The sequence below is a fragment of the Triticum aestivum genome, chromosome 4D (assembly GCF_018294505.1).
Source record: "Triticum aestivum cultivar Chinese Spring chromosome 4D, IWGSC CS RefSeq v2.1, whole genome shotgun sequence".
NCBI lineage: Eukaryota > Viridiplantae > Streptophyta > Magnoliopsida > Poales > Poaceae > Triticum > Triticum aestivum.
Genome location: NC_057805.1, coordinates 382,423,661 through 382,567,839, shown reverse-complemented (window position 1 = coordinate 382,567,839; position 144,179 = coordinate 382,423,661).

Genomic DNA, 144,179 nt, shown 5'->3' with positions numbered 1-144,179 from the left:
TGGTTTTAAAATCTCAACATGGCAAGAAAAATATACTACTAGTAATACTCGCGCATCTTGTGGGCAACATTAAAGCACTCGTCTGCCATGTTAGAGCATCTCCAATAGAGTCGCAACGAGCGGAGCTTTAAAAAAGCGTTTACAGTGCTGAGATCGAGAAGTAGATACTAGAGAGTAGAGGATAGTTCTCAGCATAGATAGATAAAAAAAAGATAATTCAACTACTCCTCATCGTCCGACTCCTCCTCGGTGATGTCCTCCTCCGACGTCTGACTGTAGGCGTGAAGATACCGATCATCGTCGGATTCCCAGGGTGACGCCGCTCCTAGCCTCATGTTGAATTGAGCGTCCGCTTTTCGCCTACGCTTGTCCTCGCAATAGGCGGCTCGCTCCGACTCCTCTTATCCCTCTCCGCCCTCCTTTGCGCGTAGAACTCGCGCTCTTTGATGATGTCTTGCGGGAAGTGTTGGCGCCACAGTGCCATGGCTTCCTCGTCCATCTCGGCGATGCCGAGACGGTGCTCCCACCTCTGGTTGTCGCGACGATCCTCGTCGGTGCTAAGTTGCGGCAGAGGCGCGAGCTCCTGCGCCCGCTCCCACGTCGGCACGTTGGGGAAGTTCAATGTTCTATGAGGCCACCGGAGGCGCCACACTGCCGCGTCGTACGCGCGGGCGGAGTCGTTGGCGGTGTCAAAATTGCCGAGGCCGAGGCGCATCCCGCGGAACCGAATCTCGGCAGAGAAGCCGCCGGAGGGGCGCGCGCGGACGCCGCGGTATCCCCAAGTTTCCCGGCGACGCGGCGGCATGGGGGCGCGGCGGCGGCGAGGCGAAAAAGAGCGGGGAGAGAGCGGTGGCAAGGCACAGAGCGGGGAGAGAGCGGTGGCAAGGCACAGAGCGGGGAGAGAGCGGTGGCAAGGCACAGAGCGGTGGGAGGGCGTTGGATTTTATAAAGCGCGCCGGACGCCGCGCGGCAAAACTAGCGCACGCCCGGCCGCTTTTTCCCGCGCGCGCGCGATCCTTTCCCGACGTCTCTACTATCTCTACTCTCTTCTCTACTGTTATATTTATTTTATATTTTATATTTAATATTTATCTCTACTTCCTTTACTATCTCTACTCTCTTCTCTACTATCTCTACTCTCTTCTCTACTGTTGAGTGATTCGGCTAAGCAACTAGCGAGTAGTAGTAGTAAACTCTGCATATTAGGTTTGACCGAAGTCAAACTTCCTAAAGTTTACCAAGTTTATAGAAAAATATAAACATTTACCATAACAAATATGTATGATGTGAAAGTACATTCAATAATGAATCTAATGGTATTTATTTGTTATTGTATATGTTAATATTTTTTGTTATAAGCTTTCTGAGAGTTTACAAAACTTGACTTTGACCAATGCTAATACGCGGACTTAAATAAAAACGGAGGGAGTACACATTTGTTTTCTTAGTTTGTAGTGAACTAATAATTTGTTGAAATTGTGAAATAAATATATTAGGCTATTGACTTCGAATGTAATGGTCTATACAATTCAATAGTTACAATCATTGTCGAATCCCAAGATGTATACAAGGTCTATAGTACTTCACAACATGCTCAAACTCACATAATCCCAGCCAAATGAGAATCTAAATGCATTTCATAGTTATTACTTTGTAGGATGCAACAAAAATAACCATAACTCTACATCAGCCATTATAGAAGCAACATTTTGACATATCCCAATGTGTGAATGAAACGTGCAGAGAGAGCTTTTGAAGATGGAGCAGATAGGGCAGGAAAGATTGTATGTATGTGGACGAGAGAGTAGGAGACAAACCTAACAAGACAGAGAGAGAGATAGAGAGAGAAAGAGAGAGGAAGAAGTTAGGTCTGTGAGAAAGATGGATACATGTAATATACATGAGATGTGTGTGCATCTGGATTCTGTATACGTGGAAGGAGAAGAGACAACATGTTTGATGAGAGAGCTGGAAAAACATGGACGAGAGGGGGATGATCTCGTGGGTTGAGGGATTGACAATTTTGTGCGGGGGAGAGAGGGATTGGTAATTTTGTGCAAGAGAGAGAGAGAGAGGGTGGGGGGAGGAGTCAGTCAGCCGTCGTCACATCACCCTGCTTCCAAATGACCCCGCATTCTCCAGCATGGTGTGGTCGCCGTCTTCGATCTGCTTGATCCCCTCTTTGAAGATTGAGGTGTTGTGCATGTTGGGGTGCAAAGAAGCACAAGCGAGAGTGGTCGCTGTATAACCTTGGATGGGGATGAATTGTGTGCTCGGGGGAGTGTGTGTGTGTGTGTGTTGTGCTGCGTGTGTCTCTGTGTGTGTATGTGTGTGTGTTAGATATTGAGAGAAAACAAACCTAAGGAGAGAAATGGGTATTCACGAAGAGATTGTGCGGGCCTTGAGGTGGGCAGGGGCCGGGTAAGGGTGTCAAAATGTGCGCGTTGATGCATGTGTTGCATGCGACTATGCGAGGCACGGACGAATCGAGAGAGATTGTTGTTGTGTTACGGATGCTCCTCTCTCTGTCTCTCTCTCCCTCTATCTCTCTCTCTCACACACACACACAAGTAAACTAGAAGACCGTTCTCTCATGTATACACAACGTATCGGCATCTGTCTATGTCTCACTCATGCATGATCATTTGCACATTCACACCTCTCTATGTCTGTATCACACGCACACCGTCTCCACATTGCCCTTCCGCCACAACACACATATGGACACATACACACGTTCTCTCTTAGTCACACACACAAAATCAGTATTAAAAAAACTAGGGCGCACCTAAAACGTCCAAATCCAAATAAACACGAACTGGAGCTAAATTCAAATATATGGAAATAATGCAGCGTCAAGAACTTTCACAGGAAAAAAAAGTTGAGTAATATTCGAGGATTGTTTTCACACACACAAAAAGGTTTGGTGGATGTCCTTCGAGCGCGACACGGTGACGCACCGTTCGATCGACCGCGCGGCCGCGGTTCACGCGCTTGGACAGGATTCCGTATCGTGGCTGTGGTACTAACTAATAAAAGCGCTGCCTAAGTCTAATGTTTACGTGTACTAGTACGATTTTCTTTTAAGTTTGACCAACCTTATATATAAAACTAAAGTAATCTCCCACATGCGCACTCATCAATATGCCGCCGCCCGCCTGCTCCGGCCAACAATTTCTCGCCCATCACCGCCGTGTCGCCGCCATCCCTGTGCCATGAAGCCGAAGGCTCGCCCGCTCACGTCATCTGCGGTCCCTCCTCGCGATGCCACCACGCTGCCAAGCATGCGAGCAGCTGGTGGAGCCGCGTCTATGCACGCAGCGTACGAAGAGGAGGACGAGCGCGTGCTCCAGCACGCCGACGAGGAGGAACTAGCGTGTCATTGTCGTCTCCGCCCGCGCGGAGGAGGCGCGCATGGTGGCTGTCGCGGCGGAAGCCGGTCGCGCGCGCGTCGAGCCTGCAAACCGGGTGCGGACGCGGAATCTACCTTCGAGACCTTGAATGCCACGTGGATCCTGCAATCTGAAGGAGCAATTTGGGTCAGTCGACTCATGTGAGCCGTTTGATGCAACATGGATGGCTAGAAGGGTTTCTTCCACCTCTTCTGCCGTCTTCTTCCTTCGCTCCGTCGAACTTCTTTCACAAATCGACTGACCCAAATTATACTACTAGTACAAACGTATTAAGTACAGTAGGAACACGAAGATACGAGCAGTAGTACCAACTGCAAGAAGAACAGTAGTAAGACATAGTACTAGTACTACTGTACGTACTAAAGAGTTCAAATAACGAGAAAGAACATAAACATAGTTCTGCTGGGGCCTCAGCACAACACACCCTTGAAAATAAACTAAGCAACTAGTCCGCTTGACACTGCAGTAGAACCAGCATGAGCGACGGCACTGCCACCTACTCGGAGTCCGAGTCCACGTCCTCGACTTCGTCCTCGTCCCTCTTCCTCTTCCTCTTCGCCGACGCTTCTTTGCTTGAACCGGACACTGGGCTCTGCTTCTTCATCCAACCCTTGTAGATATTTAAACAAAGGTAGGCATCCATTGCTGCGTACAGGATGTGATCTTCATCTAATGTCTTCGACTCCCATGCATGATGAAACTCGTGATGAGGTTTCTTCAGTTTAGCGTACGAAGGATCAATCATGGCTGCTGCCAGGGTCAGCATTGAAGGTTGAGAGGAGGACACCAGGCTTGCCTTCTGGAGATCGAAGGGCTGGCCTACAACGAGACCTATCCGACGCAGGACATCCCTGTCGTTCTTAAAGCCTACAGTAACGAATTTCACTCTTTTGTCCTTGAGGAAGTTCTTAAAATCCTGGCACTCAACGTCGGCATGGCATATGTGGTAGACCAAGCAAACGTTATGTACGCAAACCTGGATCACGGCGGGCTTCTTCCTCTCTTCGTCCTTTAGATCCTTCTCTCGTCCCAGGACTGTGGTGTACTCAACATCTAGCCCAGCGACCCACTCATCCGTTGAACTGTTGAACATGCGTAGGAAGCGAGCAAGCCATGCTTTCACCGTCTCGGATCCACGTGTGTAGATGACGATGAACTGATCGCCGGTGATGGCTCTAACCTGGTACTCAGCGGCGACCATGGAGATTTGGGAGGCCATGGATTTTGGAGGAGGGTTAGGAGAAGTTGAACTGTTGTACCCCGCAAAAAAAACTGGGAGCGAACTAATGTGAAAGGACGGGACGACTGGGAGCGAACTGTTGTAAGGTAGAAGACGGGGACGAGTAGGGCGTGCGAACGGCGTGGGGTTGCTGGCTTGCCCGGTGGATAAACGGCTGCAAGCCCCCAAAGAGTTCTCGAGAACTATGCGGGACCCACTAGATGTCATGTCTACTAGACCCATATCGTAGGCCTGACGGTATAGCTTCTGCCTGTTCGCACGCCATGCCGGCGCGTGGATGTAACTTCACTTAATTCCGTCAAACGTCGCGCCTCCCACGACCTTCGCCTCCCTCGCGCGGTCGCGCCCTTTGAGACTTCGACCGGCTATAAATGAGCAATTTTTTTGCCTTTTTTTAGACAAGCAATTTTTTTGCCTACTCCGCATGCATGATACTCCCTCTGGTCCTTTTTACTCCCGTCAACCGTTTGCAAAGTGTTTGACCAAATTTATACTTTTTTTGAACACCACCTTATATTAATTAACCAGCCACACCAGTACACTCATTCGATACAATATTCACCACACAGGGCGGTACGTTATTTACAAGAATACCATCTAATCTATTGTCAAAGCTATACTTAGCGATTAAGTGTGCCACCTTATTGGCTGAACGGCTAATCTTTGACAATTGAAGATTGTTGATCAACTTCGAGATGCTCAACGCTTTCATCTTCATGTCATGCATAGCAGACCTGTCATAGTCCCCCGATGCAAGAGACGCTACCACAAAAGCGCAATCAGTCTCTAAAATTACAGGATTATGAAGAGAAATACCTATGTAGAGACTGGCAATGCAAGCCCTAAGCTCCGCTTCTTCCACGCTTTGACAGGCATCAATGAAATCCCATGACCAAATTTATACTAAAAATATCAATATCTACAATACTGATTATAATGAGTATAAGAACTATGTTTTATAATGAGTGTAAAAATACTGATTTGACATTGTGAATGTTGACACATTTTTCTATAAGTCTGTGAAAGCAGGGTACATTGACTTCAGACAAAACTTAAATGCACAATGCAGACTAGTTCCTCCGTCCAGGTGCGTGCCATGTCCTATCTTGTCATCACAACAAGGTTAGTTATTAGGCTGGCCATAGTGGGGGTAACATAAGTAGTATCATGCACTTGGGACTCGCAAACATGCTAATGTGGTAGGCAATTAAAGAATAGAGAGATGGTTATAGTAACATAGGTAGATACCGTAACATAATAAATGTGATGCTACTATGGGTCATGCATGGCAATAAATGAGACCACCTATGATACTAATCTATGATACTATGCACTATAGAGGTAGTAACATAGACTAGTAACATATGCATGTTACTAGTCTAAGTTACTCCCCACTATGACCAGCCTTAGAGTACCACTACCTCCCTTCTAGTTTAAAGGGCTCGATTCAAAAATTTCACCTACTCTTAGCAAGATAGTAGAGGCGGTGGAATAGTTTTTGAAGTCTGCAAAAGTACTCAACTAGTGCTGTCGTTCTTCACAAAAAAATGTGTTTACCAATGCATGCATGAACACTAGTTACTCTAACCCCCCTCTCTTCTTTAATTCTTTGCCACATCAGCATGTTTGCTATTCCCGTGTGCATGATACCAGCTAAGATACCACCATTATGGCCAGCCTTAATCATCGCATGCAATAATTTAGTGCACCTTGAAATATGAACATGTGTGGGGCGTGTATGTTTTTAATGACTTGAGACTATACCTAGCCCGGCATGCAAGATGACTTATTATGCACCGTTCCCCATACCTGCAGGAAGCCCGTTCGTCTCCAAATCTTTTCCTCTCCATGTGTGGAAACAATATGCCTGCCAAACTCTCCTTCTCCCTCCGGCGGTCCCACCACTCCACCCCGTGTGAAAAAATCTGCATGCATGACTCTCCTCCCCCCACGCTCGTCCAATCCGTTGTGACCAGCAATATTTCCACCCCTTCGCTCCCCCGTAATTTACTCCAACAAATATGCCCACGTAGCTGTTACTTAACTGCAGGTGCATTGGGTCACTGACATATGGGCCCAACAGGGGTCTGGCCCACATGTCAGTGACGCAACTGGACCTGCAGTTAAGTCAGTGCAGCTCAGTCCATATCTTACGTAGGTGTGCCATTGCTCGCTATAAATACTGCGCCTCCCACGACATCGCTATCTCCTCCCCCTCACGTTCACGTTCATCGCTATCTCCTCCCCCTCCCTCTCACGTCGACCACCATGGCATCGCCCCTCCCAAGCCCTAGGAGCCCCTCGCTGCACCGCGCGGACGGTCACGCGTCGCCGTTCCGTTCCTCGCCGCCACTAGTCGAGGAGGACGCGTCGGTGTTCCGCTCCTCGCCGCTACGCGACGCGTCGCCGTTCCGTTCCTCGCCGCCACTAGTCGAGGAGGACGCGTCGGCGTTCCGCTCCTCGCCGCGACGCGACGCGTCGCCGTTCCGTTCCTCGCCGCCACTAGTCGAGGAGGACGCGTCGGCGTTCCGCTCCTCGCCGCGACGCGTCGAGGTGGACGCGTCGGCGTTCCCAATCTCGCCAGCACGCGCGCCGGAGGACGCGTCGGCTCCCCGCTACGAGGAGAACGCCGCGCCGCCCGCCGAGCCCCCCAGCCTTGAGGAGCTTTGGAAAGAAATGGATGTCGCCTTGTGGGAGGCTTTGCCTCCAGCAGAGCGCGCCAAAATAGAGGCGGAGAAGAAGGCCGAGGAAGAGAAGCGCACCGCGGAACAAGCTGCCTGGGAGGCCTATGTCGCGTCCGAGAGAGTCAGGCAATTGGCTCTTTGGCAGAAGGCTCGTGCGAGGGCCGTGAGGGTGGCGGAGGACGCCCGTGCCGACGCCCTGAGTGCAGTCGGGCCCAAGCGCCTCATCTACGCTTGGCGGTACGTGGACCGGGTGCACGCTTCCAGCGAGGAGGAGTACCTGTTGGCGCCGGATCACCACACCGGTGAGATCGCGCTCGCCCGCCGGCAAGCCGCCAATCAGCACCTCGCGAGTTGCGAGGCTGAGGAAGAGGCGTTGTGTCGGCGCGCTGGGAAACGGCCGCGCACCAGGGCACTCGTGGCGCGCCGCAAGCGCTCCTGCGAGCGCCGTGGCTTTTAGGAGGAGTATAATTTTTGTTTCGTAAGGCGATCTCATTAGTTTTGGGACGCAAATGATAAATCCCGAACGTTCAGGAATTTTTAGCGTCCTTAATTAAGTATGTAAAAGGGAAAGTTTGGAAACCTTGTGTATTCGTACGCATTTTGCAAGTACGTGCATATAGCACAAACTTTACTATATACTATCGCACTACACGTCTCTCTCGATATATGCTTGCAGACTGTGCTACTCCCTCCGTCCAGGTCAATAAGTCATCTTTGGTTGTGCACCGTGACCAAGAAGGAGGGAAGACTTATACACCTAGACGGAGGGAGTACTACTATTACTTATGTACGTGCAAATGCACGTTTTAACATTACGATGCGGTTTTTGTAAAAGTAGAAAAACAGCACTAGTCAAGCTTGTGAAACGATTCAATGCAAAACAAATGCAAAAATGCTCGTTTGATTGTTTACTTTTAGCTTCCTTCTCTGTGGTTATTTCTCTGTCGTACTTTGTACGGAGTATCTCACTGGTTGGAAAGGCATGCAAATTCCCAAACCGCTTCCTACACCCTGTATCGAATTTTTTGCCTAACAAGTTGTGCCGTGCAATTGGAATTCCAACTTGAGTACTACTACTAGTAGGAGTACCAGGGGCCAGTTCTTTTAGGCTTCTAGATTAGTAATCCCATAAGAGCAAGTACAATAGAGCTGAGTCAGCGGGCTATAAGAAATAAACTAGTATATTTCTGCTTAGTTGGAGGAAAGAGAAGAGGAGAGAGAAGGTAAGCGGGCTCTTCGTGAAGAGCCAGCTCTAGCACGTGCTCCTAGGCACTTTGTGAGAATGAGAAGTGGGCCACATAATAAAAAAGTAGTACACTCTTTTGATCTATTATTGTACATGTTGGCTATAAGATGGGCTGTAGATGACATGGCACTGGCTTATAGCCAGCAGCTGGCTATACTATTAACCATGCTCTAACTACTACCTCCGTCCTGGTTTATTGGTCCCCATTGTAATCTGTGTCAAATTTTGATCATAAATTTAACTAATGAAATGTTAGTGCATGTCACATGCACTACTCCATCCGTCTAGGTGAGTAAGTCATCTTAGGCTGTGCACCGTGACCAAGGAGGAGGAGAAAACGAGAAACGTTAATGTTTATTTGCTAATTAATAGTATTGCATGCAATGAACTAACCACTGCATGTCGTGTTTGATATCTCAAGTCATTAAAAGCATGCACACTCTTTATCTCTTATTGGTTGATATGTCAAGAAACAAGAAACGAGGTAGAAGTTAATGCACCGCGCCTAAGTGTTTTGGGATTATTTGGTTTTCGTAAGATGACTTACACACCTAGACGGAGGGATTACAATGGTGAGGAATAAACCAGTTAAATCTTTGGTCAAAATTTAGCACAAATTACAATGGTGAGGAATAAACCAGGACGGAGTAGTAGTTTAGAAGCCCAAATAAATGAGTGAGGCGCCTTATTGTTACTCTCCACTGTGACTAGTCTTGTGGGAAAAGCTGGGGAAGCCGCCAAAAGAACTGGCCCTAGGAGTAGTAGCTAGGGATCGAGTGTGCGAGATGAACCGGAGAAAGTAAATGCAGAGAGATGAAATGCAAAAAAGACGGAGGGATGTGATGGTTGCTTGTCCGTTTATTTTACCAGGCCACTTATTACTGGGAGTGGTTGGGTTTTGTGATATGACGGCTTTACTGCCGCGCCACGAGCGGGGTGAGAGGTGAGACTCCCGTGCAGCGCCGCCCTCTACACTTGTACTACATCGGTCGTGGTTTATTAGTCCCCCATTGAATTTGACTGAAGATTTAACTGACAAAATGTTAGTGCATGTCAACAAAAACTATATCGTTGGATTCGTATTTGAACATAGTTTTGAATGATATAATTTTAGGTGACATGCATCAGCATTTATCGTACTATATATAATGTTAGTTCAATTTTTGGTCGTACTAATCTATAGTAGTAAGGTGCCCGTGCGTTGCACCGAAGAGTGAAATGCATTGATCGGGGAGTTGTTTATTTTGACAAAGGATGTGGGGGTCATCTCATGTGTAACGGGTATCGATAGGTTTCTTCGGATATTATTTCATCTCTAGAGCTCACAAACATCCGGGTGAAATAGATAAAAAGGTATCTTTTGCAAACAAAAGCGTTCAACTGTTCAACCTGCATCCAAAACTTGTGAAGAAATAACACTTATTGTGCTTTGCAAGAAATGATCTTTAAGAATTAGTTTTTGAGTATCGATTGTTATACATGTTGGCTACAGATGACATGGCACTTTCTTATAGTCAACAGTTGGCTATACTATTAAGTAATATTAACCATGCCCTTATACACCTAGACGGAGGGATTAAATCAGGATGACTTGCAAGCGGGCAGAGGAGATGTAAGAAATGGTTCATCGTAAGTCTTTCACCAGTACTGTAGTAAAAATTCATACATGGAAGATTCTAGACTAAACCATAAACGGATACACTTTTATTCATGCGCGATACTCCAATAGAGCAAGATCCTGCATGGAAGTCTCCACATGCTTAGACAGCGGATTACATTGAGCGAAGACTAATGATCAACATTTAACTTGATAATGCGTATGTCCAGGTGAACCTCCTTGGAGTCCCCGTGCACCGCGTCGGCGGGTAAAGGAGGCCATGGGTTTTCCAAGTCCACATTGGCGGGATAGTCCCAGCTCCCCAGAGTCCAAGTCCGTTCGATGAGGCCGGTGTCGCCGCCCACGCGACCCGGAGGGGTAGTAACACTGACCACGCACCCGTACATCGGCCTCGTGTCAGTGTCAGCGTCAGCGGCGTCGCCCCTGACGCACATTACAGAGATGGGGCGGCGGCCTGCGCGGGCCTCGCCGGTGCCCACGATCAAGAGGAAGACGCTGCCGTCCTCCTCCGAGACTAGCAGGCGGCGGTGATCCTCCAGCGACTCCGGCATGGTGAACGGGTAGCACGTCTCGTACTTGATGTTCTCCGCCAAGGGCCAGCAGTGACCGCTGCACGCATCCGTGAGGTGATGCACCATGTCCGCCGGCGAGCCACAAAACGGCATCGGGCACTCATAGCAGTGGACGAAGGGCTCCTTGGAGGCATCGACCAGGCCGTCCATGAAACGGGAGTGGCTGTAGGGGACGTTGCGCCAGTTGAATATATGAGCAAGTTACTACGAGATTTAATCCGAATAAGCACAAAATAAATCATGACGGCTATAACAGAGATGAAACTAATCATGTGGACTAGCATAGTAGTAGGATACAGAGTAGAAACATGAATTCTACCACGATTTCGAACAGGAAGGACAGAAACACATACGGTGCAACGGGAGCAGCACCGTTGGCGTTGAGGTTGTCGCCCATGTCCAAACACCACGTAGACACGGTCTTTGAGCACGGTTCGTAGTCGTTCCACGCTCGGGCATTGAAGTTTGTAACTATTTTAGATTAGAATATACTACTCCTCCGGTGCTAGTAGTAGAGCAGAGTCCTACTCTACTACTCTACTCAAGCAAGTTAGGGCATAGCACTGTAGGGAGTACCAGTACTGTGATCACTCAAGCAAGTTGTCTGGCATCGACATGACCCTACGCTGCTGGTATGTGTCTCGTAAGTCAAGCGGCGTGCTGTAGTCATCATCACCTGTCCACTTCCCGCAGCACATATTCGCTTCTCCATCTTTGTCCGCACATAATCTCGTCCAATCTTCCATCCCCGCTAAGGCGCCTCCCCCCTCGTCCGAAACCCAAGCACTAACAATGGCAGAACCGAGCAGCGTCCGCCGAAAGAGTGGCTGGAATTCGCTCCCCACAGAGGTAATCAAGCTCATTGTTTCGCGTGTGGACAATCTCAGTACCATGCCGCTCGCCGCGTGCTCGTCGGGGCTGTACCGTTTACTCAAAGCCCTCAGGCCGGAGCTTTTTAAGCCAGCTCCTTGCTTGCTGATGCCGCCTGATCTTCAGAAACGGCGTGTCACGCAGCATAACGATCGTAGGGTGGCGAGCATCAACCCCCTTGACTGCGATCCGATCCCCGTCAGCCTCAACTACATTAACGGTATGTACTGGGTCGGCATGAACACGTCTTGGATGGTGCTCGCCGATGGTCGCGGCAGCTGGATGCTCGTGGAGGTCTACACCCGGCGATTGATCCCCTTCCTTCGATTAACACTGCACTGCTTTGGCACCGCGGCCCAGAATACTCGGAATCTTACAGTAGCCAACATGATACCAAGTTTGATTTGCTCAAGGTTGTAATCTGCCAAGTGCCCACAAGATCTGCGAATTATAAAGACTTCAGGCTAATTGCGTTCTTCAACCGCGGTCTCGCCTATCTGACAGGTCACTGCGGTAAGTGGATAAATCTGCACGTCCATCGCAGAATCATACATCCTCCATGGTTCTCTAATGCCATTGAACACAAGGGCTTCATTTACGCTGTCGACTCCTTCTATGGCTGGACGTATTGCTGGCCTACTCCAGTCATCACTACAAACGGCTGTTACAGCAGTATGTTACTTTCCTATGATATCATGATGGCTTGCTTATATTACTGTCAACATTTGCTGAAAAAATATTCATGCTCATAACATGTTGTTCTTAAGATTGACTAAATCAAGAGCCCTTTTTTATTTGACTCCAACTTGATATGATGTTGTAGGCCGCCTGGTGTCCCTACCCTTCCTAATCCCAGAACCTTTCAAAGAAAAGCGGCATGGCAGTTGCAGGTGGTTCCTGGCTCGATCAGACGACGGCGAAAGATTGATGATCGTTCGCACGTACCGGACGTGTTGTTTCGCGGAATACAATCACAGTCACTGCAAGGTCTTTGAGCAGGATCCCAGCTTCTCTGGGCCTTCAGGAATTTTTGACTGGAGGCTGGTAAGTAGCCTTGGTACACGCTCTCTGTTTGTCGGACTGAATTATCCGATTAACCAGGAGATAACCGACGGCAAGGATCATGATGGCAGCGCGGTTTCGTTCATCAGGCAAAACTGTGTGTACACAGCGTACCATGCGTCTCTGCATGCACCATACCCTGATATGTGCCGCCACGCTCTGCAGCCCAAAGTAGGAGAGAGGGTCGCAAGTATCAGACTTCGACCTGCTGGCTGGAGTTTCCCCCGTCAGGCACCCATCTGGTTCAAGCCGTCAGCCAATCTCCACAGCTTAATAAATAGTAACGTCTAACTGAGCCAGTTAGTTAGATGCGTACACTTGGTGTAGTAGGATCTTTATTTAGTTTGATGCATACACTTGTTCTTTTTTGGTAGCCCTTTTGTAATGATGGCTGATGTTTGGTTTGGAAGAGAGAGCTGCGTCTTCACTCTTCTGGCCTGCTTACTGCTTCTGTTGCACCCCCAGCCCTGGTTGCTGCTGCTGCTGTTTTCAATGTACAATCAGTAGTATATTTCGTCTGTTGGTTGAATAAATGTGTTGTTAGAACGACAAACACAATGTTTTGGAAGTCGTTGCACGGTTCGATCCTTTAGTGCCCCGTACCGTACGTAGCGCATACTATTTTTCGTACGGAACACATTTTCCACTTGTTGATAACATGCAGCCCACTGATGAAGGCCCAATAGAGAAGCCCATAATTAACTGGAAGGGAGGCTCTCACATGAATCCGGCCCAGGTACATGCTCATGGTCCCCTAAACATAAATAAGTAAATAAATAAAAAGCTAAATGCTCATGCACCAGTTCTTTGGGAAAATAGGTAGCCCAGTATTTCTTTTTGAAGAATACCCAAGCTAGGCCTATTTGTTTTCTCCGAATTACTGGGCTGCAAATCTTTCAAGACGAGGAGGGATGCATTCCGGCCTGGCTTAAGAGTATGGTCAATGTCTGTTAAAAGTAATATCAAAAGGGGTTGAAAATTCCAAAAAATTATAGCAAATGGGATATAAGTTTCTTTTTTTGTTTTTGTTCTTCACTGATATCTTATACGTATTTCATTGGATTTAACATGACATAGTACTAATTTATTTTTAAATTTGTTTTAGTATGGCTATTAATTTTTGGATTAAGAATATTTCGTTCCCCAGCAAAAATTTGCGAATTTTCAAAATTTCCCACATATTTAGTTAATTTTTTGACCCTGGTACTGACCAGAAAATGGCCAGCAATTCTAAAAATGGAAAACGGGCTGCAATAAATTCCATATGAATTAGAAAATGAGTAAAAATTATAAAAATAATAGCAAATGGGCTGTACACGCCACAGATTTCGAGGCTGACTTGTTTACGCAAGGCTTTGTCAGTGAACACACGATTCTAGCAGCAGTGACTGTTGGATGTCCATCCAACGGCCGACGTGCTTCTTCAATCTCTGATCTTCCTGCTCCAGCCGCCTAAACTAGCGCCGGCGGGACTGCCTGCTCCCTCCTCTTGTGGCCCGCTGTGATGCCGCGCAGGCTTCCCCGGCCCACCCTACTCCCTCCGCTGGCCTGGCCGCACGCAATCAACTGCCTCCTTATTACGCGAAAAAAATGATTCCTCCCACTGACATCTGGGGCGCACCGGTTGGGAGGCTGACCTGTGGGCCTACTAAGTTGACGCGTACGCAGGGCTTGTCAACTTAGTCAACAAACGATTCTAGCAGCAGTAACCGTTGGATTTGAATCGAACGGTCCTGCTGCTTCTTCAATCGCTGCTCTTCTTGCACCAGCCGCCCAAACCAGCGCCGGGGAGACCGCCTGCTCCTGCCTCCAGTGGCCGGCTGTGCTGCCGTTGAGGCCTCATCGCCCCCTACTACTCCCACCGCTAGCCAGGCCCTGCGGCGACGGCAGCCTCACACCGCAGCCGAACCAGTGAACCCTCGTACTCCTCTCCGCGTGGGCATCCACTGCCGCGTCTTCCCCGGCTCCGCGTCGTCCCCTTCCTAGGCCTCGCCGTCGTCCACCGCCTTGGTGCTCTCGGCGCGGCGTGGTCAACGTGGTCAACGACATTCCATCGGAAGAGTACTGTACGTGGAGAGGCTGACAGCTGGGTCCACGGCCACAGCCCAGTTTTTTTGTGATTTGCCAAGTAAGTCGCTTTGTCAGGCCTGTTGGGCTGCAAATCTTTCAAGACGAGGAGAGCTTTCATTCGGCTGGCCGAGAAAATGGCCCATCAGTAATGAGAAATGGGTTGTACATTTTTAAAACACATCAAACCGGCAATTAGTTTCAAATATCTTTTTTTTCATTTCGAGATTTTAAATTACATTAATTTTTATGCGTGGAGAATTTGTTGGATTTTATATTGATATACATTTATTTTTAAAATCAGTTTGAATGTGAGTCGAAATTTCGGGATTAAAAACAGTTCGGACCGCACCGAAATATGCAAAATTTCGTATAATTTTTTAACCGTGGCCACAATATGGGCTGTAATGCTAACAAAAAGAATATGGGCTCCAAAAAAACCTTAATAATTAGCAAATGGGCTGTAAATTATTAGAAATAATGGCAGATGGGCTGTATGCTGTTTTCCACAGATTTGAGGCTTTCCTAAAAAAAGGTTGACGCACAAGCAGTGACTGTTGGATGGCCATCCAACGGCCGTCGTGCTTCTTCAATCTCTGCTCTTCCTGCTCCAGCCGCTCAAACAAGCGCCGGCGGGACTGCCTGCTCCCTCCTCCCCGCGGCCGGCTCTGCTGCCGCGCAGGCCTCACCGCCCCACCGTACTCCCATCGCTGGCCTAGCCATCCCTCTACTCACCCACACCTGCTGTTATTCTCCGGCGACGGCAGACGAACCAGTAAACCCTCGTACAGTCGTACTCCCCTCCGCGTGGGAAACAACTGCCGAGTCTTCCCTGCCTCCGTGTCGTTCCCTTCCTAGGCCTCGCCGTCGTCCACCGCCCTGGTGCTCTCGGCGCGGCCTGGTCAACGTGGTCAACGACCGACATGCATCTGAAGTGGACTGTACGTGGAGAGGCCGACAGCTGGGTCCACGGCCCCACGCATGGAATTGTCTCCTTATTATGCGTAAAATAATGATTCCTCCACCTGACATCAGGGACCCACCGAAAGGGCCTCTGTATTTCGTGAAAAAAATGTTACCGCCGCTGACAGCTCGGACCCACCAGCTATATCTTCGCACGCAAGGAAGTGCCTCCTTATTACGCACAAAAAAATGAATACCCCCCTGTTAGCTGGGACCCAGTATAGTGGCAGGCTGACTTGTGGGCCTACTAAGTTGACGGGGACGGAGGGCTTTGTCAACTTAGTCAATATGCACGATCTAGCTCCAGTGACCGTACGATGTCCATCCAACGGTCGTAGTGCTTCTTCAACCTCTGGTCTTCTTGCTCCAGTCGCCCAAACCAGCGCTGGTCGTGCCTCGTGCTCCTGCCTCCCGTGGCCGGCTGCGATGCGGCGGAGGCCTCACCGCCCCCTACTACTCCCACCGCTGGCCAGGCCATCCCTCTACTCACCCACACCCCTTCTTATTCTGCGGTGACGGCAGCCTCACACCGCAGTGAACCAGTGAACCCTCGTACTCCTCTACGCGTGGGCATCCACTGCCGCGTCTTCCCCGGCTCGGCGTCGTCCCCTTCCTAGGCCTCGCCGTCGTCCACCGCCCTGGTGCTCTCGGCGCGGCGTGGTCAACGTGGTCAAGGAACGGCTTCCATCGGACGTGGACTGTACGTGGAGAGGCTGACATCTGGGTCCACGGCCGCAGCAAGGAAGTGCCTCCTTATTACGTGCAAAATAATTATTCCTCCACCTGACGGCGGGGACCCACCAGACGGGCCACCGTATTTCATGAAAAAAACCTTTGCCCCTGACTGCTGGGACCCACCAGCTACATCTTCGCACGCAAGGAAGTGCGTTCGGGCAAAAAAAACTATTCGCCCCCTGACTGCTGGGACCCACCAGCTACATCTTCGCAGGCAAGGAAGTGCCTGACAGTCGGGACCCACCTGGTCGAAGCATACGTAGCGTTGTCATTCTGGTCGCGAACGTGTACGTACATATATACTGGTGGATTTAGAGGCGCGCACGTGTCGTAGTAGAGGCGCGTACATGTCGTAGTAGAGGCGCGCACGTAGCATGTACACGTACGTACAATGGCCAGGGTGCAAGAAAGAAAATACGGCCACGTATGTGTACATACGGGCGGGGTCTCGAACGCCTACTCGCGCATATGTACGGCTAGGGCTCGTGTACATGGCTTGGTCGGAACGGAGAAACAGCGTCGTCGTCGTGTTCATGGGGACGCAACGGATTGCGTCGTGTTCATCGGGAGGCAACGGAACGCGTGGGAGCCAACCGGCTGGGTCGGAACGGAATGCGTGGTCGTGTCCATCAGGAGGGCTTGGACGGAACATGCGATGGAAATGAGGCCTAGTGTACCGCACAACGAAGGAAACGGACCTCCTTCGTTCGTAACGGGGTCCTGTTGATCGGGAGGGGTCTGGCGTACCGCAGAGGAAACGGACCTCCTACGGTCGAAACGGGGGTCTTGTTGATCGGGAGGGGTGTGGCGTACCGCAAAACGGACGAAACGGACCTCCTACGGTCGAAACGGGGTCCTGTTCATCGGGAGGGGTGTGGCGTACCGCAAAACGGGACTCCACAGGATACTGTTCATCTCCATCGTCGACCTCCTCCAGCCTCCACGGGCTACCGTCGACCTCCTCCAGCCTCCACGGGCTCTTGTTCATCCAGCCTCCACCGCGCGCTACTCCACCGGCTACTGTTCAACCACCCCTCCACGGGCACCCCTCCACTGTCTACTGTTCATCCAGCCCTCCACACCACGGGGTCCTGTTCAACCACCCCTCCACGGGCACCCCTCCACCGTCTACTGTTCATCCAGCCATCCACCACACCACGAGATCCTGTTCATCCAGAGGCAACGCCACCGCTCACTGTTCATCCAAACCCCCCCGCAACGCTCACTGTTCATCCTAGAGGCAGCATCGACCGGCTTCAGTTAGCAGTAGTAGCGAAGGAATCGCTCGATCGGGTTTAGTTAACAGCCATCGATCGATCGCTCGGGTTCAGTAACGCGTAGCCTGCAGTGCAATCGCTTGGGTTCAGTTAGAGCCCAATGCCTCGCTCGGGTTCAGTTAGAGCCAATGCCTCGCACACACACGCGTACGTGTACGAGAGAAATGCGCATCGCTCGGCCCCCGACCTCCCACCGTAACGGGGAACTCCCCGAAATTTTCCTCGCCCTCGCTTCTACCGTCATGGACGGCCCAAAGAATGTCATGCAGCTGCGTCTCTGGCCCGCCCAGGACGAAAAGCCCATTTTCTGTCATGATTTTTTGTCATAGAAGTAGGAGCCCACCACATCTATGATGATACCGGGTTTTGTCACAATTATCGTCATAGAAGTGTCATATGTATGACAGAATTTTTTTTCGTTCGGCCCAAAATGTCACGGATGTGTCTTTTTTTGTAGTGTCTTGTGACCAAAACATGCGAGAGGTTGACACTGATTTCTTATAGATTACTTTCAACTACTTTATGAACATCAATACTACCTTTGAAGAGGGTATATTTGCCTGAGTAACTTGTGTTATGGATATTGCAAGTAATCCCTCTACTCTCATGCCTTTGAAGACATGTTCTAGTGTCTTTGTTCACTCATTTCTGTGCGTATATGTAGTCATATATGGAGTAAAATATCAAAAATCATCTTATATTTCTAAATGGAGGTAGTAATAAAATATTTGGTTTCTGTTTGAATTAGAACCCGGTCCGCGGTGGAGATGAAGTTCTCAAAGTCATGCCATGTGAACTGGAAGACCTGAGGATGAGTTCTACTGCTAAACTATCCAGCTGATGTGTCCTTGTCGTTATGTGTCCTGAACTAGTGTTTTCTTGTAGCATTGTTGTCATGCGTGTTATCGAGGATGTACTTGACCACAACAATTTCTGGCTGTGCCTTCGATTACGAAGGGTGTGGTTCTTGTAAAGCTTCCCGACAAATCTGATGCAGCATGTCTTCATCATCATGTTTATGAGTGGAAAGACCACTCTGTTAGGTTCTCCAAGGTTGACGAGATGGTGATGGTGCCGGTAGACATATCTCACGAAGTCCATGGCCTAGTCAGTTATGCGGGGTTCATCCCGTAGGTCGGTGGCAACAAATAGTTTGCAGAGTTTAATTAGTGCAACTTTGCTTGTCTGTAGTAAGTACTATTGTTCAGTACTTGATTTGTGTTTGTGAACCCTGTATTGTTTAGTACTACCGTTTTTGGTGTGTGGTGAGTCCTGAGAAAAGTCTATGTTAATGTCTGTCCACTCAATTTAGTCTATATATTTTGAAGTATCCAGATCATCTTTTTTGTGAGGACGGTTTATCAATTATGGTTACACTCCAACATCTGTATGCATTGCAGGGTTTATCGCACCCACTAGAATTTCCAGTCCCATGGATGTTCGGTCCATATGATTTGTCACGACCTTTGGACTGTCCTGCTTGTGGGAGTATGCGGGGGCCCTGCATGCCACGCATAGTTCAACGATCAATCTTCTGTTTAGTACTTCAACATAGTGATTTCCTGGTAAGGATTCACTCGTGTCACATCAAGTAAATCTTATTGATTTACTGTCTAAATCTTATTGATTTAATGTCATATTTTCTTTCTTTTGCTGCAATTTTACGATGCAGGTTTTGCCATCTGACATTCATCACAGAATAAACCGTTTGGTTTGCTCTACGATGGCTATTTTTGCAGGTTTCACTTCTTATGTCGTGTCAGTAACGAAGCCATTGTCCATCACTTATATTACTAGAAAAAATTGGATCAGTCTGTTGTCTGAGTACAAGCTGAATCCCTATGATGAACTGCAGTTTGGTTTAACAAACACACCAAAATTAGTCCTTCTCGCGTTTAAAAGACTGGATCACGGTCACGGAGCCTAGTCAAGTTAGAGAGCTGATCATAGCAGACCAGACACGATCGCCGCTGTCTCGAACATCGGTACCACCTTCAGCAACGGATCGAGAACCGGCAATTGCTCTAGCACTGACAGCGGCAGCAGCTCAGTCTGATCCAGCTGAGGATTTGGCACCGACCGCGTCAGCGGATCATGCTGATCTACCGGAGGATCGGGCATCGACACCGGCACCTGCTCCGACACCAGCACCAGCTCTACAAGGAGCACTATCTCCGGCAGCAGCAGCGGCACTACCAGTCGCACGGGCACGGGCACCAGCAACGGCTTCGGCACCTGCACCAACACTTGCACTTGCATCTGCTCCGGCCTGTGCAGTGGCAACACAACCAGCAGTTGCACCGGCAACAGACTGGGCTGCAGTTCGCACTTCATATACCAAAGTCCTTACAAAAACCGACATGTCCACCTTCTTGGTAAGCATTTTCTGCCCAAGTGCTTCCTTCTTTTTTCTTTCCATGTTGTTTCACATAATTCACCATGTTGATCTAACTGTTTGTGCATGTCTTCTTGTTTGCAAACAGAGAATTCCTAGAGCAACGAGGGAGTTGTTCCACAATCCGGGCGACCGTGGCCAAGTTTCTCTTACCATGCGCAGCCTTTGTATGAATGAACCTGCTCAATATACCATAAGTACAAAGGATGGTCGCATGATGATTGATGCTAAAGGATGGTCACGGTTCAAATCTAAACCATATCTTGCGGTAGGGGATGGTGTCAAAATGGAACTTTCTCGACAAGGAGAGCTGGTCCAAATCAACTTTGAAATTCTTCAGTAGAAGCACGCAACTGCCGAACTGATCTACCCTCTGAGAGATTTTGATGTAATCATCTAGCATGGTGAAACAAGTAGTACGATAGTATCGTTGATAGAATTGCAATTCTGATTGCTGGTTAGGAACTGTCGTTCGATTTCATTCCAACAACTCCCGTGCTTTATTCAATTTTGTGTATTCGCCTTGCGATAGCATCTAAAACCAGCGCCGTACCGATCGCTTGGAATATGAAAAGCGCTGAGGTAGAACACATGGGCCCCCAAACAGGCAGGCCCACTGGCCTGTGGCCCAAAGTCCAGAACCGTGAGCCTGTCTGAGTATTATATTCTCAGCTGAACCCCCATAATGCCCGTGCGTTGCATGTAACATCAAGATGCATTTGTATGAGTATTTTATCTTGTGAGAGAAAAGGATGAATGAGGGAAGGCGTTATTTGCAAATGTGGAGAGGTGTGTGGGTACGTTTTTGCAAAATTGCCATAGTTTCCTTCCTATCCGTCAGATATAAATCGGACGGCCTATATTGCAGGATGGCAGGCACACCATCATCACCAACTCATCTATACTGTGTTAAAAAAACTTTGTTTTTTATAATTATATATGTTATACATATTCCCCTTGATTTTTCTTATGTATAAAGTTGTGATATAAAAGATTTTTATATTTGTTTGCAGAGGGAGTATCTCTCTGTCAAAAATATATTTATGTGTAACTAGTTACTCCTATCTTTCTACTTCCTTTCGTTGATATGTGGGACATCCGGCAACGGGGTCCACATGCCATATGCACCAAATTAGAGTGCACAACTGCACGATAGACACACACCGGTCGTAGCGCCGCAGTAATGCCCAATGAGCCATCAAATCACAAAAAACCCCACCTTTTCAGCTTTAGTAGTAAGCTAGACGGACGAAGCAGCAATATTTCACTGGGCCTGAATCCCTTTCTCCCTCGTCTACTTGTTCAGAGAAAACCCCCTCTCGGCGATTGCATAGGGTTTTCTCATGGAGAACTAGGTACGAATTCTTCATCCATCCCCGATAAATACAAGTCCCATGGTCGCGGGTAATCCTAGGATGGCAGCCGCCGCCGTTGATGCATTTTCCTTCCTACTGAATCTAGTGTGTTTCATTTGGAGTGCCCAAAGTGCGAGGACCCTACAGTTTTCTGCGCCCTCGGCGAGACGCCCACTTGTTCCTTCTCATCCTAACACAGGATTTTACAGTACGCACATTATGTTCCTAGAATCCTCTTTTCTATCCAGGAGGGTGGGGTTTTTTGAACATGCGGTCGACTAATTTGGAATTTGGATTGCTATATTCGGATAAGAGGTACTAGTGCCATGGTCAACACTGACGTGAAGGAGGAATTTTTTTCTAGATTTGGATAGGGAATACATTGTGTTCTCATACTATTTTTCCTGCAGTGCATTCCTTGCTCTGCCAGAACACATGTACTCAAGATTCTCGGCCTTGCCATAACTGACTACACCAGTTTAATGGTCACAGTGAAGACAAGCCATGGATATAAGTTCTGAGTTGGGTTCAGGAACCAAGAAGATTGCTGCTTTATTATGGCCGAACTTGGATAAACTTTCTCACGTGTTACAGACTGAAAGTTGGCGCACGAATGTTGATGGAAATAGCAGAACTTGGTCTCATCTTCACTGCGATCTTCCACCCTGACGTCGTTCCAATTGTTCATCCATGTTAGTTTTGTATTTGGTTCTTGCTTGTTGCCTCGATTACTTCTTAATCCACCTATTCTGTCTAACTAATCACAATTTAACTTTAGAAGTAGCAATGAATCTCTCACGGAGATGTTACTTCTAACTAATATTTTCTTATAATTGGTGGCACGTGTAGGTTTTTTCAGAGTTAAGCAGGCTACTCGTTTGTTATTCTATAAGAACTCGGCTGTTACTGATGGCACTGAAGTTGACTTGGACGACATCCACAAGTTCCTACACTTTATTGATTGTCTTGAGGTCCTTGTGGGGCATTTTAATGGTGGAAGGCCACGTGGGATATGTGTTCCACTGCTGCACTCGTTGAACAGGTCCAACTGTGTTGAGAAACTTATGATACGAGTTGTTTTCTATTATATATGTTGTTCATAAACTCTTGCTTATGCACAGTTTTACAACTGTGATCTTCTTGAAATAGGAACAACCCAGTTCTATTGTTCCTATAGAGATGCCTGGCCATGGTTGGGTAAACTTGCGCTTGGTCACAACATGATGTTTATGTCGACCTACCCCATTCCCGTTGGAGGTGAAAAGATACTTATTCATGGGCGGTCTCATATAATGAAGGCCCGTCCATCTTGGAGAAAAGGACAGAAGATTATGTTCCTGCTTTTCCATGGCTCTAAAGCGAATATCCTGTTTATTGACCACATTGCAAGATGAAGCCGCTTACAGAAGGTTGTGGATGCGTGGGGTGGCGCCTGGGCCTTGTCCTGGGGCTTGGCGGCCTCACCCTTGGTTAACTGTAGGCAAAGTAGCACTGTTTGAGGCTTGCTTTGTATAGTTGAACCTGTATAAGTACTCATACTGCTTTCAGCTATGGTTGTTAAGTGCCCCTGCTGGTTTCAGTTAAGGTTGTTAAGTACTCGTGCTGCTTTTACATTCTGTCATGTTTCTTCAGTCCTGTCTTCCTCCAGCCGCCAAAACAAAACCAGCGCCGGTCGGGCCGCCTGCTTCCGCCTCCCACGGCTGGCTGCGCCTCAGCGCATGCATCGCCACCCCACTGTCTCCTAAATCGTTAACGCTGACGTCCGAGGCCTCGCTGTCGTCCTCCGCGCGCTTTGGTGCGCTCGCCGCGGCGCCGCCCTCTCGCGTTGTCAACATGGTCAACAAACAAGAGGAATCAGCAGAGGACTGTACGTGGAGAGGATGACAGTAGGGGCTCACCATGTCCATGGCCGGACGCAAGGAAGTTCCTAATTTTTTGTTATATATATTCCATTGTTAGCGTATGGAAAAATAAAATGCTTCCTGCTAGTGGTTTCCTCACATCTGGGACCCACGACATTGTCAGCGTATATAGTCAATATACAAGAGAACAGCACAAGATCGGCTGACACCTGCGACGTAGCTGCTCGAGAAGTATTTTTTTTGTTATTGTTGAGACAGAGCAGGGTTTCAACTGGGCTGTGGCCCGTCTAGCCCAGGCTTATATTTTATGTTCACCACATGACCAGCCCAGCTATTTTTTCTTTGTGAAAATGAGCCCAGTTTATTTATTTTTTGAAGAATACCCAATCCAGGCCTACTAATTTTTCTACGCCCTGATGGGCTGCAACTCTTTCAAGACGCCTGCAAATCTTGAAAGTAATATTAAATGGGCTGTAAATATAAAAACATATGACAAATTGGCAATTACTTTATAATTTCTGATTTTTTTTCACATTTCTAGATTCCAATTTCACCGGGCTTTAACCTAATTTAAATATATCTTCAAAGTACTTTAAATCTGGCTTGACATTTCGGTATTAAAAATAGTTTGGTACCCCCAGAAATATGTGAAATTTCGTTTAAATTTTTAACCCTGGCCCTGGCCAACAAAAAAAAGGACTGCAATAAATTGCATAAGAAGTTGCAATGAGCTATATATAAGTTATTAAAAAAAATAGGGAATGGTCTGACTTGTGGGCCTATTAAGTTGACGCGTATGCAAGATTTGTTTACTTATTAAATACGACAAGAAATGATTCTAGCAGACGTAACCATTGGATGTCAATCCAACGACTGTTGTGTTTCTTAAATCTCTGATCTTCTTGCTCTAGCCGCCAAATCCAGCGCCGGCGGGACCGCCTGCTCCCACCTCCCGTGGCCGGCTGTGCTGCCACGTAGGCCTCACCGCTCCCTACTACTCCCACCGCAGGACAGGCCATCCCTCTACTCACCCACATCCCTCCACTGCTGTGGCTTCGCCGCCTAAGGGTCATTCCCTTCCTGGGTCTCGCCGTCGTCCATCGCGCTGGTGTTCTTGGCACGGCGTGGTCAACGTTGTCAACAAACGACAACATCGGAAGAGGGATGTGCATGGAGAAGCTGACAGTTGGGACCCACATGGTCCATGGCCGCACGCAAGCAAGTACCTCCTTATTACGCCAAAAAGAATGAATACTCCCACTGACAGCTTGGACCCACCAGCTATATCTTCGCAGGCAAGAAAGTGCCTCCTTATTACGCACAAAAAAATGAATACTCCCCCTGCTAGCTGGGACCCACCATAGTGGGAAGCTGACTTGTGATCCTACTAAGTTGACATGGACGGAGGGCTTTGTCAACTTAGTCAAAAAATGATTCTATCATCGGTGACCGTTGGATTGTTAACATCCAACGGTCGTCCTGCTTCTTCAACCTCTGATTTTCTTGCTCGAGCCGTCCAAACCACCGCGTGCTCTTGCCTCCCGTGGTCGGATGTGCTGCCGCGGAGGCCTCACCGCACCCTACTACTCCCACCGCTGGCCAGGCCCTGCGGCGACGGCAGCCTCACACCGCAGCCGAACCAGTAAACACTCGTACTACTCTCCACGTGGGCATCCACTACCGCGTTTTCCCCGGCTCCACGTCGTCCCCTTCCTAGGCCTCGCCGTCATCCACCGCCTTGGTGCTATCGGCGTGCGTGGTCAATGTGGTCAACGAACGACTTCCATCAGAAGAATGATGTACGTGGAGAGGCTGACAGCTGGGTCCACGGCCGCAGCAAGGAAGTGCCTCCTTATTACGCGCAAAATAATGATTCCTCCACCTGACACCAGGGACCCACCGGACGGGCCACCGTATTTTGTGAAAAAAATGTTTCCCCCGTGATTGCTGGGACCCACCAGCTACATCTTCGCACGCAAAGAAGTGCGTCCATATTATGGGCAAGAAATGATTCGCCCCCCTGACTGCTGGGACCCACCAGCTACATCTTCGCACGCAAGGAAGTGCCAGACAGTCGGGACCCACCTGGTCGAAGCGTACATAGTGTTGTCATTCTGGTCGCGAACGTGTACGTTCATACTGGTCGATCGGTCTGTCTGCAGGCTGCAGCGATGAATCGCGGCCGTGTAAGGAAGGGCACATGTCGTAGTAGCGGCGCGCGCGTAGCATGTCACGCAGTCCCGTTAATATTGAGTACACGTACGTACAGCGGCCAGGGTGCTAGAAAGTAAATATGGCCACGTACGTACATACGGGCGGGGTCTCGAACGCCTACTCACGCATACGTACGGCCATGACTCGTGAACATGGCTGGGTCGGAACGGAGAAACTGCATCGTCGTCGTGTTCATGGGGAGGCAACGAAATGCGTCGTGTTCATCGGTAGGCAACGGAATACGTCGTGTTCATCGGGAGCCAACCGGCTTGGACGAAATAGCTGATCGAAACGAGGCCTGGCATACTGCAGAACGGAGGAAACGGCCTTGTGTTCGACCGGCCATGGTCGGAACGAGATCCCGTTCATCGGGAGGAGTCTAGCGTACCGCAAAACGGAGGAAACGGACTTCTCTTGGACCTCCTATGGTCGAAACAGGGTCCTGTTGATTGGGAGGTGTGTGGCGTACCGCAACACGGAGGAAACAGACTTGTGTTGGAGCGCTACGGTCGAAACGGGGTTCCTGTTCATCGGGAGGGGTGTGGCGTACCGCAAAACGGGACTCCACGTGATATTGTTCATCTCCACCGTCGACTGCCTCCACGGGCTACTATTCATCCATGGTCGACCTCCTCCAGCCTCCACCTGCGACTGTTCATCCACGGGCTCCTGTTCATGCAGCCTCCACCACTCCTCCACCGGCAACTATTCAACCAGCCCTCTCCACGGGGTCTTGCTCAACCACCCCTCCACGGGCTACCGTTCATCCAGCCCTCCACCGACTACTGTTCAACCAGCCCTTCATGGGGTCCTGTTCATCCACCCCTCCACGGGGTCCTGTTCATCCACAGGCTCGATCGATCGGGGTCTTGTTCATCCTGCGGCAACGGCCTCTACTACCACGGGGTCCTGTTCATCCAACCCCCCATCAGGAACTGTTCATCCAAACCCCCCAACAACGCTCACTGTTCATCAAGAGGCAGCATCGATCGGCTTCAGTTAGCAGCATTAGCGAAGAAATCGCTCGATCGGGTTCGGTTAACAGTCATCGATCGATCGCTCAGGTTCAGTAACGCGTAGCCTGCAGTGCAATCGCTCAGGTTCAGTAGTCGAACACCTCGCTCGGGTACAGTTAGAGCCCAACACCTCGCACCCACGCGCGTACGTGTACAAGAGAAACGCGCATCACTCGGCCCTTGTCAGCGTCTTGGGAACGGGGGTCCCTAGACTTGCCTGCCTGCGGCCCATGGCGTGGCTGCACCAGCGGCCCTGTATGGCCCATCTTCGTCAGTGAACACTCAAGACCCTCGCGAGGGGCCACGCCTCGCGAGGCGGACGACACAAGACCTCCTCGGGGGCGGCCTCACCAGGCTGGCTCGCGAGGGGCAGAGAGATCAAGGCGAGGGGCACCTCGCGAGGTCCCTGTGACGCAAGCCATGAACACCAAGGCCAGGCGAGCGCCAGCGTGCAGTGTACTCGTTTCCTCTTTGGTGCTAAAGAGGAAAGCGCAGGCGAGGAGTCCCGAGGCATCACGCAAAGGTTTCCATATCGGTGCAACAAGACCAAGACCAGCAGGATGGCAGGACAGAGGTCACCATGGAGCCCAGGACGGCGTCATCACCAGAGCCTTTGGTAGGCGAAGACCACCTTTAGTCAAGATAACTTGTACTAGTTGTCTCCCTTCAAAATTGGCCGTTGTTGGATCCCTTCCCGCTCAATATTTGGGAAGAGGACGAGGGCCTCTATAAATAGGACTAGCCACCACAGTAGGAGGCAACTGGTGTAGACTCAGATCATCCTCATCCACCCAAGCTCACCGAGCTCAAGAACACCTCTCCTCAGGAGACTGTTCTTCCTTTGTACTTGTTCATCCTCAGCCCAAGAGGCAATCCACCACACCATACTAGAGTAGGGTATTGCACCACATCGGTGGCCCGAACCAGTATAAATCTCGTGTCCTTTGTTCTGTGAGTTCGATGCGTTGAGCCTTGAGATCGTGGAGAGTGTGTGAGCTAGAGGGAGGAGAGATCTTCGTGCGCACCCCAGAGTTCGAACCTCAAGAGTTTTGTCGGAACCAGAAATCCGAGATTTGGCGCGCCGGGTAGGGGTGCGCTGAAGCTTTCCTTCCGTCGATCCACGTTTCACCGTTCCACCACATCCATGGCAGACACGCGCCGAGCCCGCGCCGAGCGCCGGGCCACCCTCGCCAATCATGTCGCTCAGACAGCTCCTGTTGGCGGGCCTCCCCGTCGTTCTCCATCACCTGCTGCCAACACCGCCACCGGCCCGACGGGAAACGAGCAGCAAGCATCTTCGTTGCACCCCTCGGTGCAACGAGACGGCCGCACCGCCACCCCGTCACTGACTCCGGCCGGCTCGTCGTCCCACGCTCGTCGCGCACGGCGCAGGCCGCGCTGCTCATGGCATGCGAGCTCCTGCGCTACCGCCCAGTCGACGACCTCTACGAGGACTGGCTGGACCGCATCGCCGAGCTCGTTAGCGCCGCTGGGTCCTCGCCTGTTCCGTCCCTCTCGCTGCCTTGCCCTCCTCCAGCCGCGGGTGACGTAGCCCATGGGGCGCCTCCGCCACCTCCGCACAAAGACGGCGCCCAGGCACCAAGGCGCAGGGCTCCCGACGCTACCACGACAAGACCGTGTGCCGCCTGCGATGGCGGTGTGCGGACATCAAGGGCAGGCTCCGCCTCTGCAAAAGGCCCCGGTGGCCACAGCAGGCTGCCGTGCCTTCACTCCAGAGCTGCGTAGCGTCGTCTGGTTGGGCAAGTTCAAGCCAGACCTACCTCCTCGCTACGAGGGCACCCCCGACCCCGCGGAGTTCTTGCAGCTGTACGAGCTGAGCATCGAGGCGGCCAACGGTGACGAGAAAGTCATGGCGAATTGGTTCCCCATGGCTCTCAGGGACGGTGCTCGCTCGTGGCTCTTGAACCTGCCCCCAGGGTCGATCTCCTTCCGGGGTGAGATGCGCGACCGCTTCATCGCCAACTTCCAGGGCACTCGCGACCACCCGCCGGCCGCGGGAGATCTACGCCGTATCAAGCAGCAGCCAGGGGAGACTCTACAGAAGTACATCCAGCGCTTCAACAGCGTTCGCCTCAAGATCCCCAAGGTAACGGACGAGGCCATCTTCTTGGCGTTCGCTGATGGCGTCTGCGACGTCAAGATGAAGGAGGAGCTCGCCATCCACGAGGAGCTATGCACGGCTCTGGAGCTGTTCAACATGGCGACCAGGTGCGCAAGAGCTGAGGAGGGGCGCCTTTTCCTCCTCGAGCTCCCAGCTACCAACCCAGAGGAGAAGAAAGCCAAGGCCAAGGACATGAAGCGCAAGGGGGTGGCCGTGCTCACGGCGGAGCCAGACATGAAGCGTGGCTGGGACCATCCCGAGTCGTCCAAGAGCAGCCGACCGTTCTGCGGCTTCCACAACGTGCACAGCCACAACACCAATGACTGTCAAGAGCTCAGGGCCATTCGAGATGGACACTTCGGTCGACGCCCCGAGCGCAACGACCGGGGCTACGGCCGGGGAGGAGGACGAGGCGAAGGACGATGGGACGACCACGGCCCCCGCCAGGAGTGGCGCGACCAGCCTCGTGAGGACCACTGGCAGGACCAGCCTCGCGAGGACCGCCCTCAGGGAAATGCTGGCCTCCCTCCATTGCCGCCACCGCCAAGAAGGAACGATGACCACCATCAAGACGAGGGGGCTGGGGGCTTCCAGGAGCGACGCGCTATTGCCTGCATCTTGGGCGGAGCTCAGGCCCCAGCATCCCAGCGCATCTTCAAGCAGTTTGCTCGCGAGGTGAATGCAGCCCTTCCCAGGCTCGAGGCCACGCGCCCGCTCAGGTGGTCCAAGTACGCCATCACCTTCATCTCGGCGGATCAGCTCAAATGCGCGGCGACCGCTGGCGCCCTCCCAATGTCGTGCTCGCCCGTCATCAACAACATCCAAGTCACCAAGACCCTCATCAATGGCAGCGCAGGGCTTAACGTCCTGTCCGTCGAGACATTTGACAACCTCCAAATGCCATACGATCAGCTACATCCTACCAAGCTGCAACACCCCGTGTCGGGGATATACCCCGCGGTATGACCCGGCCGGACTTGGCATTTCACCGATGACCCGGCCGATCTCATGGGTCTGGCGGCTCATTGGTCAAACAGCTCATGGACCAGACGACTCACCGGAGACCCGGCGGGCGGATCAGACGGACGCCACGGTCCAACGCCCAGCAGGCTGGCTTATACTCCGGTGGGCCGGCTTAAGATGAAAGGTGTGAGGATTATTTCTTTTACAAGGAAGCAAGACCCGGACTTGTATTCAACTTATAAAGAAAGATAGACTAGTCCTAATCCTACTAGGACTCCGCATGTAACCCGCCCCTCTAACTTATATAAGGAGGGGCAGGGCCCCCAAAGAGGGACAAGGAACAAGAAACAATCTCTAGGGCTAGACACCGAGAGCCGGTTCCCGGCGACTCTCCCGTGATCATAATGAGACCTAGCCTCAAACAGCATGTAGGGTTGTTACCGGATGATGTTTCCCGGGCCCGAAGCTGTCTAAATCCTTGTCTTGTGTTGCGTCTCTCGATACCGCCCAACCCCTCTCAAGCTACCGCATAAATGCGTTGGCCTCACGACTAAGTCCTTACAATAGGACATCTGCCGTGACAATTCCATGACAGTTGGGGCCCACCGTGGGGCCCGCGCACGGTGGTGTGAGTTCTTGGAGGGATCCTTCTTAGGGATCGAGAAGTTCGCAATTTTTTCGGATAACAAGAACCATTTTTTAAGGATATACATCATCGAGAAGTGGTCACAGCAATGGCAGACACGAGATCTTCGATTAAGAGAAGTCAGAAGTTGCATCTTGGGCACCACCGCAAGCCGCCATATCAATTTCGTGTGCCGCCGCAGGTTGCCAGCTCGAGGCCTGAAATGTCTGCTATAGTTTCGATGTGTACTGTTGCCGTGTCCGATTACTATCGTATCTGAGGCTTACTAGATGAAGTTTCGAGCCAGCCGGCCGGGGTACGCTGAGCCTGATCTCAAGCTGTGTTCGGGTCAATCACGTGGTGTGCTAATACTAGAGCACGGACTTGCTATGAAAGAAAGATCTGATTAAAAAAAGGGGAGCAGCCGCCGCATGATCTTCCACGCCCACATCAGCAGATAAGGACGATCCGTCAAATCAACGTGGGACTAAGTATTGCTAATATGTAAGTGGTCAAAGGTCAAAATACCAGGAATTACAGAAAAAAAGGGGAGGCCACGATCTGGAAGGCACGAGGTGCAAATCCAACAATGACTCGGACGAGGACCTCGCATCAAGCCACTGCCTCGCGCCATCCGTTCCTGTGCCAAGTGGTCGCTGGACTGCGTCCGTGCCTGCGCTGTCCTGAGACGGCCCGGCGCCCCGCCTCGCCTCACGGGTTCCCCAGTCGACTGCCGCGCCGCTCTGTCCGCATAGGCTGTGGCCCGCGCCGATGCACCTTGGATTCCCTCTGTCGCTGTAAGTCGCCGCGGCCGAGAGGCTCCGCCTCGTTGCTACCTCGCGCTGCTGCGGCCGACTCCTGCTCCTGAGCCACCTTCGCCAGGGGCCTCCTCGGCAGCGTCCGCGCCGAGTTACCGGCTTTCCTGCCATCTCCGCCGTCGTAGACCGCGCAGAGGGGGGGCACTGTAAACCGCCAGCTAAAGATCATCTGTCGTCTGGACGAATCAGGTGCTATTTATTTTATTTATTTTTAAGCACATATTATTTTATCCGAACAAAATTAGTTTGCCCTGCTGTATTTTATATGCAGGAGAATTATCCATTACAAAGTGGTATTACGCCACGCAGATGGAGGCGTGCCAACATCATTTGGCACTGGTGGTCGTCCTTATTCAACGGATTGCCGCACCAGCTTACAGAGTCGTGGCCGGTTCACCTGTCCGTGCCGCCTTACAAGGAGGACAACTTGCCTGTCCACGCTGGCTTACAATTGCGCGGCGGGCTCATCGGTCTGCTCCCGCGGCCGACTCACCCGTGAATGATTTTAGTTTCACCTAGTGATCATCAACTTCATGGCGGGTTATGTTCGGCCTTTTAAACGAATCGGGTGCTATCCATCTAAACCTATTTTTTAGCATATATTGTTTTTGTCAAAAAACAATTACTTGGTATGTGATATTGTTTATACAGGACAATTGCCGCACCTTGGGCTACCACTTGCCATCTCCACGATCGCGCATGGAGCCGCCGACGCCTTTACAGGTGGCGCAAGCCGCCGCCCCTGCGGTCCGGTCTACATCAACGCGCCAGCCGACTCGCCCATCCGCGCCGCCTTACAATGCCATGGACGACCTGCCCGTCCACCCTCGCGGCCGGCTCACATGTCTGCGACCAGCTTACAATGTGACGGACAACTTACCCGTCCGCCCTCGCGGCTGACTCGGCGTCCGCGTCGCTTGCCGCTCCTGCAATTGACTCGCCCGACCACACCGGCTTACAACGCCGCGGCCGGCTCATCTGTCTGCTCGCGCGGCCGAATCGGCCGTGGTTGGTTTCAGCTTCACGTGATGATCATCAACTCCACGGTGGATAATTTCTGGCCTGACATATCAGGTGAAATCAATCAAGTAAATTTTTATATATTATATATTGTTTTCTTTAAAAAGAGCAGTTACTCTGGCTTGCGAGGTTTTTGATACAGGACAATTGTTCACTACATCAACATAACGTGGTTGACTCGCCCATCCGCGCGGCTTACCGCGCCGGCGATCGATTCGCCCGTCCGGGCCGGCTTACAACACCATGGCCGGATCATCTGTCTGTGCCGCCTCTGATGCAACGGTCGTCTTTACCATCCGTTTCTCGCGGGTTGGTCTATATAAACACACTGGGCCACACCTGTATGCATGAGCTGTTTATTGAATATGAGCGAGTCACTGCTTGGGAAGCCCGGGTTTCTTTCAACAAATTGGAGGCGAATTATCATGTATTATCAGCCGCCGTCTGCACTGGATGTTTCAATGGGCAGGCGCACAAGTCGCCGCCACTACAGTTTGGTTAACTTCAAAACACCTAGTTGGAAGGAACCATTGGCCGAGTTGCTGACACGGCTCATACGGGATCATTTATAACCCGCCGCAGTCACTTCAACCTTCTGTGGATTCACATCGCGCTATCAATACCAATGATATACACCTTATGCTATGATCAATATGGAGAATCTCAAAGCCAACTCCTCGAGTCGTCTTGAGACTCGGGGGCTACAATGATATGACTCGGCAGCATTGGTTGGTTTCAATGCATTCAAGAACTCCGGGACATTGGAGGGGAAAATAACCCGGTCCCGGAGGCTACCGCCATGTTGGTAAAAAGTTTAAAGGCCGCCAGAAAATTTCCGGCTTAAAAAGAAGGATTCCGGTTTAGATCCGGCTCAAGAGACTTGACATCTCCCACAAAGCACTGAAGCTCTTAAATATCCGGTTTAAAATCCGGTTCAAGGGAAATTTATCTGCCGCAAAGTTTTGAAGCTCTCAAATCTGGTTCAAAATCCGGTTCAAGGTAAATTTGTTTATCACAAAACTTTGAAACTCTCAATATCCGGTTTAAGAATTTCCGGTTCAAAAAGAATTTATCTCTCGCAAAGTTCGAATTCGCTGGAAAAATTAAAGGGACCAAAGAGAGTCGGTTACAAAGCACAACTCAAACATAGGTACCCTGCTTAAATGGCCATTGGGAGCTGATCGTATTCGAATTTAGTTTAACACTTTTGGTGTGACCCTGATCGTATTCGAATCACAGTCGTTAAATATTCTCATGATCACTAGGGGGCTTCCTGTTCAAACATAGGTCATATTCGAACCAAAGAGAACATAGCTGTCGGTACCCTTTTGATTGGCACACTGCCGAGCTCACTAGGGGGCTTCTTGATCGTATTCGAATCATAGCTCAACCCCTTTTGGGAACCGACGTGGATCGTATTCGAATCAGCGTCGTTAAGCAACTCTCAAGGTCATTTGGGGGCTTCCTGTTCAAACATAGGTCATATTCGAATCAAAGAGAACATAGCTGTCGGTACCCTCTTGATCGGCAACGCCAAAGCCACTGGGGGCTATATGATCGTATTCGAATCTTAGCTTAACCCCTTTGGCGGTTTTCTGATCGTATTCGAATCAGAAGCCTCAAAATTTTTGAAGTCTCTTTTTGCAAACAATTTTTGGATTTTATTTGAAGCTCTTTTTCATATCCAAAGTGTATATGAGTGGTTGCTATTTAACCCGGCTTGATTTTCGATGATAAATCGCCAGCTTATGACAATCATCATCTATGTGGAAGCATTGGCTTCTAAGGATTGGGTTATCACCCTTACTGCACAGGTCACATAAACCGACAGTGAAAATTCAATATCACAGGTATAATATTATTATTATAGTTATGATTCATAACAGGCTTATCTGTAACTCCTTGTTACACATCAATGGTTATATGTGAGATATTATGACCCGCCCTGCGGTAAACCGCCAAGGGATCTTGTGATCTACTTGTGTGCAGGATAAGACTACATTTGGGTGGTTACCCACCCTGGCTTTTTGACGTTAAGTCGCCAGGGCATATGTTGTTTAAATTCTGTGCAGGATTTACAGAGCTATGACTTACATAAATGATTAAATTCAAGCCCATCATCAAAGATTGAAATTGGTGTCTCAAAAGGGTTATCGATTCTTGATTTTCTCAAAGGCTATAAGCCGCCGGGTTGTACAAATTCCGGCTTACAATGGAGGCGTATTAAATCGCCATCGGCCAAGAGCCGCCGGGTATTTAAACTCCGGATTGACTTATCAAGAGATGAGGTATTCAAAGTCGCTTTGGCACAATGGCTATTATTTTATCAATGGATATGATTTATTCTACAATGGAAAGAATAGTCCCGAGTCGCTGCAGGCTTACGACCCGGCACTTGGGGGCTACATTATTTAAATTGAGATCACATCAAATATGCAAGTCCCATGTCACTGCCAGCAGGCACCATGGCACTTGGGGGCTAATGCAAAGTCATTTTTTGCTCATCTTATTCAAGACCCGACTCATCACATTATAATGAGCCGGCCCTTGGGGGCTACCAATTGCTCCTGTCAACAATTCAAGGTACACAAGCATTAATCCATTATATTGAACGATCCACTATTCAGTTGGTAGAGTACAAAGCTCTTAACCTTGTGGACGTGGGTTCAAGCCCCATGGTGGAGATTATATTATATGATGTTATTATCAAAGTCCCAGCTCAGTATTATCTTACTAAGCCGGCCCTTGGGGGCTACACGTTGCTGTTCAAGTTTACATGGTTATATCTACAAAGTCCCTACTCATTATTGCATAATGACCCGGCCCTTGGGGGCTACACTAGTTGAAGTTTTCATGAGCATAAGGCAATTACAAGTCCTAGGTTGCTGCAAGCATGACAACCCGACACTTGGGGGCTACAGGTGATATGCATATAAAGGAGAAAAAATCTTCAAATTCTCAGTTTGGAGTAGACCAGATTAACCCGGTGTCTGCAACAGTCATGACCCGGCATCATTTATTTATAACCCGGCAATTTTAGCAGTCATAAATCAGCAAGATCTACATCTTTAAGCCGGCTGAATATCAGTTCAATATTTCAAGACTAATATTTTGTCAAATCAGAGCATTGAAGGCCGACTCAAATGGACTATTTCTTATAATATTTCTTTACAAGAACCAATGTTAGCAAATGGATTATGAAGCTGGACTATTGACCCGGATATTCCAAGAGAAAATGTCAAGGACTTAAGAATGATCAGGTGCCGGCTTACAAGAATATTTAACCCGGAGCACAACCTGTCAAATTTGTTCTTGTTTTTATATTGCAGGGTCAGTTTAACATGGATAAATCCAAATTAAACTGGGGGCTAATGTCGGGGATATACCCCGCGGTATGACCCGGCCGGAAGTATGACCCGACCGGACTTGGCATTTCACCGATGACCCGGCCGGACTCATGGGTCTGGCGGCTCATTGGTCAAACAGCTCATGGACCAGACGACTCACTGGAGACCCGGCGGGCGGATCAGACGGACGCCACGGCCCAAGGCCCAGCAGGCTGGCTTATACTCCGGTGGGCCGGCTTAAGATGAAAGGTGTGAGGATTATTTCTTTTACAAGGAAGCAAGACCCGGACTTGTATTCAACTTATAAAGAAAGATAGACTAGTCCTAATCCTACTAGGACTCCGCATGTAACCCGCCCCTCTAACTTATATAAGGAGAGGCAGGGCACCCCAAAGAGGGACAAGGAACAAGAAACAATCTCTAGGGCTAGACACCGAGAGCCGGTTCCCGGCGACTCTCCCGTGATCATAATGAGACCTAGCCTCAGACAGCATGTAGGGTTGTTACCGGATGATGTTTCCCGGGGCCCGAAGCTGTCTAAATCCTTGTCTTGTGTTGCGTCTCTCGATTCCGCCCAACCCCTCTCAAGCTACCGCATAAATGCGTTGGCCTCACGACTAAGTCCTTACACTAGGACATCTGCCGTGACAATTCCACGACACCCCGGATGTAACTTTCCATATTTGTAACTCCAACTCTTGCCATTTTCGGCTATGTGTTATGATATTCCCTTGGTGGTCGGGTTTTGTCTTTCATTTTGCATTTTGTTCATGTCATGCATCTCATATCATGTCATCATGCGCATCTCATTTGCATACGGGTTCGTCTCATGCATCCGAGCATTTTCCCCGTTGTCCGTTTTGCAATCCGGCACTCCCACGTGCACTGGCCCACCCCTCTTGTTTCTTTGCGTGAGCGGGTGTTAAACATTCTCGGAATGGACCGAGGTTTGTCAGGTGGCCTTGGTACACCACCGGTAGACCACCTGTCAAGTTTCGTTCCATTTGGAGGTCGTTTGATGCTCCAACGGTTAACCGAGTAACCGCAAAGGTCTTTTGTGTGTTGCAGCAAAACCCCCCTCCAAACAGCCCAATAACCCATCTAAGTCCCCTCTATTCTCTCGGTCGTTCGATCACGATCGTGTGGGCAAAAACCGTGCCTCATTTGGACTCTCCTAGCTCCCTATGCCTATATAAACACCTCCCCCTCCGAAATTTGCGTCCAAAACCCTAGCCTCTTCCTCCTCCGCGCGCCGGACAAAACCTCCCCCGCCACCGGACACGTCCGCCGCCGCCCTCGCCCAACCCACTGCCGCCATCCACCGCTCGCGGCCCGGAGAGCCCGAGTCGGGTCCTCCCAGCCCGTCCGCCGCCCGCCGCCTGCACCGCTCGTCCCCGCCCGCGCCCGTGCCAGCCGCCGCCGCCTCCTTCCGCGCCTCCCGCCGGCCGCCGTCGCCGCCTTCGCCGGTGCCTCGCCAGGCACGAGCCCGCACCGACCACCGCCGCCGCCCGCGTCCGCGACGCCGCGCCGCCCGCGACCGCCGTGCTCCCCCCGCCGTATCCGGTCCCCTCCAACCCCGGCGGCCTTCCCCCAAGCTCTCTCCGTCCGTCTCCGTCCGATCTCCGGCGAGCTCAAGCCGCCCGCCTCGGTTCGCGTGCCGACGAGATCTGGACCGAAGGTTGACTTTTCCCCCCGTGTTTTTCTGCCAGTCTCGAAATTATTGCATAATGTGCTCATGTTCATGGCATCATATCTCATTGCATACTGCTCCGTTTTGCGTGCATGATATATCGAAATGTTCGTAACGAGATGCTCTTCATTTTGTTCCATTGTTCCATGCTCGTTCTATTTCATATCGATGCCCAAATCTCTGGTGCAAGAGTGCTATATGACGTTTACTGCTGTTACTTATCATAAGTTGGTGTTTTGTTATTTTTGTTGCATTTGATGTGTTCATCTTATGGGCATGAGACCTACAGGTGTTTTGATCTATGCCATGCCATCTTTACAGAGGTGTATGCCATGTATTTTTGTGATCTATGTGGTGACTAGCACAAGCATGCAAACTAGGCTTCGTGATGTTTCTGTTTTCAGGGACTTAGGATTTTGCTAAGTCCGTGACTGCTGTTATTTTGTTGCCATGTATCCATGTGTTTACAGTGAGATACATGCTTCTTTTGAGTATGTTCAGTAAGTATGTTTTGTAGATATAGTTATGCTCTATCCATTCATGCCCCTGTTTGCAATTCTGAAGTGCCATAGCATGTATCAATCTTGCTCTACTTTTGCTATAAAATATTCCTGGCAGAATGTTAACATGATATTCAATATTGCCAAGGTTGTTGTAGTTGATCCATACATGCTATAAACTTTCTCTTGCCATGGTTAGCTTCATAGACATGTATTCTTGCTGTAGGTAAGCTTTTTTTGTCATGAATTGCTTTGTGATGAGTGAATTGAGCTCACAAAGATGCCCTCATAATTTCTGTTAATGCCATGCTCTGTTTTCTGCCAAGTCTGAAACCTGTTAACGAAACTTGCTATGTTTACATGGGTGCCATCATATCTTCTGATCATTTTTGGCTCATGGTAAGTAAGGGACTTTTGTTCTATGCATTTAGTAGATTCATTCCATGCCTTGTGTTTCTATGATAAGTTCCTGCAGCATGTTGATTGCCTGCTCTGAACATTACTACCTGATGCTGTTTCAGCCATGTCCAGTATTTTTTCCAAGTCTGTTAACCTCATATCTTTTGCACTTTTGCCATGCTTGTTTGAACCTGTTATGTTGTGATCTAGCCGTAGCTCAGTGTTCATCTTTTGTCAAGCATCTCCTGTAGATTACTGCCATATGGTTTGTTGCTATGTTGGAGTGCTGTAGCATAGTTGCTTGTTGTATTCTAAGTGCTATCATGCTGTTAATCGCAGATTTATGTCATTCTTGTTTTGCTTGCCATTTGCAAACCGTGCATCCGTTTCCGGTGATCTTTATATCGATTTCGACCGAAATCATCTCATCTTTCCAGTGGAATACTTGGTTTGCCCAGTTACTGCCTTGTTCATTCTTTTTCTTCCGGAGCACGCATGCGCATCGCATATCATATCTCGCATATCATGCATGTATTGCATCATATTGTTTGTGCATTTCCCGTGATTGATTGTGGTTCCATTGCTTGTGTTCTTGCTGTGGGTAAATCCGGAAGACGAGTTCGTGAACGAGGAACCTATTGAGTACGCTTACGAGGATCAAGCTTTCGACAACTATGTGAACCTTGCAGGCAAGATGACCATACCCTCGAAATCACTTCTATCTTTGCTTTGCTAGTTGTTCGTTCTATTGCCATGCTGCGCTACCTACCACTTGCTATATCATGCCTCCCATATTGCCATGTCCAACCTCTAACCCTCCTTTCCTAGCAAACCGTTGTTTGGCTAAGTTACCGCTTTTGCTCAGCCCTTCTTATAGCGTTGCTAGTTGCAGGTGAAGTTGAAGTTGGTTCCATGTTGGAACATGGATATTTTGGGAATATCACAATATCTCTTATTTAATTAATGCATCTATATATTTGGTAAAGGGTGGAAGGCTCGGCCTTATGCCTGGTGTTTTGTTCCACTCTTGCCGCCCTAGTTTCCGTCATACCGGGATTATGTTCCTTGAGTTTGCGTTCCTTACGCGGTTGGGTGATTTATGGGACCCCCTTGACAGTTCGCCTTGAATAAAACTCCTCCAGCAAGGCCCAACCTTGGTTTTACCATTTGCCACCTAAGCCTTTTTCCCTCGGGTTTTCGCGAGCCCGAGGGTCATCTTTATTTTAAACCCCGGGCCAGTGCTCCTCTGAGTATTGGTCCAACCTGTAAGTCGCCGGTGGCCACCAGGGGCAACTCTGGGCTCGCCTATCGGAAGCTTGGACAATCCGGTGTGCCCTGAGAATGAGATATGTGCAGCTCCTATCGGGATTTGTCGGCACATTCGGGCGGCTTTGCTGGTCTTGTTTTACCATTGTCAAAATGTCTTGTAAACCGGGATTCCGAGACTGATCGGGTCTTCCCGGGAGAAGGTTTATCCTTCGTTGACCGTGAGAGCTTATAATGGGCTAAGTTGGGACACCCCTGCAGGGTATTATCTTTCGAAAGCCGTGCCCGCGGTTATGAGGTAGATGGGAATATGTTAATGTCCGGTTGTAGAGAACTTGGCACTTGACTTAATGAAAATACATCAACCATGTGTGTAACCGTGATGGTCTCTTTTCGGCGGAGTCTGGGAAGTGAACACGGTTTGAGTTATGCATGAACGTAAGTAGTTTCAGGATCACTTCTTGATCATTTCTAGCTCGCGACCGTTGCGTTGCTTCTCTTCTCGCTCTCTTTTGCGTATGTTAGCCACCATATATGCTTAGTGCCTGCTGCAGCTCCACCTCATTACACCATCCTTTCCTATAAGCTTAAATAGTCTTGATCTCGCGGGTGTGAGATTGCTGAGTCCTCGTGACTCACAGATTCTACCAAAACAGTTGCAGGTGCCGACGATACCAGTGCAGATGACGCAACCGAGCTCAAGTGGGAGTTCGACGAGTAACGTGGCCGTTACTATGTTTCGTTTCGTGATGATCAGTAGTGGAGCCCAGTTGGGACGATCGGGGATCTAGCATTTGGGGTTATCTTATGATTTGACTGTAGTCGGTCTATGTGTGGATTTTGGATGATGTATGAATTAATTTATATATTGTGTGAAGTGGCGATTGTAAGCCAACTCTCGTTATCCCATTCTTGTTCATTACATGGGATTGTGTGAAGATAACCCTTCTTGCGACAATACCACAATGCGGTTATGCCTCTAAGTCGTGCCTCGACACGTGGGAGATATAGCCGCATCGTGGGCATTACACAAGCCCTTCTCAGGAGTGACCGACGGCTCCACCACCCCGATAGGGCAGGTCCGCCTCCCTGTCACCTTCGGTCAGCGCGACAACTACCGCACCGAGCTCATCCACTTCGACGTCGCCCACATTCGTCTGCCGTACAATGCCATCCTCGGGTATCTAGCATTAGCCAAGTTCATGGCAGTGACCCACCACGGCTATGTCGTCCTCAAGATGCGAGGAAGCGGCGGAATCATCACAGTCCCCTGCGAAGAAAGAGATGCAGAGTGGTCCCTCGAGCGCGCCTTCCGAGCTGCGGCAATCGAAGACCCTTACAGCGAGGGCACGCAGTATCCTCCTGAGGCCATCCCCAAGAAGAACAAGCAGCTACTCCGCGCAGGGCCTCAGGGGGGCGGTGTCTCCAGCGGCGCCGCCTCAGGATAAGCGCCCGCACCGGGGGCGCCTCCCTCCCTCACATAGGAAGGCGCACCCAGCGCCCTCCTTGGGCTGGGCTCGGGGGCTCTCTTCTGGAAGGCCTTAGACCTAGCCAATGTCACGAGGGAGGTGCTCGGGCACCGTATGGAGGCGTGCTTTGCTGCATGTTTTCCTCAGGAAGGCCCCAGGCAAGGAGCGCCTGGTGCTCAGGAGTTCATCATCAAGACCACTCAGGAGCTACAGGATGCGAGAGCCATGCGTGGTGACCGCCGCCCACCACCGGGCGCAGCTCCCCATCCCGGCAAGGATGGCGGGCTGTGCGTCTGCGTCGACATCCCAGGGCTCAACCGGGCCACGTCTCAGGAGCGCTTTTGGCCGTCGCGCGTTGGGCGTTGCAAGGGCCCACCTCACAGCTATGTTTGCATGCCATTTGGCCTGCCGACCGTGGCAGCCACCTTCCAACGCAACCTACGAAGCATTCTGGCAGCTCAGGAGGCCAAGCATCACGCAGTTCTAGCGGAGATGGAGACAGTCCTCAAGGAACCACCCGAGCCCCAGAGCCTCCTGAGGCTCGGGGCCCTGATGGCTCATGAGGAGCGACTCCTTCATCACGTGTCTTCGGCTACTTCAACACTCCTTCGACAACGGAACCAGGTGACATTTTCCAAGTTTATTTACCTGGGAGCGCCCCTCGGGCTGCATTATTCCCAAGTCGCACGGCCCTGCCCCTGCGGTGTGTATCCTTTTGCATCTTTAGCTTACTCTACTGGGGGCGCCCCTCGGGCTGCATCATCCCCAAGCCGCTCGGTTCCGACCCATTAGCATGTATCGTTCTCGCATCTATCTAAGCTAGTTCGCTTCCTTTCATGAGTTATCCATGGTTATCACCTGCTTGATTGTCACCCGCCACGGGAGCCGCACGCCGATCATATTTCTTCAGGATCCTTCGCATGAAAAAACTAGGCACAATGCTTGTGCTCGGGTCCGTCCCTACAGCATCGACAAACCCAACGGCTGAGCTCTGTCTGACGGGCCGCTCCCGTTCACGTCACCTCCTGGGGTCGTTGGTGCTTGGCCCTCTCATGCGATAGCCTCAGGAAATTCGCTCGGCGCAGGTTGCCTAACCATCTCACAGGACCACCACAGTTATCAAGAACTAAGACCAGGCGCAACCCGCCTTGAGGTAGGGCCTCGTGAGTCCCGCTGGCTCACGAGGTGCCCAGACACACCTCGTCTAGCCTTGTCGTGCAAGCCACGTGTCAGGGAGGGGCTGTACACGCCCCGGGGGCTCCACTCAGAGGGAGCCCTCACCCACGCACCAGTGGAAGCACCATGCTTTGTGCTGGCAGTCGACACGGCCGAGGAGCGGCTATGCCCCTGCAAGTGCGGAAGCGCTATGCTCCGCGCTGGTGATAAACAGTATAGGGCGGCCCCGTGGCCGTATCAACCTCAGGGAGCCTCCGAGCTCAGTGTCTGGCCTCATCACAACACCTCCCCTCAGGAGAGTCGCGCGAGGGGGCTGGGCACGGGGGCTGCGCTTGGGTCACGCCCAAGTGTATGCCACCCTGCCAGGTCCCTCGGACCTGGTCGTCGCACGCCCCTCCCAAGTGGAGCTTCGGTGAGGGAAAATGTATGAAGGTCATTTGAGCGTCAAGGGGGACTCCTGAGCATCGCGACTCATGAGCCTAACTGGCCACGTAGCCCCTCACCCCTTGGTCTCGTCCTGGTGATCCGGACGACCCAACGGTGGCTGAGGTATGCACGCGGTCGGGATCTGCCGACGTAGAACATGAAGCCAACAGGAAGGAAATCACGGAATTCAAATAAATATTACAAGACATATTGTTCTCCAAATACCAAACTTAAGTTTAATGCCTCCACCAGGCATGGTACGTGTTGCAGAAGCAAAGCAGGAAAAGGAGTCGCCAGGAAGTCATCTCCTCACCCCTGGACGCCGTCGTCGCATGCAAGAGGTGCCCCTTCGACGGCAATGTTGCCCTCACCTGTGTCACCCACCGGAGTTGCAGGCTCAGCAGCACCACCAGTTGAGGACGCAGGTTCGAAGGCGTAGAACTTCTACAGCAAAACTTCCACCTGGCCCTTCACGGCTTCGGCAGCAGCTGCACAACGCTCGTCGTCCACAGGCTCCAGCAGCTCATCGAGGTTGGCGTCAGGATCACAAAGATGGAGGTGGCTGAAGACATGCGTCAGCACGGCCGAAGAAAGCGTGCGGGCTTCTCCTTCCACGAAGGGGCCGATCCCGCCCACGACTTCCTCAAGCGCCACGACCAGATGAGGAAGCAGCTGGGTGGGGCCCCCGTCGTCTGTAGCCAGCGGCTCCTCCAAGCCGTTCTCTAGAGTGCCCATAGCGCCACGCGGGACCTCTCCTCGAGGGACTTGAAGGCCACGAGGTCCTCAGCCAGGACCTTCGCCTTGGCTTCAAGCTCGGCCTTCTCTGCCTCCATCTTCTGCTCCAGCTTCTCCAGCCGGCTGTGCTCCATAGCCTGCGCCTTCGCCAGCTGCTCCAGCTCGGCGTCGCGACCCCTGACGGCGTCCTCTTGGCCTTCATCTTCTCCTCCTCTGCCTTGCGGCCTCGAGCTTCGTCCATATGCTCCCTACACGTGGTCTCCAGCTCGGCCTCCAGCGACCGACAGCGATCCTGGGCGGCCTCGACATCCTTCAGCGCCACCTCGCGAGCAGCCGTGGCTTGGGCGGCAGCCTGCTCGTCCTTCTCGATGGTCGCCGCGGCCTGGCTCAGCGCCGCCCGAACGGACACATCGGAATGCAGCTAGCCAGAGACCAGCTCCAGGTGCTCGGCTACCAGGCGACGATCGGCGCCTTGAAGATAATCTCGTAGCTGGGCCATCGCAGAAAGAGCACGCTCCAGGACGTCAGGGGAGGTGGAAGGACCCAGGGTCAGTAGTGCAGCGGGAGGAGGAGGAGGCAGCGTTGTCACCATGGCCTGGGAGGCTGAGAGCTCCTGAGCATTGGGGACCCCAACAACCGAGCTGGACATTGGCACCTCCGGAGCCAGCGGGGCTACGGGGGCCGCCTCCTCCTGAGGACGCTTCCCCAAGCCTCGCGAGGACGATCGGGCCGGAGAAGTGCGAGCACTGTGTCGGGTGGTAGGTGCGACATATGCCAACGGGTGGCTTATCATTGTGGGAGCCAGTAAGACGTCGCCGGTGCCTGGAAACGGGATGAGGCGAAGACATGCACGTCGGCGAATCTTACCCAGGTTCGGGGCTCTCCGTGGAGATAACACCCCTAGTCCTGCTCTGCGGGGTCTCCGCATGATCACTAGATCAAAACGAGTAGCTACAAGTGCTCCTTGAGCTGTCGGATTCGAGGGAGAAGAAGAGCAAGGCTAGCTCTCCCTTTCTCTCTATATGGTGTGTGTAACTCTATGAGACCAACCCTTTGCATGGGTGCCCCGGGGGGTTTATATAGGCCTACCCCCCAGGGGTACAATAGTAATCCGGCTGGGCGCGGGTCCCAGCCGTCAGTGTCTGTGTTCGCCGGCTTCTCCGCCGGCCATTGGGGCCCGCCGACTGGTGGGTCCCGCCGGCTGCCGGCCTCTTGGTCGACAGGCCGGCCCCACCGCTTGGGGGTCTTGTCGGCGGCTGGTTACTGTTGCCTCGCCCCTGATGACGAGGGCTTTGTCGAGGTAAGCATGGCTACAGCGTAGCCGCCTTGCGGGCTCTCACTGTAGCCTTACCTCGTCTTGTCTCCTTAATGTGGCACATGTTTCGAGGGAGGGAGGTAGCCGGCTCCTGGGGGCCGGCTACGCCCCTGGCCGACTAGGGGAGGCCGGGCCGCCTTCGAGCGTCTCTCTGGCTAAAGGGGCCCGCCGCCCGCGGGCCGTACTGGCGTCTGTCGTGGATGACGTTGAGGCCAACATGGCTACAGTGCCGCGCCGGACGGGAGATGGCTGACCCGTACGGCGTCCTGTGGCCATGCCTGCTTCGGGATTCGGGGTAGTGGGCTGTACTGTGGCCACGCCCCGTCTTATCACCGTTATGTGGACACAGTCTTGGTGGGTGCGGTCTTGGCCGGCTTCTGGGAGTCGGCGTTCTTCATGGCCGGCTTCTGGGAGTCGGTCCTTTTGGAGCCGGCTTCCTGGAGTCGGCCATCTCGTAGCTTTCTTGGGGAAGGTTTCTGGGGCTGGGTCGCCTTCTGGGAGTCGGCCCAGGGGATAGCCGGCCGGGGGAAGGTGGCCCTATGCTTCGTATGCTTGAAGGCTTAAATGACCTGATAATTTTTTGAGGAGCCAGGGGGAGTCGGTTAGGCTACCCGTGGCCATTTACTCCGACAGTAGTCCCCGAAGCTGATTGGGCTTCGAGGTTGGGTGGAAGTCGAGAAGCTCGATCAGCTTCCTATCTTGAGAAGCCGGCAGCTGGGAGCCAGCTTCGGTTGGGCGCGCCGTCTTGGCAAAAAAATTGAAGTCGGAGGGCGGGAGTCTGCTGGCTCGCGCGCTGGGCTGCGGGCCGGCCACTCGCCGCCGGCGAACCATGTGGCATCCTTTGGCTAAAAAGCCTGCCAGCCCACGCGCGCGACAAGACGTCGCCGCAGGTCGGGGGCCCACCACTCCTACGCTCGGGCCCAGGCGCGGATTCTCTATGGCCCAAAGCCGCCCGCTCGTCTTCCTGCGGCGGTTTCGGCACGTCTTTAGGGCGCAGTAACCGCGGTGCGTGGGGGGAGTGGGCGCAGTTAATCCCACGTCCCACCCCACGCCTCGCCTCCTCGGCTCCGCCGCGCGAAGCTATAAGTAGGGGGAGGGGGGAAGCGGCAGGCGCTCGCATGGCCCTCTTCTCTCCGCCATCTTCTTCCTTCTACTCTCCCTCACAGCAGCGTCTCACCGCCGTACCGTTCCACCACTCCTTTCTCTGCCACCGCGCTCATTCTCGCCGGTCTCACACCGCGATGCAGTACGGCGGGGATTGGGACGGCTCCAACGTCCATGAGGACCACGTCGAGTTCCTCCGCAAGACGCGGCGGCTGCCCGGCGCGGACAAGGTGCGGGTCCGTCTCGCGCCGCGAAGGAGATCACGCCGGAGCCGGAGGAGGGCGAGCGGGTGGTCTTCCGCTCGCATTTCTTGCGCGGCATCGGCTTGCCCGGCGAGCGCCTTCTTCCGCTCCTTTCTTGAATTCTACCAACTCCAGCCGCACCACCTCACCCCGAACACGGTGGTGCTGCTGTCCGCCTTCGTCACCTTGTGCGAAGGCTACCTCGGCGTCCTCCCCACCCTCGAGCTCTGGGGGGAGTTCTTCCAGTCCAAGCTGGGCACGCGTATGCAGGGCGTGCCGGCTCAGAGTGGCGCCTTCATCGCGATGCGGAGGGTGACAGCCGACAACCCCTTCCCCGTCATCACGCTGATCCAGTCGGTGAAGCTCTGGCAGAAGTCATACTTCTATGTGAAGAACGTCGCCCCGCAAGGCGACTACGTCAATTTGCCGGCTTACGAAGCCGGCCCGCCGGCGGGTAGGCGGCCCCAGTGGTCCTATCGGGCCGTGACGCTGACGCCGGCTGGAGCCGCGGCTGTCGCCCGACTGCGGGTGATGATCCAGTCGGAGGGCCTATCTGGGCCCGACCTGCTGGCCGCCTTCGTCACGCGCCGGGTGCTTCCGCTCCAGAGCCGCCCTCATCTGATCTGTCAGATGAGCGGCCAGCTCGATCCGAGTCGGATGTGCACCAAAGACATGCCGCACGACGAAGTGGCCCACATGGTGAACTACCTTGCGAACTGCAAGCTCTCCGCAGAGTGGCAGTTTGGCAAGGAGCCATATTGCCGAGCTCACCCGCCACCCACGGTATGTTCTCTTTTTCCCTTTCTACTCTCAGTTTTGTCGCCGAGTTCCTTTTGGCCGACTCTGACTAGTCGGCTTGTCTCGACAGAGCCCTCTTCTTCGGCCTGCAGGCGGGTCGGACGCGGAGCGCCGATTCGTCCCCGACCGGACGAAGCACGATCTGGAGGACCCCGACTTGGGGGCGGCCGCCACGGATGACAACAACGAGGCGGGCGGTGGCCAAGCTGGCGGTGAGGCAGGCGGCTCCAGGCTTGGAGTCAGCTTCGACGACTGGCCGGACGACGACGAGGCGGAAGTCGTCCCACGCCGCCAGCCGGCGTCTGGCCACGGCGCTGGTTCCTCCGCCGTGCCGCCTGCTCGGGGCGGCGGGTAAAAGCGTCGTGCCACGCCGGACTTGTTCGGCAGTCGGCCGAAGAAGCCCAGAGGTGGGGCAGCGGCGACCAGGCGGGAAGAGGCGGCCGCGAAGGCGGCCCGCTTCCGCAAGGCGGTGAAGCAGCCGCAGACGGTGGCGGCGTAATTATATACTCCTTCATGTATTCTTTCTTCATTTCTCTGGTAGCTCCTGAATCCTCGTCCTTTCTCAAAAAATCAGGGCTCCATTGTCGCTCGAGCGGGTTGCTGCCGCCTCCGTCGTTGGGTCGCCGGGAGGATCCGGGAGCACCACTCGCCGCGTGGACCCCCGTGCCGATCTTCAGGCGGCGACGGAGCGGAACGCGCGGGAGGCGCGGGAGGCGGAGGCATTGAGGGCGGCCGCCGCCAAGGCGGCGCAGGAGGAGGAGGCGGCGAAGGCGCGCGCCGACGCCGCGGCCAAGGCCCAAGCGGAGGCTGCGGCTGCGGCGATGGCGGAGGGGGCCTTGCTGGTCACCCCACTGCGCGTCGCGGCGCCTGGGGCCCCAGAGCCCTCGCCAGAAGAAGCCGGCGGTGACCAGCCGGGGCTGGAGAGGGAGGACGACGTCGTCGTCCTGGAGAGGGAGGCGGCACCGGCCCCGCCGACTGGGGCGACTCAAGGCGGCCGGCCTAACCTGCCGCCTGTGCAATCGGCCGGGGGCGAGCCGGCCGCGAGGACTGATCTGGTGGTCCGGACGCCGTCGCGCCAGCGCGCGGGGAAGGCCGCATCAGAGCCGCAGAAGGCTGCATCGGAGCCGCAGCCGGCCGCGGGCTCCAGCTCGTCGGCCCAGGATATGGAGGCGGCCAGCGCCAGCTCGGGGTGGACGCCGGGCGGAGGGACGGCCGTGATGAACGTGGCCGCGCAGGACGTCCGGACCCGGCTCCAAGCCCAGGCTACGGCGCTGAGGAAGTACAACGACGAGTTCCTTGCGACGCGGGCGGCCATCCGGGTTAGTCTTCTTGTCTTTGCTTTTTTGATCTTGGTTTCTTCCGTGGGGGCGCGTCAGCGCACCCACTGGGTGTAGTCCCCGAGTTCCGAGTCGGCTGCTGAGCAGGCGGCTTGGAACTTCCTAGCGGACCTTGTTTTGCTATTCTTGTTCTCATTCGCTCTTCTGCCTGACTTGCAGGACTACCACAACCTCCGCGCGGCTGCCTTCAACTCCCAGGCTCGGGAGCTGACCCAGAAGACTGCTGACCTATCTGAGAGCCGGGGTAAGTGCTTCGTCTTTTATCTCACGTGGGGGCGCGTCAGCGCACCCACTGGGTGTAGTCCCCGAGATTCGGGCCGACTGCTGAGCAGTCGGGTCGGATCTTCCTTGACGACTTCTTCTTATTGCTTCTTTTTCTCTGCCATCCCTGCAGCGGCCAACGCCAGTCTAAGGGAGCAGCTGGGAGGGTCTCAGGCCGCCCTCCGTGCTAAGGAGGCCGAGTTTGCCGCCTTGGCGCAGGAGCGTGACCGCCTGGCCAAGAGGTTGGCCGACCAGGAGGAGAGCCACAAGGCGGCCCTGAAGGCGGTGCAGGACAGCGAGGCCGCCCTCCAGGCCGAGTATGAGACAGAGGCGGCTAGCTGGGCCGAAGCGAAGCAGACGCTGATCAACGGCTATGGCCAGATCGAAGATTTGGTTGACGGTAAGCCGCCTTCTTCTTCGTCCTTGCTTGCCGCTTGCCGTTTTGGCTCGTTTTCTGACTTGGTGTTTTTCTCTTCTTTCTCTTTCTTTCTTGCGCAGAGTACTTCCCTGGCTACTCTACCGCCGCCAACCAGATCATCGAGGCCCGCCGCGAGGCACAGAGGCAGGCTGGCGCCGAGATCGCGCCAAACGCTCGCCGGTCGCTGGAGGAGCAGCTCTTGGCGAACCAGGCCCGCCTTCAGCCGGCTCATCGGCTGCTCCGCCGGCTTCAACATGTCGGGGCGCAGGTGTTGGCCGCTCTCTGGCCTAGTGAAGTGATTCCCCGCACCCCCAGTCGGACTGCCGACTGGCTGGAGGTGGCGGTCGGCCGCTTCGAGGCCTGGAAGGCTTCGGCGGCTCGGTCCGGCGCCAGGCGGGCGCTGGAGTTCGTCAAGGCCTGGTATCCCGGGCTGAGTCTGGACCAGCTGGCCACCTGGCGGCAGCAGGCCGACACGGAGCTGGAGCCGGCGCGGCCGGCTATCATCCGGCGGGCTTCAGCGATCGCCGACTACACCGACACCAGCGCCTTCGCTCCTGAGGTGGACGACAACGGTGTTGCCCAGCCGGAGGAGTGGTTCGGGCTGAACCCGGCAGACGGTGAAGACTCGGCGGAGGAGATCGACTCCCGTGACGAGGGCGAAGAGGAGGAGGAGGAGGGTGAAGACGCCGGGCCAGATGGTGGAGCGGCCGGTTAGCCTCAGCTTGACCGTGCCTCCAGCAACAAGGCACGCGCGGGTGCACTGCCTGCAGCCGGCGATGATCAAGCCGAGACCCGCCAGCCGGCCACTCCTCCAGCCGGTGGCGCCGTTTCCGCCGACCAACCCGGCTCCCACACCGCACCCTTAGTCTAGTCTGCTGTCTTTATTTTCCTGTCTTGTCACTTTTGGAACAATATTTTGTTAAGTTTGTACAATTCCACCCACTGGAGGTGTATTCGAACTATGTTGATTGCCGGCCTGTTGGGGGCCTTATATGTAAATATGATTATGCATGCGTTTGGCTTTCCCTTGTTCTTTGCTTTTCATCCTTCTGCTGTTTCCTTTGCCGCCCTCCCTTGGTTGCCGCCTCCCCAGTCGGACAGTTGCTCTGCAATCTGTGGCTGGAGAAGTGCTTGGCCAGTTGGGAGGGCAAGTACTCTAGCTTTGTTGGATTATAGCGAAGTGTTTGGGAGGCCGGCCAGCCGGCTGTTCTGACAGCCGGCAAGCGTGGTTGGAGGCCGTCTTTTCGTTATACAAGTTCGTTAGTCCTTAGCCGTTTTTCGTGTGGGCATCCTTTCTGCCTTGGCTCTTGCTAGTCGGACAGTCGGTTCTTCGAGCTGCGACTTTCAACAAGAGAGGACTCGGGAGCCGGCACACTACTTGTCTGACTTCAGGTAGAACTTTAATATAACTTAAGGCGGCCAGTCCCCGGGCCGACTAGTCGAACCCGGTGCCAGACAGAAAATCAAATGTAATAATACATTCATGAATATGACACTCGTCATTCATAGATAAAGGAAGGCAGTCCCCGAGTGCTCCTCGGGGGGCCTGTTGTTTCGTACTTAATACAAAAGGGTAGCATGATACATACTGCTTTTAACTGTAAAATCTTCTCAGGAGGTTCGCGTTCCATGGTCGCTCCGACTCCTTGCCAGAATCATCCCTCTTGCGTGCTCTTGGCTTTTGCGCGTCGATCAGGTAGTAGGAGTCGTTGCCTAGTGCCTTGCTGATGACGAAAGGGCCTTCCCAAGGGGCCGAGAGCTTGTGCTGGCCGGCTGTTCGCTGGATCAGCCGAAGCACAAGGTCGCCCTCCTGGAAAGATCTTGGCTTGACCTTGCGGTTGTGGTAACGGCGCAACCCCTGCTGGTAGATGGCGGACCGGCTGAGTGCTAACAGCCGGCCTTCTTCCAGCAGGTCGACGCCGTCTTCTCGCGCTTCCTTGGCCTCCGCCTCCGTGTACATGGTGACCCGAGGCGAGTCGAACTCGATGTCGGTTGGGATGACAGCCTCGGCACCATATACAAGGAAGAACGGAGTGAAGCCGGTTGACTTGTTAGGGGTAGTACGCAGACTCCAGAGGACAGCCGGCAGCTCATCGAGCCAGCAGCCGGCCGATCGCTCCAGTGGTACGACCAGTCGGGGCTTGATGCCGGAGAGGATGAGTCCATTTGCTCGCTCGACCTGGCCGTTTGACTGCGGGTGGGCAACGGACGCTAAGTCCAGTCGGATACCCTGCGTCGCGCAGAAACGTGCCAGTGCTCCTTTGGCAAAGTTTGTGCCGTTGTCGGTGATGATGCTGTGCGGCACGCCGTACCGAGTAGTGATGTCGGTGATGAATGTCACGGCAGTCGGCCCGTTCAGCTTCTTGATTGGCTTTGCTTCGATCCACTTGGTAAATTTGTCCACGGCGACAAGCAGATGTGTCAAGCCGCCGCGGGCTGTCTTGAATGGGCCCACCATGTCCAGCCCCCAGACGGCAAAGGGCCAGGTGAGGGGGATGGTCTTGAGTGCAGAAGCCGGCAGGTGTTGCTTGGAACTGAAGACTTGGCATCCTTTGCAGCTCTTGACTATCTCTTTGGCATCTTCCAAAGCAGTCGGCCAAAAGAAACCGTGGCGGAAAGCTTTGGCCACAAGTGATCTTGAGGCTGCGTGGTGGCCGCATTCGCCTTGATGGATATCCTTGAGGATTGCCACTCCTTTCTCTGGCTCGACGCAGCGCTGGAAGACTCCAGTGACGCTGCGCTTGACAAGCTCTCTGTTTATTATTGCATATGCTCCGGCTCGACGTTGCACTAGTCTTGCCGAGATCTCATCAGCCGGCAGCTCTCTGTTGACTAGAAAGTTGAGGATGGGCTGGGCCCATGATGGAGCTGTGACTTCTTCTACTGTCAGTACGGCCACCATGCCTCGGGTGGGTGGGTTGGGTGGCGTGGAATTGGAGTCGGCCACCGCTTCTTGTGTTGCTGCAGTCCCCGGGCCGACTGCTGCAGTCCCCGGGCCGGGTTCTGAAGTCCCCGAGCCGGGTGTGACTACGGCAGTCCCCGGGCCGGTTGTCGAAGTCCCCGTGCCGCCTGCTGGGTTCCTCCAGTCGGATCCGGCTGCATCGGGGGCAGGCGGTACGAAGATAGAGTCCGACTCTGGAGACGGCTTGATGGACGGCTTGAGGAGGCGCTGAAGAGAGACACCGGTCGGTATAGCCTGTCGGGTGGAGCCGATCCGCGCCAGGGCATCTGCTTGGTCGTTGTCGGCCCGTGGTACGTGAAGGAACTCGCACCCTTCGAAGTACCCACTGATCTGCTGGACGAGGAATCGATAGCTCGCCATGTTTGCATCCTTGGCGTCCCAGTCGCCAGATGACTGCTGGACCACCAAGTCTGAGTCGCCATAACACAGGATCCGGCGTATGCCGAGTTCTTTGGCTAGCCGGAGCCCGTGTATGAGCGCCTCGTACTCGGCCACGTTGTTGGAGGCGGCGAAGTGGATTTGCAGCGTGTATCTGAGTTTGTCGCCTTTGGGAGAGGTGAGGACGATGCCGGCTCCCAAGCCGGTGCGCATCTTGGACCCGTCGAAGTGCATCCGCCAATGGGTAGAGTCGGGAGCCGGCGGTAGGTACTGGGTCTCGGCCCAGTCGACGAGGAAGTCGGCCAATGCTTGGGACTTGATGGCGGTGCGGGGTTGGTAGAAGATTGTGTAGGGTGCCAGCGCAATGGCCCATTTAGCCACCCGGCCGGATGCATCCCGGCTGCCTATGATCTCGGCAAGCGGGGCGGTGCACACGACCGTGATGGGATGCTCTTGGAAGTAGGGCTTCAGCTTCTTGGCGGCGAAGTACACCCCATAGCACATCTTCTGGTAGTGCGGGTAGTTTTGCTTTGAGCTGGATAGTACTTCGCTTAGATAATACACCGGCCTCTGGACTAGCTGGGCTCGGCCTTCTTCCGGGCGCTGGACCACGACAACTGTACTGACCACTCGGCTAGTCGCGGCAATGTAGAGGAGCATGGGCTCCTTCTCAGTCGGCGCCGCCAGGACAGGTGGAGTAGTCAGCATCTTCTTCAACTCATGGAAGGCTTGGTCGGCTTGGTCATTCCACTCGAAATGAGTGGATTTCTTCATGAGTCGGTACAGGGGGAGAGCCTTCTCTCCTAGCCGGCTGATAAAGCGGTTTAAGGAGGCCAGGCACCCAGTGAACTTCTGCACATCTCGCAACTTGGTGGGAATCTCCATCCTCTCAATGGCCTTGATCTTCACAGGGTTGCACTCAATGCCGCGTTCGGAGACCAGAAAGCCTAGCAGCTGGCCGGCTGGTACTCCGAACACGCATTTCTCGGGGTTGAGCTTGATCTGGAATCGGCGCAAGTTGGCAAATGTTTCTTTGAGGTCCTCCAGCAGGGTGCCGCGCTTCTCTGTCTTCACCACAATATCGTCTACGTAGACGTGGGCATTTCTGCCGAGTTGCTTGAGGAGGCATTTCTGCATGCAACGCTGAAAAGTGGCACCGGCATTCCTTAAGCCGAATGTCATAGTCAGGTAACAGAAAGCTCCGAATGGTGTGATGAAGGCAGTCTTCAGGCGGTCTGCTGGGTCCAACTTGATCTGATGGTACCCTGAGTAGGCATCCAAAAAACTCAACAGCTCGCATCCGGCCGTGGAGTCTATCACTTGGTCAATCCGTGGCAAAGCAAACGGATCTTTGGGGCAGGCCTTGTTGAGGCTGGTGTAGTCTATACACATACGCCACTTGTTGTTCTTCTTCAACACCAAGACTGGGTTGGCAAGCCACTCTGGGAAAAATACTTCCATAATAAAGCCGGCGGCGAGGAGCCGGGCTATCTCTTCTCCTACGATTCTTCGCTTCTCTTCTGACAGTCGGCGGAGGGGCTGCTTGACCGGCTTCGCGTCGGTTCGGACGTGCAATTTGTGCTCGGCGAAATCCTTCGGAACACCCGGTGTGTCCTTTGGGGACCATGCAAAGATGTCTCGATTCTCACGGAGGAAGTCGACGAGCTCGCCTTCCTATTTACTGTCCAGGTTTGCCCCAATGACAGCAAACCTTTCCGGGTTCTCCGGGTCCAGAGGTATCTTCTTCGTCTCCTTGGCCGGCTGGAAGGAGCCCTGCGCATCATAATCCTTGGGGTTGAGGGACAAGGCCGGCTGCTTTCCGGCCATGGCCACAACCCGTTCCAGTATCTTCTTCTCTTCTGCCACTACGAGGGACTCGGCCAGCCGACTGCTGGCTGTAGCGCACTCGATGGACTTCTTGTAGTCGCCGGCTACAGTGATGATCCCCTTCGAGCTCGGCATCTTCATCTTCAGGTAGGCGTAGTGGGGCACAGCCATGAACTTGGCCAGAGCAGGTCGGCCAAGCAAGGCATGGTAAGGGCTCTCCAGATCCACTACCTCGAACCAGATCGCTTCTCGGCGAAAATGATCCTTGTCTCCGAAGAGGACATCCATCTTTATCTTGCCGATCGGGGAACAGGACAAGCCGGGTATGATGCCATGGAACACGGTCCGGCTTGGCATGAGCTGCTTCGCCTTGATGTTTAGCTTCTCCATGGTATCACGGTACAGTATGTTGATACTGCTTCCGCCATCAATCAGAACGCGGGAGAATCGGGCGGCTCGCCTCTCCGTTGCGAGGGTGACGTCCAATACTAATGCGTAGGAGCCAGGGGACGGCATCACCTCTGGGTGGTCGGCTTGGCTCCAGTTGATGGGCTTCTCGGACCAGTGCATGAACTCAGGGTTGCTGGAGGTGACTGTGTTGACCTCTTGGCGCTGTCGGCGCCGACTGCGCTTGTCTTCAACTTGGCTTGTGAAGACGACGTAGGCGGCGTGCTCTTCAGGGAACTCATCTTGAATGGCTCCGACTGCTGGTTGAGCTGCCGGCTGCTGGGGGCTGGAGGCGGCGGGCCGGGAGGCGGAGGCGGCACCAGCCCCTCGCCCTTGGAGATCCGTGTGAGCCAGTGGCACTTTCGGGTCGTGTGGTTGGACGGCTTCGCGCCGCTGTGGAACTTGCAGGGGGCATCGAGAGTCTGCTCGTAGGAGAAAGCCGGCTGCCAAGCCGGCCTGCCGCCCTTCTTCTTGGGAGCGGGCCGTTCTTCGGGCTGCTCATCTTCAACTGTGGCCACTTGCCGACTGGTGGAAGGCGGCATAGGGGCCTTGCGCTTGTGATCGTTCTGGTAGGGGCGCCGATTGGAGTCGCCAGCCGGCGTCTTGGGAGCCGGAGCGATCACCTTCCCAGAGGCGTCCACTCGAAGCTCGGTCTTCATCGAGGAGTCGGCCGTGGCGTACTTGTCCGCGATGATCAGCAGTTCGTCGAGGGTAGCCGGCTCGTCGCAGAGGAGTCGGTGCTTGAGGAGGGTGCCCTCTCGGCACCCGGCGGTGAAGTACTCGATGGCCTGAACCTCGTGCACCCCCTCGCAGGAGTTGCGGAGCTCGGCCCACCGCGTGAGGTAGTCGCGGGTCGACTCGTTGGGCCCTTGGACGCATAGGGAGAGTTGGCGAGGCTTGGGAGGCCGCTTGTACGTGCTGGTGAAGTTGCGGACAAAGACTTCCGTGAAGTCCAGCCAGCTGTTGACGCTGTAGGGCTTGAGGCTGTTGAGCCAGGTGCGCGCCGTGCCTTGCAGCATGAGGGGGACGTACTTCACGGCTACGCGCCGGTTGCCGTTGGCTATGCTGACAGCAGTAGAGTAGTCGATGAGCCAATCTTCCGGCTTCACAGAGCCGTTGTACTTGGGCGTGTCTCTGGGGAGCGAGAACCCTTTGGGGAAGGGCTCGTCGCGGATGCGGGGGCCAAAGCATGGCGGACCGACATCGTCTTCTTCTTCTAGCACCAGGGATCGAGCCAGGCGGTCGATCCGGTGGCGGGCGTCGTTCTCGCCGACTCCTTAGCGGTGGCCTAGTCGGCCACCAAGAGTCGGATGCGTGACAGGCGGCGGGGTGGGATATCTCTCCCCTCGAGGCGGGGGAGGAGGCGGATTTCCTTGGCGCTCCACTGCTCGAGGGCGGCCTTCCACGTCGCGCTCGATGGTGATCCGAGTCCGGCTGCGGCTAACAGCCGGCTCCTTGTCTTTCCTCGCGCGGGCGCCGCTTGCAGTCGGCGACCTGGATGTCGCGGCGTGCTCTCGGCGCGGGGGAGGACTATCAGCGCGGGCGCCGACTTCGTGCCGTTCTGCGGCCGCGTCGATCAGCTGCTGGATTCGCCTTGTCATGTAAGGGAGCTCATCGGCTCCCAGCCCGTTTAGCTCTTCAGCGGCCGCCTGAGCGGCTCGCAGATTCTCGAGCGGGGTGGCGTAGACGGGGCGGTCCGCCCCCAGCATGCTGGCGATGGCCGCGCCGCGCTTCTGGACGAGGCCGGCTTGGCTCGGCCCGCCATGAGGCGGCGTGCCAAAGGCGGAGCGGTTGACTTCGCGCTGGTGAGCCTCGGTGTGGCGTCTCATGGAGGCTATCTTCTGGCCTTCCGCGATGAGGGCGAGGCGGCATGCCTCCAGGGTCTCGGCGTCGGCGTCAGCCGGGATGGGGACGGATAAGTCATGCATCGCCGCTTGCAGGGCGTCATGCGCGTTCTCGCTCGAGTTGGCAACGTGGCTGATGACCAGCACTTCGGTGACAGCGCTGCTGCCGTTGTCAGCTCAAGGGAGGGGGTCGTCGAAGACCACCACGTCGGAGGGGTAGGCGTCGAGCGATGCCGTGTCGGAGTCGACAAGCATCGGGTCGGTGGAGCCGACCGACTCCAAGTCTACAGCAGGCTCGCTGGAGACGTGTAGGTGGTCGAGGAGGCTGACGAGGCGGCTCTCGTGGTAGTCCGTGCCCGCGTCGGACGCGGGCTCGTCAGAGATACGAGTCTCGCCGAGCAGGTCGGCGAGGCAGCTTGCTACGCAGGCGTCGTCGACGCCTTGCAGCGCGTCGGGGCAAACGCCATCGGGCGCAGCAGGCTGGCTGCGCTCGCGGGGGAGGAAAAGGGTTCCCGTCCAGAACAGGTCTCCGGACGACGGTGCACCTGGCCCCACGGTGCGCGCCAAATGTCGGGTGGTAGGTGCGACATATGCCAACGGGTGGCTTATTATTGTGGGAGCCAGTAAGACGTCGCCAGTGCCTGGAAACGGGATGAGGCGAAGACATGCACGCCGGCGAATCTTACCCAGGTTCGGGGCTCTCCGTGGAGATAACACCCCTAGTCCTGCTCTGCGGGGTCTCCGCATGATCACTAGACCAAAACAAGTAGCTACAAGTGCTCCTTGACCTGTCGGGTTCGAGGGAGAAGAAGAGCAAGGCTAGCCCTCCCTTTCTCTCTAGATGGTGTGTGTAACTCTATGAGACCAACCCTTTGCATGGGTGCCCCGGGGGTTTATATAGGCCTACCCCCCAGGGGTACAATAGTAATCCGGCTGGGCGCGGGTCCCAGCCGTCAGTGTCTATGTTCGCCGGCTTCTCCGCCGGCCATTGGGGCCCGCCGACTGGTGGGTCCCGCCGGCTGCCGGCCTCTTGGTCGATGGGCCGGCCCCACCGCTTGGGGGTCCTGTCGGTGGCTAGTTACTGTTGCCTCGCCCCTGATGACGAGGGCTTTGTCGAGGTAAGCATGGCTACAGCGTAGCCCCCTTGCGGACTCTCACCGTAGCCTTACCTCGTCTTGTCTCCTTAATATGGCACATGTTTCGAGGGAGGGAGGTAGCCGGCTCCTCGGGGCTGGCTACGCCCCTGGCCGACTAGGGGAGGCCGGGCCGCCTTCGAGCGTCTCTCTGGCTAAAGGGGCCCGCCGCCCGCGGGCCATACTGGCGCCTGTCGTGGACGACGTTCAGGCCAACATGGCTACAGTGCCGCACCGGACGGGAGATGGCTGACCTGTACGACGTCCTGTGGCCATGCCTGCTTCGGGATTCGGGGGTAGTGGGCTGTACTGTGGCCACGCCCCGTCTTATCACCGTTAGGTGGACACAATCTTGGTGGGTGCGGTCTTGGCCGGCTTCTGGGAGTCGGCGTTCTTCATGGCCGGCTTCTGGGAGTCGGTCCTTTTGGAGCCGGCTTCCTGGAGTCGGCCATCTCGTAGCTTTCTTGGGGAAGGTGTCTGGGGCTGGGTCGCCTTCTGGGAGTCGGCCCTGGGGATAGCCGGCCGGGGGAAGGCGGCCCTATGCTTCGTATGCTTGAAGGCTTAAATGACCTGATAATTTTTGAGGAGCCAGGGGGAGTCGGTTAGGCTACCCGTGGCCATTTACTCCGACACACTGTCACTGCCCTTCCCCGCAGAGGGGGGTGCAGCCGCCGCAGGAGATTGGGTCCCGAGCAGTACCACCCCTTCCTTCTTCCTCTTCTTTGCCGCGGGTGTCGGCCTAATGGCGCAATAGAGAAGCATCAAGAATCAGCAACAGAAGCATGAACAAGACAGGACAAGAATGCTTACTGGTCCACCACGGCGTAGTCTCTCTGCTTCCTAAGCTTGAAGCCTGAGAGCTTCACAGCATGAGGCGCGGGCGCGCGGGCACCAGGAACAGAAGAGGGGGCAGCAGGTGGGTTGGAGGCAGCTCCAGGCAGCGTCAGAGCAGGGGCGTCGTCTTGGGAGATCAGCACCGACCTGCCCCTCGTCGGGACCTCGGCTGGTGGCCTCCTTCGGGGGTTGACCTTGGACCTTGTGGAGCCTCTAGCCACGGGTGGCTCCCCTCACTCCAGGGAGACATCGGCCTCGTCATCGTCATCAGGCAAGGTGTAGAGGATGTCGGCCTTGCGCAAAGGGGTGGTTTCCCCCACCCCTTCGCGAGTCGCCTCCAAGTCGTGCTCCTCCTCCTCCTCCTCATCCTCCTCTTCCTCCCCGCGAGACTCATTGTAAGACACGTCCACCGGAGTCGTCGTCACCAGAACACTCAAGGGCGCAGGCAGCACGATCCCACGCCCGTCGAAAACGGGCATGGCGGCGGCAGCTTCCGCCCTGTCTGGGCGGTGGAACAAGGGAACGAAGGAGTCCGGTGGTACCCTTGGTCGTCCCCAACCAAGGAGCGGAGAGCCAAGCGCAACTCCTCGTCAGAAAGGGCCTCCGGGCGCAGGCGGAGGTCGTCCCCTTCGTCCCCAAGCTTCCACAAGGGGCGCGGGCGCGCCTGAAGGGGAGGCACGCGCTGCGTCATGAATTCTTTGACGATCATGGCCCCCGTCAGCTTCACCGCCCTTGAGTCACCAGGCCTTAGGTCGGCGGTCATCCTCTCCAACACCTGCGCTGCCCGGGGGTCGGTGAGCTTTGCGCAAAGCCACCCCTCTTGGGACACATGCATCTCTGACAGCAGCACCAGCCTGGGGTGGGAGCACTTGGCGTCCATCAAGACCCACTTTCTCCTAAAGCCCTCGGCCTTCTTCCCGGCCTTTGATATGGCGTTGGTCTTGTTGGCAGCGACGAAGCCAACACACCCAGAGCGGTGGCCCTCCTTGATCCGGAGGAAGAAGAAGTGGCGCAGCAGCACCACGGACGGTGTCACTCCAACATACGCCTCGCAGTAGAAGGAGAAGATCGACAGAAGAAGGATGGAGTTGGGATGAAGATGGAGAGCGTTGATCTTGTAATGGCTAAGGATGGAGTAGAAGAAGTTGGAGAAGGGGGCAACCAACCCGGCGACGATGCTGCTCATGAAGAAGGGGTAGAAAGTGCTGCCTGAGGCCTCCGGCTTGGCGGAGCCGGCCCGGAGCACAGACTTCCTCTTCTCATCACACTCCACCATCATCAGGAGCACGGCGGCAAGGTTCTTCTCCGAAACACTCGGCGCATCAAGCGCAGGCTCGTACCAAGATGGCGGAGGAGTGGCCCGAGCTTTTTTGGGCGCCATTAGTGGCAGGCGCGAAGGGGGATCTGGGCCGATCTGGAGTCTCTGGAAGAGAAGAGCAAGAAAGGGGATCTGGAGCAAGACGAAGGAGAGCAATGAAGGGAAATGCAGCCCGCGCCAGCCTTTTGTCAGTTGGGAAGTTGCTGAGGCAGCGTGGGGAAGCAGAGATGCCCACGTCCCATCAATCACCACGCGTCGACCGAGGCCGCAGGCTGTTGGGGCCTGCGGCGCTCCGCACTTGCCCCTTGGCTTCGCCTCGAAGCCAAGTCCGAGCGTGCCTTGGGCCCGGGGGCTACTGTCGGCATCCTAGGAACGGGGTCCCCAGACTTGCCTGCCTGCGGCCCATGGCGTGGCTCCACCAGCGGCCCTGTACGGCCCATCTTCGTTAGCGAACACTCAAGACCCTCACGAGGGGCCAAGCATCGCGAGGGAGACGACACAAGACCTCCTCGGGGGCGGCCTCACCAGGCTCGCTCACGTGGGGCGGAGAGATCAAGGCGAGGGGCACCTCGCGAGGTCCCTGTGATGCAAGCCATGATGACCAAGGCCAGGCGGGCCCCAGCACGCGCAGTGTACTCGTTTCCTCTTTGGTGCTAAAGAGGCAAGCGCAAGCGAGGAGTCCCGAGGCATCAGGCAAAGGTTTCCATATCGGTGCAACAAGACCAAGACCAGCAGGACGGCAGGACGGAGGTCACCATGGAGCCCAGGACAGCGTCATCAACAGAGCCTTTGGCAGGCGAAGACCACCTTTAGTCAGGTACTAGTTTTCTCTCTTCAAAATTGGCTGTTGTTGGATCCCTTCCCGCTCAATATTTGGGAAGAGGACCGGGGCCTCTATAAATAGGACTAGCCACCACAGTAGGAGGCAACTGATCCGGACTCAGATCATCCTCATCCACCCAAGCTCACCGAGCTCAAGAACACCTCTCCTCGAGAGGCTGTTATTCCTTTGTACTTATTCATCGTCAGCCCAAGAGGCAATCCACCACACCACACTGGAGTAGGGTATTACACCACATCGGTGGCCCGAACCAGTATAAACCCCGTGTCCTTTGTTCTGTGAGTTCGATGCGTTGAGCCTTGAGATCGTGGAGAGCGTGTGAGCTAGAGGGAGGAGAGATCTTCGTGCGCACCCCAGAGTTCGAACCTTAAGAGTTTTGTCGGAACCCGAAATCTGACAGCCCCCAACCGCCCACCGTAACCAGGAACTCCCCGATATTGTCCTTGCCCTCGCTTCTACCATGTTTATTTCTGTCATGGACGGCCCAAAGAATGTCATGTAGCTGCGTCTCCGGCCCGCCAAGGACAAAAAGCCAATTTCTGTCATGATTTTTTGTCATGGAAGTAGGAGCCCACCACATCTATGATGATGCCGGGTTTTGTCACAATTATCATCATAGAAGCGTCATAAGCATGACAGAAAAAATGTCGTTCAGCCCAAAATGTCATGGATGTGTCTTTTTTTTGTAGTGCATATTTCCTTCAGCATCCACTTCCATGGAGCCCTTGCGGGGTCGACGATAGTGACGGAGCAGATTTCCGTCAGATCCCTCGGTAGGGGTCCAAGCATAGCTAAAAGTTATGGATCGAAGGTCATACAAGGGGTTTCTCTAGGTTCGGGCCTCCGGAGAGTAATACCCTACGTCCTGCTGGTTTTGGTTATTCATAATGGAGGGATACCTTGTGCGAGAGGTTACAATGGTGTATGATGTTGCTACCGAGAGTTCTCCTATCTGAGGATAGACGATGGAGAGGAACCCTAGACCTCCCTTTATATAGATAGGAGAGGCCTAGGGTTTACATGTTGGATGCGATCTGGGGGCGTTGCCATCCTCTAGTATTGGGCGCCAAGAAGGTCGTCTGGCTTCTCAGGGCTAGCGTCATGATGTGGGACCGCTAGGCCCCCTTGTGGTTGATGAGGCTGGGCTCCTTGGCGTTAGCCACCCCCGGTACAGGACCATGTCAGTAGCCCTCGAGCTCGGCGGTGGTCGCAGTGAGTGAGGGAGTCCTGGATTAGGAGGTCCTCGAGTGTCCTGGCTATTTGATATGGGCTGTACTGATGGGCCGTGAAGATACAAGAAGAAGACTTTTCCCCCGTGTCCGGGTAGAACTCCCATATGCGTGGATGGCAAGATTGGTGTCCGGATATGTTATTTCCTTCTCTACAAACCGAATCTGTACAACCCTAGATCCCTCCCGTGTGTACATAAACCGGAGGGTTTAGTCCATAGAGGCTATCAGAATTCTCATAGGCTAGAAAACTAGGGTTTAGCCATTACGATCTCGAGGTAGATCAACTCTTGTAACCCCTATACTCATCAAATACAACAAAGCAGGACGTAGGGTTTTTGCCTCCATTAAGAGGGCCCGAACCTGTGTAAACATTGTGTCCCACTTGTTCCTTGTTACCATCAATCCTCGACGCACAGTTCAGGACCCCCTACCCGAGATCTATCGGTTTTGACACCGACATTGGTGCTTTCATTGAGACTTCCACTGTGTCGTCGAAAGAAGGATCGATGCCTCAACTCGTCATCGGTGACGATGCTATTTCTGGGGAGACGTCTCTCCCTGGTCAAATCTTTGTGTTTGGCGGTTTTGCTCTATGCGCCAATTCAGCTGGTCGCCCTGAGCAGATCGATAGCTACGCCCCTGGTCATCAGATCAGGTTTGGAAGTTTGAATTACATCGCTGATATCCGAGGAGACTTGATCTTTGAAGGGTTCTCGGCCTTGGCCCCGCTCCTCATCTACATGAAGGAAGCCCGTCGGATCCACCATCAGATTCCATTCAAGGATCAACCCTCGTGTCTACCCTGGCCCTAGATCCAGAGCGGACCACTCCGTCCAAAGACAGGAGGATAAACCCCGAAGGACTCTCTCCCATCACGGAGCTCCCTGCCGGAGAGCTAGAGGTGACCATGCTGTCAGTGGGCCCGAAGTCAAACAGGACTCTCCCTGTCATCAGGGAGCCAAACTCATCTCTGGAAGCCCACTCCGAACTCTCGAGGCCTGCGTCCACCGAGCACGGTCAAGTGGTGATTACCTGGTCCAGCTCCGCAGGTCCTCAGTCGCCTGTCCAGCTTTCACCCCTAAGCGAGGCCCTGGACCTAACACGATCTCTCACCATCATAGAAGTAGCACTTCCAAACTATACCCAGCCTAAACTTGGGGCTAGGAGCGGGGAATTTTGCGCCCCACCCACCACCCACTTAATAGCCTGGGCCGAGGATCTAACAAACATGCTAGACTACGCCTCTGAAGACATCGACAGTATGGACGACGATGCCGGAACCGAACCAGGCCAAAACCTGCCTACCACGGGGCGTTTGATGGCCACTTGTACCTACGACGTATACATGGTGGACACGCCCGAGAAGAAGGATGGCGATTGCACTCAAGATCCGATTGAGGATAAGCCTGTCAAGGCACCACCAAAGCACCGACGTCAGCAGCGCCGCTCATGATCGCGTCAGGGAAAGGAAAGAAATACCGGCACCAGAGATAATGACACTCTGGACAACACCGAAGACCCCGATCACCCCATTGAACCTGAGTTTGAGCAGGAGGAGAGGGAAGAGGGTGAATACAGCCCCGAACACGCCGATCATGAGGATTCAGAGGATAGCAACAATTTACCTGTCTTTGAAGAAGATGTTAGCCTCGGCAATGAAGATTTGATCATGCCAGAGAAACCCCTCGAACAAGAATGCTTCAAGCGTCAGCTCATCGCTACTGCGAGGAGCCTGAAAAAAGAAACAACAACAGATTCAAGTTGAACGGGACACGCTCAACGACAGATGGACCAAGGTCTTGGCAGCCGAAGAATACGGCCTCGAGCTCCCGGCAAAGAGCTACCCAAAGCATAGGCTGTTACCACAATTTGACGACGAGGCCCTTGAGCCAATACCATCGAGATACAATCATGTTGATCAACCAGACCGACCACCACGTGGACGGGACAAAGCGGCTACTTATGTCGAACACCAGCCCGCGCCACCTCGCCGTAGAGGCAAAGAGGTAGCGGCTCCGGGGTACACCTACGACTTACGTCAGGACCTGGACAATAGAGCCGGCCAGACCAGATCAATATATGGATCAAGGGGATATGCTCCAACACTAGACGGTGGCCATCAAGCCTGGTGCGACAAGCATAACCAAGTTCGGGGTGAGAACCGAACACAGATGCCATCCGAACTCCGTCATGATGTTGCCCGATATAGAGGCGCCGCACATCCCATGTGCTTTACCAATGAGGTAACGCAGCACCAGTTTCCAAAAGGGTTTAAACCCGTAAATATCGAGGCATAAGATGGAACGACAGATCCTGTGGTATGGATTGAAGATTTTCTCCTCCACATTCACATGGCTCGCGGTTATGATCTCCACGCCATTAAATACCTCCCCCTAAAGTTAAAAGGACCAGCACAACACTGGTTGAATAGCCTCCCAGAGAACTCCAATGGAAGTTGGGAGGACTTGGAGGATGCTTTTCGAGACAACTTCCAAGGCACTTATGTCCGGCCACCGGACGCCGATGACCTTAGTCACATAGTCTAGCAACCCGGAGAGTCAGGCCGCAAACTCTGGACCCGGTTCCTAATAAAAAAGAAACAAATAGTCAACTGTCCGGACGCCGAAGCCTTAGCGGCCTTTAAGCACAACGTCCGTGACGAATGGCTCGCTCGACACCTCGGTCAGGAAAAGCCGAAGACTATGGCAGTTCTTAATGCACTTATGACCCGCTTCTGTGCGGGCGAAGATAGCTAGTTGCCATGTAGAAGCAACAGTACCAGCGACCCCGATACCTCTGAAGCCAGGGATGGCAATGAAAGGCCACGACGCAACAAAATAAAGCGTCAAAACAACAACGAAGAAACCGAGGATACGGCGGTAAACGCCAGATTCAGCGGCTCCTAATCCAGTCAGTGGAAGAAGCCGTTCAAAGGAAATAGACACGGTCCATCCAATTTGGACAAAGTACTAGATAGGCCTTGCCAGATTCATGGCACCCCTGACAAGCCTACCAACCACACCAACAGAAACTGCTGGGTTTTCAAATAGGCCGGTAAATTAAATACCGAACACACGGGGAAAGGACCTCCAAGCGAGGACGATGATGAACCCCGCCCTCCGAACACCGGGGGGCAAAAGAAGCATCCCCCGAGGTGAAGACAGTAAACATGATATATGTCAAGCGCATCCCCAAGAGGGAACGCAAGCGCGCACTAAGGAACGTCTACGCTGTAGAGCTTGTCGCCCCAAAATTCAACCCGTGGTCGGCCTGCCCGATCACCTTTGATCGCAGGGACCACCCAACCAGTGTCCTTCACGGAGGTTCGGCTGCCCTGGTACTTGACCCTATAATCAACAGGTACCATCTAACCAGAGTCCTAATGGACGGCGGCAACAGCCTCAATCTGATTTATCCGGACACCGTCCGTAAGATGGGCATCGACCCCTCAAGAATCAAGCCTAGCAACACTACCTTTAAAGGAGTGATACCCGGCGTGGAGGCCTGCTGTACGGGCTCCTTAACATTGGAAGTATTCTTCGGTTCCCCGAACAACTTACGAAGCGAGGACTTGATCTTCGATATCGTTCCTTTCCGCAGTGGTAACCACGCACTGCTCGGACGAACCGCTTTTGCTCGCTTCAATGTTGTCCCACATTATGCTTATTTAAAGCTCAAAATGCCCAGACCGCGCGGCGTCATCACAGTCAATGGAAATATGGTGCGCTCCCTCCGTACTGAGGAACACACCGCGGCCTTAGCAGCCGAATTACACAATGGCCTCATCAAGCCGAACAACTCGTCGGTCATTAAGACCAATGACACCGCTAAGCGAGTCTGGTCCGCATTACAGCACGACAACTCGAAGGATCCGGAGCATGAATAGCAGTTCAGCCTCCGCCGATGGCCCCATAAGGTTGCGGCATTCGTATCGTGCTCGCATAATTACGCACTTAAAATACCTTGGGCAGCGCCGGAGGCATACCGCGGAAGAGGTCTATAGTACGGCTTGACCCTATTCAGACCTAAATATTTTTTTTCTTTTTTCTTGTTCTCTTTTTTCTTTTCCTCAATACAGGTTCCTTACAAACCTGCCTACTCTCCGATTGTACAAGGGCTCTTTTCCGGGCTCCCCTTTCTTATAGACGACCAACGACTTTTCCTCTCAAAGGATTTTTCACAAGGAGAAATGGCGCAAACGTGCGGCAGGGCCCCCCTGGGATCGTCAAGACCACTACTATTAGACCCTGTCAAAAACTTTCCCTTGCGTACATTCGCGGCATGTAAAATAGCCTTGATATTCATGGCATTATTTGTAACAATACGTCTCGACGTATTCATGCGGATATAAAGGAAACAGTCGATCACCACTCCCGTTTGGTACTGATTTATTTTGTCATCTGTATTCCCCCCTTACTTCAGATTGCCACACATGCTTCAGTCCGGCCTTAACACCAGGGGCTGTATTCGGCCCTGCACATTTTTAAAGTCCGAACACCTACAGGGTACTCTTCGGCGTCCTGAACATCGCACTATATGCATCGGCTCTGAATCATGTCTCTGGTCTGTAGTTGGGTTGCCCGGCTCTTGTGCTTACCACCTTATGTTCTGCTCGTTCGGCTAAGGTAGTAAAGGGAGAACTACTACAATTGTATTTCTAGCTTGTCCGGTCAAATACCTTAGTAGAGAAAGCTACAAATTGACTGTCATGATAGGGCGAGAGCTAGTCAGCGATTCGGCGACTTAGTCTTATACTAAAAATCATTAGCGATTTACTCCATGTTATACAAGGGGCTGGTCTTTTGCCCAGCCACGTTGTAAGGGCACCATAGTCCGGATTGCCGCACACGCACCAGGGGCTAGTACTTAGCCCCACAGTCAAACTCCTATGGCTAGGAGCCGCATAGTCTGATTGCCTGGTTCACCCCATGAACGCCTCCTTCACGGACCAAGACGTTGGATAAAGTGCAGTCACGCATTACGTTGAACACCCCCGAAGCATCTATGTGGGGGCTGAAGCCGACGACTGGCAAACTTTCAGAAATAAACGGCCGCACAGGAGGAAAAATCGCTTGAAAACAAAAAGCGCAAACATAGGTATATTACAAGCTTGGGTTCATAGCATAGTTTTTACAACCCGCACACATCTACTCAAATATCATGTCCTTAGAGCACTGGCCCTCTACTATTCGGGCCCCGACCAAGACATCTTCGAAATATCTCTCCGGCTTGCGGTGTGATAACCCACAAGTGTAGGGGATCGTTTGTAGCCTTCTTCGATAAATAAGAGTGTCAAACCCAACAAGGAGCTAAAGGCAGAACAAATATTCCCTCAAGTTCTATCGACCACCGATACAACTCTACGCACACTTGACGTCTGCTTTACCGAAAACAAGTATGAAACTAGTTTGTAGGAGTGATGCTAGAACTACTTTGCAAGAATAAAACTAGAAGTACTTTGCAAGATAATAAAAGTTAGGTGTTTAGTAAAAGGGTTTGTGTCAACAAGAAAGTTATTTGTCCCTAGGCAATCGATAACAAGTACCGGTAATCATTCTTGCAATTTCATATGAGGGAGAGGCATGAGCTAACATACTTTCTCTACTTGGATCATATGCACTTATGATTGGACCCCTAGCAAGCATCCGCGACTACTAAAGATCATTAAGGTCGTGAAACCCAACCATGGCATTAAGTATCAAGTCCTCTTTACTCCCATACGTCATACCCCACTTACTTGGGTTTAAGCTTCTGTCACTCTGGCAACCCACCATAAGCGAACCATGAACATATTGCAACACCCTACAGTGGGGGGCCCTCATTGCAGAATAACAGAGGGCACCATAGGACAGCACCATAAATAAAATATACAATCATACCAACCAAGATCACGATTAACCCGGAGGACAAAATGGATCTACTCAAACATCATAGGATCGCCAAATATCATTGAGAAATAATATATGGAGTTGAGCACCATGTTTAAGTAGATATTACAGCCGGGAGAAGGGGTGTTACACCGCTGCATAGAGGGGGAGAGAGTTGGTGTTGACGGTAGCAAGATTGTTGATGTAGATCGTCGTCCCGATCATTGCCCCGGTGGCACTCCAGCGCCATCGGAAGCGAGGGGGAGAGAGCCCCCCTCCTTCTTCTTCTTCCTTCGCCTCCCCCTAGATGCGAGGAGAGTTCCCCCTCTGGTCCTTGGTTTCCATGGAGGCGGAGGGGCGGGAGCCCCTCCGAGATTGGATCTCCCTCTCTGTTCTCTTCTGTTTCGCGCTCCCCTGATCTGGCCAAAAACCGTTTCTTATATTCTGGGAGATCCGTAACTCCGATTGCGCTGAGATCTTAACACATTTTTTTCCAGATATAGGCTTCCTTGCGCCCGAAGTAGAGTTCCAACCGGCATTCAAGAAGGGCACAACCCACCACCACGCGCCAGGGGCCTCTGGCGCACCCTGGTGTCTTGTGGGCTGTGTGGGCCTCCGTTTGTGGTGATTCGAACTCCCAAAAATCACATATATTCCAAAATAATTCTCCATAAAATTTGATTGCATTTGGACTTTGTTTGGTATGGATTTTCTGCGATACAAAAAACATGCAAAAATAGGAACTGGCACTCGGCACGGGATCAATAGGTTAGTCCAATAAATCATTTTTTTTTCCAAAAGTATGTAAAACATGTATAATATTGGCATGAAACAATCAAAAATTATAGATACGACAGAGACGTACCACGGTGGTCCTTGCCTTCGGGCGGGCCTGTGGTCACCACATCGGTGGCCTTCATCTTTGCCCAGTGCATCTTGACACGGGCAAAAATCATCCGGGCACCTTCTATGCAGGCCGAGCGCTTCACAGCATCAATCTGGGGCAGCGCGTCGCTGAGCTGCTTTGGCAAACTGAAGTAGCTACTGGGAATTGGTTCGGCTGGCCAAAGCCGGACTATTAGATCCTTCATTGCCAAACCGGCCACCCTATGCAGCTCCATCAGCTGCTTCAGCTGGTCGTTCAGGAGCGTCGGGTGCTTCGGCGCAAGAAACTACGACCAGAACAGCTTCTCGGTCGAGTTCCCCTCCTGGGCTCGGAAGAACTATGCAGCATCGGCGGCACTCCTCGGAAGATCCGCAAATGCGTCTGAAGAACTCCACACTCGAGTGAGCAAAGCATATCTTTGACCTCCAAATATACTCTGCAAAAGAAAGGCCTTACCAGCCGCTATCTGCTTCGCCTGACGGATCTCTTCGCGAGCACTCCGGGATTCGACCCGCGCCTTTTTAGCCTCCTGGAGGGCTTTGGCGAGTTCGGACGATTAGGCTGAAGTCTTCTCCTCCAAAGCCTCACATTTGATGATGGCATCCTTAAGATCTTGCTCCACTTCGGCCACCTGAGCCTCATGTTGACGGCGGGCGGCCTGCTCGGTCTTTAGTTCAGCAGCCGCTTTGTCAGCGGTTGCCTTGTTCGCCTTCGCCTCTTTCTGGGCTTGGGCAATGGTGCCTTTGAGGGTCTCAACCTCGGCCGCACCAACTATGCTCATAATCAAAGCATTGCACGAGTTAAATCTCTGAATATAACTATCACTTATGATATACAATTAAAAAAATATACGCATACCTTGCGTCTCATCGAACCGCTTGTTAATGCGGTCGATCTCTTCATCGGCCACTCGAAGCTTCCAATTGAGTTCGGAAACTTCAGCGGCCTGGGCGGTAGCCGCTAAGAGAGAAGCCTGTTGCAATAACAGAGAAGTATGTTAGCTTTCCCAAATTTTATGTGGATCCTCTGCCCGTTTATTTTCCACCGGACAGAGCCTCAGGGGCTACTATCTGTATACAGGCATATTCCTACATATATGGAAAAGCATTTAGAGCATTACGTCGCATACCTCGAAGCCTGTCAGTAGGATGGTAAAAGCTTCGTTCAGTCCGCTCTTGGCGGACTGAACCTTCTCCATCACCACACCCATCAGGGTGCGGTGCTTTTCCATTATGGAAGCACGTTGCAGTGCTTCCGCTAGAGTGTTTGGCGCCTCCGGATTAGTGGAGGTCGCCGAGGGAGCCGATGCTCCCCCTCCTTCGAAGAGGGTTGTTCACCTGTTCCCGGTGCTGCATTGTCTCCAGAATGGTGTCCGTCTAGGGCCCGGATTGTTGGGGGTCCCCACCGTCGATTGTCATAGGGGTCGCCTCCCCTATGTCTTCGGCTGCCAAGGTGTTAACCTCGGGCGCTTTCTCGACAGCCTCTCCCGCCCCTCCATGGCCAGGAGAGGTCCTTCGGGACAACACCTCGGTGTCATCTGTGGTAATAGGCGGCTTGTGGCGGCGTCTCTCTCTCTGCCATCTTAGGTGGCAGAGAACTCCCCTTTGATAATGAAGGGTTCGAGAGATCGCGGGGAGGGCTGAAAGGCACATGGCATAATAAATTATACAAATAGGAAAACTGAAAGATAAACAACAAGTATCTAAATACTTACGATTCGGCAAGGGGCTTAACCCTGGGAGTCCTTTTAGGGACCAGTTCGGCATCTGAGTCCGAACTGTCCTGGAGGGTCATCTTCCCCCTTTTGGGCGGCTCCCCCTTCGGGTCTTCGCAGGCCGCCCTCTTCTTCTTCCACCCCTTGCGCGGGGGGGGGGGGTGTCGTTTTCCACCTCCTCCTCCTCTTCCTCTTCTTCGGATGACAGGGCTTTGGTCTCTCCGGACATAGCGTTCGAAGGACGCTTATGGCGGGGGCTGCCCTTGGGCTCCTTGCCCTTCTTCTTCTTGGCCTTGTTCTCCGGCGCCTGATACGGCGCTGGGACCAGCATCTCCATCAACTGGGGTATGGCTGGGTCTTCGAGCAGCGGTGCTAGACACTTGATCCGCTCCGCATTCGCCGTCGAGCCCTACACGGAAGACAGACAATATGTTATATCTAAACTTATTTTACTGAATAGGTTCTCGGGAAAGTCATGCTTACCAGTGAGGCCGGATTCTCGATGTCAAGACCGATGTCTTCGGTCTCCTTCGGCCACGTCTTTTGGGCCTTGAAGAGTAGCTTCCATATGTCTTCGTTTTTGGTGCCGAAGAAACGCTTCAAGGTCCGTGGTTCTTCCGGATTGAACTCCCACGTGTGAGAGGCCCGGAGTTGGCAGGGAAGAGTGCGGCAGAAGAGCATCACCTGAATCACGTCGGTGAGGCCGGTGTTTTTGCTTGTCATGTTGGTGATGCGCGTTTGCAGCATCTGCACCTCTGTCGTGGACCCCCAGTCAAGGCCCTTAGCGGTCCAGGAGGTGAGCCTCGTGGGGGGTCCGGATCTGAAGTCGGGCGCGACTGCCTAGTTGGTGTTGCGGGGTTTGGTGATGTAGAACCACTCCTGCTGCCACACCTTGACCGTCTCCACGAATGCCCCTTTCGGCCAAACGGCATTGGGAAGCTTGCTCACAATGGCCCCGCAGCAATCTGCGTGTTGTCTGTCGACCACCTTCGGCTTTAGATTGAAAACCTTGAGCCATAGGCCGAAGTGTGGGGGAATGCGGAGTAGAGCCTCACACACGACGATGAACGCTGATATGTGGAGGAAGGAATTCGGGGCCAGATCATGGAAATTTAGCCCGTAATAGAACATGAGGCCTCGGACAAAGGGGTGGAGGGGGAACCCTAGCCCCCGGAGGAAGTGAGGAATGAATACAACCCTCTCACCGGGCCCTGGAGTGGGGATGACCTGATCTTTGGCAGGGAGCCTATGCGCGATATCCATGGACAAATACCCCGCGCTCCGAAGCTCCTTGACGTCCTTCTCAGTGACGGAGGAGGCCTCCCACTTGCCTTTGGAACCATGTAGCAACCCGACCTCAGACGGTCAAGTCTTTGTGCTTAGGTGTCATCCCTGGATTGGTATGATGACACACACAGTACTCGAGGATTTATAATAGAGGTAAATCACATGTATAAAGTAACGTAAATACTATTACCTCAATCCAAATAGCGGAAGTAACAACAAGGTTGTGGATTCCCATCAACACCAACGGCAAAGTTGAGTGTAGAAATCATAACACTAACTTATCACTTACTCGTCGTAAGAATCCTGCAACATGAGACGTTGCAGCCACAAGGGTCAGTACATTGAATGTACTGGCAAATTCACACAATAGGATAATGACGAATAATAACTATCACTACATGCATATATGGCTGGTGGAGGCTCTATGGTTCTAATGTTTTGCTAAAAGCCAATTTTTTTCCTACAACAAAGGAATATATTTTATTAAACTATCATGGTGGTTGAAACATTGAGAATGGTACCCCCATCTCAATCCCAATTCGAAAGTAATTATCAACCCAACAAATTAATTTAGAGTGATGAGATCAAATCAATAATTCAAGTACCAGATACTCAAGATGTCCATAACGGGGGACACGGCTAATCATGATTAGTTTGTACACTCTGCAGAGGTTTGTGCACTTTTCCCCACAAGACTCGATCTCCTCCGTTGGATTTCTCGCACTACATGGTGTTTGAGAAATGGATGACCGAGACACAGTCTTTCAGAAGCATTAACTCTAACCCCGGGTAGACAGTACCAACCTACATCCCCTATATCTGCTAGCCTACCACTGGAAGAGGTCATGCAACATACTCAACTATGCTAGAGCCCATAATAGCTTGTGGCTGCACAGGGAAGTTCTAGCATGAATGATCTTATGATCCCTTTGAGCCTGGGTGGCGAACCATAGGATGATCACACGGGTTCCCCGGGATCTCCTAGGACAACACTGGTATATCCCCAGGTGTCTGGGTAAGTCCACTGATATATCCCCAGGGTGCCCCAACCAATCCACCCAGATGTGTATTAAAGTAGCCACCTTAAGTTAACCATTAAATAAATTACTCTCGCAACTTTCATGAATTCTCTCAAACCAATCCACGTCTACAAGCATAACATAGCAGTATAAGCATAACGTAGAAGTAACTCTCAGGTTTGAATGCAGGACAATAGGTTCCTACCTCATCAACTACTTCCCAATACCCACATGTTATCAGTTCCTAACCATGCAATGTTTGAAGGTTGAAACTAATGCATAGAAACTGGGTAATGAAAAGTATGATCAAAGTGTGAACTTGCATGTACTGTTGATGAAGATGATTCGCACTCATAACTCCTGATAGTTCTACTCATCACACGCCGGTCAATCTATCGTAAGCAATCAATAGTAACCACACATAAGCAATCATGCAAAAGAATCAAAGAAAAGATCTCGGAAAACTTCGAAAACAAGCAAATAACTCTTGCAACAGAAAACAAATTCTAACTATACCAAAATTAAGTGGATTTGGCCTTATCAGAAAGTTTAGGTCAAGAGCTTTAATTTGCAAAAAGAATCAACTCAAACGGAATTATAAAACTCAAGTTACGATCAAACAAAGTTCAAATACAAATCTGTTTGAATTCAAATTTTAAACTTTCAAAAACATGCTTAAGTTGCTTATCTGGATAGAGGGGATCATGACGAAGAAGTGGGTGTTGGTTTCGTTGGATTTGTACAAACAAGCAAAAAGTTGTGATAGATTGAAGACCAGGGACTAATCTGTGAAGAAACTAATTACATACGGGTCCCTGGCCGAAATTAAAAAGAAAAAGAAAAAACTATCGAGCGAACGCTGGCTAACAGACCCTAATGAACAAAAACGTTCGTTATGAGACCCTAACTAACGAACGTCCACTAAATAAATCTAACTAAAAAGAAAAACCGAAAAGAAAAACCGGGTTTTAAAGAAAAACAGAGAAAACCTGAAAATAAACCGATCTAGGGTTTGGTCTATATCGATTCGCGAAAAAGACCGGCGGGTCAGGCGGACCGGGGCGGCGGAGCGGGTTTCGGCCGGCGGTCTCCGGCGCGGGCGTCGGGGCAGCGGCGGGCGGTGGTGGCGCGGCGTGGGCAGCGGCGGCGGCGGCGCTGGTGGTGTGCAGCGGCGGCGACGGCGCTACGCGGCCATGGCACGAGATGCGGAGGGTAGGCGGCGGCTGCGGGAGAGAGAGGGCGGTGGCGGACGGGGTCTAGGGGGGGCCCGGGTGCGGCTTAAGTAAAGGGGGGGGCGGCGAACCTCGGGAGGAGTCCCGAGCTCCCACGGCGGCGCGGCGGCGCTCCGAGCGGAGTCCCACTCGAAGACGGAGGCGGAGGCGGCGGGGCGCTGGGCTGCGGCCTGGCCCGGTTGGCTGGGCCGGCCCAGTCGGAAAGTTTTTTTTAAATCAATTTGACAGAAAAAAATAAACCAACAAAAAAAATACTATAGGTGTATAATATATCAAAGTTTTCAGAAAAGTATCTTCTATGGCATGAACATTATTATAGCTCCAAATAAAATCCACAAAAATTCAAATAAATCAAATAGTGCTACTGCTACACTAAAACCTCATAAAAATCATTTTAAAATACCAAAATAAATTCAAATTTATTTCTCTCCAATTTTCTGATGTAGGGAATCATTTTACCCTAATTTCCATATATTTTATTTTTAGAGAAAATTAATTTGAATAAAACCCAAATAACTCCAAATTGAAAAGAATTTCAACGGGACTTTAAATTTGACTCTTTGAAACTTCCAACTCCTATTTCATATGTTTTGAAGAAGTCATTTTATCTTCTCTCATGAAAATCATTGAGTTGCTTAAAGTTTCTGAATTTGAAATATTTTCAAATGAAATTCAAATATTTTCAACAACCCTTTTTCATTTAAATAAATGGAAGAAGTCATATCATCTTCTCTCTAGGGTTTTGTGTTGAAATGAATTTGAATTCATGGAGATTATAAATGCAAAAATGAAACTTTGGGAAAGTCCTTTTATTCCCTCTCATTTAACTTTCAAAAGTTTCAAATTTCACTCACTTTTAGTCAATCAATAATTCCACAATCAAACAATCAATCAAATCTATCTATTTAATATAACATTTCAAAATTTAGAATTTTGGGATGTTACAAACCTACCACCCTTAAAATGAATCTCGTCCTCGAGATTCAGAGAGGCTAGAAAGAAATAGGTTAGGTTTGGGGTCTTCTCAAAATCCATCGATCATCTCTGGGGGGTCTGGGGTGCTACCACCCTTAGAAACATTGTTACGATTCCATCAAAACTCATATACTCCATCCTTATTGTTTGATAGTGTCGGTCTTCTCATATTCTAGGAAAAATTCCTTCTCTGGGCTCTTCGGTAGTGGCATAATCTTTTCCTCAATTTTTCTGTCCTTTCATCTTGGTAAGGTCCTTCTGTGACTTGGTCTTCTTAGCTGACGGGTCTGGCACCAATACTAAACAACTATCGATATCTCATGGTGGTCAACCATTTATGGTTTCTCCTGCAGGAAATGGGTCTGGTTGATCCACACCGTATAACCTACGGTTGGCTAAAGCTGCCTTGTACAATGGAAAATACCTATACCATTCTAAGGTTCAAACAAGGTTTTCATCGTCGTCTCTCTACTATAGTTAAGTCACTTAGATTCACCATCCCGTATAGCAAGGCGAATAATAAGAGTAAGTCGGTATGGTGATCAATCCATCCCGCACCCAAATCATTACCTTGTATATGGTTTAGCGAATCTCGCATTCTAACACTTGGTCATCCTCACAAGCATTGCAGAATTTCTCTTATCGACGAACTAAGTTCGTATAAATCCATTGATTCTGCAAGCCCAACAAACATCTATCGTTCCTTCACAACTCTCAGGTTTGCGTTACTCCTATAAGATCGTCTGTCGATAAGGTCGTATCTTCTTCCAGGGTTTTTCCTTTAGTAAGAGTGTGCTTGCTTCTTGGCAGGTCCTGGGGCCTGTGGGTTATCTCATCACTTATAAACCTTGAACTCATCATCGGGGTAACTAATCAGTATTCCAACATCCAGCTTCCTAGCATACTTAAAATCCATCCAATTGTACTGTCTCCCTTCCTTCTATTTGTACCAAACTCAGACGTGGTTACACAGACTCATCCTGGAGTTACAATTGCTCCATATTAGCAACATCATATCTCCTTTATATCCAATAGTACTTCATCCGTTCATACTCCTGCGGTATCCCCCATATCGAGACCAAAACTCATTCTTATTTTGTCCGAAATCCACTCCGTGGAATATCATAATCCTTTCCAGACGTCAAGTGTCCTCATAGGGTACTACCACCCTTGAGATGCACAAATTCATCCATACACCATATTTCTCATATCCTCGAAAATGGTCAAAATCTTTCTTCATAAAGTCACTACCTTAAAATCCAAATCAGTACCAACAATGCCAACTTTATTGATTCTCAAATTATTACAGTCTCCTGCATTTCCATTACATGCCATAACTCAACACCTCAATACAAAAGAATTGTTCCCGCTGCTACTACTATATTTCTCACAGACACAACTAATTATCACAAGTCTCCTTCTCCTTGGGACAATCTCTGGCAAAGTGCCCTACTTCATTACAACGAAAATATATTACTTCTCACAAGTCTCGAGGTTACCTTTTTGGGCAACAGCTGAAGTAGTGCCTTGATTCCTTGCACCTGTAGTAGGTGATATGACTCAGGTCCTTCCTGGAATCAAATCTAGTCATGTTCCTGGACTTTTCCATGCCAATCATGGCTTCTATTTCTTGTGGGTCATACTCTACTTCCTCTTTCGGGAATTCTACTAGGTCCCCCTCCATACAATTATGGGAGATGTGTCCTTCTCCAGATGAATAGCATGACTTGGTGCAGACTTTAATTGGGCCTTCTTTGGGTGTGTCCCCGACATCTTCCTTCATCACGGGTTCTTCTAAAATTTCCATAAGGGCTCCTTTCTTTACTTCTTTCTTCTGTTGTATGGTTTTTCGTACCATGGGGTAAATGTGACACTGAGCAGGATAGTGGGTAGTCCCTTCACACAAGAAACAAGTAATCTGCCTAGTTGGGCATTCTTCAGCTAGGTGACTTCCTTCAAAATTAGGGCATTCATCCTTGTGTTCTTTATGGGTGTGTCCTATTTCTCCACAAATCTTGCATGCCCAAGGTTTCTTCATATCCTTTCCGTAAGGCTTCAACTTCTGAGACACAAGACGAGATTTTTGCAGAGTCAACTTAATTTTTTTCCAAGTGGTTACTCCTTGCCATCCATTGATGGTTTGGTACATCCTCCACCAAGTAGCAACACCTCTTTCAAAGCACTGAAGACCATGTTGGGTCATATGCTTTCCGGCTATAGTGTTATTCTCCATGTGATCCTCCATGTTCTGAATCCATTGGTCTGTCTCCAATTGACTCATCGGTCCAGAAAATACAAGCTCATCTCCATCCGTCTTCTATTGGGTCCAAGGATTTGGGATGGGATAAGAGAGATAGAGAGGGATGCACACAATGCAAACAATAGTTTTGAAAAGACTGATTTTATTTTGGGGCTGTCGGAAAACAACAAACAAATGACAGCTCACAATCGTCGCATCTAACGTAGGTATATAATAGGGGTTTGGGCTTCTAAAGGTCAACAAATCTTCAACGTCGCCAAACTCTTCAAGTCTTGTTCATGTCTCCAATGGCTTCTTCCGATCGTGCTTGTCCTTCTCAAAAAAAATTGCCAGATCATCTCCGTTAACATGAAGTCTCTCGTGACGTCCTTCAATGTTTGTGGAGTTGTGTTCCAAACTTCTGGGTTTAACATCCTTGGCATGAACCATGGTCCTACTGTCCTTCAGTTCCTGACGAATCTCCTGTATCTCAAGGTTTTGCTCCTCCCGATTGGCTTCTTTCAGTTTCTGGTTCCTGAGTTCTTCACGAAATGCTTACCTCTCAAACACAGCTTCCTGAAGGTCCATCAAAAAATTCTTGATGTAATACTCCAGATCCTGGTGATACACCTACTAAGATTAAAACTTCATCTTTTGCTGATAGGTGCTCCATCAGCCTTCTACCATCCAATCCTTCCGAAGAATTGCATGCTTAACTCAGCACGGTGACAATAGCTTAAGCGGGCGATAACATCATGGTTAGCCATGTTGATGCCCATGTCTCTTCCATGAGCTATCATTCCATAGTTGATATCTCATGTCCTTTAGGGTTTTCTTGAAAAACCTTTGAGTTTTAATGCTCCATGTTTCGTTCTTTCTCCGATACACCTTGATCTCAGGTATTGACAGCTTCAATAGTTTGACAATTCCATAAGGGTAGCTTTTCCTAGGTCATACCAATCCGGAAATTCTTCAGAGCCTTCACATTCTCCTAGTCTTCGGAGTCTCCAACCGTTATAGTTTCCATTATTATAAAGCACGGTAAAATCCTCTTCATTCCAAAGTGGTCTTAGTTGTCTGATATCTTGTCCTTCTCGGAGTGGTCTCATCAGTCGAATATCCGTGTGGTCAAAAGGGAAAAGGGGTATGGTGTCACTAAAAGGGAATATTTGAATAAGCTCAGAAGAGAAGACAGGTAAAATATCTTTTCGAAAAGAAAGTTGTAGAGAAAAATCTTTTCTATGGGCTTGCCAGTTTCTAGGGGTCACGTCCTACAATCAGCATGTGCTCTGATACCATCTTGTAGCGACCCAACCTCAGACAGTCAAGTCTCTGTGATTAGGTGTCATCCCTGGATCGGTATGCTGACACACACAGTACTCGAGGATTTATAACAGAGGTAAATCACATGTATAAAGTAACGTAGATACTATTACCTCAATCCAAATAGCAGAAGTAACAACAAGGTTGTGGATTCCCATCAACACCAATGGCAAAGTTGAGTGTAGAAATCGTAACCCTAACGTATCACTTACTCGTCGTAAGAATCCTGCAACATGAGACATTGCAGCCACAAGGGTCAGTACATTGAATGTACTGGCAAATTCACACCATAGGCTAATGATGAATAATAACTATCACTACATGCATATAAGGCTTGTGGAGGCTCTATGGTTATAATGTTTTGTGAAAAGCCAATTTTTTCCTACAACAAAGGAATATATTTTATTTAACTATCATGGTGGTTGAAACATTGAGAATGGTACCCCCATCTCAATCCCAATTAGAAAGTAATTATCAACCCAACAAATTAATTTAGAGTGATGAGATCAAATCAATAATTCAAGTACCAGATACTCAAGATGTCCATAACGGGGGAGACGGCTAATCATGATTAGTTTGTACACTCTGCAGAGGTTTGTGCACTTTTCCCCACAATACTCGATCTCCTCCGTTGGATTTCTCGCACTACATGGTCTTTGAGAAACGGATGACCGAGACACAGTCTTTCAGAAGCATTAACTCTAACCCCGGCTAGACAGTACCAACCTACATCCCCTACATCTGCTAGCCTACCACTGGAAGAGGTCATGCAACATACTCAACTATGCTAGAGCCCATAATAGCTTGTGGCTGCACATAGAAGTTTCTAGTATGAATGATCTTATGATCCCTTTGAGCCTGGGTGGCGAACCATAGGATGATCACACGGGTTCCCCGGGATCTCCTAGGACAACACTGGTATATCCCTAGGTGTCCGGGCAAGCCCACTGGTATATCCCCAGGGTGCCCCAAGCAATCCACCCAGATGTGTATTAAAGTAGCCACCTTAAGTTAACCATTAAATAAATTACTCTCGCAACTTTCATCAATTCTCTCAAACCAATCCACGTCTACAAGCATAGCATAGCAGTATAAGCATAACGTAGAAGTAACTCCTAGGTTTGAATGCAGGACAATAGGTTCCTACCTCATCAACTACTTCCCAATACCCACATGTTATCAGTTCCTAACCATGCAATGTTTGAAGGTTGAAACTAATGCATAAAAACTAGGTAATGAAAAGTATGATCGGAGTGTGAACTTGCATGTACTGTTGATGAAGATGATTCTCACTCATAACTCCTGATAGTTCAACTCGTCACACATAAGCAAGCATGCAAAAGAATCAAAGAAAAGATCTCGGAAAACTTCAAAAACAAGCACATAACTCTTGCAACAGAAAACAATTTCTAAAGTACAAAAATTAAGTGAATTCGGCCTTATCAGAAAGTTTAGGTCAAGAGCTTTAATTTGCAAAAAGAATCAACTCAAACGGAGTTATAAAACTCAAGTTACCTTCAAACATGTTTAAGTTTTTTATCTGGATAAGAGGGGATCATGACGAAGAAGTGGGCATTGGTTTCATTGGATTTGGACAAACGAGCAAAAAGTTGTGATAGATTGAAGATCAGGTACTAATCTGTGAAGAAACTAATTACATACGGGTCCCTAGCGGAAATTAAAAAGAAAAAGAAAAAACTATCGAGCGAACGCTCGCTAACAGACCCTAACGAACGAAAACGTTCGCTACCAGACCCTAACTAACGAACGTCCACTAAATAAATCTAACTAAAAAGAAAAACCAAAAATAAAAACTGGGTTTCAAAGAAAAACAGAGAAAACCTAAAAATAAACTGATCTAGGGTTTGGTCTATACCTGTTCGCGAAAAAGACCGGCGGGTCGGGTGGACCGGAGCGGCAGACTGGGTTTCGGCCTGCGGTCTCCGGCGCGGGCGTCGGGGCGTCGGCAGGCGGTGGTGGCGCGGCGTGGGTAGCGGCGTGGCAAAGTGGCGGCGGCGGACGGGGTCCAGGGGGGCCCCAGGTGCGGCTTAAATAGAGGAGGGGGCGGCGAACCTCGAGAGGAGTCCCGAGCTCCCACGGCGGCGCGGTGGCGCTCCGAGAAGATTCCCGCTCGAAGACGGAGGCGGAGGCGGCGGGGCGCTGGGCTGCGTCCTGGCCCGGTTGGCTGGGCCGGCCCAGTCGGAAATTTTTTAAATCAGTTTGACAGAAAAAATAAACCAACTAAAAAAATACTATAGGCGTATAATATATCAAATTTTTTAGCAAAATATCTTCTACGGCATGAACATTATTCTAGCTCCAAATAAAATCCACAAAAATTCAAATAAATCAAACAGTGCTACTGCTACACTAAAACCTCATAAAAATCATTTTAAAAATACCAAAATAAATTCAAATTGATTTCTCTCCAATTTTCTGATGTAGGGAATCATTTTACCATAATTTCCATATATTTTATTTTTGGAGAAAAATAATTTGAATAAAACCCAACTAACTCCAAATTGAAAATAATTTCAACGGGACTATAAATTTGACTCTTTGAAACTTCCAACTCATATTTCATATGTTTTGAAAAAGTCATTTTATCTTCTCTCATGAAAATCATTGAGTTCCTTAAAATTTCTGAATTTGAAATATTTTCAAATGAAATTCAAATATTTTCAACAACCCTTTTTCATTTAAATAAATGGAAGAAGTCATATCATCTTCTCTCTAGGGTTTTGTGTTGAAATGAATTTGAATTCATGGAGATCATAAATGCAAAGATGAAAGTTTGGGGAAGTCCTTTTATTCCCTCTCATTTAACTTTCAAAAGTTTCAAATTTCACTCACTTTCAGTCAATCAATCATACCACAATCAAACAATCAATCAAATCTATCTATTTAATATAACATTCCAAAATTTAGAATTTTGGATGTTACAAACCAGATCCAGACATGGCTGGGGAGGTTGGTGGCAGTGAGAAAGATTGAGATTTTGGGTGCTGGAGCTCAGAGGGGATAGGAGATGGAAATAGGCGCAGGGGAGGAGGAGGAATCTTTACCCTCTTATAGGCGGCGAATGCCAAACGCCCCCCACTCAAGCCTTAAAACTCGTCTGTTCCTGAAGAGATCGTGCGAATGGCGCGGTTGGATTACCCAAAACCGTATTGATGTGAATCCCGCAATGGGCGGGCACGATCTCTGTTTTGACAAGACCAATGGAGGTTATGCCTCGAAACGCGAAATGGGGGGCGTGAAGACAGTTCGAAATATTAAGGAGCTAGATGTGACGCTTCGCCAAAAAAGTTGTCAGTAAAGGAGACTGTTTTATTTTGACATCCTACCTTCGTGGCTAAGGGTTGTGTTAATTATACAGGGTCGGTCACAATTCCTTTGTGCAGGTAGTTATCCTAAAGTGTTCAAGAGAAGGAACCCGCCTTGCAATGCCAAAGACAATCCGTGTGCCGAACACATCGTCATCGAAGACTGGTTCAGGGGCTACTGAGGGAGTCTTGGATTAGGGGGTCCTCGGGTGTCCGGGCTATTTAATATGGGCCGGACTGATGGGCCGTGAAGATATAAGCAGAAGACTTTTCCCCCTTATCCGGGTAGGACTCCCATATGCGTGGATGGAAAGATTGGTGTCCGGATATGTTATTTCTTTCTCTACAAACCGACTCTGTACAACCCTAGATCCCTCCGGTGTGTATATAAACCGGAGGGTTTAGTCTGTAGAGGCTATCAGAATTCTCATAGGCTAGACAGCTAGTGTTTAGCCATTACGATCTCGAGGTAGATCAACTCTTGTAACCCCTATACTCATCAAATATAACAAAGCAGGACGTAGGGTTTTACCTTCATTAAGAGGGCCCGAACCTGGGTAAACATTGTGTCCCACTTGTCCCTTGTTACCATCAGTCCTTAAACGCACAGTTCAGGACCCCCTACCCGAGATCTGCCGGTTTTGACACCGACAGTGAGGATGGCGAGACCTCGGGTGGGCTCCTTCATCGCGTCATCTTCCTGGAGCCTAGCTACGTTGTTGTTGTTGTCTTGAAGGCTTGAAGGAGGTCCGATGGCTGCTTCTTGGACATTCCTCCTATTCAATGCCGTCGCAGCCGTCAGGCCTCCCCACCCTAACTTTGGCTTGACAGGTGGGGGGCACCATTCATTTTTATTTGAATTGTTGCGTCAACAAGGGGCTGAAGAACGGGATGACATACGTCCTGATGAGGTAACTTCGCCTTGATTCTCGTGCCTGCAGGACATGAGTAGGAACCGCCCACGGGTCAATGGATACGTGACGCATAGGGGCGCCTCGATTCCCGGCACGCTCGTGGAGGGTCATAAGAGCGGTGGGGCGACTGGGCGTCATTTTGTTGGGGAACGTAGCAGAAATTCAAAATTTTCTACGCATCACCAAGATCAATCTATGGAGTAATCTAGCAACGAGGGGAAGGGGAGTGCATCTATATACCATTGTAGATCGCGATGCGGAAGCGTTGCACGAACGCGGATGAAGGAGTCGTACTCGTAGCAATTCAGATCGCGGTTGATTTCGATCTAAGCGCCGAACCACGGCGCCTCCGCGTTCAACACACGTGCAGCCCGGTGACGTCTCCCACGCCTTGATCCAGCAAGGAGAGAGGGAGAGGTTGGGGAAGACTCCGTCCAGCAGCAGCACGATGGCGTGGTGGTGGTGGAGGAGCGTGGCAATCCTGCAGGGCTTCGCCAAGCACCGCGGTAGAGGAGGAGGGAGAGGGGTAGGGCTGCGCCAAGAGAGAGATGTTCTCGTGTGTATGGCAGCCCCAAAACCTCAAGTATATATAGGGGAGGGGGAGGGGCTGCGCCCCCATCTAGGGTTCCCCCCCCAAGGGGTGCGGCCAGCCCTGGATGGGTCTTGGGGGGCGGCCAAGGGGGGGAGAGAGGGGGGCGCCCCACTAGATGGGCCTTAGGCCCATCTGAGCCTAGGGTTTCCCCCTACCCCCCTTTCCTGCGCCCTGGGCCCCTTGTGGGAGGCGCACCAGCCCACCTAGGGGCTGGTCCCTTCCCACACTTGGCCCATGCAGCCCTCTGGGGCCGGTGGCCCCACCTGGTGGACCCCCGGGACCCTCCCGGTGGTCCCGGTACGTTACCGATAGCACCCGAAACTTTTCCGGTGACCAAAACAGGACTTCCCATATATAAATCTTTACCTCCGGACCATTCCGGAACTCCTCGTGCCGTCCGGGATCTCATCCGGGACTCCAAACAACATTCGGTAACCACGTATATCTATTCCCTATAACCCTAGCGTCATCGAACCTTAAGTGTGTAGACCCTACGGGTTCGGGAACCATGCAGACATGACCGAGACGTTCTCCGGTCAATAACCAACAGCGGGATCTGGATACCCATGTTGGCTCCCACATGTTCCACGATGATCTCATCGGATGAACCACGATGTCGGGGATTCAATCAATCCCGTATACAATTCCCTTTGTCTATCGGTATGTTACTTGCCCGAGATTCGATCGTCGGTATCCCGATACCTTGTTCAATCTCGTTACCGGCAAGTCTCTTTACTCGTTCCGTAACTCACATCATCCCGTGATCAACTCCTTGGTCACATTGTGCACATTATGATGATGTCCTACCGAGTGGGCCCAGAGATACCTCTCCGTTTACACGGAGTGACAAATCCCAGTCTCGATTCGTGCCAACCCAACAGACACTTTCGGAGATACATGTAGTGCACCTTTATAGCCACCCAGTTACGTTGTGACGTTTGGTACACCCAAAGCATTCCTACGGTATCCGGGAGTTGCACAATCTCATGGTCTAAGGAACTGATACTTGACATTTAGAAAAGCTCTTAGCAAACGAACTACACGATCTTGTGCTAGGCTTAGGATTGGGTCTTGTCCATCACATCATTCTCCCAATGATGTGATCCCGTTATCAACGACATCCAATGTCCATGGTCAGGAAACCGTAACCATGTATTTATCAACGAGCTAGTCAACTAGAGGCTTACTAGGGACATGGTGTTGTCTATGTATCCACACATGTATCTGAGTTTCCTATCAATACAATTTTAGCATGTATAATAAACGATTATCATGAACAAGGAAATATAATAATAACCAATTTATTATTGCCTCTAGGGCATATTTCTAACAGTCTCCCACTTGCACTAGAGTCAAAAATCTAGTTCACATCGCCATGTGATTAACACTCACAGGTCACATCACCATGTGACCAACATCCAAAGAGTTCACTAGAGTCAACAATCTAGTTCACATCACTATGTGATTAACACTCAATGAGTTCTGGTTTGATCATGTTATGCTTGTGAGAGAGGTTATTAGTCAACGGGTCTGAACCTTTCAGATCTGTGTGCTTTACGAATATCTATGTCATCTTGTGGATGCTACCACGCGCTATTTGGAGCCATTTCAAATAACTTCTGCCGTGGTCGGGCTTTGAGTCTTACTCAATTTCATACCTTGTAACACAGTCAAGAACTTCTTTCTTTGACTGTTGTATTTTGAACTACTTCAAAATCTTATTAAGGTATGTACTCATTGAAAAAACTTATCAAGCGTCTTGATCTATCTCTATAGATCTTGATGCTCAATATGTAAGCAGCTTCACCGAGGTCTTTCTTTTGAAAAACTCCTATTAAACACTCCTTTATGCTTTGTAGAATAATTCTACATTATTTCCGATCAACAATATGTCATTCACATATACTTATCAGAAATGCTGTAGTGCTCCCACTCACTTTCTTGTAAATACAGGCTTCACCGCAAGTCTGTATAAAACTATATACTTTGATCAACTTATCAAAGCGTATATTCCAACTCCGAGATGCTTGCACCAGTCCATAGATGGATCGCTGGAGCTTGCATATTTTGTTAGCACTTTTAGAATTGACAAAACCTCCTAGTTGCATCATATACAACTCTTCTTTAATAAATCCATTAAGGAATGCAGTTTTGTTTATCCATTTGCCAGATTTCATAAAATGCGGCAATTGCTAACATGATTCAGACAGACTTAAGCATAGATACGAGTGAGAAACTCTCATCGTAGTCAACACTTTGAACTTGTCGAAAACCTTTTTGCGACAATTCTAGCTTTGTAGATAGTAACACTACTATCAGCGTCCGTCTTCCTCTTGAAGATCCATTTATTTTTTATTGCTTGCCGATCATCGGGCAAGTCAACCAAAGTCCACACTTTGTTCTCATATATGGATCTTATCTCAGATTTCATGGCCTCAAGCCATTTCGTGGAATCTGGGCTCACCATCGCTTCTTCATAGTTCGTAGGTTCGTCATGGTCTAGTAACATAACCTCCAGAACAGGATTACCATACCACTCTGGTGCGGATCTTACTCTGGTTTACCTACGAGGTTTGGTAGTAACTTCATCTGAAGTTACGTGATCATCATCATTAACTTCCTCACTAATTGGTGTAGAAGTCACAGGAACAGATTTCTGTGATGAACTACTTTCCAATAAGGGATCAGGTACATTTACCTCATCAAGTTTTACTTTCCTCCCACTCACTTCTTTCGAGAGAAACTCCTTCTCTAGAAAGGATCCATACTTAGCAACGAATGTCTTGCCTTCGGATCTATGATAGAAGGTGTACCCAACTGTCTCCTTTGGGTATCCTATGAAGACACATTTCTCCGATTTGGGTTTGAGCTTATCAGGATGAAATTTTTTCACATAAGCATCGCAACCCCAAAATTTTAAGAAACGACAACTTTGGTTTCTTGCCAAACCACAGTTCATAAGGCGTCGTCTCAACGGATTTTGATGGTGCCCTATTTAACGTGAATGTAGCTGTCTCTAATGCATAACCCAAAACGATAGTGGTAAATTGGTAAGAGACATCATAGATTGCACTATATCCAATAAAGTATGGTTATGACGTTCGGACACACCATTACACTGTGGTGTTCCAGGTGGCGTGAGTAGTGAAACTATTTCACATTGTTTTAACTGAAGGCCAAACTCGTAACTCAAATATTTTACCTCTGCGATCATATCGTAGAAACTTTTATTTTCTTGTTACGATGATTCTCCACTTCACTCTGAAATTCTTTGAACTTTTCAAATGTTTCAGACTTTGTGTTTCATCAAGTAGATATACCCATATCTGCTCAAATCATCTGTGAAGGTCAGAAAATAATGATACCTGCTACGAGCCTCAATATTCATCGGACCACATACATCTGTATGTATGATTTCCAACAAATCTGTTGCTCTCTCCATAGTTCCGGAGAACGGCGTTTTAGTCATCTTGCCCATGAGGCACGGTTCGCAAGCATCAAGTGATTCCAAAATCCCATCAGTATGGAGTTTCTTCATGCGCTTTACACCAATATGACCTAAACGGTAGTACCACAAATAAGTTGCACTATCATTATTAACTTTGCATCTTTTGGCTTCAATATTATGAATATGTGTATCACTACGATCGAGATCCAACAAACCATTTTCGTTGGTGTGTATGACCATAAAGGTTTTATACATGTAAACAGAACAACAATTGTTCTCTAACTTAAATGAATAACCGTATTGCAATAAACATGATCAGATCATATTCATGCTCAACGCAAACACCAAATAACACTTATTTAGTTTCAACACTAATCCCGAAAGTACAGGGAGTGTGCGATGATGATCATATCAATCTTGGAACTACTTCCAACACACATCGTCACCTCGCCTTTTACTAGTCTCTGTTTATTCTGCAACTCCCGTTTTCGAGTTACTACTCTTTAGCAATTGAACCAGTATCAATTACCGAGGGGTTGCTATAAACACTAGTAAAGTACACATCAATAATCTGTATATCAAATATACCTTTGTTCACTTTTACTAGTCTTTGTTTATTCTGCAACTCCCGTTTCGAGTTACTACTCTTAGCAACTGAACCAGTATCAATTACCGAGGGATTGCTATAAACACTAGTAAAGTACACATCAATAATCTGTATATCAAATATACCTTTGTTCACTTTGCCATCCTTCTTATCCACCAAATAGTTGGGGTAGTTCCGCTTCCAGTGACTAGTCCCTTTGCAGTAGAAGCACTTAGTCTCAGGGTTAGGACCAGACTTAGGCTTCTTCACTTGAGCAGCAACTTGCTTGCCGTTCTTTTTGAAGTTCCCCTTTTTCCCTTTGCCCTTTTCTTGAAACTAGCGGTCTCGTCAACCATCAACACTTGAAGTGTTCTCGTCAACCATCAACACTTGATGTTTTTCTTGATTTCTACCTTCGTCGATTTCAGCATCACGAAGAGCTCGGGAATTACTTTCGTCATCCCTTGCATACCATAGTTCATCACGAAGTTCTACTAACTTGGTGATGGTGACTAGAGATCTGTCAATCACTATTTTATCTGGAAGATAAACTCCCACTTGATTCAAGCGATTGTAGTACCCAGACAATCTGAGCACATGCTCACTAGTTGAGCGATTCTCCTCCATCTTTTTGCTATAGAACTTGTTGGAGATTTCATATCTCTCAACTCGCGTATTTGCTTGAAATATTAACTTCAACTCCTGGAACATCTCATATGGTCCATGACGTTCAAAACGTCTTTGAAGTCCCGACTCTAAGCCGTTAAGCATGGTGCACTAAACTATCAGGTAGTCATCATATTGAGCTAGCCAAACGTTCATAACGTCTGCATCTGCTCCTGCAATAGGTCTGTCACCTAGCGGTGCATCAAGGACATAATTTTTCTGTGCAGCAATGAGGATAATCCTCAGATCACGGATCCAATCCGCATCTTTGCTACTAACATCTTTCAACATAATTTTTCTCTAGGAACAAAAAATAAACACAGGGAAGCAACAACGCGAGCTATTGATCTAAAACATAATTTGCAAAATACTATCAGGACTAAGTTCATGATAAATTTAAGTTCAATTAATCATATTACTTAAGAACTCCCACTTAGATAGACATCTCTCTAATCATCTAAGTGATTACGTGATCCAAAGCAACTAAACCATGTCCGATTAACACGTGAGATGGAGTAGTTTCAATGGTGAACATCACTATGTTGATCATATCTACTATATGATTCACGCTCGATCTTTCGGTCTCTGTGTTCCGAGGCCATATCTGTATATGCTAGGCTCGTCAAGTTTAACCTGAGTATTCCGCGTGTGCAACTGTTTTGCACCCGTTGTATTTGAACGTAGAGCCTATCACACCCGATTAACACGTGGTGTCTCAGCACGAAGAACTTTTTCAACGGTGCATACTCAGGGAGAACACTTTTATCTTGAAATTTTAGTGAGAGATCATCTTATAATGCTACCGTCAATCAAAGCAAGATAAGATGCATAAAGGATTAACATCACATGCAATCAATATAAGTGATATGATATGGCCATCATCATCTTGTGCTTGTGATCTCCATCTCCGAAGCACCGTGCTTGTGATCTCCATCTCCGAAGCACCGTCATGATCACCATCGTCACCGGCGCGACACCTTGATCTCCATCGTAGCATCGTTGCATCTCGCCAACTTATTGCTTTTACGACTATCGCTACCGCTTAGTGATAAAGTAAAACTATTACATGGCGATTGCATCTCATACAATAAAGCGACAACCATATGGCTCCTGCCAGTTGCCGATAACTCGGTTACAAAATATGATCATCTCATACAACACATTATATCACATCATGTCTTGACCATATCACATCACAACATGCCCTGCAAAAATAAGTTAGACGTCCTCTACTTTGTTGTTGCAAGTTTTACGTGGCTGCTACGGGCTTAGCAAGAACCGTTCTTACCTACGCATCAAAACCACAACGATAGTTTGTCAAGTTGGTGCTGTTTTAACCTTCGCAAGGACCGGGCGTAGCCACACTCGGTTCAACTAAAGTGAGAGAGACAGACACCCGCCAGTCACCTTTAAGCAACGAGTGCTCCGAACGGTGAAACCAGTCTCGCGTAAGCGTACGCGTAATGTCGGCCCGGGCCGCTTCATCTCACAATACCGCTGAACCAAAGTATGACATGCTGGTAAGCAGTATGACTTATATCGCCCACAACTCACTTGTGTTCTACTCGTGCATAGCATCAACGCATAAAACCAGGCTCGGATGCCACTGTTGGGGAACGTAGTAATTTCAAAAAAATTCCTACGCACACGCAAGATCATGGTGATGCATAGCAACGAGAGGGGAGAGTGTTGTCCACGTACCCTCGTAGACCGAAAGCGTTATAACAACGCGGTTGATGTAGTCGTACGTCTTCACGATCCGACCGATCAAGTACCGAACGCACGACACCTCCAAGTTCTACACACGTTCAGCTCGATGACGTCCCTCGAACTCCGATCCAGCCGAGTGTTGAGGGAGAGTTTCGTCAGCACGACGGCGTGGTGACGATGATGATGTTCCACAGACGCAGGGCTTCGCCTAAGCTCCGCAACGGTATTATCGAGGTGTAATATGGTGGAGGGGGGCACCGTACACGGCTAAGAGATCTCAAGGATCAATTGTTGTGTCTATGGGGTGCCCCCTGCCCTCGTATATAAAGGAGCAAGGGAGGAGGCCGGCCCTAGGAGGGGGCGCACCAAGTGTGGAGTCCTACTAGGACTCCCTAGTCCTAGTAGGATTCCACCTCCCATATGGAATAGGAAAAGAGGAAGGGAAAAAGAGAAGGAAGGAAGGGGGCGCCCCCCTTCCCTAGTCCAATTCGGACCAGACCAAGGGGAGGGGTGCGGCCACCCTTGAGGCCCTTTTCCTTCTTTCCCGTATGGCCCAATAAGGCCCAATACGTATTCCCGTAACTCTCCGGTACTCCGAAAAATACCCGAATCACTCGGAACCTTTCCGAAGTCCGAATATAGTCGTCCAATATATCGATCTTTACGTCTCGGCCATTTCGAGACTCCTAGTCATGTCCCCGATCTCATCCGGGACTCCGAACTCCTTCGGTACATCAAAACTCAATAAAACTGTCATCGTAACGTTAAGCGTGCGGACCCTATGGGTTCGAGAACTATGTAGACATGACCGAGACACGTCTCCGGTCAATAACCAATAGCGGGACCTGGATGCCCATATTGGCTCCCACATATTCTACGAAGATCTTTATCGGTCAGACCGCATAACAACATACGTTGTTCCCTTTGTCACCGGTATGTTACTTGCCCAAGATTTGATCGTCGGTATCTCGATACCTAGTTCAATCTCGTTACCGGCAAGTCTCTTTACTCGTTCCGTAACACATCATCCCGCAACTAACTCATTAGTCACAATGCTTGCAAGGCTTATAGTGATGTGCATTACCGAGTGGGCCCAGAGATACCTCTCCGACAATTGGAGTGACAAATTCTAATCTCGAAATACGCCAACCCAACAAGTACCTTTGGAGACACCTGTAGAGCACCTTTATAATCACCCATTTACGTTGTGAAGTTTGGTAGCACACAAAGTGTTCCTCCGGTAAACGGGAGTTGCATAATCTCATAGTCAGAGGAACATGTATAAGTCATGAAGAAAGCAATAGCAACATACTAAACGATCGGGTGCTAAGCTAACTGAATGGGTCAAGTCAATCACGTCATTCTCCTAATGAGGTGATCTCGTTAATCAAATGACAACTTATGTCTATGGCTAGGAAACATAACCATCTTTGATTAATGAGCTAGTCAAGTAGAGGCATACTAGTGACACTCTGTTTGTCTATATATTCACACATGTATTATGTTTCCGGTTAATACAATTCTAGCATGAATAATAAACATTTATCATGATACAAGGAAATAAATAATAATTTATTATTGCCTCTAGGGCATATTTCCTTCACCCACTCACTTCTTTGGAAATACAAGTTTCTCATAAACCTTGTATAAACCCAAAATCTTTGATCATCTCATCAAAGCGTACATTCCAACTCCGAGATGCTTACTCCAGTCCTTAGAAGGATTGCTGGAGCTTTGCACACTTGTTAGCATATTTCAGGATTGACAAAAACCTTCTGGTTGTATCACATACAACCTTTCCTCAAGGAAATCTTCGAGGAAATAATGGTTTTTGACATCCTATCTGCAAGACTGCTAATACAATTCCAACAGACTCTTAGCATCGCTACGAGTGAGAAAGTCTCATCGTAGTCAACTCCTTGAACTTGTCGGAAAACATCTTAACGACAAGCCGAGCTTTCTTAATGGTGACACTTACCATTATTGTCTGTCTTCCTTTTAAAATCCATCTGCACCCAACAGCCTTACGACCATCAAGTACATGGATCCTCTCTCGGATTTTATGGCCTCGAGCCATTCGTCGGAATATGGGCCCACCATCGCTTCTCCATAGCTCGTAGGTTCATCGTTGTCTAGCAACATGACTTCCAAGACAGGATCACGTACCACTCTAAAGTAGTACGCATCCTCGTCGTCCTACGAGGTTTGGTAGTGACTTGATCCGAAGTTTCATGATCACTATCATGAGCTTCCACTTCAATTGGTGTAGGTGCCACAGGAACAAATTCCTGAGCTCTGCTACACACTAGTTGAAGTGACGGTTCAATAACCTTATCAAGTTTCCACCATCCTCCCACTCAATTCTTTCAAGAGAAACTTTTCCTCGAGAAAGTAACCGTTTCTGGAAGCAATTACTTTTGCTTCCAGATCTGAAATAGGAGGTATACCCAACTGTTTTGGGTATTCTATGAAGATGCATTTATCCGCCTTGGGTTCGAGCTTATCAGCCTGAAACTTTTTCACATAAGCATCGCAGCCCCAAACTTTTAAGAAACGACAACTTAGGTTTCTCTAAATGGTGTCGTCTCAACGGAATTGCGTGGTGCCCTATTTAAAGTGAATGCGGTTGTCTCTAATGCCTAACCCATGAACGATAGTGGTAATTCGATAAGAGACATCATGGTATGCACCATATCCAATAGGGTGCAGTTATGATGTTCGGACACACCATCACACTGCGGTGTTCCAGGCGGTATTAATTGTGAAACACTTTCCACAATGTCTTAATTGTGTGCCAAACTCGTAACTCAGATACTCATCTCTATGATCATATCACAGACATTTTATCCTCTTGTCACGACGATCTTCAACTTCACTCTGAAATTACTTGAACCTTTCCATAATTCAGACTTGTGTTTCATCAAGTAAATACACTCAGCATCTACTCAAATCATCTGTGAAGTAAGAACATAACGATATCCACTACATGCCTTAGCACTCATTGGACTGCATACATCAAAATGTATTACTTCCAACAAGTTGCTCTCTTGTTCCATCTTACTGAAAACGAGGCCTTTCAGTCATCTTGCCCATGTGGTATGATTTGCATGTCTCAAGTGATTCAAAATCAAGTGAGTCCAAACGATCCATCTGCATGGAGTTTCTTCATGCATATATACCAATAGACATGGTTCGCATGTCTCAATCTTTTCAAAAACGAGTGAGTCCAAAGATCCATCTACATGGAGCTTCTTCATGCGTTCCATACCAATATGACTCAAATGGCAGTGCCACAAGTATGTGGTACTATCATTACTATTTTATATCTTTTGGCACGAACATGTGTATCACTGCGATCGAGATTCATTTTAGGTGCAGGACCATTGAAGGTATTATTTAAATAAACAGAGTAACCATTATTCTCCTTAAATGAATAACCGTATTGCGATAAACATAATCCAATCATGTTTATGCTCAACGCAAACACCAAATAACAATTATTTAGGTTTAACACCAATCTCGATGGTAGAGGGAGCATGCGGTGCTTGACCACATCAACCTTGGAAACACTTCCAACACATATCGTCATCTCACCTTTAGCTAGTCTCCGTTTATTCCGCAACTTTTATTTCGAGTTACTAACACTTAGTAACCGAAGCGGTATCTAATACCCTGGTGCTGCTAGGAGCACTAGTAAAGTACACATTCATATAATGTATATCCAATATACTTCTGTCGACCTTGCCTGCCTTCTCATCTACCAAGTATCTTGGGTAGTTCTGCTTCAGTGACCGTTCCCCTCATTACAGAAGCACTTAGTCTCAGGTTTGGGTTCAACCTTGGGATTCTTCACTAGAGCAGCAAGTGATTTGCTGTTTCATGAAGTATCCCTTTTGCACTTGCCCTTCTAGAAACTAGTGGTTTTACAAACCATCAACAATTGATGCTCCTTCTTGATTTCTACTTTCGCGGTGTCAAACATCGCGAGTTGCTCAAGGATCATCATGTCTATCCCTGATATGTTATAGTTCATCACGAAGCTCTAATAGCTTGGTGGCAGTGACTATGGAGAACCATCACTTTCTCATCTAGAAGATTAACTCCCACTCGATTCAAGTGATTGTAGTACTCAGACAATCTGAGCACATGCTCAACGATTGAGCTTTTCTCCCTTAGTTTGCAGGCTTAAGAAACTTGTCAGAGGTCTCATATCTCTTGACGTGGGCATTAGTCTGAAATCCCAATTTCAGTCTTCGGAACATCTCACATGTTCTGCGACGTTTCAAAAACGTCTTTGGTGCCACAATTCTAAACCGTTAGCATTACACACTGAACTATCACGTAGTCATCAAAACGTGTATGTCAGATGTTTCGCAACATCTACAGACGACGCTGAGGTTCAGCACACCGAGCGGTGCATTAAGGACATAAGCCTTCTGTGCAGCAATGAGGACAATCCTCAGTTTACGGATCCAGTCCGCATAATTGCTACTACCAACTTTCAACTAAATTTTCTCTAGGAACATATATTAAACAGTAGAACTAAAGCGCAAGCTATGACATAATTTGCAAAGACCTTTTGACTATGTTCATGATAATTGAGTTCATCTGATTAATGAACTCCCACTCAGATAGACATCCCTCTAGTCATCTAAGTGATACATGATCCGAGTCAAACTAGGCCGTGTCCGATCATCACGTGAGACGGACTAGTCATCATCGGTGAACATCTCCATGTTGATCGCATCTACTATACGACTCATGTTCGACCTTTCGATCTCTTGTGTTCCGAGGCCATGTCTGTACATGCTAGGCTCGTCAAGTCAACCTAAGTGTTTTGCTTGTGTTCCAAGGCCATATCTGTACATGCTAGGCTCGTCAACACCCGTTGTATTCAAACGTTAGAATCTATCACACCCGATCATCACGTGGTGCTTCGAAACAACGAACCTTCGCAACGGTGCACAGTTAGGGGGAACACGTCTCTTGAAATTTTAGTGAGTGGTCATCTTATTCATGCTACCGTCGTTCTAAGCAAATAAGATGTAAACATGACAAACATCACATGCAAATCATAAAGTGACATGATATGGCCAATATCATCTTGCACCTTTTGATCTCCATCTTAGAGGCGCGGCATGATCACCTTTGTCACCGGCATGACACCATGATCTCCATCATCATGATCTTGAAGTTGTCTCGCTAACTATTACTTCTACTACTATGGCTAACGGTTAGCAATAAAGTAAAGTAATTACATGGCGTTTTCATTGACACGCAGGTCATACAATAAATTAAGACAACTCCTATGTCTCCTGCCGGTTGTCATACTCATCGACATGCAAGTCGTGATTCCTATTACAAGAATATGATCAATCTCATACATCACATATATCATTCATCACATCTTCTGGCCATATCACATCACAAGGCACATGCTGCAAAAACAAGTTAGACGTCCTCTAATTGTTGTTGCAAGTTTTTTTTTACGTGGCTTGTATAGGTTTCTAGCAAGAACGTTTCTTACCTACGTAAGACCACAATGTGATATGCCAATTTCTATTTACCCTTCATAAGGACCCTTTTCATCGAATCCGTTCCGACTAAAGTGGGAGAGACAGACACCCGCTAGCCACCTTATGCAACTAGTGCATGTCAGTCGGTGGAACCTGTCTCACGTAAGCGCACGTGTAAGGTCGGTCCGGGCCGCTTCATCCCACAATACCGCCGAAACAAGATAAGACTAGTAGTGGCAAGAAGAATTGGCAACATCTACGCCCACAACTGCTTTGTGTTCTACTCGTCCATAGAAACTATGCATAGACCTAGCTCATGATGCCACTGTTGGGGAACGTAGCAGAAATTCAAAATTTTCTACGCATCACCAAGATCAATCTATGGAGTAATCTAGCAACGAGGGGAAGGGGAGTGCATCTACATACCATTGTAGATCACGATGCGGAAGCGTTGCAAGAACGCGGATGAAGGAGTCGTACTCGTAGCGATTCAGATCGCGGTTGATTTCGATCTAAGCGCCGAACCACGGCGCCTCCGCATTCAACACACGTGCAGCCCGGTGACGTCTCCCACGCCTTGATCCAGCAAGGAGAGAGGGAGAGGTTGGGGAAGACTCCGTCCAGCAGCAGCACGACGGCATGGTGGTGGTGGAGGAGCGTGGCAACCCTGCAGGGCTTCGCCAAGCACCGCGGTAGAGGAGGAGGGAGAGGGGTAGGGTTGCGCCAAGAGAGAGATGTTCTCGTGTGTATGGCAGCCCCAAAAACTCAAGTATATATAGGGGAGGGGGAGGGGCTGCGCCCCCATCTAGGGTTCCCCCCCAAGGGGTGCGGCCAGCCCTAGATGGGTCTTGGGGGGCGGCCAAGGGGGGGAGAGAGGGGGGCGCCCCACTAGATGGGCCTTAGGCCCATCTGAGTCTAGGGTTTCCCCCTTTCCTGCGCCCTGGGCCCCTTGTGGGAGGCGCACCAGACCACCTAGGGGCTGGTCCCTTCCCACACTTGGCCCATGCAGCCCCCTGGGGCCGGTGGCCCCACCTGGTGGACCCCCGGGACCCTCCCGGTGGTCCCGGTACGTTACCGATAGCACCCGAAACTTTTCCGGTGACCAAAACAGGACTTCCCATATATAAATCTTTACCTCCGGACCATTCCGGAACTCCTCGTGTCGTCCGGGATCTCATCCGGGACTCCGAACAACATTCGGTAACCACGTATATCTATTCCCTATAACCCTAGCGTCATCGAACCTTAAGTGTGTAGACCCTACGGGTTCGGGAACCATGCAGACATGACCGAGACGTTCTCCGGTCAATAACCAACAGCGGGATCTGGATACCCATGTTGGCTCCCACATGTTCCACGATGATCTCATCGGATGAACCACGATGTCGGGGATTCAATCAATCCCGTATACAATTCCCTTTGTCTATCGGTATGTTACTTGCCCGAGATTCGATCGTCGGTATCCCGATACCTTGTTCAATCTCGTTACCGGCAAGTCTCTTTACTCGTTCCGTAACTCACATCATCCCGTGATCAACTCCTTTGTCACATTGTGCACATTATGATGATGTGCTACCGAGTGGGCCCAGAGATACCTCTCCGTTTACACGGAGTGACAAATCCCAGTCTCAATTCGTGCCAACCCAACAGACACTTTCGGAGATACATGTAGTGCTCCTTTATAGCCACCCAGTTACGTTGTGACGTTTGGTACACCCAAAGCATTCCTACGGTATCTGGGAGTTGCACAATCTCATGGTCTAAGGAACTGATACTTGACATTTAGAAAAGCTCTTAGCAAACGAACTACACGATCTTGTGCTAGGCTTAGGATTGGGTCTTGTTCATCACATCATTCTCCTAATGATGTGATCCCGTTATCAACGACATCCAATGTCCATGGTCAGGAAACCGTAACCATCTATTGATCAACGAGCTAGTCAACTAGAGGCTTACTAGGGACATGGTGTTGTCTATGTATCCACACATGTATCTGAGTTTCCTATCAATACAATTTTAGCATGGATAATAAACGATTGTCATGAACAAGGAAATATAATAATAACCAATTTATTATTGCCTCTAGGGCATATTTCTAACACATTTCACCTTCACCCTCTTTCTCGTGCCTCTGCTTCCATGCACTTCTGCTTCCTTGCATCCTCGCTCCACCGCCACAGCGATGTTCATCGTCTTCGGGCCCGCCATTTCTTCCCTCGCGAGAAGATAGACGAGTCATTCGTGGTCGTCGACCAGGGTCGGCAGCGTTCAGGCGACTAGGAAAGCGTAGAAGAGGTGGAAGGCAGAAGGCTCCACCGCCACCGCCAAGGTCACCAGCGGGTGGGCCTGCTCCGTAGTTGCGGAGCGGGATGTCCAAAATCTGAAGGCGGAGGGGGCGTTCCCATCCGACCTCCAGTATCGCATCCCCCTTTCTACAGAGGGATTTGCGATGCCGCTGGATGGCGCACACGTCCTCCACCTTGACTTCTTTGGGCGAGGCCTCGGTTTCCCCCTGCACCCTTTAGTGTAGGGCCTCCACTTCTTTCCTGGCATCCAGCTTCACCAGCTCAACCCCACCAGCATTCTCCACATTGTGAACTTCATCACGTTCCACGAGTGCTTTCTTGGGACCGCCCCCGCTTCGACCTCTTCTAGCGCTTTTTCTGCGTCAAGGGCCAAATGAGCTGTAACACCCCGAATAAAGCTATAGTAATCATATGCTAATGATGCCATCTCACCACTATTACTGTTGCTAATCTCACTTTGATTCAAATCCAGTTCAAATTCAAATTTAAAATATAGCCAAACAATTAAAGTTTTCGAATGTCAAAACTGAAATGTTCTAAGTATGGCGAATAAATCCCTAGCTAATATTGGTGAAGAAACCACATTTTTATAAAGTGTTTAAGTGTCCTAAAATAATTAAAATACCAGCTAAAACAATTAATTAAATGTCGCTTTAATTTATTAAATATCAAACTACTTTATGTGGTTGCCCAAATTATTGTGCCGGTGGTATATTTTAGTCATACTAATTCACGTGCTAATTATATAATTTAAAAAATTAAAATAAATAGAAAATAAAATAGAAAACAAATAAACAGAAAATAAATAAAACAAAATGATAAACAAAATAGAAAAAAGGGAAAGGCCTCCCCCACCCCCTAGGCCTTGGCCCAACTTCCCCCAAGCCAGGCCAGCCCACCTCGCCCAGCCCGCGCCATGCGCCCCCTTCACCCCCTCGTCGTCCCCGCCCCCTGCCTCGCGCACACAAGCACCCACGCCCGCGCCGCGCACTGCCTGATCTCGCCTCCGGCCAGCGCTCGGCCACACCAGCGTGCTCGCCCCGCTGCTCCTGCTCGTCTCCTGCGCAGCCCCGACTGCGAGCTACGGCTGCTACTGCTCATCCCCCCGCTGCTGCCGCTCGCCGGCCATGTCTCGCCCGTGTCGTGCCGCTCTAGTCCACGCCCGCCTGGCTGAGCCCCGCCGCTCCCTCCCGGCGCTTGCTGCTGCGGCCGTTCCCGCCTCCTCTGCGACGCTCGTGCGCGAGCACGCCCAGCCCATGGCCCTATGCCACTGACCTCAGGGACCCACGCCTCTGTATTAAAAACAAAATGAATAATAATAATAAATAAATATAATAAATTAATGAAATAATTAATTAGCTTAGTTAATTACCTAATTAACTGATTACTTAGCTAATGGGTCTATGACAGGGGGAGCCCACCCTCTGTTGACCATTCAAAGTTTGACTGGTCAACTAGGACCCCCTGGACCCACATGGGGAGCTGGGTGCACGTAGCATGTTTAATCATTTATTTTCAAATTAAAATAATTTCATAAAATGATTAAAACTTTGAAAATTAATGTAAAATACTCGGATGAAATAATTTATATATGAAAGTTGCTCAGAAAAACATGCCCTCCGTTCATCTGTCACATGCCCGTAGCACAGCGAACATGGATCCGTCCCCTCTATTTAATTTGTCCGAAAACTCCCCAACACCGGGAAAACCTTCTCGGATGTTTCCCCCTTCACCTGTATCGCGTAGTACTTTGTTAGGTCACCCTAGCGCTACATATTGCCATGTCATGCATCGTGATGCATCTGTTTGCATTATATTTATTGTTTCTTCCCCCTCTTCTCTTCGTTAGACACCGAGACTAATGGCGCTGCTACCTAGTACGACTACGGTGTTGACGACCTGTCCTTCTCCGCAAAGCTTCTAGGCAAGCAAACCCCCTTGATCATTCCAATATCGCCTACTCTTTCCTTCTACTACTTGCATCAGAGTAGAGCTACTGTTACTGTTTCATCGGTTGATCCTATATTGCTGCATAACCAGTCCTTGCTACCACTATTGATTCCTTTACCTGCAATCCTAAATGCTTAGTATAGGATGCTAGTATTCCATCAGTGACCCTACATACTTGTCCGTATGCCTTGCTATACTATTGGGCCGTGATCACTTCAGGAGGTGATCATGGGTATATATATATATACTATACTAGTATACATGATACAATGTGGTGACTAAAGTCGGGTCGGCTTATAGAGTACCCGCGAGTGATTCATGGACTTGGGTCTACAGTTTCAAACAATAATAGGTGCATATAACTTGCAGGTAAGATCAACATCTCAAATATATAATCATGAAATGCGTAAGTGATCAGATCTGAAATCATGACACTCTGGCCCAGTGACAAGCATTAAGCATAGTAAAGTCATAGCAACATCAATCTCAGAACATAGTGGATGCTAGGGATCAAGCCTCACAAATTGACTCAATTACATAAGAAATCTCATCCATCTCCATCTACCTCTAGTATGCCTACAATGGAATTACTCACTCTCGGTGTTGAGCATCATGAGATTGTTGATGGAGAAGGGTTGGTGATGACAACGGCGATGAATTCCCCTTTCCAGAGCCTCGAACAGACTCCAGATCAGGCCTCCCAACAAAGAACATGAGGTGGTGGTGGCGGCTCTGTATCGTAAAACATGATAAAAATTTCTCCCTTAATTTTTTCCTCGGGAAGCCGGAATATATAGGATTGGAATTAGGTCAGATGGAGGCTCGTGGGGCCCACAAGCTCACAGGGTGCACCCTGGGGGTAGGTGCCCCCAGGCTTGTGGCCTGTTGGTCGCCCCCCTCCGGAAGTTCTTTTGCACCAACATTTTTTATTAATCTAGAAAAAATCTCTGTAAAGTTTCGTCCAATTTCGAGAACTTTTAGTTCGAGACAAAAAAACACCAAGATAGTTCTGCCGAAAACAACGATAGTCTCGGCTAGTTTCATTCAAATCATGTAAATTAGAGTTCAAAACAAGAGCAAAAGTTTTCAAAAAGTAGATACCTTGGAGACGTATCAGCGGGAGTGGCTCTGCATCCCAGATGTTGGATTCAATGATCCTCCTCGGGCCGACATTGTCACCCACTTCACGCCTATTCCCCAGACCATGCTCCACTCATGGAAGTCGAGGAGCAGCGCACTGCCAGAGTCCATTGTGGTCACTAGGCTGGCCGAGAAGGTCACCAAGCTGTCTAAGGAGGGGCCAACACTAATGGACATCATACTTGTGGCTCTTAGCAACAATATCCAGCCACTCAACGATTAGGTACATCCGATATAGGAGTACAGTGGCGTGCACGATGCTACTCGCGACATCTGACGTCATTACTACGAGGGTAAACCCTTGAGGGAGATGCTCTTGTTGATGTTCAAGGGCAAGGCCGGCAACTTCCCCAATGAGTATGTGATGAAACATTCTCCTCCATTGTGCCATATGCAAAGGGTAGGCACCTGTCCTTTATTCTTTGATAATTAGTCATGTCTTCATGTTTTTTGATAACTTCCTCGTCATCACAACAGTGGAGGGCATGGACGGCAGGCCTTAACTCTCCAATCCCTCAACTGAACGATCCTCAAACCAAGGGGTTGGCCTGGCTCCATGTTGAGGACGTCGTCAATACCACCAAGTGTGGCTGAGGTTCCGTCATCCCAGTCGACCTCGATGACACGTCGATGACAACCTCGATGACTATGACACCAATGAAGGTGTCAACGCATTCAGCAGCGAGACAGAGGATGCTGGACCGAGCAGCTATGAGCTACGATAGTGTGCCCTGGTATGGGCATATCAGCCTCCAGTGCAGTCGAGCAAGACCTACCCGAGGAGACGGGCAGGAGATGTGCCAAAATGTGCTCGTAGACAAGGCGCCACAGCACTCCACCATGCCCATTTGTATCGTCCCCACCCAGATCGTGCGGGGTAAGGCCACCATTCCTTCACCTGCGTGTCGGAAGCCTAAATCCCGGCCTGCAGTAACCGCTTAAGTGTTTCTCACTTGAGATGCACAACACCATTACTCTAGTCTCTTAATTCATCTTTACTTAAGTTTCTTTGCGGGCCACAACGCTCATTTGAAGCCGATATGGCCAACGCCTCATCCGGGGGCCCGACCCCGACCATAGAAAACACCCCTGTTCCAGCACGAGGGCCTTAAGGGCGAGGCCTGTCTCCCAGGTCTCCCCACCTCCTTCCCAGAATTCATTGCTGCTTTCATAGTAGCGACCGAGGAAGTCATTAGGCCCACCGAAACCCAATGTCGTTCGAGGATTGCCTGACAGATGCTTCACACGCATCTGAAGAGGGTGACGAGAACCGGACTCGTGCCCTGAGGTGACACCTTCGATAGCCAGGCGCATTAAAGATGACGAGGAGGAGGTAAACTACCCGGTTCTCTGGGTGGAAGAGCCACATCTTCCGCCTTCCTCCTCCACTTCTGCTGATCTTGCGATGATGGTAGGGCCATCAAACAGTGCTGGTTCCTAGCGTTGCCATTCCTTCCCCGCCACTAGCTCCTGCTACTGCACCTGAATTGGTGTTGACACAAGAGTCCTACACAGAGATTTCCATGACGCCGACCGAGGCTACTAATGCCCTTTGAGATATGGTTGTATAACAAAGGTATTCCTTCCCTTTCCGCAAGGCATGACCCTGAGTTTATCAAACCCATGAGAGGATGGCTACTACCAGACGCCATCATCTCTTCAGTTTCACTTGTTGCGACTCAAACGTATTTCCTTCTTTCTCCATTTTGCTTCTTTCCTCCTAATTGATTGAATTTCACCATATATGGCCTCTTTGCCTATGGAAACAAACATTAATAGAGGATTTTGCGATCTCTCGCATTCATTAGTCATTAGTGGCAATATCCAAGTGATTTTCTAGAACTTTCCAATATAAAACCGGTTTAAACAATGGTGTGATGAGCAGAGAAATGACACTCATCAACCTCCCCAAGCAGAAGCCTTGATCTTCCTCGAGCAACAAAGAAAGAAACCCAATTGTAAGCAACTTAGTTTTTTAAACCGAAATAATGAGAAGGTTTTGGTTCACTTACGATCGGTACACCTAGATATCCCTCCGCTTCTTCACCTAAAAACTTAGTATAGTTGTAGCGATGGCATGGTTATCATGCAAGTGTTAGTGAAGCAAAGATAATCAATTCAAAGCTTTTGCTCAATTAGAAAAAATAATAATGCAGCTTTCATTCAGTTTCCTCTAGTTAACACTTGCTTGCCAAGAGCGCACGAAAAAGAATTTTCTTTCTTGATCAATGAAAATATATATATTAGGATGGTGAAATGTGTGTAAATACAAGATGATACTAGTGTAACTCGCTAACACCCAGAAATGTCTCCTCATCAAGGCTCACAAACACTTCTTTCAATCATTCTTGCTGAAACTTTTGTTGTTTAGTGATGGGATTATGCCAAAGAATTGTGTAACATCCCAAAATTCTAAATTTTGCAATGTTATATTAAATAAACAATTTTGATTGTTTGTTTGACTGTTGTGTGACTGATTGTGTGAAATTGAGTGCAAATCTGAAACTTTTTGAAAGTTGAATGAGAGGGAATAAAAGGACTTTCCCAAAACTTTCATCTTGCATATTGATTTCCATGAATTCAAATTCATTTCAAACACAAAACCATAGAGTTAACATGACATGACCTCTTCTTATAAAGAAATAAAAAGGGTTTTTGAAAAGATTTGAATTCCATTTGAAAATATTCAAATTAAAAAAAACTTTGCGCAACTCAAGGATTTTCTTGAGAGAAGATAAAATGACTTCCAAAAATATTGAGAAGGAGAGTTGGAAGTTTAAAAGCATCATTTTGAAAGTCACTTTGAAGTGTCCTGAAACCCACTATCAATTTGAACTTATTTGAATTTCCAAATTTCAAATTCTTTGAAAATATATAGGATGGGAGAAGGGATATGACACTTCAAAATTCAGAGGCAATTTGAAATATATTTGTTCAAAGAAAAAAGGAAAAGAATTTCAAATGGTTTGAGATTCAAATTCAAACTCATTTGAAGTTGTTATTCAAATTATTTTTCTCCTAAAAACAAATATATGGAAATAATGTTATAAATGACTCCCTTCAATGAAAAATTGGGAGAAAATAAAATTGAAATAATTTTGGTATTTTAGAAATGTTTTTTATTGGTTTTTATTGTAATAGTAGCACTGTTTGAATCTTATGAATTTTTGTGGATTTTATTTGAACTTGAAAATTAGTTCATCTTTTCATTTGTCTTTTTGTAAAAAATGATATATGTTATGGCTATATAATATTTTTATTTTTATTTTGCTTTATTTCTTCTCTTTCTGTGCTTTATTAAAAAAGGGGCTTTCTGTTTTCGTGCCCCTGGTTCCTTCTTTTTGCTCAATTTTGCCCTGCCACTTTAACGCTCCTCACCTTTCCGCTCATCCCTCGGTCGCGGCCTCTCAAATTCCCAGATGAAGCATTCCGTCGGGTCAAAGCCCATCATTGATTGTTACATGGATGACAACCTGACAAGTGTGACGTGAAGAGTGCGCCAGCGACGTCGCATCCCAACTCATGGGTTGAGCCAGTGTGGCACGTGTGCATATGTGCTTAAGAGCCTGGGTCGACCTGTTCAACATGCCTGAACAGTTTCAAATACCATTTTCCATTTCTAATCAAACTTGCAGATTCATAGAACATTCATTTCAAATCCAGTTGAGTTGATTCAAGTTTCTAAATTCATCATATCTGCAGGCCTATGTAATAGCTCATTTTCGTAATTATACACGAAGCTTTTCTATGTATTTTTTATTTAAATTTATATTTAATATATATATAGGACATCATTAGAAATACCTAATCAATTCCCTGTTGGTCCAACTCAAGTACAAATTTTCTTATAAATCCTTACTTGACCTTAATAATTTGCGTAACTGTTATCAGAGCATTGCGCCTAAAAAATAACACTGAAAAGATAGCTTCCAAAAGAGGCAGTTTCCCAATTTTTGTTACAATAAAAATCATTTATCAACTGCCAAAAGGAGGGCTTTTTGTGTGAAGCGAGTGGAACAGATATGGCAATAAAATACAGCACACTTGCAGTTTAAATTTGAATTACTTTATGTAAATTTCTACAAATAGTGAATGATTTGGCACAAGTTCAAATTTGGCCATCTACTGGGCTGCCAGGTGTATACATTGTCCTTTTCCTTTCTCTTCTTTTTGTTTTCCTATATTTGTTGCAACATTTAAATTTTATGGTTCAAATGAACGCCAAATATTCTTAGTTTTTTTTAAATGGACTGAGCTCGTGTTTTGGCGTGGGATTTATTAATTACTAGGTTTGGTTTGGCCGAAACAAATCGGTCACCCTTTTTATTCAAGACAAAAATGGAGACGCTCGAGCGAGATAGCTTAGCTCTTTGCTTTGTACATGTCTAACATGCCCACATGTCAAAAATCAGAGAGATATAGGCTCCTAGCAATGGCTAAACCTAATGACCGACTAGCGATGCTCATGCAGGCCAAAGATCTTATATAAAAGCCTATGCTCAAATATGGATGGCACCCAGCTTGATATTTGTGCTCTCCTTTAAGCTGGCCCGCCCAACCTTTTCTTCCAAGGTCCGCCACTGGTCAGCACTAATCTCAATCACATGAAAGACTACTTGCAAGCAATAGAACACACACATTACATAGATAGATATATTGATATTAAGCAAATTTCACGAACAGAACATCCATTGATATATTCCCATATATATAGGGAAGACACACATTACATAGATAGATATTAATATTAGGGCTTATAGTAGCGCCCTTACAAATAACTTGGCCCTATGTTGGGCGACACTTGACATCTCCTGGCTTCGCCGCCATGTTCACTCCTCGTCCTCGGTGTTGTAGCGGGAGTGTGCATGTTGTTGGCAGTGGGGAAGGTGTGGTCGAAGTTGGTGAAGATGTTGTAGGTGGTGAAGGCGATGAACTTGCACCCACAACAGAAGACTTCATCGAGGAGGAAGTAGGCGTTGAAGCGGTTGGTGAAGAGAGCAGTGAGGCCAATCAAAAGGCCTCTGTTGCCCCGAACCTCTTCCACACGGAACTTGACCGGAGAGCCGCATGGGAGGTGGCGGTAGCCGGCAGCAAGGAAGAAGTTTGCCATCTCCGTCAGGCCTCTTCACCTTCAGATGGAACACATGTGTAGGGTGTCCTCCGTGATGACCACAGCCGGGTACTGCATCTTTGGCACGTTGGGCCGTAGTCCTGCATCTTGTCTTGGGCGGGATCTGGCTTTTGCTTTGGCCTTTGGAGAAGAAGAAGAAGGGGGCGCGGAAGGATGTGAGATCGAGTTGAGATTGGGGTGTTTAAATAGCCGCGGTGCGACATGCCCGTTTGAATACATTCATCAGTGTGACACGCTTGTTTGAATGCGTTCATCGGGACACTTCATCCGCCAATAACGGCAATAATAGCCCACTGGAGCCCTATGTGTTTTTCACACTGAAACGGGGCGTGTCGATCGGTAAGGCTAGCCATAGTGGGAGTAACTTAACTAGTAACATAACACACCCCAAGACAAATATGCTTATGTGACAGGCAGTTAATGAGGAGAGAGATGCTTGTGGTAACATAGTATGTTACCGTAACATAACACACCCCAATGTAGAAGAGTCTATAACCTAATAAATGAAAGGCTTGCATGACAATACACTTATGTTACTACCCACTATGAAGGTAGTAACAAAGACTAGTAACATATGAATGTTACTAGTCTAAATTACTTTCCACTATGAGTAGCCTAAAGTTGTGTCCCTAGGTTGCACTAATTGCCCTGACGCGACAAAGCTGCATCTACGTCGGGTGTCTACGCGCGCATGCATGGCAATGGGGTGGTTGTGCGCATTCATGGCAGGCTGAGACTTGGGCCTTTCTACGATGGCTCATCGGTTCGACGAGTGCCTCCATGAATGAATGCGTTTCAGAAAAGGTGTTCATCCCGCGATCGCTGTTGATTGTCCCTGCTGCCGCTGCCAGGCGGGCTACTCAGGTTGTGCTCCAGCCCTACCAAAAAAACGTCCGCTGCAGCCAATCAGGTCTCCTCTCACGGATCAACCATGGAAAACCCTAGCGTCTGATCCAAACTGTCCCCGAATAGCGATCTGAGGGCCCTGATGGCGCGGGGTTTTGAGAGGGGTTTGAGGGGTTTTGAGAGGGTTTCAAAGGTTAGGGTTGAGCATAACTAATTCAAAAAATGCAAAAATATGAAACTTCCACACATCATCGTTTTATGTGACTAAGTTGCAAATAAGAAATTATGACTACGGATATTTTCATGAAATTCCCTTCACATAACTTAGCTATCATGAACAATGTTGTTTGGTTTTCAAGGGGAATGAGGTAGGGTATAGGTTTAACCATGGAACAGTTTGTCCAAACTATCCCATATTGCACATGGGACCTATATTTGCACACTAGATGTTAAGTTTTTGTTATTAGCTCACTTGGAGAAGTTCAAAAAAAACTTAGAAAGAGGATTGTTTACCCTAGCTTTGGCGATCATTTGTAGCTCATTTTCCATGAATATGTGTGCTCGGATTGATCACCTAACGTGCATAAAAGTTGAGAATGCATTGGAACATCAATACACATCAAAGTACAAATTTGAAATGTGCCTCAAATTTGAAAGTCAGTTCAAAATTGAAATCTGGCTCAAATTTGGAAAATGGCGCATAGTTTTCAAAGTACAACACACATCAAAATACAAGTAGCGTTACATCACACAAAATGAGACTCATAAACCAATAGTTTTCACTTCTTACGACAGCTTGCTCTTGGATTCACAGCATAAAGCTCACTAATGCTCTTGGTTTTCTTCACTGGACTAGCTTTAGTTTGCCATGTTTCATCTACCAGGGGCTGGCCTGCATGCCTCCTGACAAGCAAAGCATGCCATTTGGTTAGTAATTGAAGAAAATAGCCAAATCTAAAAACATCACAAACATCAACATACCTTGGCCTTTCAGGAGTGTAAAGGCATTCTAGAGATCCTTTTCGATGCCCATGTTCCTGGCACAGCTTGCATCTATTCTTGTAACCTTTCTGGGACCTTTTAGGCTTTGGATCTTTCTCTCCCTTCTTACTACTCTCACCTTCCTCAAATGATGCCTTGAATGCACTCTCCTTAGGCATGCCATCCTTTCTTTTTGTTAAGGGAGGACACTTGGAAAATTCGACTTCCACTTCAAGCCACTAAGATTGATCTATAAGTGCTGGAATTGGAGTTGCCTACGCAGCCTTGAATCTTGCCACCGAGTAATATTCATGGAAATATTGGTGCATGTATATGTTGTTAGGAAACGTTGCATGGAAAACAAAAAAATTCTACGCACACGCAAGATTTATCCATGGAGATGCATAGCTACGAGAGGAGGAGAGCATCTTCATACCCTTGAAGATCGCAAACCGGAAGCGTTTATCAACGTGGTTGATGTAGTCGTACACCTTCACGATCCGTCCCAATCAAGTACCGAACGTACGGCACCTCCGCGTTTAGCACACGTTCAGCTCGATGAAGTCCTCGCCTTCTTGATCCAGCAAGACGGGCGAGTAGTAGATGAGTTCCGGTAGCAGGACGGCGTAGTGACGGTGTTGGTGAAGAACAATCTCCGCAGGGCTTCGCCAAGCACTACAGAAACTAGACGAAGGATAAACTAGAGGGCGGGGTTGCCGGCACATGGCTTGGTGTATCTTGATGTGTTCCAGGTAGCCCTGCCCCTCTATTTATATGTTGAGCCCTAGGGTTGCAACTTGGAGTAAAAGCCTCCTCAAAATCGGTTTTGCCCGCAAGGAAGAGTCCTTCTTGGACTTCCAGGACCAAACGCCACAAACCTTGGCGTCTGGCCCAGACGCGAAGGGCCGAGGGCCAGACGCTAGGGTCTCTGGCGTTTGGCCCACTGGCCTCCGCAAAACTCCTTTTGCATCGACCTAAAGCCCCGTGGGCTTTACCCCTTGGCCGAACCATATCATCCTATATATCAATCTTTACCTCCGGACCATTCCAGAGCTCCTCATCATGTCTGTGATCTCATCCGGGACTCTGAACAACATTTGGTCACCAACATACATAACTCATATAGTACTATATCGTCAACGAACGTTAAGCGTGCGGACCCTGCGGGTTCGTGAACTATGTAGACATGACCGAGACACCTCTCCGGTCAATAAACAATAGCGGAACTTGGATGCCCATATTGGCTCCTACATATTCTACAAAGATCTTTATCGGTCAAATCGTTATGACAACATACGTAATTCCCTTTGTCCATCGATGTGTTACTTTCCCGATATTCGATCGTCGATATCTTCATACCTAGTTCAATCTCATTACGGACAAGTCTCTTTACTCGTTCCATAATACATCACCTCGTGACTAACTCCTTAGTCATTTGCTTGCAAGCTTATGTTGTGTATTACCGAGAGGGCCTAGGGATACCTCTTCGATACTCGGAGTGACAAATCCTAATCTCGATCTATGCCAACTCAACAGACACCTTCGGAGAAACCTGTAGAGCATCTTTATGATCACCCAGTTACGTTGTGACGTTTGATAGCACACAAGGTATTCCTTCGGTATCCGGGAGTTGCATAATCTCATAGTCGAAGGAATAAGTATTTGACATGAAGAAAGCAATAGCAAAAAACTGAACGATCATTATGCTAAGCTAATTGGTGGGTCTTGTCCATCACATCATTCTCCTAAAGATCTGATCTCGTTATAAAATGAAAACACATGTCTATGGTTAGGAAACATTAACCATCTTTGATCAACGAGCTAGTCTAGTAGAGTAATACAAGGGACACAACATTTGTTTATGTATTCACACATGTATTTAAGTTTCCGATCAATACAATTCTAGCATGAATAATAAAAATTTATCATGAATAAGGAAATATAAAATAACAACTTTATTATTGCCTCTAAGGCATATTTCCTTCAGTCTCCCACTTGCACTAGAGTCAATAGTCTTGTTCACATCGCTATGTGATTAAAATCCATAGTTCACATCGCCATGTGATTAACACCCATAGTTCACATCGCCATGTGACCAACACCCAAAGGGTTTACTAGAGTCAATAATCTAGTTCACATCGCCATGTCATTAACACCCAAAGAGTACTAAGGTGTGATCATGTTTTGCTTGTGGGAGAGGTTTAGTCAACGGGTCTGTCACATTCATATCCGTATGTATTTTGCAAATTTCTATGTCTACAATGCTCTACATGCAGCTACTCTAGCTAATTTGCTCCCACATTCAATCCATATTAAGACTTAGAGTTATCTGGATTAGTGTCAAAGCTTGCATCGACGTGTCCCTTTATGACGAATTCTTTATTCACCTCCATGACCAAGAAACATTTCCTTGGTCCTCTTAAGGCACCTAAGGATAATTTTGACCGCTGTCCAGTGATCCACTCCTGGATCACTATTGTACCCCCTCACCAAACTCATGACAAAGTACACAACAGGTCTTGTACACAGCATGGCATACTTTATAGAACCTATGGCTGAGGCATAGGGAATGACTTTCATTCTGTCTCTATCGTCTACCGTGGACGGGCTTTGAGTCTTACTCAACTTCACACCTTACAATACAGGCAAGAACTGTTGGGGATCATTGCAGAAATTAAAAAAAATCTACGCATCACCAAGATCAATCTATGGAGAGACTAGCAATGAGAGAGAGAGGGGAGTGCATCTTCATACCCTTGAAGATCGTGATGCGGAAGCGTTACAAGAACGCGGATGAAGGACTCGTACTCGTAGCGATTCGGATCGCGGTTGATTCCGATCTAAGCGCCGAACAACGGCGCCTCCGCGTTCAACACACGTGCAGCCCGGTGACGTCTCCCATGCCTTGATCCAGCAAGGAGAGAGGGAGAGGTTGGGGAAGACAACTCCAGTAGCAGCACGACGGCGTGGTGGTGTTGGAGCAGCGTGGTACTCCGGCAGGGCTTCGCCAAGCACCGCAGAAGGAGGAGGAGGTGTTGGAGAGGGGGAGGGCTACGCCTTGGATGTGGTGCCGCTGCCCTCCCTCCACCCCTCTATTTATAGGGTGAAGGGGAAAGGGGGCCGGCCCCTCTAGATGAGATCTAGATGGGGGGCGGCGGCCAAGGGGAGGGGGCTTGCCCCCCAAGCCAAGGGGGCGCCCCCTTTAGGGTTCCCCCCAACCCTAGGCGCATGGGCCCTAGGGGGGATGGCACCCAGCCCACTTAGGGGCTGGTTTCCTTCCACATACAGCCCATAGGGCCCTCCGGGGCAGGTGGACCCTCTCGGTGGACCCCCGGAACCCCTTCGGCAATCCCGGTACAATACCGGCAAACCCCCGAATACTTCTGGTGACCGTATGATGACTTCCCATATATAAATCTTCACATCCGGACCATTCCGGAACTCCTCGTGACGTCCGGGATCTCATACAGGACTCTGAACAACATTCGGTAACCACATACAAACTTTCCCTATAACCCTAGCGTCATCGAACCTTAAGTGTGTAGACCCTACAGGTTCGGGAGGCATGTAGACATGACCGAGACATCTCTCCGGCCAATAACCAACAGCGGGATCTGGATACCCATATTGGCTCCCACATGTTCTACGATGATCTCATCGGATGAACCACGATGTTGGGGATTCAATCAATCCCGTACACAATTCCCTTTGTCTATCGTTATGATACTTGCCCGAGATTCGATCGTCGGTATTCATATACCTTGTTCAATCTCGTTACAGGCAAGTCTCTTTAATCGTCTGTAACACATCATCCCGTGATCAACTCCTTGATCACATTGATCTCATTATGATGATGTCCTACCAAGTGGGCCCAGAAATCCCAGTCTCGATTCGTGCCAACCCAACAGACACCTTCGGAGATACCCGTAGTGCACCTTTACAGCCACCTAGTTACGCTGTGACGTTTGGCACACCCAAAGCATCCCTACAGTATCAGGGAGATGCACAATCTCATGGTCTAAGGAAAAGATACCTGACATTAGAAAAGCTTTAGCAGATGAACTACACGATCTTGTGCTATGCTTAGGATTGGGTCTTGTCCATCACAACATTCTCCTAATGATGTGATCCCATTATCAATGACATCCAATTTCCATGGTAAGGAAACCGTAACCATCTATTGATCAATGAGCTAGTCAACTAGAGGCTCACTAGGGACATGTTGTGGTCTATGTATTCACACATGTATTACGATTTCCGGATAACACAATTATGGCATGAACAATAGACAATTATCACGAACAAGGAAATATAATAATAACCACTTTATTATTGCCTCTAGGGCATATTTCCAACAGTCTCCCACTTGCACTAGAGTCAATAATCTAGTTACAATGTGATGAATCGAACACCCATAGAGTTCTGGTGTTGATCATGTTTTGCTCGTGGAAGAGGTTTAGTCAACGGATCTGCGACATTCAGGTGTGTATGCACTTTACAAATCTCTATGTCTCCATCTTGAACATTTTCACGAATGGAGTTGAAGCGACACTTGATATGCCTGGTCTTATTGTGAAACCTGGGCTCCTTGGCAAGGGCAATAGCACCAGTGTCTTCACAGAAGAGAGTCATCGGGCCAGACGCATTGGGAATAAATCCTAGGTCGGTAATGAACTCCTTCATCCAGATTGCTTCATGTGCTGACTCCGAGGCTGCCATGTACTCCGCTTCACATGTAGATCCTGCCACGACGCTTTGCTTGCAACTGCACCAGCTGACTGCCCCACCATTCAAAATATACACGTATCCGGTTTGCGAATTGGAGTCATCCAGATCTGTGTCGAAGCTAGCATCGACGTAACCCTTTACGACGAGCTCTTCGTCACCTCCATAAACGAGAAACATATCCTTAGTCCTTTTCAGGTACGTCAGGATATTCTTGACCGTTGTCCAGTGTTCCATGCCGGGATTACTTTGGTACCTTCCTACCAAGCTTACGGCAAGGTTCACGTCAGGTCTGGTACACAACATGGCATACACAATAGACCCTATGGCCGAGGCACAGGGGATGACACTCATCTTTTCTCTATCTTCTGCCGTGGTCGGGCATTGAGCCGTGCTCAATCTCACACCTTGCAATACAGGCAAGAACCCCTTCTTGGACTGATCCATATTGAACTTCTTCAATATCTTGTCAAGGTATGTGCTTTGTGAAAGACCAATCAGGCGTCTCGATCTATCTCTATAGATCTTGATGCCTAATATATAAGCAGCTTCTCCAAGGTCCTTCATTGAAAAACACTTAGTCAAGTAGGCCTTTATGCTTTCCAAGAATTCTATATCATTTCCCATCAATAGTATGTCATCCGCATATAATATGAGAAATGCTACAGAGCTCCCACTCACTTTCTTGTAAACACAGGCTTCTCCATAAGTCTGTGTAAACCCAAACGCTTTGATCATCTCATCAAAGCGAATGTTCCAACTCCGAGATGCTTGCACCAGTCCATAGATTGAGCGCTGGAGCTTGCATACCGTGCCAGCATTCTTAGGATTGACAAAACCTTTCGGTTGCATCATATACAATTCTTCCTTAAGGAAACCATTAAGGAATCCCGTTTTGACGTCCATTTGCCATATCTCATAATCATAGAATGCGGCAATTGCTAACATGATTCGGATGGATTTCAGCTTCGCTACGGGTGAGAAGGTCTCGTCGTAGTCAACCCCTTGAACTTTTCAATAACCCTTAGCGACAAGTCGGGCCTTATAGATGGTCACATTACCATCCGCGTCTGTCTTCTTCTTAAAGATCCATTTATTTTCTATGGCTCGCCGATCATCGGGCAAGTCAGTCAAAGTCCATACTTCGTTTTCATACATGGATCCTATCTCGGATTTCATGGCTTCAAGCCATTTGTCGGAATCCGGGCCCGCCATCGCTTCTTCATAGTTCGAAGGTTCACCATTATCTAACAACATGATTTCTAGGACAGGGTTGCTGTAGCGCTCTGGTGCAGAACGTGTCCTTGTGGACCTACGAAGTTCAGTAGCAACTTGATCCGAAGTTTCATGATCATCATCATTAACTTCCACTCTAGTCTGTGCAGGCACCACAGAAACATCTTCCTGAGCTGCGCTACTCTCTGGTTCGAGAGGCAATACCTCATCAAGTTCTACTTTCCTCCCACTTATTTCTTTCGAGAGAAACTCTTTCTCCAGAAAGGATCCATTCTTGGCAACAAAGACCTTGCCTTCGGATCTGAGGTAGAAGGTATACCCTATAGTTTCCTTAGGGTATCCTATGAAGACGCATTTTTCCGATTTGGGTTTGAGCTTTTCAGGTTGAAGTTTCTTGACATAAGCATCTCATTCCCAAACTTTCAGAAATGACAGCTTAGGTTTCTTCCCAAACCATAATTCATACGGTGTCGTCTCAACGGATTTCGACGGAGCCCTATTTAAAGTGAATGCGGCGGTCTCTAAAGCATAACCCCAAAATGACAGCGGTAGGTCGGTAAGAGACATCATAGATCGCACCATGTCCAACAGAGTACGATTACGACGTTCGGACACACCATTACGCTGAGGTGTTCCAGGCGGCGTGAGTTGTGAAACAATTCCACATTTCCTTAAGTGCGTGCCAAATTCGTGACTCAAATATTCCCCTCCACGATCTGATCGTAAGAACTTTATTTTCCTGTCATGTTGATTCTCAACCCCACTCTGAAATTCCTTGAACTTTCCAAAGGTCTCAGACTTGTGTTTCATTAAGTAGACATACCCATATCTACTTAAGTCATCAATGAGGGTGAGGACATAACGATAACCACCACGAGCCTCAACGCTCATTGGACCGCACACATCAGTATGTATGATTTCCAATAAGTTGGTTGCTCGCTCCATTGTTCCGGTGAACGGAGTCTTGGTCATTTTGCCCATGAGGCATGGTTCGCACTTGTCAAATGATTCATAATCAAGAGACTCCAAAAGTCCATCTGCATGGAGTTTCTTCATGCATTTGACACCAATGTGACCAAGGCGGCAATGCCACAAGTATGTGGGACTATCATTATCAACCTTACATCTTTTGGCATTCACACTATGAATATGTGTAACATCACGTTCGAGATTCAATAAGAATAAACCATTGACCAGCGGGGCATGACCATAAAACATATCTCTCATATAAATAGAACAACCATTATTCTCAGATTTAAATGAGTAGCCATCTCGCATTAAATCCAGATACAATGTTCATGCTCAAAGCTGGCACTAAATAACAATTATTGAGGTTTAAAACTAATCCCGTAGGTAAATGTAGAGGTAGTGTGCCGACGGCGATCACATCGACCTTGGAACCATTCCCGACGCGCATCGTCACCTCGTCCTTCGCCAGTCTCCGCTTATTCCGCAGCTCCTGTTTTGAGTTACAAATATGAGCAACCGCACCGGTATCAAATACCCAGGAGCTACTAGAGTGCTGGTAAGGTGCACAACAATAACATGTATATCATATATACCTTTGGTATTGCCGGCCTTCTTATCCGCTAAGTACTTGGGGCAGTTCCGCTTCCAATGACCATTTCCCTTGCAATAAAAGCACTCAGTCTTAGGCTTGGGTCCATTCTTTGGCTTCTTCCCGGCAGCTTGCTTACCGGGCGCGGCAACTCCCTTGCCGTCCTTCTTGAAGTTCTTTTTACCCTTGCCTTTCTTGAACTTAGTGGTTTTATTCACCATCAACACTTGATGTTCCTTTTTGATCTCCACCTCCGCTGATTTCAACATTGAATATACCTCAGGAATGGTTTTTTCCATCCCCTGCATATTGAAGTTCATCACAAAGCTCTTGTAGCTAGGTGGAAGCGACTGGAGGATTCTGTCAATGACCGCGTCATCCAGGAGATTAACTCCCAGCTGAGACAAGTGGTTGTGCAACCCAGACATTTTGAGTATGTGCTCACTGACGGAACTATTCTCCTCCATCTTACAACTATAGAACTTGTCGGAGACTTCATATCTCTCGAATCGGGCATGAGCTTGGAAAACCATTTTCAGCTCTTGGAACATCTCATATGCTCCGTGTTGCTCAAAACGCTTTTGGAGCCCCGGTTCTAAGCTGTAAAGCATGCCGCACTGAACTAGGGAGTAATCATCACTACGCGACTGCCAGGCATTCATAACATCTTGAGTTGCTGGGAAAACAGGTGCGTCACCTAGCAGTCCTTCAAGGACATATGCTTTCTTAGCAGCTATGAGGATGATCCTCAAGTTACGGACCCAGTCCATATAGTTGCTACCATCGTCTTTCAGCTTGGATTTCTCTAGGAACGCGTTGAAGTTGAGGGGAACATTAGCGTGTGCCATTTGATCTACAAGACATATTGTAAAGATATTTAGACTATGTTCATGATAATTAAGTTCATCTAATCAAATTATTTAATGAACTCCCACTCAGACAGACATCCCTCTAGTCATCCAAGTGATACATGATCCGAATCGATTAGGCCGTGTCCGATCATCACGTGAGACGGACTAGTCATCAATGGTGAACATCTCCATGTTGATCGTATCTTCTATATGACTCATGTTTGACCTTTCGGTCTTCCGTGTTCCGAGGCCATGTCTGTACATGCTAGGCTCGTCAAGTCAACCTAAGTGTTTTGCATGTGTAAATCTGGCTTACACCCGTTGTATTCGAACGTTAGAATCTATCACACCCGATCATCACGTGGTGCTTCAAAACAACGAACCTTCGCAACGGTGCACAGTTAGGGGGAACACTTTCTTGAAATTTTAACGAGGGATCATCGTATTTAAGCTACCGTCGTTCTAAGAAAATAAGATGTAAAAACATGATAAACATCACATGCAATCAAATAGTGACATGATATGGCCAATATCATTTTGCTCCTTTTGATCTCCATCTTCGGGGCGCCATGATCATCATCGTCACCGGCATGACACCATGATCTCCATCATCATGATCTCCATGATCGTGTCTTCATGAAGTTGTCTCACCAACTATTACTTCTACTACTATGGCTAACGGTTAGCAATAAAGTAAAGTAATTACATGGCGTTTTCATTGACACACGGGTCATACAATAAATTAAGACAACTCCTATGGCTCCTGCCGGTTGTCATACTCATCGACATGCAAGTCGTGATTCCTATTACAAGAACATGATTAATCTCATACATCACATATATCATTCATCACATCCTTTTGGCCATATCACATCACACGGCATATGCTGCAAGAACAAGTGAGACGTTCTCTAATTGTTGTTGCAAGTTTTTACGTGGCTGCTATAGGTTTCTAGCAAGAACGTTTCTTAAATAAGCCAAAACCACAACGTGATATGCCAATTTCTATTTACCCTTCATAAGGACCCTTTTCATCGAATCCGATCCGACTAAAGTGGGAGAGACAAACACCCGCTAGTCACCTTATGCAACTAGTGCATGTTAGTTGGTGGAACCTGTCTCACGTAAGCGTACGTGTAAGGTCGGTCCGGGCCGCTTCATCCCACGATGATGCCGAATCAAGATAAGACTAGTAACGGCAAGTAAATTGACAAAATCGACGCCCACAACAACTTGTGTTCTACTCGTGCATAGAAACTACGCATAGACCTAGCTCATGATGCCACTGTTGGGCATCATTGCAGAAATTAAAAAAAATTCTACGCATCACCAAGATCAATCTATGGAGAGACTAGCAACGAGATAGAGGGGAGTGCATCTTCATACCCTTGAAGATCACGATGCGGAAGCGTTAAAAGAACGCGGATGAAGGAGTCGTACTCGTAGCGATTCAGATCGCGGTTGATTCCGATCTAAGCGCCGAACAATGGCGCCTCCGCGTTCAACACACGTGCAGCCCGGTGACGTCTCCCACGCCTTGATCCAGCAAGGAGAGAGGTAGAGGTTGGGGAAGACAACTCCAGCGGTAGCACGACGGCGTGGTGGTGTTGGAGCAGCGTGGTACTCCGGCAGGGCTTCGCCAAGCACCGCGGAAGGAGGAGGAGGTGTTCGAGAGGGGGAGGGCTGCGCCTTGGATATGGTGCGGCTGCCCTCCTTCCACCCCTCTATTTATAGGGCGAAGGGGGAAGGGGGCCGACCCCTCTAGATGAGATCTAGAGGGGGGCGGCGGCCAAGTGGAGGGGGCTTGCCCCCCAAGCCAAGGGGGCGCCCCCTTTAGGGTCCCCCAACCCTAGGCGCATGGGCCCAAGGGGGGGATGCCGCCCAGCCCACTTAGGGGCTGGTTCCCTTCCACATACAGCCCATAGGGCCCTCCGGGACAGGTGGACCCTCCCGGTGGACCCCCGGAACCCCTTCGGTGATCCCGGTACAATACCGGCAAACCCTCGAATACTTCCGGTGACCGTATGATGACTTCCCATATATAAATCTTCACCTCCGGACCATTCCGGAACTCCTCGTGATGTTCGGGATCTCATCCGGGACTCTGAACAACATTCGGTAACCACGTACAAACTTTCCCTATAACCCTAGCGTCATTGAACCTTAAGTGTGTAGACCCTACGGGTTCGGGAGGCATGTAGACATGACCGAGACATCTCTCCGGCCAATAACCAACAGCGGGATCTGGATACCCATGTTGGCTCCCACATGTTCTACGATGATCCCATTGGATGAACCAAGATGTCAGGGATTCAATCAATCCCGTACACAATTCCCTTTGTCTACCGGTATGATACTTGCCCGAGATTCGATCGTCGGTATTCATATACCTTGTTCAATCTCGTTACAGGCAAGTCTCTTTACTCGTCCATAACACATCATCCCGTGATCAACACCTTGATCACATTGAGCTCATTATGATGATGTCCTATCGAGTGGGCCCAGAGATACCTCTCCGTCACACGGAGTGACAAATCCCAGTATCGATTCGTGCCAACCCAACAGACACCTTCGGATATACCTGTAGTGCACCTTTATAGCCACCCAGTTACGTTGTGACGTTTGGCACACCCAAAGCATTCCTACAGTGTCAAGGAGTTGCACAATCTCATGGTCCAAGGAAAAGATACTTGACATTATAAAAGCTTTAGCACACGAACTACAAGATCTTGTGCTATGCTTAGGATTGGGTCTTGCCATCACATCATTTTCATAACTATGTGATCCCGTTATCAATGACATCCAATGTCCATGGTCAGGAAACCGTAACCATCTATTGATCAACGAGCTAGTCAACTAGAGGCTCACTAGGGACATGTTGTGGTCTATGTATTCACACATGTATTACGATTTTCGGATAACACAATTATAGCATGAGCAATAGACAATTATCATGAAAAAGGAAATATAATAATAACCACTTTATTATTGCCTCTAGGGCATATTTCCAACCAGAACCCCTTCTTTCGCTGATCCATTTTGAACTTTTTCAAAATCTTGTCAAGGTATGTACTCATTGAAAGTCTTATCAAGCGTCTTGATCTATCTCTATAGATCTTGATGCCCAATATGTCAGCAGATTCACCGAGGTCTTTCATTGAAAAATTCCTATTCAAGTATCCTTTTTGCTATCCAGAAATTCCATATCATTTCCAATCAACAATATGTCATCTACATATAATAACAGAAATGCTACAGAGCTCCCACTCACTTTCTTGTAAATACAGGTTTCACCGTAAGTCCGTATAAAACCATGTGCTTTGATCACCTCATCAAAGCGTATACTCCAACCCCGAGATGCTTGCACCAGTCCATAGATGGATCGCTGGAGCTTGCACACTTTGTCAGCACCTTTAGGATCGACAAAACCTTCTGGTTGCATCATGTACAAATCTTCTTTAAGAAATCCATTAAGTAATGCAATTTTGACGTCCATTTACCAGATTTCATAAAATGTGGCAATTTCTAACATGAGTCGGACGGACTTAAGCATCGCTACGACTGAGAAAGTCTCATCGTAGTCAACTCCTTGAACTTGTCGAAAAACCTTTCGCGACAAGTCGAGCTTTGTAGATAGTAACATTACCATCAGTGTCGGCCTTCTTCTTGAAGTTCCATTTATTTTCAATGGCTTGCCGATCATCGGGCAAGTCCACCAATGTCCACACTTTGTTTTCATACATGGATCATATCTCAGATTTCATGTCCTCAAGCCATCTGTCGGAATTTGGGCTCATCATAGCTTCTTCATAGTTCGTAGGTTCGCCTTGGTCTAATAACATGACTTCCAGAATAGGATTTCTGTACCACTCTGGTGTGGATCGTGCTCTGGTTGACCTACGAGGTTCAGTAGTAACTTGATCTAAAGTTTTATGAACATTATCATTTGCTTCCTCTCTAGTTGGTGTAGGCATCACGAGAACGTATTTCTCTGATGTGCTACTTTCCAATTCGAGAAGGTATGATTACCTTATCAATTTCTACTTTCCTCCCACTCACTTCTTTCGAGAGAAACTCCTTCTCTAGAAAGGACCCAAACTTAGCAACAAAGATCTTGCCTTCGGATTTGTGGTAGAAGGTGTACCCAATAGTTTCTTTAGGGTATCCTATGAATACGCATTTCTCCGATTTGGGTTCGAGCTTATCTGGCTGAAGCCTTTTGACATAAGCATCGCATCCCCAGACTTTAAGAAATGACAGCTTAGGTTTCTTGCCGAACCACAATTCATACGGTGTTGTCTCAACGGATTTAGATGGTGATAGTGGTAAATCAGTAAGAGACATCATAGATCGCACCATATCTAATAAAGTACGGTTACGACGTTCAGACACACCATTACGCTGTGGTGTTCCAGGTGGCGCGAGTTGTGAAACTATTCCACATTGTTTTAAATGAAGTCCAAACTCGTAACTCAAATATTCACCTCCTCGATCAGATCGTAGATGTTGGGGAACACAGTATTTCAAAAAATTCCTACGATCACGCAAGATCTATCTAGGAGACGCATAGCAACGAGAGGGGAGTGTGTTTACATACCCTCGTGGACTGAAACGGAAGCGTTTAGTGACGCAGTTGATGTAGTCGAACGTCTTCACGATCCAATCGATCCAAGTACCGAACGTATGGCACCTCCGTGTTCAGCACATGTTCAGCACGATGACGTCCCTCGAGCTCTTGATCCAGTTGAGGACAAGGGAGAGTTCCGTCAGCACGACGGTGTGGCAACAGTGATGATGAAGTTACCGACGCAGGGCTTCGCCTAAGCACTACGACGATATGACCGAGGTGTTAACTGTGGAGGGGGGCGCCGCACACGGCTAGGAACAATTGATGTATGTTCTAGGGGTGCCCTGCCCATGTATATAAAGGAGGGAGAGGGAAGGAGGCAGCCTAGGGTGTGCCCAAGTAGGAGCAATCCTACTTGGGCCTCTAGTCCAATTCGGCACCCCCTTACCATACTTGGACAAGGGGGAAAGGAAGGAGGGGGGAAGGAAGTAGGTGCCCTACTTCATACTTTCCTTTTCCTCCTCTCCTTTTCCTTTCTCCCAATGTGGCTGGCCCTATAGGGGGCGCACCAGCCCCTTGTGGGCTGGTGTGTTCCCTTACTTGGCCCATTAACCCACATCTTTGCCGGGGGTTGCCCGGAACCCCTTCCGGTGACCCGGTATAACCCGGAACAATTCCGGTGTCCGAATATAGCCTTCCAATATATGAATCTTTAACTCTCGACCATTTCGAGACTCCTCGTCATGTCCGTGATCTCATCCGGGACTCCGGACAAACTTCAGTACATCAAATCACATAACTCATAATACAAATCGTCATCGAACGTTAAGCGTGAGGACCCTACGGGTTCGAGAACTATGTTGACATGACCGAGACACATCTCCGGTCAATAACCAATAGCGGAACCTGGATGCTCATATTAGCTCCTACATATTCTACGAAGGTCTTTATCGGTCAAACCGCATAACAACATATGTTGTTCCCTTTGTCATCGGTATGTTACTTGCCCGAGATTCTATCGTCGGTATCCTCATACCTAGTTCAATCTCGTTACCGGCAAGTCTCTTTACTCATTCCGTAATGCATCATCCCGCGAATAACTCATTAGTCACATTGCTTGCAAGGCTTATGGTGATGTGCATTACCGAGAGGGCCCAGAGATACCTCTCCAATACACGGAGTGACAAATCCTAATCTCGATCTATGCCAACTCAACAAACACCTTCGGAGACACCTGTAGAGCATATTTATAGTCACCCAGTTACGTTGTGACGTTTGATAGCACACAAGGTGTTCCTCCGGTATTCGGGAGTTGCATAATCTCGTAGTCCGAGGAACATGTATAAGTCATGAAGAAAGCAATAGCAATAAAACTCAACGATCATAATGCTAAGCTAACGGATGGGTCTTGTCCATCATATCATTCTCTAATGATGTGATCCCGTTCATCAAATGCCGACACATGTCTATGGTCAAGAAACTTAACCATCTTTGATTAACGAGCTAGTCTAGTAGAGGCATACTAGGGACACTTTGTTTTGTCGATGTATTCACACATGTATCAAGTTTCCGGTTAATACAATTCTAGCATGAATAATAAACATTTATCATGATATAAGGAAATATAAATAACAACTTTATTATTGCCTCTAGGGCATATTTCTTTCAATCTCCCACTTGCACTAGAGTCAATAATATAGTTCACATCGCCATGTGATTTAACACCAATAGTTCACATCACCATGTGATTAGTTCACATCGCCATGTGACTAATACCCAAAGGGTTTTACTAGAGTCAATAATCTAGTTCACATCGCTATGTGATTATCACCCAAAGAGTACTAAGGTGTGATCATGTTTTGCTTGTGAAAGAAGCTTAGTCAATGGGTCTGTCACATTCAGAGCCGTATGTATTTTGCAAATTTTCTATTTCTACAATGCTCTGCATGGAGCTACTCTAGCTAATTGCTCCCACTTTCAATATGTATCCAGATTGAGACTTAGACTCATCCAGATCGGTGTAAAAGCTTGCATCGGCGTAACTCTTTATGACGAACTCTTTATCACCTCCATAACCGAGAAATATCTCCTTAGTCTTCTAAGGATATTTTTGACCGCTGTCAAGTGATCCACTCCTGGATCAAGCGAAACTCGTGGCAAGGTACACAATAGGTTTGGTACACAACATAGCATACTTTATAGAACCTATGGCTGAGGCATAGGGAATGAGTTTCATTCACTTTCTATTTTCTGTCGTGGTCGTGTTTTGAGTCTTACTCAACTTTACACCTTGCAGTACAGGCAAGAACTCCTTCTTTGACTGTTCCATTTAGAACTACTTATAAAAAATCTTGTCAAGGTATGTACTCATTGAAAAATATCATCAAGTGTCTTGATCTATCTCTATAGATCTAGATGCCCAATATGTAAGCAGCTTCGCCGAGGTCTTTCTTTGAAAAACTCCTTTCAAACACACCTTTATGCTTTCCAGAAAATTCTACATCATTTTCGATCAACAATATGTCATTCACATATACTTATCAGAAAGGTTGTAGTCCTCCTACTCACTTTCTTGTAAATACAGGCTTCACCGCAAGTTTGTATAAAACTATATGCTTTGATCAACTTATCAAAGCGTATATTCCAACTCCGAGATGCTTGCACCAGTCCATAGATGGATCGCTGGAGCTTGCACATTTTGTTAGCACCTTTAGGATTGACAAAACCTTCTGGTTGTATCATATACAACTCTTCTTTAATAAATCCATTAAGGAATGCAGTTTTGATATCCATTTGTCAGATTTCATAAAATGTGGCAATTGCGAACATGATTCGGATAGACTTTAAGCATCGATACGAGTGAGAAAATCTCATCGTAGTCAACATCTTGAACTTGTCAAAAACCCTTTTTGACAAGTCAAGCTTTGTAGATAGTAACACTACTATCAGCGTCCGTCTTCCTCTTGAATATCCATTTATTCTCTGTGGCTTGCCGATCATCGGGCAAGTCCACCAAAGTCCACACTTTGTTCTCATACATGGATTCTATCTCAGATTCATGGCCTCAAGCCATCTGTCGGAATCTGAGCTCATCATCGCTTCCTCATAGTTCGTAGGTTCATCATGGTCTAGTAACATGACTTCCAGAACAGGATTACCGTACCACTCTGGTGCGGATCGTACTCTGGTTGACCTACGAGGTTCGGTAGTAACTTGATCTGAAGTTTCATGATCATCATCATTAACTTCCTCACTAATTGGTGTAGGCATCACTGGAACTAATTTCAGTGATGAGCTACTTTCCAATTCGAGAGAAGGTACAATTACCTCATCAAGTTCTACTTTCCTCCCACTCACTTCCTCTGAGAGAAACTCCTTCTCTAGAAAGGATCCACTCTTAGTAACAAAGATCTTGCCTTCGGATCTATGATATAAAGTGTACCCAATAGTTTCTTTTGGGTATTCTATGAAGACGCACTTCTCTGATTTGGGTATGAGCTTATCAGGCTGAAACTTTTTCACATAAGCATCGCAGCCCCAAACTTTAAGAAACGACAGCTTAGGTTTATTGCTAAACCACAGTTCATATGGTGTTATCTTAACGGATTTTTAGACGGTGCCCTATTTAAAGTGAATGCAGTTGTCTCTAATGCATAACCCCAAAATGATACTGCTAAATCGGTAAGAGACATCGTAAATTGCACTATATCCAATAAAGTACGGTTATGATGTTCGGACACACCATTATGCTGTGGTGTTCTAGGTGGCATGAGTTTGTGAAACTATTCCACATTGTTTTAATTGAAGGCCAAACTTGTAACTCAAATATTCACCTCCCTGATCAGATCGTAGAAACTTTATTTTCTTGTTACGATTATTTTCCACTTCACTCTGAAATTCTTTGAACTTTTCAAATGTTTCAGACTTATGTTTCATCAAGTAGATATACCCATATCTGCTCAAATGATATGTGAAGGTCAGAAAATAACAATAGCCGCCGCGAGCCTCAACACTCATCGGATCGCATACATCAGTATGTATTATTTCCAATAAGTCAGTTCCTCGCTCCATTGTTCCGGAGAACAGAGTCTTAATCATCTTGCCCGTGAGGCATGGTTGTTGGGGAACGCAGTAATTTCAAAAAAAATCCTACGGACATGCAAGATCTATCATGGTGATGCATATCAACAAGAAGGTAGAGTGTAGTCCACGTACCCTCGTAGACCGTAAGCAGAAGCGTTATGACAATGCGGTTGATGTAGTCGTACGTCTTCACGATACAACCGATCCTAGTATCGAAAGTACGTCACCTCTGCGATCTGCACACGTTCGGCTCGGTGACGTCCCACGAACTCTCAATCCAGCTGAGTGGAGAGGAAGAGCTTCGTCAGCACGACGGCATGATGACGGTGATGATGAAGTTACCGACGCAGGGCTTTGCCTAAGCACTACAACGATATGACCGAGGTGGAATCTGTGGAGGGGGGCACCGCACACGGCTAAGACAACTGTCAACTTGTGTGTCTATGGGGTGCCCCCCTCCTCCGTATATAAAGGAGTGGAGGAGGGCGAGGGCCGGCCCTCTATGGCGCGCCCAAGGGGAGTCCTACTCCCACCGGGAGTAGGATTCCCCCTCCCCCCTTCCCTAGTAGGATTAGGAGAGGAAGGAAGGGGGATAGAGGGGAAGGAAAGGGGGGGGTCGGCCCCCACCCAATTTGGATTGGGCTTGGGGGCGCGCCCCCTCCTAGGCTCCCTTCTCGTCTCTCCCACTATGGCCCAATAAGGCCCATATACTTCTCGGGGGGTTCCGCTAACCTCCCGGTACTCCGGTAAATGCCCGAACTCACCCGGAACCATTCCGATGTCCAAACATAGCCATCTAATATATCGATCTTTATGTCTCGACCATTTCGAGACTCCTCGTCATGTCCGTGATCAAATCTGGGACTCCAAACAACCTTCTGTACATCAACACACATAAACTGATAATTCCGATCGTAACCGAACGTTAAGCGTGCGGACCCTACGGGTTCGAGAACTATGTAGACATGACCGAGACTCATCTCCGGTCAATAACCAATAGCAGAACCTGGATGCTCATATTGGTTCCTACATATTCTACGAAGATCTTTATTGGTCAAACCGCATAACAACATATGTTGTTCCCTTTGTCATCGGTATGTTACTTGCCCGATATTCGATCGTCGGTATCTCAATACCTAGTTCAATCTCATTACCGGGCTTTACTCGTTCCGTAATGCATCATCCTGTAACTAACTCATTATTCACATTGCTTGCAAGGCTTATAATGATGTGCATTACCGAGAGGGCCCAGAGATACCTCTCCGACAATTGGAGTGACAAATCCTAATCTCGATCTATGCCAACTCAACAAACACCATCGGAGACACCTGTAGAGCATCTTTATAATCACCCAGTTACATTGTGACATTTGATAGCACACTAAGTGTTCCTCGGATATTTGGGAGTTGCATAATCTCATAGTCATAGGAACGTGTATAAGTCATGAAGAAAGCAATAGCAACAAACTAAACGATCATTGTGCTAAGCTAACGGATGGGTCTTGTCAATCACATCATTCTCCAATGATGTGATCCCGTTAATCAAATGACAACTCATGTCTATGGTTAGGAAACTTAACCATCTTTAATTAATGAGCTAGTCAAGTAGAGGCATACTAGTGACACTTTGTTTGTCTATGTATTCACACATGTACTAAGTTTCTGGTTAATACAATTCTAGCATGAATAATAAACATTTATCATGAAATAAGGAAATAAATAATAACTTTATTATTGCCTCTAGGGCATATTTCCTTTAGTCTCCCACTTGCACTAGAGTCAATAATCTAGTTCACATCGCCATGTGATTTAACACCAATAGTTCACATCACCATGTGATTAACACCCATAGTTCACATCATCATGTGACCAACACCCAAAGGGTTTACTAGAGTCAATAATCTAGTTCACATCGCTATGTGATTAACACCCAAAGAGTACTTAAGGTGTGATCATGTTTTCTTGTGAGAGAAGTTTAGTCAATGGGTCTGCCATATTCAGAGTCGTATGTATTTTGCAAGTATTCTATGTCTACAATACTCTGCACGGAGCTACTCTAGCTAATTTCTCCCACTTTCAATATGTATCCATATTGAGACTTAGAGTCATCGGGATCAGTGTCAAAACTTGCATCGACGTAACCCTTTACGACGAACCTTTTGTCACCTCCATAACTGAGAAACATATCCTTATACCACTAAGGATAATTTTAACCGATGTCCAGTGATCCTCTCCTGTGTATCCTCTTGCCAAACTCATGGTGAGGTACACAATAGATCTGGTACATAGCATGGCATACTTTATAGAACCTATGACTGAGGCATAGGGAATGACTTCTCATTCTATTTCTATTTGCTGCCGTGGTCGGGTTTTGAGTCTTTACTGAACATCACACCTTGCAACACGGGCAAGAACTCCTTCTTTGATTGTTCCATTTTGAACTACTTCAAAATCTTGTCAAGGTATGTACTCATTGAAAAAACTTATCAAGCGTCTTGATCTATCTCTATAGATCTTGATTCTCAATATGTAAGCAGCTTCACCGAGGTTTTTCTTTGAAAAACTCTTTTGAAACACTCCTTTATGCTTTCCAGAAAAATTCTACATCATTTCTGATCAACAATATATCATTCACATATACTTATCAGAAAGGTTGTAGTGCTCCCACTCACTTTCTTGTAAATATAGGCTTCTCCAAAAGTCTGTATAAAACCATATGCTTTGATCAGACTCTCAAAGCGTATATTCCAACTCCGAGATGCTTGCACCAGTCCATAAATGGATCACTGGAGCTTGCACATTTTGTCAGCACCTTTAGGATTGACAAAACCTTCTGGTTGTATCATATACAGCTCTTCTTTTAATAAATTCATTAAGGAGTGCAGTTTTGTTATCCATTTGCCGGATTTCATAAAATGCGGCAATTGCTAACATGATTCGGATAGACTTAAGAATCGCTACGAGTGAGAAAATCTCATCGTAGTCAACACCTTGAACTTGTCGAAAACCTTTTGTGACAAGTCAATCTTTGTAGATAGTAACACTACCATCAGCGTCCGTCTTCCTCTTGAAGATCCATTTATTCTCAGTGGCTCACCGATCATCGGGCAAGTCAACCAAAGTCCATACTTTGTTCTCATACATGGATCCCATCTCAGATTTCATGGCCTCAAGCCATTTCGTGAATCTGAGCTCATCATCGCTTCTTCATAGTTTGTAGGTTCGTCATGGTCAAGTAACATGACCTCCAGAACAGGATTACCGTACCACTCTGGTGCGGACCTTACTCTGGCTGACCTACGAGGTTCGGTAGTAACTTGATCTGATGTTTCATGATCATCATCATTAACTTCGTCACTAATTGGTGTAGGCATCACTATAACTGATTTTTGTGATGAACTTCTTTCCAATTCGAGAGCGGGTACAATTACCTCATCAAGTTCTACTTGCCTCCCACTCACTTCTTTCGAGAGAAACTCCTTCTCTAGAAAGGATCCATTCTTAGCAACGAATGTCTTGCCTTCGGATCTGTGATAGAAGGTGTACTCAACATTTTATTTTGGGTATCCTATGAAGACGCACTTCTCCGATTTGGGTTCGAGCTTATCAGGTTGAAACTTTTTCACATAAGCATCGCAACCCCAAACTTTAAGAAACGACAGCTTAGGTTTCTTGCCAAACCATAGTTCATACGGTGTCGTCTCAACGGATTTAGACGGTGCCCTATTTAGTGTGAATGTAGTTGTCTCTAATGCATAACCCCAAAACGATAGTGGTAAATCGGTAAGAGACATCATAGATTGCACTATATCCAATAAAGTACGGTTATGACGTTCGGACACACCATTATGCTGTGGTGTTCCAGGTGGCATGAGTTTGTGAAACTATTCCACATTGTTTTAATTGAAGGCCAAACTCGTAACTCAAATATTCGCCTCTGCGATCAGATCGTAGAAACTTCATTTTCTTGTTACGATGATTCTCTACTTCACTCTGAAATTCTTCGAACTTTTCAAATGTTTCAGACTTGTGTTTCATCAAGTAGATATACACATATGTGCTCAAATCATCTGTGTAGGTCAGAAAATAACGATACCCACCGCGAGCCACAACACTCATCGGACCGCATACATCAGTATGTATTATTTCCAGTAAGTCAGTTGCCCGCTCCATTGTTCCGGAGAACGGGTCTTAGTCATCTTGCCCATGAGGCATGGTTCGCAAGCATCAAGTGATTCATAATCAAGTGATTCCAAAAGCCCATCAGCATGGAGTTTCTTCATGCGCTTTACACCAATATGACCTAAACGGCAGTGCCACAAATAAGTTGCACTATCATTATGAACTTTGAATCTTTTGGCTTCAATATTATGAATATGTGTATCACTATGATCGAGATTCAGTAAACCATTTATATTGAGTGTATGACCATAGAAGGTTTTAGTCATTTAAATAGAACAACAATTATTCTTTGACTTAAATGAATAACAGTATTGCAATAAACATGATCCAATCATATTCATGCTCAACGCAAACACCAAATAACATTTATTTTAGGTTCAACACTAATCCCGAAGGTAAAGGGAGTGTGCGATGGTGATCTTATCAACCTTGGAATCACTTCCAACACACATCGTCACCTCGCCCTTAACTAGTCTCTGTTTATTTTGCAACTCCCGTTTCGAGTTACTACTCTTAGCAACAGAACCAGTATCAAATACCGAGGGGTTGCTATAAACACTAGTAAAGTACACATCAATAACATGTATATCAAATATACCTTTGTTCACTTTGCCATCCTTCTTATCCGCCAAGTATCTAGGGCAGTTCCACTTCCAGTGAGCATTTCCTTTGCAGTAGAAGTACTCAGTTTCAGGCTTGGGTCTAGCTTTGGGCTTCTTCACGGGAGTGACAACTTGTTTGTCATTCTTCTTGAAGTTACCTTTCTATCCCTTTGCTCTTTTCTTGAAACTAGTGGTCTTGTTAACCATCAACACTTGATGCTTTTCTTGATTTCTACCTTCGCCGATTTTAGCATCGCGAAGAGCTTGGGTATTGTTTTTGTTATCCCTTGCATATTATAGTTCATCACTAAGTTCTAGTAACTTGGTGATAGTGACTAGAAAACTTTGTCAATTACTATCTTATGTGGAAGATTAACTCCCACTTGATTCAAGCAATTGTAGTACCCAGACAATCTGAGCACATGCTCACTGGTTGAGCTATTCTCCTCCATCTTGTAGGAAAAGTACTATCAGAGGTCTCATACCTCTTGACACGGGCATGAGTATGAAATACCAATTTCAACTCTTGGAACATCTTATATGCTCTGTGGCGTTCAAAACATTTTTGAAGTCCCGGTTCTAAGCCGTAAAGCATAGTGCACTAAACAGTCAAGTAATCATCACACCGAGCTTGTCAAAACGTTCATAACGTCTGCATCTGCTCCTGCAATAGTTCTGTCACCTAGCGGTGCATCAAGGACATAATTTTTTTGTGCAGCAATGAGGATAACCCTTTGATCATGGACCAAGTCCGCATCATTGCTACTATCATCTTTCAACTTAATTTTCTCTAGGAACATATCAAAAATAAACGGGGAGCTATATCGCGAGCTATTGATCTACAACATAGTTATGCAAATAGTATCAGGACTAAGTTCGTGATAAATTAAAGTTCAATTTAATCATATTACTTAAGAACTCCCACTTAGATAGACATCCCTCTAATCATGTAAGTGATCACGTGATACATATCAACTAAACCATGTCCGATCATCACGTGAGATGGAGTAGTATTCAATGGTGAACATCACTATGTTGATCATATCTACTATATGATTCACGCTCGACCTTTCGGTCTCAGTGTTCCGAGGCCATATCTGCATATGCTAGGCTCGTCAAGTTTAACCCAAGTATTCTGCGTGTGCAAAACTGGCTTGCACCCGTTGTATGTGAATGTAGAGCTTATCACACCCAATCATCACGTGGTGTCTCAGCACGAAGAACTGTTGCAACGATGCATACTCAGGGAGAACACTTATACCTTGAAATTTTAGTAAGGGGTCATCTTATAAAGCTACCGCCGAACTAAGCAAAATAAGATGTATAAAAGATAAACATCACATGCAATCAAAATATGTGACATGATATGGCCATCATCATCTTGTGCCTTTGATCTCCATCTCCAAAGTACCGTCATGATTTCTATCGTCACCGGCATGACACCATGATCTCTATCATCTTGATCTCCATCAACGTGTCGTCCCATATGGTCGTATCGCCAACTATTGCTTTTGCAACTATTGCTATCGCATAGCGATAAAGTAAAGCAATTACATGGTGCTTGCGTCTTATGCAATAAAGAGACAACAATAAGGATCCTGCCAATTGCCGATAATTTCAAAAACATGATCATCTCATACAATAATTTATATATCATCACGTCTTGACCATATCACATCACAGCAAGCCCTGCAAAAACAAGTTAGACGTCCTCTACTTTGTTGTTGCAAGTTTTACGTGGCTGCTACGGGACTAGCGAGAACCGTTCTTATCTATGCATCAAAACCACAACGATTTTTCGTCAAGTGTGATGTTTTAACCTTCAACAAGGACAGGGCGTAGTCACACTCGATTCAACTAAAGTTGTAGAAACAGACACCCACTAGCCACCTGTGTGCGAAGCACGTCGGTAGAGCCAGTCTCACGTAAGCGTCCGCGTAATGTCGGTCTGAGCCGCTTCATCCAACAATACCGCCGAATCAAAGTATGACATACTGGCAAGCAGTATGACTATTATCGTCCACAACTCTTCGTGTTCTACTCGTGCATATAACATCTACGCATAGACCTGGCTCAGATGCCACTGTTAGGGAACGCATTAATTTCAAAAAAATTCCTACGCACACACAAGATCTATCATGGTGATGCATAGCAACGAGAGGGGAGAGTGTACTCCACGTCCCTCGTAGACCGTAAGCGGAAGCGTTATGGCAACGCGGTTGATGTAGTCTTATGTCTTCACGATCCAACCGATTTGAGTACCGAAAGTACGTCACCTCCGTGATCTGCACATGTTCGGCTCGATGACGTCCCATGAACTCTCGATCCAGCTGAGTGTCGAGGGAGAGCTTCGTCGGCACGACGGCGTGATGACGGTGATGTTGAAGTTACCGACGCAGGGCTTCGCCTAAGCACTACAACGATATGACTGAGGTGGAATCTGTGGAGGGGGGCACCGCACACGGCTAAGACAACTGTCAACTTGTGTGTCTATGGGGTGCCCCCTCCCCCGTATATAAAGGAGTGGAGGAGGGGGAGGGCCGGCCCTCTATGGCGCGCCCAAGGGGAGTCCTCCTCCCACCGGGAGTAGGATCCCCCCCTTCCCTAGTTGGATTAGGAGAGGAAGGAAGGGGGAGAGAGGGGGAAGGAAAGGGGGGGCCGGCCCCCTACCCAATTAGGATTGGGCTTGGGGGGCGCGCCCCCTCCTAGGCTCCCTTCTCCTCTCTCCCACTATGGCCCAATAAAGCCCATATACTTCCCGGGGGGTTCCGGTAACCTCCCGGTACTCAGGTAAATGCCCGAACTCACCCGGAACCATTCAGATGTCCAAACATAGCCATCCAATATATCGATCTTTATGTCTCGACCATTTTGAAACTCCTCGTCATGTTCGTGATCAAATCCGGGACTCCGAACAACCTTCGGTACATCAAAACACATAAACTCATAATTCCGATCGCCACCGAACGTTAAGCGTGCGGACCCTACGGGTTCGAGAACTATGTAGACATGACCGAGACTCATCTCCGGTCAATAACCAATAGCGGAACCTGGATGCTCATATTGGTTCCTACATATTCTACAAAGATCTTTGTCGGTCAAACCGCATAACAACATACACTGTTCCCTTTGTCATCGGTATGTTACTTGCCCGAGATTCGATCGTCGGTGTCTCAATACATAGTTCAATATCGTTACCGGCAAGTCTCTTTACTCGTTCTGTAATGCATCATCCCGTAACTAACTCATTAGTCACATTGCTTGCAAGGCTTATAGTGATCTACATTACCGAGAGGGCCCAGAGATACCTCTCCGATAATCAGAGTGACAAATCCTAATCTCGATCTATGCCAACTCAACAAACACCATCGGAGACACCTGTAGAGCATCTTTATAATCACCCAGTTACGTGGTGACATTTGATACCACACTAAGTGTTCCTCCGGTATTTGGGAGTTGCATAATATCATAGTCATAGGAACATGTATAAGTCATGAAGAAAGCAATAGCAACAAACTAAATGATCATTGTGCTAAGCTAACGGATGGGTCTTGTCAATCACATCATTCTCTAATGATGTGATCCCGTTAATCAAATGACAACTCATGTCTATGGTTAGGAAACTTAACCATCTTTGATTAATGAGCTAGTCAAGTAGAGGCATACTAGTGACACTTTGTTTGTCTATGTATTCACACCTGTACTAAGTTTCCGGTTAATACAATTCTAGCATGAATAATAAACATTTATCATGAAATAAGAACATAAATAATAACTTTATTATTGCCTCTAGGGCATATTTCCTTCAATGGTTTGCATGCATCAAGTGATTCATAATCAAGTGATTCCAAAAGCCCATTAGCATGGAGTTTCTTCATGCGCTTTACACCAATATGACCTAAATAGTAGTGCCACAAATATGTTGCACTATTATTATTTACTTTGCATCTTTGGGCTTCAGTATTATGAATATGTGTATCACTACGATCGAGATTCAATAACCCATTTATATTGAGTGTATGACCATAGAAGGTTTTATTCATGTAAATAGAAGAACAATTATTCTTTGATTTAAATGAATAATTGTATTGCAATAAACATGATCCAATCCTATTCATGCTTAACGCAAACATCAAATAACATTTATTTTAGGTTCAACACTAATCCCGAAGGTAAAGGGAGTGTGCGATGGTGATCTTATCAACCTTGGAATCACTTCCAACACACATCATCACCTCGCCCTTAACTAGTCTCTGTTTATTTTGCAACTCCCGTTTCGAGTTACTACTCTTAGCAACTAAACCAGTATCAAATACTGAGGGGTTGCTATAAACACTAGTAAAGTACACATCAATAACATGTATATCAAATATACTTTTGTTCACTTTGCCATCCTTCTTATCCGCCAAGTATCTAGGGCAGTTCCACTTCCAGTGACCATTTCCTTTGTAGTAGAAGCACTCAGTTCCAGCCTTGGGTCTAGCTTTGGGCTTCTTCATGGGAGCAGCAACTTGCTTGCTATTCTTCTTTGAAGTTCCTCTTTCTTTCCCTTTGCCCTTTTCTTGAAACTAGTGGTCTTGTTAACCATCAACACTTGATGCTATTTGTTGAGTTCTACCTTCGCCGATTTCAGCATCGCGAAGAGCTTGGGAATTACTTTCGTCATCCCTTGCATATTATAGTTCATCACTAAGTTCTAGTAACTTGGTGATAGTGACTAGAGAACTTTGTCAATTACTATCTTATGTGGAAGATTAACTCCCACTTGATTCAAGCAATTGTAGTACCCAGACAATCTGAGCGCATGCTCACTGGTTGAGCTATTCTCCCCCATCTTGTAGGCAAAGTACTGTCAGAGGTCTCATACCTCTCGACTCGGGCATGAGTCTGAAATACAAATTTCAGCTCTTGGAACATCTTATATGCTCTGTGGCGTTCAAAATGTTTTTGAAGTCATGGTTCTAAGCCGTAAAGCATGGTGCACTAAACTATCAAGTAGTCATCATGCCGAGCTTTGCCAAACGTTCATAACGTCTGCATCTGCTCCTGCAATAGGTCTGCCACCTAGTGGTGCATCAAGGACATAATACTTCTGTGCAGCAATGAGGATAATCCTCAAATCACGGACCTAGTCCGCATCATTGCTACTATCAACTTTCAACTTAGTTTTCTCTAGGAACATATCATAAATAAAATAGGGAAGCTATACGCGAGCAATTGATCTACAACATAGATATGCAAATACTATCAGGACTAAGTTCATGATAAATTTAAGTTCAATTAATCATATTACTTAAGAACTCCCACTTAGATAGACATCCCTCTAGTCATCTAAATGATCACGTGATCCATATCAACTAAACCATGTCCGATCATCACGTGAGATGGAGTAGCTTTCAATGGTGAACATCACTATGTTGATCATATCTACTATATGATTCACGTTCAACCTTTCGGTCTCAGTGTTCCGAGGCCATATCTGCATATGCTAGGCTCGTCATGTTTAACCCGAGTATTTTGCATGTGCAAAACTGGCTTGCACCTGTTGTATGTGAACATAGAGCTTATCACACCCGATCATCACGTGGTGCCTCAGCACGAAGAACTGTCGCAACGGTGCATACTCGGGGAGAACACTTATATCTTGAAATTTTAGTAAGGGATCATCTCATAATGCTACCGTCGTGCTAAGCAAAATAAGATGCATAAAAGATAAACATCACATGCAATCAAAATATGTGACATGATATGGCCATCATCATCTTGTGCCTTTGATCTCCATCTCCAAAGTACCGTCATGATCTCCATCGTCACCGGCATGACACCATGATCTCCATCATCTTGATCTTTATCAACGTGTCGTCACATGGTCGTCTCGCCCACTATTTCTTTTGCAACTATTGCTATCGCACAACGATAAAGTAAAGCAATTATACGACGCTTGCATCTTATGCAATAAAGAGACAACCATAAGGCTCCTGCCAGTTGCCGATAACATTAACAAAACATGATCATCTCATACAACAATTTGTATCTCATCACGTCTTGACCATATCACATCACAACATGCCCTGCAAAAACAAGTTAGACGTCCTCTACTTTGTTGTTGCAAGTTTTACGTGGCTGCTACGGGCTTCTAGCAAGAACCGTTCTTACCTACGCATCAAAACCACAACGATTTTTCGTCAAGTGTGCTATTTTAACCTTCAACAAGGACCGGGTGTAGTCAAACTCGATTCAACTAAAGTTGGAGAAACAGACACCCACTAGCCACCTATGTGCGAAGCACGTCGGTAGAACCAGTCTCATGAACGTGGTCATGTAATGTCGGGCCGGGCCGCTTCATCCAATAATACCGCCGAATCAAAGTATGACATGCTGGTAAGCAGTATGACTATTATCGCCCACAACTCTTTGTGTTCTACTCGTGCATATAACATCTACGCATAGACCTGGCTCGGATGCCACTGTTGGGGAACGCAGTATTTCAAAAAAATTCCTACGATCACGCAAGATCTATCTAGGAGATGCATAGCAACGAGAGGGGAGAGTGTGTCTACGTACCCTCGTAGACCAAAACAGAAGCGTTTAGTAACGCGGTTGATGTAGTCGAACGTCTTCACGATCCAACCGATCCAAGTACCGAACGTACGGCACCCCCGTGTTCAGCACGATGACGTCCCTCGAGATCTTGATCCAGTTGAGGACGGGGGAGAGTTCCGTCAGCATGACGGTGTGGTGACAGTGATGATGAAGTTACCAGCGCAGGGCTTCGCCTAAGCACTGCGACGATATGACCGAGGTGTTAACTCTGGAGGGGGCGCCGCTCACGGCTAGGAACAATTGATGTGTGTTCTAGGGGTGCCCTCACCACGTATATAAAGGAGGGAAAGGGAAGGAGGCAGCCTAGGGTGCGCCCAAGTAGGAGGAATCCCACTTGGGCCCCTAGTCCAATTCGCCCCCCTACCATATTTGGACAAGGGGGAAAGGAAGGAGGGGGAGGGGAAGGAAGTAGGAGTCCTACTTCATACTTTCCTTTTCCTCCTCTCCTTTTCCTTTCTCCCCATGTGGCTGGCCCTATAGGGGCGCACCAGCCCCTTGTGGGCTGGTGTGTTCCCTTATTTGGCCCATTAAGCCCATATCTTTGCCGGGGGTTGCCCGGAACCCCTTCCGGTGACCCGGTATCACCCGGAACACTTCCGGTGTCCGAATATAGCCTTCCAATATATGAATCTTTACCTCTCGACCATTTCGAGACTCCTCGTCATGTCCGTGATCTCATCCGAGACTCCGAACAAACTTTAGTACATCAAATCACATAACTCATAATACAAATCGTCAACGAACGTTAAGCGTGCAGACCCTACGGGTTCGAGAACTATGTAGACATGACCGAGACACATCTCCGGTCAATAACTAATAGCGGAACCTGGATGCTCATATTGGCTCCTACATATTCTACGAAGATCTTTATCGGTCAAACCGCGTAACAACATATGTTGTTCCCTTTGTCATCGGTATGTCACTTGCCCGAGATTCGATCGTTGATATCCTCATACCTAGTTCAATCTCGTTACCGGCAAGTCTCTTTACTCATTCCGTAATGCATCATCCCACAAGTAACTCATTAGTCACATTGCTTGCAAGGCTTATGGTGATGTGCATTAGCGAGAGGGCCCAGAGATACCTCTCCGATACACGGAGTGACAAATCCTAATCTCGATCTATGCTAACTCAACAAACACCTTCGGAGACACCTGTAGAGCATCTTTATAGTCACCCAGTTGCGTTGTGACGTTTGATAGCACACAAGGTGTTCCTCCGGTATTTGGGAGTTGCATAATCTCATAGTCAGAGGAACATGTATAAGTCATGAAGAAAGCAATAGCAATAAAACTCAACGATCACAATGCTAAGCTAACGGATGGGTCTTGTCCATCACATCATTCTCTAATGATGTGATCCCGTTCATCAAATGACAACACATGTCTATGGTCAGGAAACTTAACCATCTTTCATTAACGAGCTAGTCTAGTAGAGGCATACTAGGGACACTTTGTTTTGTCTATGTATTCACACATGTATCAAGTTTTCGGTTAATACAATTCTAGCATGAATAGTAAACATTTATCATGATATAAGGAAATATAAATAACAACTTTATTATTGCCTCTAGGGCATATTTCTTTCAGTAGAAACTTTATTTTCTTGTTACGATGATTCACCACTTCACTCTGAAACTCTTTGAACTTTTCAAATGTTTCGGACTTGTGTTTCATTAAGTAGATATACCCATACCTACTCAAATCATCTGTGAAGGTCAGAAAATAACGATACCCACCGCGTGCTTCAACACTCATCGGACCGCATACATCTGTATGTATTATTTCCAATAAGTCATTAGCTCGATCCATTGTTCCGGAGAATGGAGTTTTAGTCATCTTTCGCATTAGGCATGGTTCGCAAGTATCAAATGATTCATAATCAAGTGATTCCAAAAGTCCATCTGCATAGAGTTTCTTCATGCGCTTTACACCAATATGACCTAAACGGCAGTGCCACAAGTATGTTGCACTATCATTATCAGATAGTAATGGCGCACCGTGGCATATACTAGTGGCGCACCAGTTTTGCCTACTAATGGCGCACTACTGGTGCGCCACTAGCATCACGCCACTAGTAATTTTTACTAATGGCGCACCGCTGGTGCGCCATTAGTATTTGGTATACTAATGGTGCACCAGTGGTGCGCCATTAGTATATGCCACGGTGCGCCATTACTATCTGACTTAGTAATGGCGCACCACATAGAAGTGCGCCATTAGTAACAACTTTTTTTCAAATATTTTTTCAGAAATATTTTTTTCAAAAAAATGTTTTCAAATTTTTTTTTAATTTTTTTTCCAGAAATATTTTTTTCAAAAAAATTTCAAATTTTTTTCTTAATCTCGGGTCACTATGGCTTAATCTCAGGTCAATATGCTTAATTTCAAGTCAAATCGCACTAAGTGGTCAAACTTCCCGGAAGGTCACCCATCCTCACACTACTCCAACCCGAGCACGCTTAACTTCGCGGTTCTATCCAACCCCAGCACCACCTCACTTAACAGCCACTTGTTGATATATCTATCATATCAATCCTATTAAACCTTGTTGATGTCTAGGACTTTCTTCATATTCATGAGTATGATGAAATTTTGAAAAATATTTCAAACTTCCCTGTCATATTACGAATCATTTTTTGAAAAAAAAAATTCAAAGCCAATATTTTTTTCTGTTACTAGTGGCGCACCTAGCAACCGGTGCGCCACTAGTAAGTTTGAAAAATTTTGAATTTTTTTGCCTCTAGATCTTGAAAGCCCCGTATCTTTTTTTCTGTTAGGTTTTTGAGGATTTTGAAAATGTTTAACGGAAAATTCGGATGTAACTTTTCGAGTAGATGATTTTTCATATAAAAAACTTTTTCATCCGAGTTCGTATGCAAAAGTTATGCCCATTTTAAGAAATTCCAGAGAGATTTTGCAAATAAAGTCAAAATTCATATTTGTTAATTTTCCCAACAACTAGACCACATATCACATGGGAAACTTATTTTATTTTATTTTTCTAACATTTCCATCATTTTCTTTTTAAAAAAAACTGAAAAGGCGGTCCACGGGGGGGGGGGGGTGCATTCGGTGGAATGGGCCAAGTTACTAATGGCGCACCGTGGGGGTGGTGCGCCATTAGTAGTTCAACTAGTAATGGCGCACCACCCCAACCGTGCGCCATTAGTAGTTTTTCAAAAAAAATCTTTTGAAACAAAATTTGTAACAAAATTACTAATGGCGCACCTGTGAGTGGTGCGCCATTAGTAGTTCAACTAGTAATGGCGCACCGTGGGAGTGGTGCGCCATTAGTAGTTGAACTACTAATGGCGCACCGTCCCACGATGCGCCATTAGTAGTTTAAAAAAAATTGAAAAAAAAATTTAAACATAATTACTAATGGCGCACCGTGGGATGGTGCGCCATTACTAGTTGAACTACTAATGGCGCACCATCCCATGGTGCGCCATTAGTAGTTTTGAAAAAATTAAAAAAAATTACTAATGGCGCACCGTGGATGTGGTGCGCCATTAGTATTTTCACACTAATGGCGCACCAACACATGGTGCGCCATTAGTATTTAGTAATGGCGCACCACATGTACAGTGCGCCATTAGTGTCCATATTGGCTATAGCTGTTTTTGTAGTAGTGTAGTATCAAATACCCAGGGCTACTATGAACACTAGTAAGGTACACATCAATAATCTGTATATCAAATATACCTTTGTTCACTTTGCCATCCTTCTTATCTGCCAAATATTTGGGGCATATCTGCTTCCAGTGACCATTTCCTTTGTAGTAGAAGCACTTAGTTTCAGGCTTCGGTCCAGTTTTGGGCTTCTTCGCGGGATTGGCAACTTGCTTGCCATTCTTCTTGAAGTTCCCTTTATTTCCATTTGCCCTTTTTCTTGAAACTAGTGGTCTTGTTAACCATCAACACTTGGTGCTCTTTCTTGATTTCTACCTTCGCCGATTTCATCATCGCGAAGATCTCGCGAATCATTTTCGTCATCCCTTGCTTATTATAGTTCATCACGAAGTTCTAGTAGCTTGGTGATAGTGACTAGAGAACTCTGTCAATCACTATCTTATCTGGAAGATTAACTCCCACTTGATTCAAGTGATTGTAGTACCCAGACATTCTGAAGACATGCTCACATGCTGAGCTATTCTCCTCCATCTTGTAGGCAAAGTACTTCTCAGAGGTCTCGTACCTCTCGACATGGGCATGAGTCTAAAATACCAATTTCAGCTCTTAGAACATATCATATGTTCCATGGCGTTCAAAACGTTTTTGAAGTCCCAGTTCTAAGCCGTAAAGCATGGCGCACTAAACTATCAAGTAGTCATCGTACCGATCTTGTCAAACGGTCATAACGTTTGCATCTGCTCCTGCAGTAGGTCTGTCACCTAGCGGTGCAAAAAGGACATAATTCTTCTGTGCAGCAATGAGGATAATCCTCAAGTTACGGACCCAGCCAATATAGTTGCTATATCGTCATCGAACGTTAAGAGTGCGGACCCTACGGGTTCGAGAACTATGTAGACATGACCGAGACACCTCTCCGGTCAATAACCAATAGCGGAACCTGGATGCCCATATTGGCTCCTACATATTCTGCGAAGATCTTTATCGGTCAAACCATTATGACAACATACGTATGTTCGCACACGAACACGTCACCGTGTACCCCCAACGCCGAGTGTGATGCACCGCAGCTCATGTTGAAGGAGACCCGTCCGGAAGCGCAGTACGCAAGCAATCCGGCGGGTGCTTTTGAGGACCCCAAAGCCCACACGCCCGGGAGGGACCCCGTCAGGGTGCGCAGCGGCTATGGGCTGCCCTAGGTCGACCTGATCGCCCCTAGGGCCTGGAGGTTCGCCACCCTGCAACAAGAAGAACAGACGAAGAACGAGGAAGAAGAAGAACTAGGGTTACGGAGAAAAGATAAAAGATAAAAAGTGGTAGATGATTTGATCGATTGTGTGTTGTTCAATTGGCCGTCACCCCTTAGGTATGCAGGAGGCGGCTGGACTTCCCGTGCAAGGAAAAGGTTTGGATTCACGTCCAAAACCCTAGTCAAATTCGGATTGGTATTATCCGAACTTTCCAAAACTGTTCGGTCTAAATCTGGCTGCACCTTGTGGGTCTTTTTGTGGTGGTAAACGACCTCGGATGGAAATGAGTCCAAAAGCAATCTTGACCGTTTCGACGAGACGGACAACTTTCATGTTGAATGTTTTTTTATCAGAGGTCATCTCGAGGGTCAAATCGCTCGCGCAAAACAGCTAATTATTCACGCAGCTCATGAGACATACCCACATATGTGTCTGGTTTCGGGCGTCATATTTTGCTCACCGTAGGGTTGCGCTGTGCGTGCTCTAACTTTTGCATACGACCCCGGATTGGGATGATCTTTATATCAAAATCGATCGCTTTGACGAGACGCACAACTTTCATGTTGAAACTTTCTCCATTTGAAGCCACCTTAATTGGGTTTCTAGCCATTATTTAATCTGGTGTCGACATGAGCATCTCTGAACTTGTCATAACTTTTACATCCGAGCTACGTTTTAGGCCATCTTCATATTCATCTTGATCTCCTCGAAGAGAGCCATCTCATGGTGACTTTCAATAGTAAGTTTGAATTAATCTTGACATAGCTTCAAGCCACTCTTTATAATCGTGCCACTTTTGAGTGTCAACACATGCCGTCCTGTTTTTGGGCAAAGCTAGCGTGCCGAAAAATAACTTGTACCAAGTTTCTTCTAAGGATGATGTCAACACTCCATCGGCCATTTATATGTTCTTAGGACGATAAGTATATATCGTCCATGTCTTGTGTGAACTTTCTGATGCAAACTTGGGTGAAACCTTCTCAGCTTCATTAACAATCCGGTGATAAAGTTCCATAGATATGTATCTCAAGATCATCCTCCGAATCATATTGTTCACCCTTTTGCTAGGATTTTGTAGATAATCAACAATAAACTTTTTCCAATCCTTACTTTCGCCTGCATAAAAATTTCATTTGTGGCCGAAGTTGTGGACTTCGGTTCGGCCTTACCTATGTTGACGAGACTAAGCATCGGCTATTGAGAGAAATGCAATACAACATGATTAACATAGTAGCCGGATGTTTGCTGTGCCAATTCTTTCGAATTTTCATGTCTAAATATATGAACAATTTTAAAGCAAACCAAGATAAATTTAGCATCTAGACATACCCCAAGATAAAGTATAAGTGATTCGTCAAACATTGATAACCCTTGGATATTTGTTGCACTACTCATAGCGAATCACCGAAAGCCTCAGTATGTATAGCACCTATAGGGAGTGAAAATATTCAATCCGAATAACAATGCATATTCGGCTTTGATTAATCATGCATAAAAATATTCTTAGCGGCATGAGGCTTCAAAAAATAGTGCCATAAGGAGATATATAAACAACACCAACACTTTGGCCATTGCTACAAATTGAACCATCAAAACATAATCTCCAGAGTACTAGAGAGACAAGGCTAACATCAATATTATGCATGTCATTAATCCGATGTTCAGTAATAAAATCAGCTATGATTTGGCCTCTTATAGATCTCAAAGATGCATAAGCCAAATCATATCCAAACGAAGTATAAGCCCACTAGCCAATTCTGCAACTATGAATTGGTCTATGCAGCATGTATTCAATGACATCGGTCATGGTGTCTCAACTCCATTCAAATATAAATATAAATTACCATGAGCACGTACCTTGTGTCGCTCTCCAATCGAACTAAGGACGATGTTAGAATACTACATCGGCCATGCATTTACATACTCTTAGGAAGATAGATAACTATCGGCCATTACCATGTAAACTTCGTTCGAAGCACATATGGCCGAAACAAACAAATTAAATGACAAATCAAGTATTTCAGCCCATTGGATCAGCAACAAACTTGTAGCTAATCAAATGTATAGTGACTTGGTAATACCCTTTCATGATGTAAGAAATTATATTGCATCCATGAATTAAAATAAGCCCATTGAGGCTTACCAATCATACCTGATGACGAATTCCATGGCATAGGCGTTAATGGCATAGTTGAAGAATATTGATAATGTGTAGACCGAAGATGCTGAAACCTTCGGCTTGGTCCTTCATAGTTTTCACTCTTTTCCTTCTTCACCTTTACTGCACTTCTTATAATGGAAGCGTGCACATAATTCTTATTTTGAGCACTTCCTTTGGGAACCCATGCCATGTTCCTTTCTTCAAGTTCTTGTGCACTAAGTTTTTGTTATTTCTTCTTTTGCCAATATGATAAGCCGAGTGGACATCTCGGTTGTGATTCTTTTTTGACCAATGGCAATTCCTTTTTGGCCTTATGCACTCCCAACTTCTTTTCTTCAGATTTGACACTTTGAATCTCAATAATTGGTTGCTTTGTCTCATTGCCTTTAGTAGCCAATGTCAACACTTTAATTGGCTCTTTTTCACTTGAGATCAAATCTGAAGTTGCACTCTTACGACCATCTCTTTTAACACGGTAAACTTGCTTGACCACCTCTTTCTTCTTCCTTGAGCTATGGACCGATTCCTTATGATTGAAACGGTCTTTAACATGTGATTGTTCAAATGTTGAACTTCTCAGAGCTGCATAATATTGGTGAGATGGTCCAAAATAAGATGGAGAATGTGCCCTTGTATCATACCTGTCCCATGATGCATATGATTCTATATGAGCATAGGGAGGCATCCACGGCATTGGTATTAGCGGACCAAAATAAGGATATGAATATGTTGCATTAAAATTCCCACTTTGCCAATACCGATCCTCATATTTGCGCCTTGGAGGTGATCTTGGATTCTTTGCATGATTTGGCTGATAAGCATTCTTATCTTCACTCTTCTTTTGATATTTTTCCAATAGTTAAGCGAAGGTGATTTTTGATCTCTTACACTCGCGCTTATTTCAGCCTTTGTTTTCTTTTGGTTTGCTTTCATCGATCGTTGGATTTGCTTACTGCCCCCCAGTCCTTGGCGTCTCTATTGTAGCTTCGATGGAATTCTCGCCCTCAAGATTATGTTCATTATGCTCTTCAACAACTTCTTTACTTCAAAGCTTGATCTCATCACCTGCAATTTTTACCTTCTCTTTAAATGGATCGGTTTGAAGCAGCCGATGCAAAAACTTTCTGCCATCGGGACCAATCAGAATAGACTGGTCATCTCTTAGTGTCTCAATAAATTTCAATCGTCCTTTATCAATGGCCGATTTAACTATTTGACGAAACATGTTGCAATCCTCAAAATTATGCTTGGACGAATGATGCAACTTACAATACATTCGTCCCTGGACAGATGGCTCAACATGGTGATCAAGAATTCTAATATAATTATTTCTCAAAAACAAATCAAAGATTTGATCACACATGTTTGAATTGAAGGTATTTTTTTTATTTTCTAGCCGATCTTGCTGTGAAAACGGCTTTGGAGTTAAGCAAACGAATGGTTCAGATTTTGTATCGCCCCATTCGGCTATGATTTTTATTTTGCATTCTTTTACCGATGTCATTGGATAAGATATTATACTAGCATCGGTTTTCTGAAAGGAATCTAACCTTGGCTTTATGTTTCTGAAACAAAAATAGTTAGAACATACATGTCTCAATTGAGACCAAGTGTAAGCCAAGTAAGAAATAAGCAAAG